At 43.6% G+C, this 130,307-nt stretch overlaps 4 long non-coding RNA genes across 12 annotated transcripts; 2 read left to right on the top strand and 2 right to left on the bottom strand.

Annotated features, from left to right (window-relative positions):
- Positions 1-49,946: 49,946 nt before the first annotated feature.
- Positions 49,947-50,814, bottom strand: Gm33481. Its single transcript, XR_380840.3, has 2 exons — positions 50,635-50,814; positions 49,947-50,392 (listed from the first exon to the last, which is right to left on the bottom strand). It is a non-coding gene; the product is annotated as a predicted gene, 33481 (long non-coding RNA).
- Positions 50,815-58,016: 7,202 nt separating this feature from the next.
- On the bottom strand, positions 58,017-96,472 carry Gm33439. The gene is made up of 3 exons (XR_001779651.1): positions 96,393-96,472; positions 58,344-58,463; positions 58,017-58,245 (listed from the first exon to the last, which is right to left on the bottom strand). It is a non-coding gene; the product is annotated as a predicted gene, 33439 (long non-coding RNA).
- Positions 91,934-126,749, top strand: LOC115485728. 9 transcript variants are annotated; one of them, XR_003948961.1, is made up of 5 exons: positions 91,934-93,411; positions 93,659-93,778; positions 104,691-104,759; positions 105,145-105,231; positions 124,473-126,749. It is a non-coding gene; the product is annotated as an uncharacterized LOC115485728 (long non-coding RNA). The 9 variants fall into 9 exon arrangements; XR_003948960.1 differs by lacking the exon at positions 124,473-126,749 and adding an exon at positions 114,947-115,383; XR_003948958.1 differs by lacking the exon at positions 124,473-126,749 and adding an exon at positions 105,399-105,671.
- Positions 126,750-127,448: 699 nt separating this feature from the next.
- On the top strand, positions 127,449-128,694 carry Gm33337 (predicted gene, 33337). Its single transcript, NR_155867.1, has 2 exons — positions 127,449-127,574; positions 128,593-128,694. It is a non-coding gene; the product is annotated as a predicted gene, 33337 (long non-coding RNA).
- Positions 128,695-130,307: the final 1,613 nt, after the last annotated feature.

Here is a 130,307-nt window from a genome sequence, read left to right as displayed (position 1 = left end):
GCTAATTATGGGATGGATCCCTGGGTATGGCAGTCTATAGATGGTCCATCCTTTTGTCTCAGCTCCAAACTTTGTCTCTGTAACTCCTTCCATGGGTGATTGTTTCCAATTCTAAGAAGGGGCAAAGTGTCCACACTTTGGTCTTCCTTCTTCTTCAGTTTCACGTGTTTTGCAAATTATATCTTATATCTCGGGTATACTAAGTTTCTGGGCTAATATCCACTTATCAGTGAGTACATATCATTTGAGTTCTTTTGTGATTGTGTTATCTCACTCAGAATGATGCCCTCCAGGTCCAACCATTTGCCTAGGAATTTCATAAATTCATTCCTTTTAATAACTGAGTAGTACTCCATTGTGTAAATGTACCACATTTTTTTTTATCCACTCCTCTGTTGAGGGGCATCTGGGTTCTTGGCTATCTTGCCAAAAGCAATCTACAGATTCAATGCAATCCCCATCAAAATTCCAACTCAATTCTTCAACGAATTAGAAAGAGCAATCTGCAAATTCATCTGGAATAACAAAAAACCTAGGATAGCAAAAACTCTTCTCAAGGATAAAAGAACCTCTGGTGGAATCACCATTCCTGACCTAAAGCTGTACTACAGAGCAATTGTGATAAAAACTGCATGGTACTGGTATAGTGACAGACAAGTAGACCAATGGAATAGAATTGAAGACCCAGAAATGAACCCACACACCTATGGTCACTTGATCTTCGACAAGGGAGCTAAAACCATCCAGTGGAAGAAAGATGGCATTTTCAACAAATGGTGCTGGCACAACTGGTTGTTATCATGTAGAAGAATGCGAATCGATCCATTCCTATCTCCTTGTACTAAGGTCAAATCTAAGTGGATCAAGGAACTCCACATAAAACCAGAGACACTGAAACTTATAGAGGAGAAAGTGGGGAAAAGCCTTGAAGAGATGGGCACAGGGGGAAAATTCCTGAATAGAACAGCAATGGCTTGTGCTGTAAGATCGAGAATTGACAAATGGGACCTCATGAAACTGCAAAGTTTCTGCAAGGCAAAAGACACCGTCAATAAGACAAAAAGACCACCAACAGATTGGGAAAGGATCTTTACCTATCCTAAATCAGATAGGGGACTAATATCCAATATATATAAAGAACTCAAGAAGGTGAACTCCAGAAAATCAAATAACCCCATTAAAAAATTGGGCTCAGAGCTAAACAAAGAATTCTCACCTGAGGAATACCAAATGGCTGAGAAGCACCTGAAAAAATGTTCAGCATCCTTAATCATCAGAGAAATGCAAATCAAAACAACCCTGAGATTCCATCTCACACCAGTCAGAATGGCTAAGATCAAAAATTCAGGTGACAGCAGATGCTGGCGAGGATGTGGAGAAAGAGGAACACTCCTCCATTGTTGGTGGGATTGCAAGCTTGTACAACCACTCTGGAAATCAGTCTGGCGGTTCCTCAGAAAATTGGACATAGTACTACCGGAGGATCCCGCAATACCTCTCCTGGGCATATATCCAGAAGATGTCCCAACCGGTTAGAAGGACACATGCTCCACTATGTTCACAGCAGCCTTATTTATAATAGCCAGAAGCTGGAAAGAACCCAGATGCCCCTCAACGTGGATCATACTTTTAAAGGATCTTCAAAATACGTGTATTTAAAACTTGATTCCGAGAAAATGATGTTCTTAAGCCAGGCATGATAGTGTGTGTTTGTGTGTGTGTGTGTGTGTGTGTGTGTGTGTGTGTGTGTGTGTGTGTATGCAATCCAATCCAAGTATTCAGGTAGCTAAGGCAAGGAGGTTGCTGTGAGTTCAAGACCAGCATGGACTACAGAGCAAGATCCTGTCTCAAGCAAGCAGATAAACAAATACAAATAGATAATTATGTCTTAATGATCAGTTGTATATATTACAATTATGTTCCTAAGGGTTGATGTTGTTGTTGTTGTTGTTGTTATTTTTTGTGGTGTTACCACTTTTCCTATTGGTTGGATGTGCTTGGCTCTGTCATCGGCTTTAATGATAGCACCCCCAAATGCCATTTGGTGTACGCTCACTGTCTACAAGCCCCACATAAAACAAAGATCCAACTCAGATGTTCCCCCCCCCCCAATTTTTACATCACATGAAATTGATTTTGAGCACAGTTTGGATGAGCAGCAATAAGATCTTCCTTGGGGTTTGAGTCATTTAAAGGCGGGTATGAATATTTCCAAACGCGACCTCACCGGAGTGTAGTGTATTTGGGTAATAATTAAACAAAGTTCATAAGCTTATTTAAAAAACAAAAGAAGCAATTCGCACTGCAGCCAAGTTGCAAAAGGAACATTTGTGCAAAGAGCTCCTTGGCTTCCCTTTGCTGAAGGCTTTCGTGACATTAGGCAGATGAGCTCATTATTTCTTTTGATTTCTGCCTTTGGGCCAATGAGTATGTTGTTGGGGCTTAATCATAAGAATGTTTAAATTTTTGTTCTCTGACATCAGTCATTCATAGAAACCACCTGGGTTCCGAAATCCATATTTATGGCCTCGCTCTGTTACGGCTTTGCATTATTCATCTACTAAATATTTGTTGAGAGCCTTTGTTTCTTTATTGCCTTGTAGGGATAAGACTTAACACTCCTAGTTCCTAGCAATTAGAAATACGAATTAGATGCTGGGCACTGCCTCCAGTAGTTTCCCGATGCAGGGACGATTGTTTCCACTGTTTTATAGATAAGGAAGCTACCCCTTAGACTGAACTTATGCCAAGGATGGCTGGCTGGGGCATTTATGTTAGAGGCTAGAGAGTTCAAGACTAAGGTATTAACTGATTAGGTCTCCAGTTCTTCTTGCTTTCAAACAGCCCACCTTCTTGCTATGTCTTCATACAGCAAAGAAAGGGAGAGAGTTCTTTGAGACAGTTCAGAGAGGGAGACGTTTTACAGATAGGCAAAGACGAAGGCTCAAAAGGCTCACCTCACTGAGCCAGCCGCTCCTGTAAAGCAAGATCCCGGCACTTTCCAGTCTCGTTTTCTACTTGTAACTATACCTCCGTGGAGCTTACTGCTTCAGAAAGTCACAGAAGGCTTCCCCTAACAGTGCCAGAACTGAGCCTTGAAAATGGAATAGGAAGCCGCCCGGCGACTAAGGACAGCCAGGGCCAGGTTTCCAGCAAAGAGAAGGAGGTGTGAACGCGCATGGTACTCTATGAGCTAAGAACAACTAGCCAGGGAGAGCGCGCGATTAGAGACCCACACAGATCCAGCTGTCAAGGCAGGCAACCCGGAAGGCTGGCTCGCTCGCTCGTTCTTGGGCACGCCAAGCACCAGGCTCGCTCACTCCTGGGCACGCCAAGCACCACATGGCTATAGAAACTGGGGTATTTCACCTCCTTGTTTAGAGGAGAAAATGGAAATGGCATGATGAAGTAATTTTTCTGAGATGGCCTCATAAATTCCAGCTAACGTTTTGTCTCTGGGTCCTCATAGCTAACATTCCAGAAATGTTACTGACATAGTCCATTTGCCCAGAGAGTGGAAAAGATACTAGGCGTCTTGTATGTAAAAGCTGGTACACATGTGGACTGAATGTGGGTTTATTATTCTCAACCAAAGTCTGGGGTTGGGGTTGGGGTGCAGCTGGGAGTGGGGGTTGCGCAATAACAGTAACAGGTTTGAACATGCAGCTTTCACCCACACATGACCTACTGAGAGCATACAAGGCAGGTTTTTCCAATATAATGTCATTACTGATTAGTTTGTAAAGACTTCTTCACTCCTACACACACACACACACACACACACACACACACACACACACACACAGAGCCTATGTTTTTTTTAAAAAATATCTGAGATATTTCCTCTGCATGAGATTGTAAGAACCCTATCTCATCCTGTTAACAAATCGTCTTTTTAAGAAGTCAGAGGCAGAGAATATTCTAAGAAACTTTAAACAACGGGGAAAATCTTTGTGCTAATTGATGATTCTAACATTAATTTTGTCAAAATATTTTCTTTTAGTTTTTAAAACTCTGCCTGCTCTAATAGAATATCATCATAGCTGTGCTGTGTTTGGTTAATATACTCAGCTTTGTCCATTTTTTTCAGTAATTTTTAAGTGTTGTCTATTCTTAAATGAGCAGTGGCTTTATGACAACCTGAGGTGCTTGTTAAGAATGCTCACTTTTGCTCATGAGAAATAAGTTGGAGCTGTGAAGTTGCCTTTTACATAGCTGACTAAATACACAGTTAGTTCGATGCCTGTTTCTATCAATGTAAGAATACTTTATTTCAAACTTGGTCCTTAGTGTACACTGCCGTTGGTTAACGGAATGACATATTGTATCATATTAGCAAGAGAAGTCTGCGGTAGGGACAGATAACCAAGAGGCCTGAATAGCTTTTGTTCAGGTGGTACATATAACAGTGTACAAATTAGAAACTACCTATGCCAGTATCTCAGGAGTTCTTGGATCATAATTCTACTTTCCCAGTTTCACAGCTTTGTTTGCAGGGGGTGGAGGGGGAGCCCTGGCTGTCCTAGAACTCACTCTGTAGACCAGGCTGTCCTCGAACTCAGAAATCCGCCTGCCTCTGCCTCCCGAGTGCTGGGATTAAAGGCGTGCGCCACCAACGCCCAGCTCTTTTTAAATATCTCATCAATGAATAGTCCTCATAGTAGCTACCAGAGATACAACATTACGTTTATCTGTCCAGGACTGAGGAGTCAGAGAAACTGCGCTCTGTGGATGTCTGATGTGGTAGATAGGACTCAGCTCCCATGGTCCAACATGGATTCAAACTCCTCTATGAAGTCAGAAGAAGTTCAGAAGAGAATGACTGGAATGATAGAACTGAATTTCTAGTGAGTCCCTGATAAAAAATACTCAACTCTGAACCGACAGGAGAATATCAAACTGGGTCTCAGTATTTGAAAATCTGACTAGAAGAAGAAACATTAAGAAAGTGTTCACACGACTCTGTGGCCCAGTGGAGAAGCAACACAAACACACACGCACATGAATATTCCTTAAAAGTAAGGAAGCAGCCTCAGAGAAGCTCAGAGAACACAGTGGGAACACTTGATAAAGGTGACAGACAGGTACACGTATAACAATCCCCACCACCACCCCACACCAGGCTCAGGCTCATAGAATGAAGAGTAATAAAGACAACACAGGGGTTTCAGAGCAGGGACACTGGGGAACTAGAGAGATAGACAAATGTCTTAAAAGCGGAAATACATAGAATTGTATTGACATATTAAATCATATTAACAGGAGAAGTCTGCAGTAGGGGCCAGGGCTATTTTTCTTGGCAGTGAACCCAGAGTGTGAGAGAGAAAGAGACAGAGAAAGGATCAAACGTTGAAGAAGTGGAGGGTTGGAAGGGATTCAAGTGAAAGAGCCGTGAGTCCCAGCCCACAGCCCTCTCCCTGTGCCTGACGTTCAGGCAGAAGAAGCAAGACACTTGCCTTTGAGCCTTCACGAGGAGGAGCCTGACATCGTGAATCCCGCCTGAGCAAAACCATCCCCATTTTGCGAAAAACAAACAACCAAACCAACCAAACAAACAAAAAGAAAAACACTAGGAGAGGTTGGAGCAGGGGCAATCTATTCCTCGGTCACTTGGCTGATCTGGAACCAAGGCTGACGGTGATACACGCCCTTATAAGTAAAGGAAAATCCTGTGCATAACAAAAGTAGATAGCTGTGCTGAACAAGCTGGCCCTTCCCAGTCGGCGTAGGAATCAAAAGTCATGGGTCACTTAAAAAAAAAAAAGTCAGAGGGAAAAATAATGATGAAAAGATCAGATCAGGTTAAGAAAAAAAAATCTCACTAAGCCTGGAGCAAATAGGTAATTCGGGTGTAGAAACTGTCTTTGAAGTAATCGCATCTAGTACCTTCCACAAACAACATTTCAGTGGAAAGCATTTGCAGAGTGAGAACTGGCTGCCAAGAAACAGAGCAATAGAAACCAAATGGACTCCTTAGAACACAAAGCTAATTGTCCAAATTAGAAATCTAAGAGGCAGCCCAGGAAGGGGGAAACAAAAAGCAAAGATAAAAAATGTTATTGGTAATATCCAAAAGTCTTAACATCCAGAAGATGCCAGGACAAGAAAATAGACCAAACAGAAGAAGAGACGAATTTCCAGACGTGAAGAAACAGGATTTCACTGTAGCAGAGACCAGAAAATGCAAAGTAGGGTAAATGAACAAAATGGACTCGAGCCATGCACTTGTGACATTTTAGGCAATGAGGGTAAAGGGGGGATTCTGAAAACTCGGAGCGAGTACTGGACAGGAAATGAGAATCTGATTGGCGGCTGGGCATGGTGGCGCTCACCTTTATTCCCAGCACTTGGGAGGCAGAGGCTGGCGGATTTCTGAGTTCAAGGCCAGCCTGGTCTACAGAGTGAGTTCCAGGACAGCCAGGGCTACACAGAGAAACCCTGTCTCGAAAAACCAAAAAAAAAAAAAAAAAAAAAAAAAAAAAGAGTCTGATTGGCACTGGGTGGAGCATCAGCTGCTGGGAACTGACTGGTTTAGAGCACAAGGCTCTCTGCCTAGCCTATCCATCCATCAAGAAGGAGGTGTTTTTTTTTTGTTTGTTTGTTTGTTTTGTTTTGTTTTGTTTTTTAACTTGCAAGGACTCTGAACATTGGCCACCCACAAACTAGATCTGAAAGAAATTATTCCAGACAAACAGAGAGGAATCCAAGAGGAAGCCACCAGCCCTGAGAAGGAGTGCATCTTTCTCAGCTTTGTACTGAAATGCAACTGCAGGACAACAGCCTTGCAACAGACACGGCAGACACCAGTCCAAGTTGTAACTGGTAGTTGTTGGCTCTGTGAAGCATTCCTTTCAGGAGGACATGGGGTTTTCTTGCAAACGAATGACTCAAAAACTGAGTGACCATGTGACGAGACAAAGGCATAGTAGGTCCTTATGATATGGTTCCTCCTAACCTCCAGACCCTTGCTACTTACACGAGTGACCTAGCAAGGATACCCCTGCCACGTAGGCTCAGTGGGCCTGATGTCACATGACAGCTAGCTCCCTACAGATGTCATGAAGAATCAATTTTTAAAAAACATAAAAATAAATTCATAGACAATACCTGTAAAATTAATTGCATTGATGAAACCTATGTCATAGTCTACTGGGACAGAAGATTGGAGAGAATAAAATGCAGCCAAACATGAAGGGAACCAGGAGACGGTATGTCTACATTAGAAGGGCTAGTTAAGGTTCTTAGGGCATTACTTAAATGTTTTAATCATAAAAATATTGTATTGAGGCAGCACAGCATCCTTGCTTATAGAGAGTGTAATTCTTTGTGTGTGTGTGTGGTTTTTTTAATTAAATATTTTCAGAGAGTGTAACTCTTAAAGCAAGAATTCATCCATTTCAAATTTTACTCCAACTTCAACTTGGACAAATTGCTTTCTAATACCTTGGTTCTTATTGTAAGTATCTTACCAAGTTATTCTGAAAATATAGAAGAATTATGTCATAGAATAACAATGTCTGGTATACAGAAGGAGACACGTGAATGTTTTTGATGGTGATGAAGGAAAAGCACAAAACTCAGCATTAATATTTCAATGAGTAGAATTCGGAAAGAGGACAGAGTAGTTTGACAAAAATCTACACACACACACAAAGACACACACATACACACACAAATACAGATAGACATACAAGCACACACACATACACACAAATGCACACACACAAACATACATACAAACATACAAATATACGTACACATACATACACAAACACATATACACATACAAAAACACATAAAATCATATTATATCAAGAAAAATAAGTGCCATTCTGCTCAGAGTTATGAGGCAATCCTCAGAAGAAATTTTACAGAGAGAAAAGTTAAAGCAGCTGTCACTACTATATTTACTTTTACTTTATTTTCCTATTATTATTTTTGTTATCACTACCAACTTCATGCTGGTATAACCGACAAATGAATACTGTAAACATTTAAAGTATTTTTTTTAATTTAAATTAACCTAAATGTTAAAAATACATATAATCACATTGCCTTTTCACTTCCATGTCCTCCCAAGGAGGCAGAGGCAGTTGGATCGCTATAAATAGGAGGCTAGCCTGGTCTACATAGCAAATCCCAGACTAACCAGAGGTGCACGGTGAGATATATCTTATTTTCTTTTTCTTTTCCTAGTGCCTATCTTTATTGATCATATTTTTATGCTTTTGGTATTCATATCTTTTATGGAAAAATTTCTAATTAGGTCTTTGGACATTTTTATAAAATTGAAAATTCCTATTAGTTAAACTTATTGTTTTTTTATATGTTCTGCATGCAAGTCTTTGATCAAATATATGATTCATGAATACTTTCTCTCACTCTGTGAATTGCTTATTCTCTTAACAACATCTTGTGAAGAAAACATATTTTCTTTACCCTAGCCCCCTTTTGAATTGTAATTTGGTCTTTTGTTCACATAATCTTTGCTATGATTATAGCGATTTCCCTCCTTGGTTTTATAGGTTTAGCTTTATATCTGTGACCAGTTCCAAGCTAATCCTTACACATGGTTAAATATTGAACAAAAATCTTGTTTGTATCTTTTAACAGGTGTCTTAGTTTCTTTTCTGGTTACCAGGATAAAATACCTCAGCGAAGAAACTTAAGGAGAAAGGGTTTATCATGTCCTGCAGTCCAAGAGTCCAGTACATCATGTCTAGGAAACCAAGGTGGCGGGAGCTTGAAGCTATTGGTCACATCATGTCCACTGACCAGAAGTGGAGAACAAAAACTCATCCTAGTTGTCAACCCATTTTCCCAAATTCATACAGGACAGAATCCCCTGACCCAAGAATCGTTCTACCCACAAATGTCCTCACATCGACGAGCATAAGCAAGGTAATTACACGTAGACATTCTTGGAGGCTAATTTCAGTGGAGAGACTCCTTCCCGAGGCTTCTCTCCTTGGTAATTCTACATTCTGTCAAAGTGATAATTAACTCTGATCATCATAGCAGGTACGAGCCATTGCCCCAGTAATTTCTGGTGAATGGCTCTCATTTCTTCACCAGTCTTCTTTTGTACCTTTGTCCAGTATCTGCTATTCAAATACGTGTGGGTCTATGCCTGGACCCTGTATTCTGATTCAGTATTTGTCTTGATACTAACATTATTACAGTGTTTGCTAGTTTTATAAGATGTATGGAAGACGTATTGTTTGGAGCCTTTCCACTTTGATTTGGCAAAATTATTTTGACCATTACATGTCCTTTGCATTTCTGTAAGAATATTAGAACCAGCTTCCTGCTTTGAGGATTGCATAGGATATGTAGGTTAATTCAAAGAATCAATATCTTATCAGTGTGGGGTTTTCTCATTCATGGCCAAGATACATGCCTTTCATTTATTTAGGTCTTTAGTTTTTCTCAGTAGTTGTAGCATGTAATTATTGGACTTACACCCTAAATCTTTGATTTTTCTGATCCAAAGTGTTTTCTTTATTTATATTCTTTTCCCAGTACACACACACACACACACACACACACACACACACACACACACACACATATATGTGTGTGTGTGTGTATTGTAATATATTCAAGTTTTTCCTACATTTCTAATATATACAAGTTTCCCCTACATTTCTGTAGTTTTTCTAATCATGCCAATACAGGAAGAGAGTTTTGTTTATTATTCACTCTGAATATCTTTCATTTCTTTTTCTTGTCTGATTGCGCTGGCAAGAGTCTTCAATGCGACGTCATTCAAGCTTTAAGAACGAGCGCTCTGTCTTTTCCCTTTTGTTCCCCCAAGAAGCCGAGCATTCAGTCTTCACGGCTAAGTGTTGTCTTTAGTTTTCCTGTATGTACTCTATTATGTTGATGGGTGTTCTAGCTTTCTTCCTATTGCCGTCCAAAAACACTCCGAGAAAGCACAACCTTGGGCAAGGAAAGGATGTATTTGGCTTGCACGTTCAGGTCCAGTCATCGAGGGGCGTCCATTATGGAGAGAAGTCAGGACGGAAATGTAAGCGGGACCTTAGAGGCAGGCCTACACACACAGCATCCACACAGCTCCACACAGCATCGCCTCTAATCAGGAATTCTCAACTACGAAGTGCTCAGAAACTAAGGAGGAATGATGCTTGAGGGTCTTCTCGCTGGCTTATACTTAGCAAGCTTTCTTGTAGCCTAGGACTACTGGCTCAGGGAAGATTGACAGCACAGCAGAGGCGGGGCCATCTACAACAACTAACAATCAAGACAACCTGCCACAGAGGTGCTCACAGGCCAGTATGATCTAGCTAATTTCGTAGCAGAGCCTCTCCTCTCAGATGACCCCAGGCTGTGTCAGTTGACAAATAAATTAACCAGGACAAGAAAGGTCACATTTTCAATTAGAAATTGTTACCGATTTTGTCAGTTTTTTCCTAAGCCTCCTGATATAATCATGATTTTTTTCTTTTTAATTTTTTTAATATGATGAATTATGTTTATATTTGAGTGTTAAACCAACTCTCTGTCCCTTGTGTAAGTTCCCCCTCATAATTGTGTATCAGACCGGATTAAATTTCTTAAAATATTGTTGTTATAAGTTTTTTCATTTGTGTTTACAACAGACATTAGTTTATAGTTCTTTTCTTTTAATGCCACTGCTTAATTGGTATAAGAGCAGGTATCTCACGTAGAAAATAGTTTTTCTCCTAAATATTTTAAAACATTGTATACATTGTAATTATTTCTTCTTGAAGTAATTGCTAGAATTCTCATATGAAACTCCAGTTTTGGCTTTTCCTTTGTAGGGTATTTTCCTTCCAGACGTCTAGACATGCAGCTATCATTGGTGAAGGGTCATTGGTGTCTTCTTCTTCTTCTTCTTCTTCTTCTTCTTCTTCTTCTTCTTCTTCTTCTTCTTCTTCTTCTTCTTCTTCTTCTTCTTCTTCTTCTTCTTCTTCTCCTCCTCCTCCTCCTCCTCCTCCTCCTCCTCCTCCTTCTTTTTCTCCTCCTCCTCCTCTTTTCCTTCAGTCAACTTTTGTAGTTTACACTTTTCAGAAAATATTTAATTCTAACTTTAGTATGAAATTTCTCATGTTTTTATTATACTATAAATGTCTATAAAGCTTTAATGAAATTACATTTAGTCCCTGATGTTGGCTATCTCTGTCTCTGCACACCTAGCAGCCTGTCCAAAGGCTCACCATCTTACTGTTCTCTGTTCATCTCTGGTCTAATTGATTTCTCTATTGTTCTTCAAAGCCATATTTACCTGAGCTTCATTCTGATCTTTATAACTTCTTCAGTTGACTATGGTTTTACAATGAATTTTCCTGCCTTCTTAAGGGGCAGCCTAGATCATTGCATTGAAATCTCTCTCTCTCTCTCTCTCTCTCTCTCTCTCTCTCTCTCTCTCTCTCTCTCTCTCTCTCTCTCTCCTCTTCTCTCTCCCCCCCCATAAAGACATCTCGTATTTTCAGTTTCCCCTAATCTACCCTAGTTCCTCAGTGGCATCACGAGGATTTGTTCAGTTCTTTTTGAACATTCAGTTAATGGAAAGCACTTTCTAATATTCCCTGAGCATTGTTTATTTATTCACGTGGGATTCAGAAGTACGAGCATTTTTACAAAAAAAAAAAAATCCCTCCTTTTTTGTTATTTATCCTAATTTAATCTGAATAGTAGAACACATGCTTTTTTGAACTGGAATTCATTTGTATTTATTAGGACAGGTTTCATGGCCCAGAATACGAACTATCTTGGTAAACATTCCATGCCCACTTGAGAGGAATGTGTAGACAGCTGCGGCTGGTGGAGTGTGTTATAAATACAAATTAGGTCATGGTCATGGACAATTTTGCTCTCTATCTCTTTACTTAATTTTCGTTTTATTGTCTATTGATAATCGAGACTGTCACTAGTGTATCCATATTTGTAGATTTATCCATTTTGCAGTTCTATGAACTTCACTTCGTGTATATTGAACGCTACCAGGACATAAGCACTTGGGGTTGTAATGTACTTTCAACCACTTGACTCCTTTTTCATTATGAAATTTGGTCCCCCCTCAGATATATTCTTTGTCTAATACATTTATATCCAGTCATCTTCCTTTTATTTGGCCTTGTGTATATTTTATGTTTGGGGTTCATTACTAAATAGGGTGGGTTCAGTGGCCAGAACAATAGAAATTGATTTTCTTCCCGTCCTGGAGACTGGGCGTCTAAGAGCAAGGTGCCAGAGTTAGTGTTTGGGAGGCTTTTCTTCTTGGCTCGCAGTTGGGTGCCTTCTTGCTGTGCTTTCAAACAAAAGGAGAAAGGAAGGAGGGAGAGAAAAAGGGGACAAAAAGGATGGAGGAAGATGGAGGGGAGACAGAAGAGGGAGAAGGAAGGAAAACAGCAAGGGCATCCCTTCTCCACAAGGATGCTCCTTCCACTGCAGAGAGCTCCCCCTTTATAACCTCATGTATCATTGGTGGCCTCTCTCCAAATATGCTCCACCCAGAGTTGGGGTTTTCACACAGAGCTGGAAGGGCACACTTCAGTGTGTATTTTCCAACTTTTTTACATTCAGCTCCTGATTGTGCTTTGTGCATAGTGTGCTTCTTAGCTAAGACAGTACCTTTTGCTATTATTAACAGTCTTGCAAATCTCAGTTTCAAAGACTACATAATTATTTCAAACATGATTATTAATGGACTAAAATCCACACGGAGTTTGTTCCTCTGCCCCTCTTCTTTCTCCCCTCATTGGGGTTATTTTTATTTTTCTACTTTCTGTCTTCCTGTGGCACACTGGCTCTCGGCCAGCATACACGTGTTCACGTTTATGTTTGTCTTATACACCGACGGCTTATCACAATCTGTCTTCAAGAAATACATTCTCAGTTCTCAGCATATTTTATGCAGCATTCATGTAGAGTGTTGACTTTTGAATTCTTTATAGGCTCAGCATTATATATATATATATATATATATATATTATTATATATATATGGAAACCTATCATGAAGGATAAGAAGGATAGCATCAAGTTCACACATGACTAGAACCGTGCCATGCTCACCAGGCAGGCTAGGAAATACTGGATAAGTCATTGAGTCAAACACTCAGCAGGACCTTGCCTCTGTAACAGGCAATAGATTAAAACTTACAGGGAAAAAATAGTGAAATAGAAGACATCACCATTGTCTTGATTTCTTTTTCCTGTTCCCTCACAAAGGCAACTTTAGGGAAGGGGGATTTGTTTCTGCTCAAAGTTCCAGAGGGAAGATGGGACTACAGGTACCATGGCTCAGGCAGGAAGCTGGCTCGTCAATGCAGCCACATGCAGGAAATAGAGAGTAAGCAGGAAATACAGCCTTCCTATAAAAGCCAGAGACCTAACGCAGTGACTCACTTCTTCCAGTAAGGTTCTACCACCTGAAGGTCCCACAATATTCCCAAGTGGCCCCAACACATATATATCAGAGTGTGTGTGTGTGTATATATATGTATATATATATATATATATATATATAGAGAGAGAGAGAGAGAGAGAGAGTGTATATATTAGTATATATATACATCAAAGTGTGTATATATGTGTGTGTGTATCAGAATGTATATATCAGAAAATATAGATACAGATACAGATAAAGATGATACAGATACAGATAGATACAGATACAGATAGATACAGATACAGATTACAGATACAGATAGATAGAGATAGAGATAGAGATAGAGACAGAGACAGAGACAGAGACAGAGACAGAGACAGAGACAGAGACAGATACAGATACAGATACAGAGATGGGCCAGCTGTTAGTCTGACAAATGCTGGATGGGAACTCTGTAGATCTTGCCACCATACATTTTCGGTAGTCAAATGACATATCACACATTAGCTGATTAAAAGCCGTTTTCTGGACTGGAACTTGGCAATCCTGCTTACTACACTTCCTGTAATATGGGTCATCACTGCCAGCTTTCAAGGTGGGTTGGGGGTTTGTTGGTGGTTCTGGCAGTCCTTAATGACTAAGTAGACATGCTGGTGGCCCTTTCTCCCTTAGAAATGTCACTGGTGAGTGCACTGGTGTTTTGTTGTTGCTGTTGTTCGTATTTGTTCATCTCTTTTTTCTAGAATTAAAAGGTGGCACTGGAGAGATGGCTCAGTGGTGAAGAGCGTTCATTGCCCTTACTGAGGACCAGTGTTCTGTTCTCTTCGCTCACAAAGTGGCTCACGCCTACCCATAATTCCAGTTCCAGGGAATCTGAAGCCTTCTTCTGGTTTCCATGGATACCAGACACACGTGGTGCCCATGCACATATACCTTCAGGCAACTACTCATATGTACAAAGTTAAATTAAATATGAATGTTAGAAGAAGAAAAGAAAGAAATGGTCATGAAGGCTTGGCAGCAAGGGGTCTGTACTGGCTGGTTTTGTGTGTCAACTTGACAGAAGCTGGAGTTTTCACAGAGAAAGGAGCTTCAGTTGGGGAAATGCCTCCATGAGATCCAGCTGTAAGGCATTTTCTTAATTAGTGATCAAGGGTAGGAGAGCCCAGCCCATTGTGGGTGGTGCCATCCCTGGGCTGGTGGTCTTGGGTTCTATAAGAGAGCGGGCTGAGCAAGCCAGAGGAAGCAAGCCAGTAAAGAACATCCCTCCATGGCCTCTGCATCAGCTCCTGACTTCCTGACCTGCTTGAGTTCCAGTCCTGACCTCCTTTGGTGATGAACAGTATTGTGGAAGTGTAAACTGAATAAACCCTTTCCTCCCCAACTTGCTTCTTGGTCATGATGTTTGTGCAGGAATAGAAACCCTGACGAAGACAGGGTCTGAGCATGAAGCTGAGAGATCACATTGTTGACTACAAACACAAAGCAGTGGCCTACTTCTCTCAGCGAGGCTGTACCACGGCCCCAAATAGTGACACCCACTGGGGAACTTGTGCTCAAATATCTGAGCCTATCAAGGTTCACCACAATGTGTTTGACTTATGCCTGAATAATTAAAATAATCAGAGCAAAACCATGTTCACCCCCAAACCCCAGTTGTATAACCAACTTACTTAATTTTCTATTGATCTGTGGCTGCAGGCTGTTCATTAATGGATAGCAAGCCATTCGGACCAAATGCACCTTCCTTCCATCCAAGTACTAATCAGGGCCGACCCTGCTTAGCTTCTGAGATCAGACGAGATCTGGCACATTCAGGGTATTATGGTGGTAGACAAGTGCACCTTTCTCTAGATATGACGATATGACCCTGCGCCCTCCTCTTGAGATATAAACATTTTGTGGGCTTCTTTCTCTCTTCAGACCTGCATACGGAGACCTCCAAGTCTTGAAGAGCTAGGTGTCTTGGTATTCAGCTTCATCTTTTGTCTCAGCTCCTTCCTACTCTCCTCTTGGAATGACACAGACTGAGGTCTCCATAGATTGTCTTTTCTCTAACCTTGCTGTTGTATGGGTGGACATCCGGGAAAGGGGAACCTCAATTGAGAAAATGTTTTAATCAAATAGGCCCTCGAGCATGGCTTCAATGGCATCTTCTTAATTACTGAATGATGTGGCTGGGCCCAGCCCATCATAGGCAGTGCTATTGCTGGATAAGTGGTTCTGGGAAGTATAAGCAAGTGGCTGAATGTATACCTGAGAAAAGCAGTGTGCAGAGCTCTTCTGTGCCCTCAGCATCAGCTCCCGACTTGGCTTGCTTTGATGATGACCGAAGGTTGTAATAAAAAGTCTTTCCTTTCCAAGATAGTTTGGGTCAGCATTGCATCACAGAAAGAGAGAGCAAACTAGGACAACTGTCTATTTCTACTTCACACTGCTCCGCTATGTCTGCGCTCCTCAAGCGAGGTTTGAAAGCCTTTGAAGTCAGCCCTCTGCCTTCTGTTGCAAAGGGACTGTGCCCCTTCCGTCTCCTCCACCTGCGTTCAGCTTTATCATGCTCCCCTAGTCTTTGGAGTCTAGACTCTATTGGTGTCCCTTCTTTTTTCCATTTTCTCTTTCTCCTATGGATGCTTTAAGATGCTCTTGCCTCTTACTTTCTGTGTTGAGACACTGGAAATGATAAGGAACCCAAGATATGACAGCTACATCATTCCTCATCAGCAAAGCTGCCTGTCTCTCATCTTTCATTCTCAGTAAATTTATCGGCTCTCTTACTGCCTTTTCTACATCCCACCTTTGCCCCGTGTTTTCTCTTCTTCAATGATGTTCAGAACTTCTATAACACCCTTTTACACATAATATTTGTTTGATAAGTAGCTATTGAATAAAATAATGAATTACAGAATCAGTGGTTGGCTGGCTGGCCAGCTGGTTGGTTGGTTGATTGATTGGTTAGCTGACTGGTTGGGTGTTGGTTGGCTGCTTGATTGATTGGCTGGTTGTTGGTTGGCTCTCTGTCTGTCTGGTTGGTTGGTTGGTTGGTTGGTTGGCTGGTTGGCTGTTATAACTTCAGTTCTTTTTCCTTCATTTCTGTTTTGGTTCCCAGAAGGTGTTCCAATTAGTTCTCCATTGTTCTGTGTGGTCTGCTTCAGCTCCTTACACAGAGAAAGAACTGTACACTGACTTTCTACAGGAAGCGCTGTTGAACCTGGTCTTTCTGAGTCTATAATGAGAGCTATTTCATACCATGTGTATTCATATTTTCTCAATGATTTGGGAGATCTGGCATTTGAGTATAGACAAGGACCATTCAAGGGCATTTGAATATTAAAACTATAATTTTCTTAGGACTTTTCTTAATTGATAATTCTGATTTTACACATATGACAAGTCATTTTAATATAGTTTTAAAAACATACTTCCATTTGGTTAAAATCCTTCATATATTAAAATCTACTAGTTATAGGAATAAGCCATTACTTAAATTCTTTTAAACTTTTGAAAAACACTTATAATGTATCAAGCAAATCAGATGATTGACAAGCCCAACATAACATTTAACAAGAAAAAATAAAGTACTTGTGAATTTAAAACCTCATCTTTAAATATGCAGTGCATCCAAACAGTCCACACTTTTTGTGACCCACCTCAATTATGAAACCTTTGAATTTGACATAGAAAGATTAAAACAAATGATACATTTTGTATTAAACTTTATCAGAATCTCTGAAGGTAGTTTTACTTAAATATTACTAACACCTTTTCAAATTAACTTATATCTACCTTTTTTCATACTTGCGCTTTGATCATTAACACCCTCTCCACCAAGGAGACACAAAGTGTAACTCTTTTTCTAAGTTTCTTAAGCAGTATTACACAACCATAGGTCCACCTGGCTCCTGATTGTTATGGTCAATGCTAAACCTTCCTGTGACTATTAAGTCATTTTCTAAAACCCCCAGGTAGGCTGGAGTTAATGCGATGAAAGACTGAGGGATAATTATCATGAGTTCAAGACCAAGACTACAGATTCTAGAATGATTCCAGTGGAGCCACAGGCAGACACCCTGACCCATCCCCCATCCTTTGGTTCAAATCGACTCCGCAGGCTCTGACTGTCGGCTGGCTCTTGAATAGATATTGCTATGATCCCACTGAGGTTGCTGCCAATCATTTGAAACCCTTCGTTTCCTTTTTGCTTGTCACCATTGATTATTGTAGTCATAAATTATAAATTTAAAGTTAAATTAGCAAAAACCAAAGTAATGTGTCTGTTCAAATTGTCAAGTCATTCTAAAGTCTCTAGGAGTGGCTGCTTCACTGGTGGGTAAATGACAAGTCTCTCCCCCCCCCCTTCCATTTTTCTCACTCCTTCCTCCATCTTTCTCTGTCTTTCCTTCTCCCTTGTTTTCTCTATTTCAGATTCCAGTTTGGTTTCTGCCTAGGTCTTTGGCTTAATTCTTAGTGTTTTTCCCCTATAGTATAGCAACAAAGCTCCACTCGGCTCCAGGATTACAGGATCTTGACAATTCTCTGGCTTGAGTTATATATTCACCCCTGGACCAATCACTAAGGTCTAGGAACTAAAGCACAAACATCTACCTTTGCAGTGAAGGAGGCAGGGCCTGACATATTCAAGAGACTCATCCAGAGTTGGGGAGGGGCAGTTCTTCACAGTAAAGGATGCCAGGCAGATAAGAGTGGCAGATGCCCTCTACAGTGCAGAATACATTTAGAAAGATTTGTGGGATTCGTGTGCATCAAGCCTTTAGCTGAGTCTGCTGCCAGCTTGGAGCCTTGTCTGTTCCGAATGGAGAGGCTGGCGTCTGATTAACCCCATCCCGTCTGTCTTGGCACAGCACTCTTTCATTTCTGCATCCCTCGGTTCCGACTCTGTCTTCTGCTTTTCTTGGAACTGCTAATACATTACAATCTTTATCCAAGTCACACACGGCCTCCTCCGTTTGCTTTTTAATGTCGAATCATCTCTGAGCTTTTTTCCCAGAATTCCTCTTTCCTATAGGTCTGCCCTCTCCAGGATCACTCCTGTTTCCCAGCTGAACCAAACTCTTCGGGAACTAAACTGCCCAAAAGATCTTCTTTTAGGCGTATCCCAACTTCTGCAATAAGTTGGCCCCCAGTGCATAATTTGCAATCATCTGCTTTGAGAGTAAATCCTCACAGGATTTCTAAGATGACTCCAGTCAAGCCACCTCCTCTCTAAGAGGTCTTTTAGCCAGATGATGAAGAACGGTCTTCAGCACCCTGATCTTCTGAGATGATGGTGGTGTAGATGAAGGTGATAGCAAGCTTACTATTATTTATTGAGTAAATTGATGCTGGTGTTGTTCGAGGATTTAGGTACCAAAATCTCTTTTAATCTTGACAATGTACCAATCGGAGCATGTCAAATTCCATTTGTACACACAGGGAGACAGGTTCTGCCAGTGCAGAGGTTCTTAACCTTCCTAACCATGCAACCCTTTAATACAGTTCCTCGGGTCATGGTGACCTCCCCGGCCATCAAATTATTTTGTTTTGACTTCATAACTGTAATTTTGCTGCTGTTATGAATCACAATCCATGTATTCTGATGGTCTTTGGTGACCCCTGTGAAAGGGTCATCTGGATGACAACTGACAGGTTGAGAAACATTGCACTAGTGCTATATCTAAGGTCACATAGCTGACATGAAACCCAATCAGCCCAGCCCCTAATGTCCTGATCATTATGTCTGTTGTTAGAACATTGGAGCGAATACCTTCATTTCCCTTGTCTTCTTCCTTCTTCATTATATGGATTTTGCTTGGCTTCTCAGCCTGCTCCCAGCATAAGGTGCTTCCCTCTTCTATTTCCCTATGAAATGAAACCCTCACATATGAAATAAATACCTTCACGATGAGGTTATAGCACTATCTAAACCACGTTCCCATGGTGATGATCATTTGATTCCTTCAAAGGTATCTATAAGAGAAGGCAGATACTGGCTTTCCCATTTCAGATATAAGATGATTAGGCATAAGACAGACATAGTGGTGCATACCTGTAGCCAATGTCAGTGCTCATGAGGCTGAGGCAGGGGGATTGTAAGTTTAAGGCCTGAGTATGTGCTCTCTGGGAGCCAAGCTTTTTCTTGGGTAGTACACATCAAAATCCAATGAACCTAAATACAATTGAGGGAAGAGAAAAAATAAATAAATAGAATGAGGCACACTATCAGGATAATATATAATAGTGTTCTATATTGCTATAGCATCAGGAGAGTCTTGTCTGACACATAGAAATATCTGAAATCCAGGACTTGCCAGGAAATCATGGGTGAGGAACTTAGGAGACTCTTGGTACCAGGGTAGCATGTTGCCTTGAGTTTCCTGGGACTCTACAAGGCAACTTACACCATAGGAAGAATCAAGCAATTTAGACCAGCTCTTGATTTATATGCAACTGATTGGCACATTTTGGAGTAAATTCTATTAGTATGCAAGCGCTAATATCGGAATAATTCATTTGGAATGCCTGCCAGTGTTTTACAGGCAAGGCAAGGAGATCAGTTCAGCAGGAAGGCTTGGTAACCAGGGGAGTAGCATTGCTTTCCTGGAAGATCAACAGTAGCCCACCTGGAACGGAGTGCTTCTCCGTTTGTTTGTTTATTTGAAAGTTAAACAAAATCATGGGTAGGAAATATCTGCTTCACTCTCAGGAGAGCTTATGAATGGAGGCAAAGATGGTTGCCATTCCCTGTGCCCAGTTGGAAAGCAAGCTTCTTTTGCAATGACATTTTTAAAAGCCATGCTGTCTCTACAAGCCTCAAGTAAAGCAAAGTTGGTGCAGAGTACAACGATGCGATCGGGATGAGAAGGCAGAGCTAATCTTGGGAACGGGTGACTAACAATTAGCATTGCTGTCAGGAAGACCACCTATGAGCCACGCTACCAGCTGAAGGTCAACAGTGCTGGAGGCGTGGCTGTGGCTTCGAATCCCAACTTGATACACTATGTAAGCAATGGAAAAATTCCTTCCCCAATGATGCATTTCTTATTAACTTTTTGTGATGCCAAAAGAAGAACCAATCATTATATGTGGAAATGATCAATTCTTTTAAAATATTTTTGCATGAGAATGTTTACCTTCATCTTAACTTTTCAAAATGGCTCACATTAAAAAAAATAATAAAAATCAACCTATCTACATCAGTTAAAAGACAGATAAAGTATAAAGTCAATGAGCAGCCCTTGCATTGTAGCTGAACATATCCATTACTGAGAACACAGATCAACCAAACCATAGCTCTATGCTATAAACACAACTGCCATTGCTTCTGTAAACAAGGTTTCATTGATACAGCATCATAACAGTTACCTGGGTATTGTCTGTTGTCTTGGCTGTTTTCACTGCCGTATCAGAAGTTAAGAATTAAAGGAGAGGTGCCAAAGCCTAGAATGTTAAAATTGCTGTGTAGTCACTCGTGCAATAGTGGACAAATAAATGTTAAGGGAGTAACTAGTTACTTCTTCTTCTTCTTCTTCTTCTTCTTCTTCTTCTTCTTCTTCTTCTTCTTCTTCTTCTTCTTCTTCTTCTTCTTCTTCTTCTTCCTCCTCCTCCTCCTCCTCCTCCTCCTCTTCCTCCTCCTCCTCCTCTTCCTTCTTCTTTATCTTTTGGAGACTGGTTCCATGAAATGGAGCCTGTATCTGACAAAGTTAATGAGACCAAGAACTTTGAGACTTGATAGGTAGTGGGCTCTGAGGGGGAACCTCCTCCTCCTCCTCCTCCTCCTCCTATTCTTCTAAATGCAATGAAGTAACTCCTAATGACATTGCTACAGCCATAGACCAGTGTATTGTTAAACCCTCATCAGAGGAACTCCTTCTCACAGGAGATGGTAATTAATTAATACAGAGACCCACAACTGGACAATGTACAGGGTGAGAGACTCTGGAACATTTAGTCCTGGGTGGGATACTTCTATCATACGGCTCCCCTCAGGATCTACTGGGCAAGAAGGCAGAAAGATGGTTTAAGAGCTAGAGAAAACCCCAATATGGAAAGGGCATAAAGTCCCAGCCCAAGTAATTTGTAATTGATAGCTACTGAGAGAAGGAAAAGTCGTTTCCTTTAATGGAGTGACGCTGGGTATTTCAGTCATACTCCAGGGCACCCCTCAGCCCCTACTCAGGCCAACACAAAATGAGCTTCATGTTTTGTTTTGTCTTCTTTTTCCCGTGTGTCTGAGTTTTATTTTATTTTGGTTTTGGTTTAAGAGAGAGAAAGAACATAAAGATGGATGTGGGGAGAAGGCTGGGGTATGATCCAAATCTGTTATACAAAAACATTTTTAAAATAAACAGAATAAAGATTCCTGTGTAGGCCTTGAACAGAAAATAAGCTTGTCTGCTTCTATCTGGTGGAAAGGAAGTGACTTTTTCCAACTTTGCAGGTGTGTTTACCCGTAAGCTAGATCAATCTTCTAGAAGATCCTGAAAAACCATGTCTAATAAATTGCTCCAAAGTAGGGCTGTGTTTTTGTGATTGTGTTTACGCTGATCGTGACCAGTTTCCTCAGTGAAGTAACTCTGCTAGTGGAAAACATTATCCTGTAAAACAGAAATATGAACTGGTTCAGACAGCATAGCCTGAGAGCCAATGGCCAGGGAAAGCAGAGAGGCTGGTGCGGCGGAGGAGGGGCTAAAGCCAGCAGGAATCCCCTTTACCACGTGCACACATGACACAGCTGTGGCGCTAAGAGACAGATGGCTTGGAATGGCAGGGACAGGCTATGCCAAACAGAAATAAAAGCACGGGAAAAGGTTTTTTTTTTTTTCCTGTTGAAAAAAATGTTTTTCCTTGCAAATCTGAAATATTTTCCCTTTTATGTTATATTCCCTTTCTCCCTTGTTCAAAATAACATAGCCCCCACCACCACCCCCCAAAACATTTTATTTTCTCTTTTTTTCTTGGTTTCTTCACAAGTGAAAAAAAATAAACTTCTTTACTTGGTTCGTTTAGACCATTTTGCAATGGAAGTTGACACTTGTGTTGAGGGAAGCTGAAATGCAAGGAGATTGACAGTTAAAATTATTATTATTATTATTATTATTATTAATATAAATTTCACATCACTGAAGGCAGAAGCATCATTGAGCACAGCAGGTTTCTTTGATTCTTTCTTTGTTTTTCTTCTTTGGCGCTAGGGATCCTGTCTGGGATCCTTCCCACGCTAAGCAAGCTCTTCATCTCAGAACTCTACCTCCAGCCCTTTCAGTACTTTGCTTTGACACAGTGAGTGAGTGGCTTTCAACTTATTCTGCAGCCCAAGCCTTGAGCTCGGGGTTCCCAGGATCCAGCCCCCAGAGTAGCTAATACAGAGCTGTGCCTGAGGCCTGGCTAACGTGCGGCTTTCAATGCAGCGTGGACGTTTTCAGTCTGGTCTGGACCGTTATGTTTTAGTGTCTCATCCTGAAGAATAAGACACTTGTCTAGCCATTTAGTGTTGCCATGACCGAGGACAAGTCTTGTCTATATTTTGGGATTGAGGAGGGCTGTCAATCAGCAGTTTCAGAGTAGTAGTAACTGCTGTGGACAGACAGAGGGCTGAACTGCACGGCAAAGCATCTGAGTGGATGGTGTGGCCACTGTTGTCTGCCCTTGTCCTCAAAACCCCTGAGAGCCTGACTGGAGGCCCTAGACGCGGAAGTGAAAGCACACCCTACTATTAAAAAGAAGCCACCTCAGGAAAGGGGCTTGCAGGGTACAGAGCGGAGGCTGGGTGTGGCTTCCAGTGCTATGTGGCCTTCTGCAAGTCACATTGGCTCACAGGCCACTGTTCTGCCCCTTGCCATAGAGCAGTAGTTGTGCAGATGAGGGAAGAGTGATATCTTGCTGTGTGTGCAGAAACAGATTCTCAGAAGTCAGACACTCCAATATCAAAGTGCTGCTGTCACTTTTCAGTCTTAAAAATACCTTGGGTGGGAGTTTGGGGACATGGCTCAACCTATAAAGTACTTGCGTGAGGCCCTGAGTTTGGCTTTCTAGCACCCACATTAAAATCTGGGTGTGGTGACATGGGCAGAGACAGGGGGATCCCTGGGACTCACTGGCCAGCCAGGCTAGCCAATCAATGAGTTTCACGTTCTGTCTCAAAAAATAAGGTGGAGAGTGAGTAAGAAAGTTGACACCTGCTGCTTACACACACGCACACGCACACGCACAGTACTTGCTGTGCTATACAAGCAGGACGACCTGAGTTTGATCCCCAGGACCTATTTCAAGAGCCCAGGAGAGGTCATGAGTGTTTGTGACCCTAGCAAAAGAAAGGCAAAGATGGTGGACCCCTGGAACTCACTGGCCAGCCCATCTGGAGAGCCCTAAGATGGCCAACGAGCCTCCTTCAAGAAACAAGGCTTCTGAGGAGTGGCTGCCTAGGTAAAGATCAGGCCTTCACACACACATGTACATCAACTGTACACACACACACACACACACACACACACACACACACACACACTCTTTCTGGAATACACATGGACACACACACCCTTTCTGGAACACACACAGAAACAATACACACACACACACACACACACACACACACACACACCCCGTTTCTGGAACACACCCAGATATACACAGACACATACACACAGCCACACACACACTGTTTCTGGAACACACACAGATATACACAGACACATAAACACAGCCACACACACACCGTTTCTGGAACACACACACACACACACACACTCTTTCTGGAACACACATGGAAACACACACAGACACACAGACATGGACGCAGACACACACACCCTTTCTGGAACACACACAGAAACAATACACTCACACACACACACACATACACACACACACCCTTTCTGGAACACACACAGATATACACAGACACACACACACACACACACACACCGTTTCTGGAACATACACGGAAACACACACACACACAGACATGGACACAGACACACACAACCTTTCTGGCATGGTAAAAAGTAAAGAAATCTCCTGGGCATGGTGGCATTCGCCTTTAATCCCAGCACTCAGGAGGCAGAGTCAGGTGAATCTGAGTTCAAGGCCAGCCAGGTCTACAAAGCAAGTCTAAGACAGCCAGGGATATACAGAGAAACACTTGGGGTTTGGGGGGAGTAAAAATGTAAGAAAAAAATGCCAAAGCAAGATGAAAACCAAGATAATGTATGTTTAAGAAATGAGTGACTTTAGCATGTCCATTCAAGTAAGTGCAGAGCATGATTTTTACCTTTCCAACAGTTTACAGCATTGATATGGGGTGTGTGGCAAGCAGTGGACAGATGGCCTCACCGACACTCTGAGCAAATGCCATTGCACGCAATCTAATTAGGGACCGATACCAAAGATCTACCTGAGGTCCTGTCTAAACCAGAAAGCTGGCAGAGAGCTCCTCTTTCTTTTCTCCTGGCTCACGGCAGCTTCTCATCAGCTCAGATGGCTGCGTTCCTCTCCTGACCCCAGGGAGAAGGGACCAATGATTGAATGGTACATTTATATTTCTTCCGTAAATATTTTCCAAGTGTGTATTAAGGGCTGAGGTCAGGAGATGGTATGATTACACTCATATGTAGACATTGAAAGACGGCCGCCGAATTCCCCATTCTAATTATAAAACTTCCCTTGGCCCCAGCTTCCCTATTAGTAACATCATTTGAGAGGAAACCCCATTGGTTGTCATGAAAATCTGAGGGATTCTGGCAGTGCACAAGAGTTCGAAGACTGTGACTAAACATCTACGTTCTGCTGTGAGCAGATTCAACAAAGATCAATGCTTTCAACGTCACAGGCTCAAGGGCTGGAGATGTAGCATGGAGGTCCTCCTGAGCAAGCCGGACGACCTGAGTTGGGAGACTCGTTACCCACATACAACGGGGAGGAAGAAAAGGAGAATCCTGGGAGCTCACTGGTCAGTCAGTCTGGCCACTTGGTGAGTGCCAGGCTTAGTGACAGAGCCTGTCCCCCAAAGTAAGGTGGAGAGTAATTGAGGAAGACACCGATGTGACTGCTGTCTTCTAGATGATCATGCAAGGATGCATGTACCAACACCAATGCATGCATGTGTGCATGCATGTGTGTGCACACACATACACTCATATACCACATACACACACACACACCAAAAACCAAAACAAAACATGGACAACAACAGAACAAATGTGGTTAAATATGAATGAAGTTTTGACAACTTAGGAAAGTCTGAGTCTAGACAAGAATCTATCTCACATCGTTTACCTCCACAGAGAGATAAACGGTCCACTGTTGAGGGCTGGTCTGTTGCTATGGATTGTAATGCTAAATATCAGCCCCCAAGATTTGGTTGCCCTCTGACAAGGAGATCCTCAGGGATGCACACCAAGTAAGCGATGCTATGTGAACCTTGCTCCCAATTTAACTGCACACCAAGTAAGCGATGCTATGTGAACCTTGCTCCCAAATTAACTGCACACCAAGTAAGCGATGCTATGTGAACCTTGCTCCCAATTTAACTGATCAATTAAAGGCTGGAGCCTGTGATTGGGCAGTGGAGGAAGAAAGGCGGGAGTTGAAGATCCAGTGAGGCAGGTGGCAGAGGGAGGGAGAAGAAAAGGAAAGAAGATGGAGGTGGAGGAGGCCACCGTGAGAGGAGATGGATCACATGCATGTATGTAGCCAGACGAAACAGCAAGTAACAAGGGACTCTGTAGCTAGAAAATAAGTTAGCATACCTCTAACCAGACCTACTCAATCTAGTTTATGGCTTGTAAATAAAATTCCTGGATTGCATGTCTTTTATATGAGCTCTGGCTAAGATTATGAATTCCTTCCACTGTGCACGACAATCGTAAGCCACTAGGGTATTAGAATTTTCACGTCAGATTATCTATGTTGGTTACTGTCTCTTCACGGTGAAAAGGACCAGGCAGAAGCAATGGATGAGGGGAGGATTTTGCATCATGCTTTCAGAGGGCTCAACACATGGTTGCACATCCTATGTGGTTGAGCAGGATATGGTAACAAAACCGGGGGTGTGTATGTCACCACAGACCCAGAAGTAGCAGACCTGTGGCCAGAAACTCATGCCCAAGGAACCATGAGCCAAAAGAGCCCTTCCCTCCTTTAAGTTTCTAAGGCATTTTGCCACAGTGATGGAAAACGAATAGAAGGTCTTTTAGTATGTTGGTCTCCATTTTCCCCTCTACAAGGTAATCTCCCAGAACCAAGTGCCCTGTAGCAGCTAACAATCGTTGGCAAAACACCGTACAAGGAAACCCACAAAGGAAGACAAGTAACAGATTTTTAAAACTCTCTTGAAATTCATTAATCAACGGTTGAACAAGAAGCAGTGTGTGTAAGACACTGTCTAGGGGCGGCTGAAGTTGCACAGAACAAATCAATGTGGTTCTGCGCTTATGGCTAAGAAAGATATTAGCTACATGGATTTTTTTAATCTCTTACCACGTGAGCTTTTTCTTGAAATGTGAAGCAAGTGTGGAAAGGATGCAAATCGTAAGCTCAATTCATTTTCGCAAAATGAACACATGCATGGAATTCTTACCCAGATTAATAATCAGGACCCCAGGTGTGTCTGTGTCCCTTATACCTTTGATGATCTCATCCCAGTCAGAGTGAGAAGAACTCGTACTTCTAAACCCACACAATAACTTTGGTATGTTTATAGATGTATATGCTGAGCAAAAGGATTTTAGTGTGTTCCTCTATGACTGACACTCTTCACTCAACATTACTTGTGAGTTATTTTGTTTTGTATGCAATGATAGTTTGACCATGTTATCATTGTATGCTACCCACTGTATGGAAGTATGCAGTGACTTTCATATACATTCTATAAATGGATATTTGAGTTGTTTCTTGGGGGCATATTGCAACTAGTACCTCACTTAACATCCATGCACTTGCCATTTGTTGGCTACCTAAGTGCAGTTCTGTTCGGGGCAAACTTATGAGTGGAACCTTTGGGCTGTGGGCATGGGTTATTCAGTTTTATTGGGTATGGGAGTTCTGATTCCTCTAGCTTCTCTTGTTTTCCCCATTGGAAAGGCATATTGAAGCTTCTTCATTATGATTGTTAACCCATTTCCCCAAAGACTAAATAAATCTGACACATTTTCATATGATTATTTTCTATTCAGGTATGGTCTCTTGTGGGTGTGTGTGTGTCTATATGCTCATCTTCATGTTGATGTCTTCTTTTAAAAATTTTTTGATTTGAATGCATTCTCTATATAGTCATCATATATATACATTCATGATCTTGTTTTCCAGTCTAGACCTTAGCTTGCTCCTGTTAATGGCCCTGAAGATCTAAAGCTCTAAAATCAGTGAAGCCCAACTGATCAATATTTTTTTAGCCCTTTGGGGTTTTGCTTCTGTGTCTTAGGAAATCTTTGCCTAGGAACGTTTTCCTGCAGGCAGTGAATTCAAGGTTGTTAAACACTATGTTTCCTAGAGCTGGTTAGGTTGAGGGAGACCCCAAGAAACCAACACTTGATGCTTGATTAAGAGCCAATCAGAAGATAGGAGATTTTCCTTTGGACCTCAGTTCATGAGAGGAGACATTTTAACAGATGTCTCTTCTAGCTAGAGATACATCCCAGAGAGATCTGAAGGGTGCAGGGGAGCTGACTTGGAGATGAAGGGGAACACTCAACAAGAGGAAGGACCAAGTCAACAAGAGGAAGGACCAAGTCAACAAGAGGAAGGACCAAGTCAACAAGAGGAAGGACCAAGTCAACAGCCATCAAGGCAGTGAGACTCTCATAACTGTAAGGCACTGAGTTCTGCCAAGAACTTGCAGGGTGTTGGAAGTTCCATCTTGGAGCCTGCAGAAGAGAAATTGGCTCAGCTGCTGTGGTGGCTTGAACGGGCATTGAAATGAGGTCATACATGCTCAAACTCTGACTAGTGTGGAACACAGTCTTCTGCTGCTTGTGAGTCAAGATGTAGAACTCTCAGCTCCTCTTCCAGCACCATGCCTGCCTGGAAGCTGCCATGCTTCCCACAATGATAATGGACTGAACCTCTGAAACATAAAGTAAGTCCAAATTAAATGTTTGTCTTTATAGAATTTGCCTTAGTCATAGTGTCTCTTCACAACAATAAAAACCTGAGCTAAGACAACTGGCAATTTGTTTTTCTTCTTTTGAATTGAGAACCAAGTGACATAATGTTGAAGGACTTCTTCTTCTTCTTCTTCTTCTTCTTCTTCTTCTTCTTCTTCTTCTTCTTCTTCTTCTTCTTCTTCTTCTTCTTCTTCTTCTTCTTCTTCTTCTTCTTCTTCTTCCTCTTCCTCCTCCTCCTCTTCCTTCTCCCCTTCCCCTTCCTCCTCTTCTTCCCCTCCTCCTCCTCCTTTCTTTCGTCTGCTTCCTCTTCTTTCTTCTACTTCCTCTTCCTTCTCTTCCTCTTCTTTTTCTTTGTTGTTGTTTGTCTTTCTTTCTAGAGACAGGGTTTCTTTGTGTCACTCTGGCTGTCCTTAATCTCATTTTGTAGCCTTGAATTCAGAGGTCTGTCTGCCTCTGTCTCCTGATTAAAGGCATATGCACCATGCCCAGCCCATGTTGGGCATCAGACCTATAAGGCTTTGAACTAATAAACAGATTTCAGAAACTTCTAAGTATATGGTCCTTTGTGACACAGTGATAAACAGAAATAAAAATCATGGTGAAACTTGAATAGGGAAAGACTGTCTTGTGACAGAAAATTTGAAGGTTGGATGAGAAGCAAGTCACTGTGGTCTATAGAAAACTTTAGACTTAAAAGGCTTTGAGGCTCATCTAACATTTCCTGCAACTTCTAGTAAGAAGTGTCAGAAAGCAGTGGGGAGATGAGGGAAATTACAGGCCCTGTGAGTGCCTGGAGGACACATGCAGGATGTGTATGTTGCCCTGATGGGTGGATTCCACGGTCAACTCAGCTTGCTGACCATGTTGGGCTTGAATTTACACAGATCTTCGTGCCTTGACTCCTGAGTGCTGGCAGTAAGGTGTGACCCCACCCCTAGCCTGGTTGGGTTGTTTTGAACCAAGACTTGTGCATGCAATCACCCCCCCCCCCCTGCTGGCCTGGAAGTCTCTATGTAGATGGGACTCTTGGTGCCTCTTCTGGTTCTGGCATAATAAGTGTGTATACCATCATACCTGGCCATCACATGGCACTTCTAAAATGTGCTAGAATACTTATCAGTAGTTTCTACATTGTGTTTACCCTAGAAATTCTATCAATTATCCATATGTCTAAACACTTTAATTGAAATGGCACTTACTAGGCCTACTCTGTGACTTTAGAGATCTGTGGGAGGGTAAGTAAAAATCCTGGAAATATATATATATATATAAAATGTATATGTGCATGTGTGTGTGTGTTGCTGTTCTTAGGCATGACACATGTGTGGAGGACAAAGGGTAGTGTGTGGAAGTTAGAACATTAGCTGAAATATCTCATCAGCCCACAAATCAATGCTATTTATTGAAGACCCTGGGTTATCAACTGCTCATATCTATAGTATGGAAGAAGAACAAGACAGGCAATCCAAGCTCTTAGCATCCACACTTGGTGCTGGGTCTAGGGAGTTCACACCTTTTGGAAGTGGCTGAGTCCAACTGTGACGCTGCCTCTGCTTGCCTATTATTATTATTATTATTATTATTATTATCATTATTATTATTATTAATTATTAAACTAATATTGTATTCTGGAGACATTCTTAGCTGTTGAAAAGTACCATCAGCTAACATGAAAAGGTAAATTAAATCTGGGAGCCTTAAATCACACACTGCAGAGCCCTTCATTCTCAGAAGAGTGAATAGACAGTGATTTCAGGGTGACAGCTAAGCTTGCTCATTGTAAGAGCACTGGGATACTTAGTGGGGCTTTTGTTTGATATATATGTGTGTATAGCTATATACATATATGTATATATATATTCATATATAAATGTATATGCATATACGTATATGTGTATACACATATGTACATATGGCATATACATATATGCTCTCGAGATGCACGTTCTCTTGGGAGCATGGCATGTCACACTGACCCTTCATCTCGGCACACCCCAAAGGCCTATTTTCATCTCCCCGGAACCAAAGCTTCTGAATTTTTCCAGAGGCTTCCAGTCTGTTTCTTTTTAGCCACTAGTCCCGATGAAGCAAAGTCCTGAAGGGAGTCCCAGCTGTGTGCTCCAGCCCCTGTGTCTATTTTTAGGAATTCTCTGGCATCTGTGCCCCAGCTTCTCAACCTCGCAGGATGCTCAGATGCCCAGCTGAAAGAGCTGCTCTCTGTAGTCCTCCCCTGCCCAGACTCTGCCTCTAGGCCTCTTGCCTTGGAACCTCACTACTTTCAAACTGGTGAATTCCGCTTTTCATTTGATTCTCTTCTCTCTCTCTCTCTCTCTCTCTCTCCCTCCCCCCCCCCTCTCTCTCTCCTGAACAGGAGTTGGATCCTATCACAATAGTCCACACTATAAAAATATGAAATACAGATTCGTATTTTTATTTAGAAGTGTATTAAATTAAAAGGAAGAATCCTACTGGACTGCTCTTGGCAGAACGAGCAGTCGGCTGGCTGACCAGTCTATCAAGTCTTGAGCAGACAAGTGTGGAGGCTGAGAAGGAAGCCAGCACTTCCACAATTTGTGATGAAACTTTCCTGACACTCCGTATCTTAACAGCTCAGGGTTTTGATTTCTCTGGTAGTGGCGCTTTCTCTTCATCTGCACACAGGATTCTCTCCAGCGCTTTAGATGTCTGAAACAAAAGATAGCCTCTGTTTGTTTTGGCTCATTTGAAAAGAGGTGCCAGGTGAGTCTCTTCCAGACCCACAAGATGCTGTGCGTATGCTTGAAAAATCAAGACACCATTCCCACAGGGCCATATTGTCCCCAAAACAACTGTGATGCTCTCCCTAGAGACCCAATCTTGAAGGCAAATGCTGCTTGCCTTCCCTGTAATTTCTTCTGTGGTTCCCACCATGCTTGGGTCTGACAGACACAGCTTTATGTAAACAGCAATGCCTTTGGAATGAAATTCAATGCCACTGGTTAACAGCACCCTAGGATCAAGGCTGGGCGTCCCTGGAAAACGTTCACAGAGTCCAGTGCTATTATTCTCTCTCAAGCTTATTCTGCGCTGACCACGCCAAGTGATGGAGGAGAGTGTATTCGAAGCAGAGCCGAGGGATGAGTGAGAAGAGAGGCTGGAAGGAAGTCCTGGGGAAGGATGGACTGTGTCTCCTACCAGCTGTCTCCCAGCTGATGAAATTCCTTCCTGTTGTCCGACGGACCGCAGGAACCTTAGAAAATCCGAGTGATCATCCCCTTGGGAGAAAAAAAAATGAATAAATAATGAAATGAAATTCCCCTTTAAAGTAGGGTCAGAAGAAATGAGTGCTGTTGAGATGGGAGTCAACAGCCTGAGATAACCTCTGTTAATAGAGGATGTGATGACTCCGAAGATAAACAAGAGGGAGTGTCAGTGAAGCTGTAAGGAAAACAGATGAAGGGAAACTGGGGTGGGGGTGGGGGTGGGGGACAGCACAGGATCACAGGAGGAAGTAGTGACTTGGGGACCAGCCAGGGGAAATTATAGAGGGAGGAGGGGAACTTAGAAAAACACAACCAAACCAGAATAATGCAATGGCTGGGGTGGGGGAGGGGCAGTGCACGATAGAAAACTTTCCCCTGCGCGAAGGGGCTTGTACCAAAAATAACACCCCATTCAATGCTGGGAAATACTCCTCTGGGGGTTCTCACTCAAGGCAAGGAGGAGAAATAGCCACTCAGAACAGAGAAGGCCCCCAAAGGTAGAGCGAGTTGCTCAAAGCTTGGTCTCCCGCTCCCTCCACCCTTCAGGTTCTGTAGCCTGGCACATCCCTTCCTGTTTTCATGGTTTTCTTGACACTGGTTTCCTTTTTTTTTTTTTTTTTCCATAGAACTTGATCATTTTTTCACTTCTGAAATTCTCTTGTACATGAATGTACGTTTTTGTGTGCTCATGAGTGTGAGTGTATGTATGTGTCTGCTGTGTGTGTGTGTGGTATGTGTCTGCTGTGTGTGTGTGTGGTATGTGTCTGCTGTGTGTGTGTGTGGTATGTGTCTGCTCTGTGTGTGTGTGTGTGTTTGGTGTGTGTATGTAGTATGTATATGGTGTGTGTGGTGTGTGTATATGGGGTATGAGTGTATGTGTGTATACCTGAGCATATGGGATGTGTGTGTAGTGTGTATTGTATGTGTGTGTATAGTGTATATGTGGTGTGTATATAGGATGTGTGTGATATGTGTGTGTATATATGTGTATATGGGATGTGTGTGGTATATATAGTGTGTGATATGTGTATATTTGTATGGTGTGTATGTGTGTGTGTGTGTGGTGTGTATATAGGGTGTGTGTGTGTGTGTGTGTGTGTGTGTGTGTGTGAAGCTGTCTTCAGCTGCCACTCCTCAGATGCCTTCGACTTTGTTAGGTGTGACAAGGTCAGCTCCTTGACTTGGGGCTCTTGGCTTAGGCTATGCTGGCTGGCCCGCAAGTCTCCAGGATCTATGTCTTTCCAAGTCCCTAGCTCTGGGATAACATGTGTGCTCCGTTGTCTCCTGCTTCTGTCTGTGGGTTCTGTGAGTGGACGCAGGTCCGAGTTCTGGAGCTAGCTCTTGAGTCCCTAGTTCTTTTCCTTCCTTTTTTTTAAAAATTAATAATAGATTTTTAAAATATAGTATATTCTGATCTACTGTTTCCCCTCCTGCTGCCTTTCCAAAAACCTTCCTCTTCCCCACCTACCCAAATCCACACCTTAGCTTTTCCTATCCCATCAGAATGAAAACTAATAATAAAATGAGACAAACTAAAAGCCAACAAACCATAATAGGACAAAACAAACAGAAAAAAGGATAGATTCAAAGAAAAAGTACACAAAACACGAGACACACACATTCACACACAGAAAACCCCTAAGAACAAAATCAGAAGCCGTGATATAGAAACAAAAGTTCTGCAAGGTTAAAAAGAAATGCCCAGACAAAGCATTGTGAGACAGAATTATGATCAGGCTTGTTTTGTGTTAGTCATCTACTGTGGGCACAGGGCCTGTCCTTATTCATGGGTGTGTATACCCAGCGAGACTCTGGTAGGGAAAACTAATTTTTCTTTTTTGAGCCATTATCAGTTGGAGAAAGCTTCTGAGTTAGAGACAGGGTCTAGCTCCTATTTCTGTTATCTCTCACTCTTTGTTTCAATTGCCACGAGGGAGAGACATTGGAAATAAGATAACGTAAAACAAAAGTCATAGGAAATACTTCTGAATGTTAATGTGTCTATTACTTATTAGGTGGACCATGTCGGCATGCATTCTGTTTGTGTGCATTCGTGTGTGGTAATGTTTGCTTAAAGGGCAAAGAGCATCATGGGATTCTGAGAAACTTATGATATGAGCATACATTGGATATGAGTTGTAGTTTTATGCATGACTCCCAGTATGTTTTAGTGTTGTTGTTGTTGTTGTTGCTTTGATTTATTTTGAGACACGATCTTTCTTTGCAAGCCAGGCTGGCCTCCAACTTTTGGGCTCAACAATCCTTCCCTCCACTTTCCGGGTAACAGCTCTTTGCCGGTATGCAACCTGGTTGGCACCTGGCTACATAGTGTTTGCTTATTGTTGTTTTGCTTGTTTGTTTTTTAAAACAGGTTTTCATGCAGCCCAGGCTGGCTTGAATTAGTGATCCTCCTGTTCCTACCTCCAAGGGGCTGGATTATAGGAGTGCACCGATGCTCTGGCTACAGCACTTTTAGAGGCATGGACTCTTGTTTGGTCTCCGAATACCCATTACGAAATCTATATAATGCCTGCTACTATTATTTTGAAGTAAACACTTCCTAGCACAATAACAGTGTCAATTGTAATCGTAAATATGCCTGGGCGATTTAAAGTCACTTATGCTGCAAGGACCGAGATTTCTTAAGCACCCCTGGAAGTCAGCAAGCAATGTCCTAGAGATTTTATAGTCAAGAAACCTGAAGTGAAGAATGTAATGTCTGCAGCCAGTGCCTTGCACCAAATCAGAAAAATAAATAAATAAATAAGTGAACAAATAAATAAATAAATAAAACTGGAAAACATCTCAAGTTTGACTTCAGACTTCTTGAGTGGGGAAGCGTTATAAAATAACATTGGGGTGGGGAACTCAAACTGGAGTTGAGGAAGTCTTTAATAAAGTTTAGACACTTACCACTTAAAAGCTAGATAGGTAATGCTAAACATGAGAGTAGTGATAAAAAAATAATGTTTTTATTTTTTCAACAATTTTCTTCTTGATCTCTTCTAATTAAAAGTTATCTACAAACAAATCCTCATGGTCTTAGTGTACAAATGATGGAAAGGAAATAAGCTTAAAAACTATTTTTAAACTTGTTTTACTCAAACGCAGGTTTATGATTGAGTACTGGCTGCCGTTTGTTTGTTTGTTTGTTGGTTTGTTTGTTTGTTTGTTTTTGGAAAGAAGGAGAGGTCACAGAGAGAGCATGTGTCAGTCCCACGAGGGTTTTTGTTTTTTTTTAACTGTGTGCCGTGTGTTAGGAAACGATGTCCTTCTGGGGTCGGTTGTGGGAATCTCAGATTCCTGGGTCACACAACATATACAGTAAGTTTGAGAGAAGATGGAGATTTCAAGGCCCGTAGGAATCCGGTTCAGTCCAGCACCTGACAGAGAACTCAGGTACCGTGTTGGAAGGCCGAGTCCGGATGTGAGTGCTGACGGGAATCTGGAATCTGCTCTGGTATTGGCTGTAGTGGGTGAGACCTGCAGATGCAGGAGCCACCCACAAAGGCAGTCTATTAAAACCCCACTGCCAGCTCTCACCTGCCGCCGGTGAGTTCTAGACTGCAGACATAAACATAAAGTTCTGTCTCTTTGAGTTCTACAGCCCCCAACACCAGGTTGTCTTGGTTTTATGAAAAGAAAATTGGATTTGAGATCAGATGACTTACAGTATGACGTCCTGGCTAAGCGGCTTCCAATGGGTCTCTTGATCTTTTGGGTCCCTATTAGCCTTTTATAGTAGGAAGAATAACACTGATAGATTCCATGACTGACATTCCATTCACTGATGTACTGGATCTTGCACAAGTGGTTAGAAGATCCCAAAGTTCATATAGTAGATACTGCTAATAAGAGAGTCTCAGTTTCAACCCAAGATATGCGCACTGATGCTTCCTGGTGCATCTGCCTTTTGCCTCCGGACTCTAACACAAAACCAAAAATAAAAAATAAAAAAATCCTGCCACAAAGAACACTTCCCAATCACGTGACCTGTGCAGTCACAGCTGTAGCCTCTGAACACGTTTAATTCTATCTTCTCAAGTGGGTCTTCTGGGTAACTTCTGAACACGAGGCCCTTCAAACTGACCAGTGACATCACTACTTCCTAGAGTACAACTCTGTCTGATTTATCTTCTTTAGAATTTGCCTTATTCCTCCTCATCTGTATGCACTGAATACACATTTTTTTGAATACACATTTTGTTGTTGTTGTTTAAAACTATACGCATGTGAGCATTTTCTAAATGAAGCACAATGTCAAATATCGAGCCTGTGGTCAGTATTTGGTAGACTCTCTGTCCCCGATAGACCATCTAGCTTCTGAGCTTCTGGAGGAAATATTTAGGTCCCTAATATCAGAACCTGGCACACCATGGGCTGTCATTAGCGGTATGAACTGCAGCATGTGTCAGTCAATGCTGAGAGGGGAGCTACAGGATTTATCAATCTACCACAAAAGAACATCTCTTTGGTGTTATCTTCCCTACAGGGTGACTTATTTCATGATTATGGTTTGTGTGAGCTAAGGGTATTTGACCTTGATTATGGTTTGTGTGACCTTCAAAGAACCTGATCCAGTTTTATCTTAGTGTATCTTACTAAAATTTTAGGCTTTCCAGATAGGCAAACGCAGGTCTATTTTATATTCTGTTTTCATTATAATCACACCCGATGCTCCTTTTTAAAAAAAGACTTATTTGTTAATTTTATTTATATGAGTACACTATAGCTGTCTCAGACACATCAGAAAAGGGCATCAGATTCCATTACAGATGGTTGTGAGCCACCATGTGGTTGCTGGGAATTCAGGACCTCTGGAAGAGCAATCAGTGCTCTTAACTACTGACCCACCTCTCGGGCCCCAAACATGATACTCTTATTCAGGAAAGATAGAGGACTGGTTTTGTTGGTGTATCTTTAGGAGAGAAAAGAAAAATCAGTTTATCCCATGGGACCTCACACAAATGCTTTACCACTGAGCTATACATCCAGCCTTTAATTAATTATAAAGACTGTGTAATTAGTTTTCAATGACAATAAGGTTGGTTTATCTCAGAAGGAATTCATATGTCTGAGAGTGACGGGCATCCCTGCATGAAGAGATGGTGAGTAGCAACGAGGAGTAGAGAAGGTATATTAATTACTCTGTTGTTTCATGAAAGTTTCCAGAAAATTCGCCACTTAAGACATTCGTCTTTAGATGGTTTCTGAGGATCAAAGATGTGGGAGCAGCTTAGCAGAGTTGTTCCGGCTCAGGACTGCCTTTGAAATTGCAGTCAAGCTCTTGACTGGGCTCCTCAGCCATTTGAGGGTATTTAAGTTATAGATAGTGACTCCAGTCAGGCTAGATAGTCCTAAGGAAAGAATGACTGAGGCCACAGCAACTCACGCCTACTGTACAATGTTCCTCACACCCCCACTCCTCCCTTAGGAGGGAGGCTCATGTCAGGATATGAATACAGGAGCTAAGGATCCGCTGTGCTGTTTTAGAGCCAGCCGCCAGCTACACAACACCAGCAGATTCCAGAGTTCTACCTGAATCCTCACAGGAAGCGGTTTCTCGGTAGCAATCAGCAGATGTGAGAAACTTGATTTACCTTGCTTTTCAAGTCCAGTCAATGTGTCTTTACTAGAAACTGAACTGGGGGGCTGGGATGGCTGATAGTGACTGTCAACTTGACTGGACTAGACTTGCCTAGGAGAGCGCTTAGGCCATGTTAGTGAGCGAGTTTCTATATTCTGCTGACAGAGGTGGGAAAGACCCTAATTGCAGGAGGCACAATTTCTTGGGTTGGCATCCCGGATTGAAGGAGAAAGGGGAAAGCGAGTTGAGTAATAGAAATTCTTTCTGTTTCCTTCGGCCTCGTGCTTCTACTGCTCTGTCCTCTCTGCCCTAATGGACCACACTTGCAAACTACAACAACAACAACAGCAGCAACAACAAAGCAGAGAATTCCTTAATTCTGTCAGGTCCTTTGCCACAGCAATAAGAAAGGAAACACAGGCAGACGGCAGACATGCGAGCCTGTGAGGTAGGTTCCTAACTTTCATCCCTGTTAGCGCAAACGCCACTGTGTTAGGTCAACTCAGTTCCAAATGAAGCTTAGAGCAAATCCCGCATGAATTAGGGCATCAGGCTGGACTGCAAAGCTCCCTGGAGGAGCATGGGCTAAGTCATGGGCAAGTAGACGCAGCGATGATCTGAGGATGAGGGGCCACGGGAAAGAAGAGAACCCTGAGCGTGGCTGGGTAGGACAAGGAGCTGATTTAGAAGTGGGGTGTGTGGGAGGGGGTAGGGGAGACAGAGATGGGAGGTGCACGGGACTTAAGGGGGCTGGCTTCTATTCCAAGGGCAAAGCTCAAAGGGTTCCCTTCAATCAAGACTATGGACGGAGAGGAGTCAGAGCAAGTGCTTATGGCAGACAGACAATGCACATTGCGTCTGCAGCACCCCCCTCCACTCCTCGTCCCCCACAAATGACCAGGAGAAGTGAGTATCATGTTTTCGTTTTGTGAGTGTGCTTTAGACCTCAGGTGGTTTGCAGCCCAAGTTCACACATTTTCCACTGGCCACTCCAGCATCTGCCTTGTGACTCTTCGGCTTGCTCAGCTGGAAACTGTGAAAACCTTGCAGGACTCCCCGGTGACTCAGAGGGGAGGGGGGAAAGGACTCCGCGGAATCAGCTGGGCCACTTTGTGCAAACTTCCTCCTTTCTGTACACAATGCCACAAGGCAGACTTTGACCCTTGTAAAAGAACAGCAGGCCACACTCCCCACCCAGACCTGTCTAAAGACACACCCTGTGGAGACTAGACCCTGGTGTGCACTGTCTTGGAAATGCCTTGTAGAGGATGGGGGTGTGTGGGGCTCCCTTTACCCCCATTTCTAACAAAGCCAGCATTTGCTTTAACCTGCCTTTGGTGTGAAAGCAATTTCTCTTAGGGTGACAACAGAGGGAATCCACAGAAGAGATGACAGTCACGTTAACAAGAAGGTTCAAGGAGGGATCATGCTAACGTGTGCAAAGTGAAACTGGGGAGGCTTTTGCTATTTATGGAGTATAGTATGGAGGAGACTGGACAGCTGGGTCCGGATTCTGCCACACTGCTGGGGCGAGAAGTTGATTCAGACGCAAAGATTGGTAAATTGTCGCGCTTTCTTTGAGCTCATTGAGAAGCTGCGTCTGGAAATAGGAACCTCCCCCGACTCGCAACACCTCACCCTCATCATGTTTGTCTCAGATTGTCCTTCCAGGCCCCTTGTCTGGGGATGGAATGGCCTCCCAACTCTGTGACAAGAAGAAAAGAACAGCAAACCAGCACAACCGTAAAACCCGCTCTTGAGAGCAACCACCGGACTTTATCACGTATCACGTGATATGCAACTGTTTGCAGTGGGCAAGAGGTACCTCTGCCTCAGAGGCTCCGCCATAGACAGAAAGCTTGATCCGGAATGTCAGTTGATTGACCCAACCTTCCTGAGTGTGTTTCTGAGGATCTTCGTGGGCCCTCGGCCGATGATATTTGTCCTTTTACTTGGAAGCTTTGCTCAGGAGTTTGGCGTGGGACCCTCAGTCCACACGCTCCAGCTGTGCTGGGGTCCCCCAGGGCCTCCCTAATCAGTTTCTGCTGGTTGCTGTGTCTGATCCGATGCTCTACCGTTTGTTTTTCCGTCTCTTGTTCTTGCTCTTTTTTACTCCGGCTTGATGTATACTTAATAAACTCCTTTGAAACCGAAAGCAGGGCTAGTGCTTGGTTCTTCTCCTCTCCGGAAAATCAGAGCGATGCAACAATATTCTGGTGTGTGGGACTGTGATAGGCAGCCTATTTTAGTTGAATGGGGCGTGCTCCGGTGACCCAATAGAGAAATCTACAAGGGACAGAAAGGTGCCCTCTCTCCCACCGCCCTCTCCACCCTTCATCCCCAGGCCCAAGTGCTGCCCCAGGGCCCCTATTCTGTTCTCAGCTCCTCCGCAGTATCCAGCATCGGATGTCAGAGGCTGAGAACCTAGTACCCAGGGCTGCCCCTTGTCCACCACCCGCCGTGTGGGGTCAGTGGCTTAACACAGCCAGATGCCCACCGGGGGCCGCGTGCAAAACGTGTGGCAGTCCTCCCGCGTCCGCCTGCCCAGAGCACCGGAACTCTGGCGGGATGTGGGTTCTCTCCCACTCCCCTCTTTTCCCCACACCCACGGCCCCGCGCTGGTGAGGTCTATCTTAGTCTGCTACGACCCTGTGTTCGTTAGTACTGTGGGTAGCACATAGAAGGTGGATATAAACTGTAGTGTATTCTTCAGTATTCTCCACGGGAGTAAAGCCAATGGCAAGTGATGTGAATCGGCTGACATAATCAGAGGTTGTACAGTCTCATAGTGGTCATCTAGCAGGCTGGAGGGCTAGGAAAACCAGTTCAGCTTTGGTCAAGGGACCAACAATGCAACGTCTGTCTGAGGCTGAGAGGCTGGACCACACCCGAGGTGTGAGCGGCATGAATCCACATGCAAAGACTGAAGAGTCTGAGTCTCAAGTCCACAGACAAAGGCTGCAGTAAAACTCACACCTCTTCAGCTAGCATCCAGGGCATGCCCCGTGGGCTCTCGTCCTTCCATGTTTGATCTTGTCTGGGATTCCAGGCTATCAAGCCAGTGTTACCAGCCCTCAGAAAGATCTTTCTTTCCCATACGCCAACAGTCTCTGGTAACAGAGTCACAGTTAAAAACCAAATTGTTCTATCAAGCATCTTTTGTACTTTTATTAGGGTAAATGTTTTCCAATAGGAGATTTTTTATTTTTTATAGATTATGACCATTCACCCAGGCTTAGACTAAGCTTAGTTTAGTTTAGTTCAGCTTAGACAAAAAATATACCTTTGCATTCTCAGATAGCTAGTAATGATGAGGTAGAGTTATGTGGCCTAAAGGTCTCTCCATACACTACAAACACTTAAGCAAGAGGAGCAGTTATAGTAGCCAACTGTCCTAAATACTTTCCAGACTTGCAGAGATACAGAGAGAATCAAGAATAATTAAAATATTATTATCTTCTGTATAGAGCGCTGGTAAACTAGAGAAAAATCAGGATGGACAATGGTCTGTCTATTGGGAAGTGGTATGGGACTGGGGCAAGCTAAAGCTGGGACAGGTGACCCAATACAGGCTCTTTGAGAAGAATATGTATCATGCCATTTACCGCCAGGGCTCACTTTAAGCTGTGCATCAGCATCACAAGAAGGGAGAGCATAACAGAGCATTCCAAGCCCAAGCCTGTTGCTTCTCCTACTCCATGATGGGACTCTGGGCAAAATACCAGATACCTCTTCTGACATTTGTGTTACTTAGGTTTCAGCGGTGTCATGGCCTGGACAGGAGTGGGGAACCTGGATGAATGTCTAAAGGATGTATAAAGACTGGGCTATGTCAAGGACCCCCATGCCTCAGACCCACGAGAGTGGCAAACTTCCCCCTGGGCTGAGGCACAGAGGGATGGCAGAGCCTTCCTGTGGTCCGAGTGCAAAGGTTGGCAGTGTGTGCAAAAGCTAGCCACCACAGATCCCTCCACCCAGATGACTGCAGCCTGGCACCACCTGCCTGCAGAGACCTCTTACTGAGACCCGCTGACTCCTCCCCTCCGAGCTGCACATGATAAACATGATCCGGTTCTGGGTTGTTGTGTGGTGAGCACAGGTCACCTGCTTTCTGTCTTTTCTATGCGCGAGTCTGTGTGTCTGTCTTCTGCATTTCCTTGTCTCCCTGTCAGGTTTCCAGGGCCAGCCAGGCACAGGTCTTATGCCTGGTAGAAGAGAGTAATTGTTTTTGTTGTTGTTGTTGTTGTTGTTGTTTGTTTGTTTGTTTTAACCATGTCTCTATAGTTGTATAGCAAGGCAAAGTCATCAACCAGAATTTGAGACTTTGCTCAATGTAGAGCCCGCCTGGGGCCAGAAGAGAGACCCAGCCTCCAGGAGGCTAGCTAGGGAGGGAAGAACAGCTGAGTTCAAGTGTAGCTAAGCTGGAGAGTTCTGTGGAGGGTGCCTGTAGAGCAGAGACAGGGGTTGTGTGCCTGAGAAGGAGTTATACTGGGGCGAAAAGGGGAGCCATCTGTTAAAAGAAATCCTAGATATCTTGATTTTGAGAAAACATTTTTAAAATAAAAGATGTTGGTGTATAGATTAGAACAACAGACAGACAGACAGACAGGCAGACAGGCAGACAAACAGTAAGTAGCTGATAGAGGTGAATATGGTTTAAAGAAAGCTTCATGATTCCTGGGAAGAAGGGCATCTTAGTCAGCCTGGTTTGTTTATTATTTCTTTGTTTGGTTTTTAAATTTAGGAACCTGGAGAGATGGCTCAGTAACTAAAGAACATCCCAATCAGGGAGATGGACTGGACTGCAGATCCCCAGAGCCCACCCAAATGCAGGGTGGGTGCAGGGACCTGTCTGTAACTCCAGCCTCAGGGATATATGCAGGGAATTCTTGGGATATGCTGGCTGGTGAGAGTAGCCATGTTGGTAACTCTGGGTTTGGTTGAAGGGTACTTCCTCAAAATGTAAGGTGGCGGAGCAATTGAGGAAAATTCCAGACCTCTCTTGGACCTTCATATACCTGCTAGATAAGAGGGGGAAACCCAATCCTTGTGTTAGAGGGTTAAATGCCCCATTTAGTTGAGACCTTAGTTATGAAATTCTGCTACTTGTCAAGGGGGCTGAGATGTTCCCCCAAAGTCCTATCATGCCCATCGCCTTCATCATGTGGACTGTGGGGATGAAGGGCTGATACCCAACTGAAAACCTCAGTATCCTTAGGAAGGCAATGAAAGACTATGTGATGGGATTCTAGCCCAATCTACCTAGCAGATAACTCTGCCTGCTTCTCTATAGTTCAAGATCTCTTTAAATCCGTGGTGACCACCTGTTTTAAAAGCCATAGTTGAGAGGAGCAGAGAAGAAAGAACAAAATCTGTGTGTGTTATTAATGGCATACGTGCTCCCAAACCTAGTCTTAAATCATTTTGTGAACTGTCTATGAACCTGGCATGTCATAGTAGTAATTTAGTAATCACAAGAGCTAGAAATTATGGACATCACATGTGTCCCTGATACAGGGTTTTATGTCTAGGCTCATACATAACACCACCGGCCTGCATTAGAAAAGCATTCTTATGAGGTCCATGCCAACACCCCAGTCTTAGGCAGTTGAGAAACATTTTGGGGAACACAAATAGGTAATTGTCTGATTGCCTTAATGTGGCACTAGACTGTGTCTTCTCCGTTAAATTCCCGCCACAGCCATCTCTCCTATAGCTTGCTTCTGCACCCTTTATCAATCATGACCCGGGGCTTACTGCCTTCTGGCTGAGAATGGGAACACCTTGTGTTCTCTTAGGCACTGTGTCAGTGGCACTCCAGCAGTGCTGGCCTGAGGTGACCACAAGGGCACTTGAGGCTGATGTGGTGACAACTCAAAGCATGTTGGTATTACCGTCCAGTAATTGCAGGTAGCCAAATACAGTACGGTCTTTGGAGATACAGCATTTGGCTGACCTTGTAGGGGAATTGTTTAATGTAGCCGTTCGGTTGCTTGGTTATGTGCTGATATGCTGATACGCCGCAAGATCACGTGGAGCTGGCATGTTAAGGAGCCAAGAGAGAAACAGACAGGGACCAAAATAGCAAGCATCTCAGTTCATTATGGGAATATGATTCATGTACCCAGCTTTAAAGAATAAAATCAGTGTCACAGAGAAATGATAAAGATGAGTATATTTTGAAAGGGCACAATAAATATTAGAGCCCCTTAAGTATGAATGAATGTATTTAAAATAAAATTATCACATATATACATATATTACATATGTAATATGATATATAATATGTGTATATATAATATATAGTATATATAGATTTTACTGTTATATAAAATTAACTGTTTTGAATGGTACAAGCATTGTGTAAAGGTGTATACTTTAAGAAATAGAATTTAGATCACTTCAGCAAAATCGAATTTGATTATTTTTATGTATTTATATAACCAGTATATATACTCATGAATGTCCTACTATGTGTGAAGTACTCTACTATATTTTAATGTGTCCGTTTGGTAACTCTAGGGTAAGGTACAGATTTTGCACTCATAACAAGCCCTCAGACCTCTGAGTCATAAGGTGGTTCTTGAAATTTGGGCAGGAACTAAAAGACATGGTGCACCGAGTCTTCTTCACAGCCAGGCTGTGGGGCGGTGGTGCTAAAGAAGTGGTTCTCAGCCTTCCTAATCCAAAACCTTTAACACAGTTCCTTATGCTGTGCTGATCCCCAACCATACATTTATCTTCATATCACTACTTCATAACTGTCATTTTGCTACTGTTATGAATCGTAATGTAAATATTTCTGGAGATAGAGGTTTGACAAAGAAGTCAAGACCCAACGGCAGAGAACCACTAGGTCCAGAGGCATGCTACTGCCGGTTAATGTGAATGATTGGTCCCAGACTCAGTACTAGCACAACTGCTGAATGCCCTCTTTCTCCTCTGCCACCCGTGGTCCATGAGTACCGCAGTCTATGCAGATGTAGTGAATTTCTGCTTGCCTGTATTGCTCAGACTCCTAGACCTAAGGTAAGAAGGTCCCGTGCTGAGTAGCAGGCAACCTGACGCTTTCAGCTTTGAGTGCTGGGTAGGCTCTTCCTTCTACCATGGCTCTCTGTCGAACAAATTCCTCAAAGCCAGGAATGAAGACTTAGGAGTTGGAAAGATGGAAATGTCCCTTGTATGAACCACATCAGTTTATGCATAAAAAAAGAGAAGTTCACCGAGCAGTGGAGCTCAACTTGACATGACCCACCATAAACAAATGAAATTCTCAGGGACCCGGGAAGGCACGTGACTTTAGCCTTGGGTTCAGTCTCTCGCCACTTGCACATCCATCAAACCGGCTTTCCTATGTCACACGCCATGCTTGGGTGGCCCCTTTCATATTCGCTTTACGGAGCTGGCCACATTCCAATTCTCGTCCATTCCGTTTTCATTTCAACTGTAAGTTTTTCTTGTGTTAGTAAGTTTTCCTCTGGATATTCTTTATGAGGGCCCACGAACTCCCAAAGGTACTTAGTTCATCTTCATGATGGGATCTCCTGGGAAGTATCTCCAATATTAAGAAATAATGGGGAAGCTTATGCTATGGCTAAGAATGAGAAATGTCAAAATGTACACCTGTTTATTCCCTCTTTAGGATCACCTCCCCCGAGCCAAACCGTAAGCTGGCTCTCATTAAAATGTGACATTTATCTTTCCAATGTGAATTTATCTTCCTATGGTAAGAATAGAGGAATTCTATTCATGTATTTCATTTCACAATTTGTTGCAAAATAAAATAAATACAGAATAAGATAAATGGTAACTTTAATGAAAACCATAGTTTTAAAATAAGACCTTTCTTAAGTACAAAAAACACTGATGTTGGAAAAAAAACCCTAAATAGTTAATAAGATGGTAGCGTAACCCTGCTGCAAGCGTATGCTCACACACATAAAGCCTTCAGTATAATAAACAAATAATTCTAACATTCTGTGAGAAGGGTTTGCATGAAAGCAGCTCATCAAACTCTGTGATGAGGACTTTGATTGCGTGAACACAGAAATCACAGACAGCCATTTCTGCACGTAGACAGTGAACACAGTAGACTTTGGTGGGTTAGGAAGGACTAGGAGGGTACTCAATTGAATTTTCCTTGGTTCTTGTTGTTGTTGTTTGGTTTGTTTTTCAGACCAGTTCTAGACAAGTCCATCAGTTGAAGGTTCAGGTTCTAACAGGTTAAGCATGCATGAGTCTTCAGGAAGTAAACTCTGTCTGTCCCAGCCAAGGCGTGATGTCCCAATGTAGACAGAGGGGACCCTTGCTCCCTTCCTTTCTAAACAAACAGGAAACACTCAGTTCATCTAGTGTGAAAACTACCCGTGGATAAAGACTTTCATGGTCACTAGCCATGACCTTTTGTGGTTATCAAACACAGATAAAACTTTCATGGTTACCAAACACGGTAACAACTTTCATGGTTACCAAACATGGGTAAATCTCTTGATGACTTCACAAACACAGTCAGTTGGTAACCCATCGTCCTGAAAGCCAGTTTAATTCTGTTTCTGACACTCTCTGTCACTTAGAATACGAGAACTGAGTAAATGCTCATATTTAAAAAAAAAACATAGGTCTTAAAAATAAAGTATTTTATCTCTTTAATATGCTCCTTCAAATGTAGAGGGGTGAGTCTAGGAGAGGACATTAGAGATGAACACCAGTACAAACCCTTTTCAGAAGCACGCAGATAACGATGGAGAAACATGCAGATGTCTTCCGTAGGTAGGGAGTGAGAAACTCTTGGCCAAGTCCCTTGTTGTTACTTCCCACACCATCAGGAAAAAAGATTGTCTGATACCCCCATTAGCTAATTTCGTTGTTCTCAGTATATAACATTTTCTGTAGCCGCTTTATTTTATTTTTATTTGGGATGAGGTAGTTTTAACAACCCACCAGAAGATGTAAACATCTGGTTTCCAGAAGAGGAAGTGTGAACACCAATACCTCATCAGCAGCACTATGGAGTCATGTTCCTTCTCATTCTGGATCATCGATCTTTGAGGGCTTTCTCTTGGATAGAGGATGTCCAGTCCCAACCCTTGTGATTCATAACCAGGGGAAGAGCTAAAAATCAGGAACCAAACATAAGCCACGGTCAGAGAGGCTTCTGAAGGAAGGTTTCGGTTGCTTTTCTCGTTGTTGTGACAAGACATCTAACAGAAGTAACTTCAGGAAGGAAGTGTTTACCATGGCCGCCTGGAGCAGCAAGTCCGCTGGCCCACTGAGCCGTCTCCCCAGGCAGAGAGCTTGTTTCTTAAGTGACTATTTGTTCTATTCTCTGAGGACTGAAAGTAATACAGGCCTGGGTGAGTTTACTTAGCCTTTTTGGTTTTCTTGGGGAGGGTTTGAATTGTGAAAGACACACCCTTTGAGGGCCTACTATGTGCCAGTGTCTTTCCCATGACTTGGTGTGTGCCTGGCAAGCAATCTACCACCAGGGTTTATTCGTAGTTTACTAACGTCTTTCATACACACTGTTTAGCATTTACAAAACTCTCTGAGGTGGATAGGGTAGCCTTCATTTCTGATTTAAATCCCATGTAGCTATTCTGAGGTGCAGGTGAAATATTCCAAGTTAGCTCTGGGGTCAGACTCAGTTCTCCTCACTGTACATCAGATGGGGTTGGAGCTGCCACTTGACCTCTGCAACCATCTGAGAAGCTGACTTGATAATGAAGAACATATTTGTCTCAACTGTGGATGAAGACATCACTAGCCAAAGGGCAGAGGCCATAGGATTGGCCCATTTTTAAGGCATCAATTTTCTGCTGGTACCATGAGTCACAGTTGTCCCTCTGGGACAGCACCATGTATCTGAATCTACTGGCTTAATAATTGAGCGTTAATGAGTTAACGTTAATGAATGTTCGTGATTGCCCTGTCTGATGCCCCCTACAGCCACAGACGTTATGACCATGGCCGATGAGAGCTAAGTGTTTTCCAAAAGAACAAGACTTCTTAAATGTAAGACTCTAAAATACAGGCTTGTGTGGGCGCTGTCTACATTTTGGAGATGAGCTTTGGTCTTCCTAGTCTGGTCCTGTAACAGAGTACCCTCTTTACATCCTAATGTTTGCTTCTGAGGGCTATACTAGCAGCGAGTAATCAGGTGTGCTGGTCTTTGAGCTCTGTGACTCTGGAATCTGAGGATTCTGGATCCTCTGGAAGAGCAGCCAGAGCTTTAAACATCTGAGCCACTTCTGCACATCTCAACCTCTTACTTCTATAACTCAAGGTATCAAAATACTAAAGAACAAACAGACCCGGTGCTATCAGAATTCACTTTCTCAACCATAAGGTCTTTTGAGTATAAATAAGCTTTAAGATGAAGGGGGGAAAATGACATCTACAGAGAAGTTCAAAAACATTAAGAAGTTACGAGAAAGGTCCCCCAAAGTTAATTGCAATATATTGAACATAAACATCAGCAAAGAAGCAAAAGGATTATGTCATTATGCAATATGGTCACAGGTGCCAGCAGTGCTCTGTCCTCGTACATGTTCCTGCATGGCCCGACATGGTCACTCCACTCCCATCAGGAGAAAGACCTAATGAGATCACAGGGACAGCACTGGCTCAATTGGCTTGAGAACATGTCCAGAATGGTGCTGACTAATACACCAGGAACTAGGGCATAGTCTAGAGTCACCGGGCATGGGCTTACACAGAGTAGACTGTAAGGATGTTCAGAGAAATGTGGCTGACTTGAGAAGTGAGAGGTCATGCAATCTCTCAAACAGTTGTGCTTTTCTCCAGAAATACATTGATTTTTAAAATAAGAGCATGCCATTAGCATTGGGCATTGTGACTCATGCCTGTTATTCCAGCTCTCAGGAAGAAGCAGAGGCAGGGGGTTTATAAGTTCAGCTCCGGGCTATATAGTGAGATTCTGAAGAGAGGGAGGGAGAGGGAGAGGGGGAAGGGGAGGGGGAGAGGGGGAAGGGGAGGGAGGAGGATGGGCAGGGCAGGCATATTTACACCCAGAATAAAGAACTAAAGCTTCCTAGCATTTAAAAAGACAAACCACAGAGGAACAGTATAATTAATGATTAGTAGTAGTAACCAGCGGTTAGATTAAAAAATGTGAGAGCGGTTTTAATTCCCAGGAGAGTATAACAGACTTCTGAAAGGGAGATCAATGGATGGTCTTCCACTCTTTCACTTTTGTACCGTTTGAAGGACGAGCATACACACAGGCCCCGAGCAGAGTCTGCCAAGCTACTCAGATAAAAAGAAAGACCTCAACATTCAATTGAGGCCAAATGCCTGCAACTCGAGTCTAAGTAGAACCAAATGTTGAGCGGTTTCCTATCATGTATAAAAAAATGTGAATGATGGGGTTTCCACTTGTCATGCAGATGCTGCTGGAATCGTGGAGATGTGGCCCAGGGAGAAAGCAGAGTCTAGGGCATTTGCTTTCACACCTGTCTTTTCCACGACCTTCGTATGCAAGAGAAATAACACTGTCAGCAACGTCTCAACACAAAGGACATTTAAATGGGCAGGGCATATCAGAGACAGTGACAGACTTCAACCAGGATTCCCTCGTTGGAAGATAACACCACGTTCAGATTCTACTTCCACACTTAGCTTTGCCTTGTTTTCTGTTCACACAGCCATTTGCTATCCCTGACACCAGGTGTGTGGGCGTTTTCCCCCCACATGCCAATCAAAGCCATCCTCTAGGGAACACCAGTCAGTGTCCTCCAATGCAGTTCAGTACTGACACTATTTGCATGGACCCAGTGGATTAAGGGATCTGTCCCAGCAGATCACCCCTCCCTGAGACACAGGTACAATTTCTGCTTCTGAGTAGTGGTACTTGACAGGACTGTACTATACTATGCTATACTATACTATACTATACTATACTATACTATACTATACTATGCTTTAATTTGCTAGTGAGTTAATTTGCTAGTGTGATTCTCAGAACTCAGGAAACCACTAGAAGTTCAGGTTACTAACAAAGGATGCGAGGGGCTGGAGAGATGGCTCAGTGGTTACAAGCATTTTTTGCTCTTGCAGAGAATTTGGTTTCTGTTTCCAGCATCTGCATCAGAAACCTCACCAACACCAGTACCCCCAAGTTCTAGGGGATTGGAGGTTCTCTCTCAGCCTCTTTAAACAGTATAAGCACATAGCGCACATTCGGAGCAGCCGGGGAACATAGAGCAACATAATAAATAAATAAGTAGCGAAGGATCTGTGAGAAGATGGAGATGAACAACCAGAAGTCAATGCACAGGATTGGGGAGGGACACTGGGGTACGGGGTTCCCAAGCTTTCCTTCTACCAGCCCTGAGAACCTCCAAGAGCCCAGTTTTAAAATGTTTCTGGAAGCTTCACTCCATGGAATGATTCATTGATTACATCAACTGACCACTGGCGATCATCAAGTCCATCTTCAACCTTCAGCCCTTCCATTCCCCTGAGGCTGTGGGTAGGAAAAAGTGATGCTTTGACGTTTGCTGTACCTAATCCAACGCTGAGGCTACTCAGGAGCTCCTAGCCACCGGCTATTCTGTTGCCATACAATAGACACTTATCACTGCCCAGAGCCAAAGGCGCTAGCAGTTTTAAGCCAGGAAGCAGGTAAAAAGAAAATATGTGTATTTATTATGTATCAGGGCTATCAGAGATTTGAGCTATAGACCATTCTCTTTTAGAGCATACATAGGAGATTTTGTGAGTGTTAACGTTCAAAGACCGGGCAGCCGACAACTGGGGACTTTGACATAAGGAAGAATGCCTGTCCCCTCGGCAGACATGTTTCCCTGCAACGAATGAGTGTCAACATTAATTCGAAAGCCAAACCACACGCACACACAGAATATTAATATTCAGTAAACAGCCATGATTGCAGGCACCCGGTACCGAATCCACAGCAGGCGTGTTCTCAGCCTGCTTTTAAAAAAAGTGCAGCTGTTACATTAGTGGGAGAGAAGCCAGGGCGCTATCAAGGAATAAAGATGGTTGAGTCTGATTAGTTCTGGTGGATGGCATCTTCCAAATGCGACTAATTTGATAATGCCAGAGCATTTCTGAGGGGAGAAAGAAAATAAGGATAATGTTATGTAAATAGATACATTATTATTTTCATCTCTTCTGACACCAACCATCCTAGAACAACCCACACGGCACAGAGGGAGTGAGAAGCAGGAGAAGCAGCCTAGTTTTTCCCTGCAGAGATTTATGTCATAGGCTGACATTTTCTGCCAGAGGATGGAGAGTGGAACCGAGGCCGGCTGGCTTCCTGCTCATAACTGTAGTAACTCACACTCACAGAATGTAAGATATGTCCCAGGCCCTCTGTTGGCAGCTTTGCACTGATAATGGGGATCTAATCTTCACTGCCACCTGCACGGTCAGTACTGTACATGCGGTCATTTCGTAGACATGGAAATGGAAGCTGGAAAGAGCTAGGTAACTTCTCAAGGCCTTGTTGCCAGGAGTGGAATTTGGACTCAGACAGGCCTACAGTTCCTGTAACCATGGCATTCTATTGTCTCTTAAAATCAACTAGGTTAGGAGGCCTGTGTTACAGATAGCCTACCAGGTGCCTCGTTGTCTATTTCTAAATCAGTATTTGTGCATGCGTGTGTGTGTTTGGGGGGGGGGGGAGTTGTATAGTGAAACTTTAATAAAACTATGTTCTGTGAATAATTTCCATTAAGCCAAGCCAAAGCCATCTTTTATGCTGTTGTCTTTAAAATGTTCCCTCTTCCTGACTTTACCCACACACACCCCTTCTCTTGTTTTTATAGCTGGTCTACTGAAGAATTCAGTAGACTTCTACTTAGAAAGTCAGATAGCCTGGGAAAGGCTTTTTAAACTAAAATGTTGGTTTGAGTTCAGTGGCATGGCTGCGGTTTGAATGTAAGCACTCCCCGAAGCAGCAATTCTCAACCTGGGGTCGTGACCCCTTTGGGGTCGTATACCAGATACCCTGAATACTACATATCTGCATTCTGATTTGCTACAACGGCAAAATTACAGTTATGAAGTAGCAACAAAACAATGTCACGGTTGAGAGCCACTGTCAAAGGTGTGGTCCCCACCCATTGTCACTAAGGACAGGTGATGGAAGAAGCTTTAAAAGTTGGGGCCTAATGAGAGCACACACCACAAAGAGTGTGCTGTTTACGGGAACATTAGGATCCCGAGGGCTTCCTGTTTCTCCTTGTTTCCTGGCCAGGGTAAGAGCAGCCTGCTGTGATATATGCTCCTTTGTATGGTGCACTGCCTCCGCACAGGCCAAAGCAGCAGGGCCAACTGGTCATGGATAGAGACCTCCAAACTGTGAGCCAAAAGAAGTCGTTCCTCTTTTCTGAGTAGAGTTTCAGTATTTTTGTTATAGTAACCGGATGGTACCAAGTATCCACAGTAAATATTCTCAGCTTACTCCTGTCAAGTGATTTGAACAGGGCCTGGGCTGGAGAAAGTGAAATGTTTCTGGAGGTCTGGTGGGGTCACTGTTGAAGTCAACTTCTCCTTGTTCAAATGATTTGGAAAAAGGGATTCAGGTTAGGCTTTCTGACCCTAACCCATGAGAAAGTGTTTTGAGGGTAGATGTCAGTTCATCCAGGCACTTTAACATTTGATTCTTCTAACTTTGTAATAAAACACGTCATTGCTCATTTTGATATTTTATAAAATGGGCTCATAGGACACAGAGCAGCCACCTTTATGGTATTTGGCTTTGTGCCCATTCCAGGAAAGAAATCACTGGGTTCATTTGAAGAGAAGATTTCGGATGCTCTCAGGGGAACTCCAAAGTATCCACAATTCTCTTTATAAATCAGTCGACAAAATTCATGCTACATCACTGAGATCGTACAAGAAATCACCCCATATCATCTTGCTACTCAACATGGTGTCATCGTTTTCATAGATAACTTCAACAACTCAACAATGTTGGGCTGAGCAATGGTCAGCTAGATTAAATTGGGAATATGTTGGCAAACCTATAGCTTGGAAGTTTAAGGAGAAGTGTGTTATTCTACGAAGCCAGGAAGCATCACAAGAAGTCTCTTTATAAATGACTGAAGCATCCTTCTCTCCTTCCCTCTATCCAGAGAACCCCTCATTACCTTAACCTTAGCTTTTGTAGTTTGTATTTTATCCAGATCCTAACACTCACTACTTAATGAGCTCCAGAATCTAACCACTTGGCTAAGAAGGACGAATCATCAATACACCAATGTGAAAGCCTCCTGGGAATTAATAAGCAAGTTTTGAGGGAGATCTGTCAGGAGAAAGAAATGTAGAATCAATGAAACGCACCATTTTCTCTATTGCTAAAGTTAAAGTCGGCCTGGTTCTTTTTGCTTGATAGCAGTCGCTCAAAGAAGCAATCGTTTTTTTATTGAACATAAACCATCCCGGAAAGATGAGGTATCAAGTATACAGAGATATACAGAGAAAGAGGGAAGACATGGTATTATCTTAAGGCTTTAGATCAGGAGAAAATACATGTATAACTACAGAGCCGTGAAGAACACAAGGTAAGTGAAATGTCACTATAAATGATCAGTTGTGAAGAAACTGAGAGAGGGCAGCACTTGCTTCTAATTGGAGAAATTGGGGTAGGCTCCCTAGAGGAAGCAGCATCCAGCTTACACTTGGCAGGGTGTAGTGGTGGCCAACATCAGTTTCATAACCAGAATATCTACCCTTCTCTGTATCCTTTAGAGGCACTCCAGCAAGCATCTTGTATGGCTCAGGAAAAGCAAACTCTATCCTACACAATAAGGGAGCTTAGCACAGCCTATATCTATACCAATCATATGTCCTTCATTCCATTGTGATCATAACCAGCATTAGGAGAGCAAGAAGAGGGAAAGCCAGACCATGAAACAACACGTGGCTTTATCTCCACCTCCCACAAAAGGCAGGTAAAAGGCAGACACGAGCAGAGCAGAGGGACCAAAGATCAGAGTAAAATCTGTTCCATCTGTCTTCCCAAATTTAGTCCATGGTGTATGGTTAGACTCTCACTCCTTGTCTGCCATTTTCCCTGTGTCTACTCAGAAACTGACACCACTTCTCAAGCCTGGTTTCCTTCCTGTGCCCAGGACACACCAAACTCATTGTGTACTGGGGCCAATGTCCCAGTTGTCCCCTCTGCTAGAAATGCTGCTGCTGCTTCTGAGAATGTCTTCTTCGACCCTCAGCTCCTTCAGAGGGGACTCTGCACAAGGCAGCTAGCCTGGGCACATGTCCTCTCTCACCTGACCCTATTTTGATTCTATGCGCCTAGGATCATTGTCCAATCTTACATTTTATTACTTTTCATAGCTCCACTTCTCTTAAACTACAAAATAATCTTCATGAGAGGACTGGGCGATCGATCAGTCTTGTCATACTGCACCCCCAGTATCTTGTGGAACCCTGATTATTCCATTCCACATAAATGATTCATAAGTAAATTTGGCTACAAAATTTTTAAAGTACTAAATATTAAGTAATCATTTAAATGTATTTTTGGTGATTAGCAAAGCTTATCATTTTAGCTAATTGGAAGACAAAATCTTTTCTTTCTTCTTTCTTTCTATTGCTTTGAAACAGAACTAAACAGTACATCTAATGACCCAGTTAATTGACATATCAATATTGTCACAGCCTGCTTCATGTCCTTTTTCATCGTATAGACTGTTAGAAAATACTTTGCCTGTGGAAAAGTATTCAGCTGATAGAATGGCTCATCCAGACTCACACACTTTGACATAAATGTTAGCATTTTCTCCAAGCTGTTTCTGGTAGATAGCTATGCCTATCAAAATGAATTCTGAATTCAAAGTGATTCCTTTCTTTCCTTGTATCTGCAGTGGTGAGGTCAGATGTTCAAGTTCCAATCACAAGTCACATCCATTATGTGTGTGTGTGTGTGTGTGTGTGTGTGTGTGTGTGTGAGTGTGTGTGTGTGTGTGTGTGTGTATGTGTGTATGTATATGTGTGTGTGAGTGTGTGTGTATGTATACGTGTGTGTGTGTGTGTGTGTGTGTGTGTATGTGTGTGTGTGTGTATGTAATAGAGAAATTCCAGGGGGAAATGTTCGAAATATATAGTTATTTACTTTACATGTATGAGTGCTTTGCCTGTGTGTGTACACATTCAAGTGTGTGTGTGTACCTGTGTGTATGTATGTGTGTATGTATACATGTGTGTGTGTGTAATAGATAAATTCCAGGGGAAATAGTTTGAGATATAGTTATTTATCTTACATATATGAGTGCTTTGCCTGTGTGCAAGTATTGCCTCATGTGTGTGCCTGATGTTCTCTAACATCAACAGAAGGTGTCAGGTCCCTGGTGCCAGAGTTAGGAATGGTTGTGAGCCACCATGTGTGTTCTGGGAACCAAGTCGGGGCCGTCTGCAAGATGTAAGCGCTCTTAACCATCTTGCCATCTGGAAGCCTCAGTAGACTTACTGTAGACTTACCGTTGCTATCCTAATGGCCACATTCTTATCCAAACCCATTTGTATCTCCGGTATTGAGGGGACAGAAATTCAGGCTTCAATATTTTGAGGCAAGCACTCTACCACTGAGTTACACTCTCAACTGTAAAATACTATTATTATACCAAATTCCATTGTAAAATATAGGATTATTTTATGTCTTAAAAGCACTATCTAGTCTTCATGGGAAATAAAGAAAATATTTTTAAAATAAACTGTAACCAAAACACCTCAGGGTTTATTAAGTGTGGATGTATTTTTTCTCAGGGCCCTAAGAAGACCCGGGCAATTTTGAGAGCAACACAGGCTATTAAGGGTGTTTGCACCAGCAATGCCTTGGTAATAAAGAACAGCCCTGGGGAACACTGAGGAGCTGTTCTTGAGCTTTTCTGTTTCCATTTCCCCGGTGGCAACTGGCGATCAGCATCCTGTAACTGACTTGGTTTCTAGAGAGACTTTCACATCTGAAGTGGTTTGAATAAGAAGCATCATTTATTGTTACTAGGGAGACATCCCCTCTCCTCACTGGGTCTCTCCTAAGGAAGGATGATCCTCGGCACTATCGGCATCTCCAAAAGCTTTCTGACTTGAGAGGGAGGCTGTACCTCCATTAATCACAGACTTCTTCCCCTTCGTATAAACCGCAGCTCACTATGGAAAATTCTCATCACGTAGAATGAAGACGGAGCAAGCTCTACAAAGTATCAAAGGGAGTGGCCTGTGATGCAGAGTAACAAAGGGCGTGGCCTGTGATGCAGAATAACAAAGGGTGTGGCCAGTGATGCAGAGAAGCAAAGGGCCTGGCCTGTGATGCAGAGAAACAAAAGGCGTGGCCTGTGATGCAGAGAAGCAAAGGGCGTGGGTGTGGGCAGTAATGCAGAGAAGCAAAGGGCCTGTCCTGTGGTGCAGAGAAGCAAAAGGCATGGTCTGTGATGTAGAGAAGCAAAGGGCGTGGCCTGTGATGCAGAGAAGCAAAGGGCGTGGCCTGTGATGCAGAGAAGCAAAGGGCGTGGCCTGTGGTGCAGAGAGCCTTCTGCATCTTTTCTCCATTTCCTCCTGGGCCGCTGTCAATCACAACATGCAATTGTGATGTTTGGTGAGAGTACACTGTCACTGTACACTGAGCTTAAATATAATACAGATTCATTTTACTGAGCTGGCTGGTGATTTGTTTGAAATTCCTCACTGGAAGAGAGGAAGAGAAAACAGTGTTCCTGTTAAAGAATTAGCCAGTCTGGGTAAACTAGGTATTCACTTCAAATTACAAAAATAACAGCGGCTCTGAAGAGATACACATCTCACTGTCAATCAAACTTGGGAATTAAAAACGATAAAGAACTTACATGTGTTTCTGGCTCACTGAAGTTTCTGTAGATCAAACAGTCTTAGTCTGGTTTCTGATGCTATAACGAAATACCACTGTCTAGAGAATTTATACACAGAAGTCTATTTGCTGGTTGCTTTCCTGAGGCTGGGAAACTCCAGATTGAGGGGCCACATCTGGTGACGGACAGCTGGCTCTATCATAGCATGAGGAGGGCACCTCCTCGTGTCATGTGGAGAGAGAGCAAAAGAAAGAGAAAGCAAATGAAGATGCTTGGAGAAAGAGGAGCACATCTCCCACCCCTTTAAAAGGAAGCCACTCCTGCCTTGAGAGTGTCCATCAATTTAGGCGAATGATGTCCCTCTAAGTCTGCACCAACTGCAGGCCACACCTCTCAGAATTGCTCTGCGACCAGCACAGCAACTCCCGGGGGTGGGGGTGGGGGCAGATTTAGAGATAGAAACACTGTGAAATTGCTGAATCCAGTCTGCAGTTTTGAGAGCGTTAGGTCAAACGAAAGCGTTTCTACGATCATCCTTCCTTCTCTCAGCGATTGCTCTTCGTATTTTCCCTCGTCATGTTTTCTGATTGTTTTACTACTCACGATGACAAGACCTAGGCATGGCTTCTGAGCGTCATCCCCCAAAGGAAGTCCTTTTAAATTAAAAATATGAAGGGGCTTAAGAGCATTGCAGAGCGGCTGTAGAAGGCACGGTGATCTCTGGGCTCACAGATAAGCGTGAGAAGAACCTGGAATGTTAAACACACAGGGCTGTTCCTTCACAGGAAGGGATGCCCTGCCATCCACTCAGAAGGCTGGGAATGGGAGTGGTCAAGAGCCTGGTGGCCTTGTGTTAGCAGTGAGCTTGTTCTTCTCAGTCCATCTATAGAACCCATCTTTATGGACTTTCTAGTCTCGATGTAGTCATCTCTGTATTTAGCTTACTTTATTCTTCAAGGTTTATGTACGCCTTGTTAGGCACACAACATTGAGTTCATTATCACCAGAATAAGTTTTCACCAACGGTGCTGTGCTGAAAGATGCCTAAAATAAACCACTCAGGGTCAGACTCCAGAAGTTTGAACCAACACTGGCTGAGTCACGTTCAACCAAAACGCCTTCCTTCTTCCCCCCTGAGGATGGTCACTGTGATGCCGTGGAGACTGCAGAGATCCCTGCTAACGGTAAACTAAGTTTTAAACTTTTTTTTTGTCAGTTCAGACTACTCAATCTACCACCATGCATATCCAAGTTGGGTAATCCTCCCTGCTCCCAGAGAATGTACAGCTTTCTATGAAATGCATTGTAGGAATTGTAATGAACCATATTTAATGAACTGAGATATATAACCAGACAAGCTAACATGTCACAGCACTGAGCATACGTTTATTTTAAAGTATGGTTGAATTTAAGAAATCTTAGCAAACTTTGTGAATTTAATTGAGTGGTCTCACTGGGAAGCTGTTCACTTACTTCAGCAATAGTGGTTATTTTGAGATAATTTTGGACCGTCTCTTTGGAATTAATTTAAGAAAATACAGCACATTTTTTTCTGAATATGTTAATGGCAGATCTTTCATTTGAGAGTAATTTGAATTTGGGAGACAGGCAAAAGTCATTGGTTTTTAAAATCAGTTTTGTGAGACAAATGGTGAATGTTCATTGTAATCTTTGAAACAGATCATAACACAAAAGAGATTTTAACACAAAAATCAACACGGGAAGACTGGATTCTTAAACGTTCTGATTAGTTTTCCTGAGGGAATCAGAATAGGTGCAAAGTTATGCTTTATCATGCAAAAAATACTTGTTTTTTTAAAACTTGGTTTTTGTTTAATTTAGTTCAGTTCCTCAGAGGGAGCTATTTTAGAGTATTAGAAATCCTTTGCTTTAGTTATTCTTTCGAAGCCTGGGAATGCCTCTCATCAGAGGAGAGCATTTGCAGGTATTCTGGGATGCCTTAGAAAGGCAGCTTTTCGATCGCCGTCCACTCACGTGCAAGATGAACCGAAGCGAACAAACAGCAGCACAGCTGCTGGACGCTGATGGTGCCACTCACCGACGCTTCAGAGAACTCCACAGCGAGGACAGACAGACTCGAGGGCAAGGCGCTTCACCATGGGCAAAACACAGAAATATTAGCGATCGAGGCCTAAAGACACAAACCCAGAAAACACTGGACTTGAGTGAGCACTGAAACGTGAGCCACCTCATCATCTCTGGCTTCGTCAGCGTTCCTGATTGACTTATCGTAGACTGGGGCCCTCACAGGGCCAGGCACTGTGTTCCACCTTCTAACAAAGTTCTCCTTATCTTCATGGAGCTGACACTGTTATGACAAGGCAGAAAAAATACATAATTATGTAGCATACAAACATCTATATCATATACATATGCATGTATACACACAAATACTATATATGTATATGTGAATATATATGTATATTATCCGAATGTGTATATATGAATATATATGAATAAGTATATATATATGCATAAATATGTATATATATATGAATGAGAGAGAGGGAGAGAAAGAGAGAATCCTATGATGGAAAAGTACAGAAACAGAAATCCAGGTGACAAAGAGAAGGTTCTTTGTTGTGGGAAATATTAAAAAAGTGAACTGGCACATTCCTGCATTTGAGTCCCGCAACTCTCTGCCCTAGTGGCCTGGCCGGCCTGTTCTTATCTCATGAAGACTCTGACTCAGAACTCCAAAATCTCTCTACCCAGTGCGCTAGGTTCCTACTGGCAGGTTGTTACCACGACCTTTGTGGTGCTCATCAGGTAAACCCACGTTTTGCCGTCATCGTACCATTCCCTCTTGAACCTGGATGAGCCACTACATGAAGGAAAACACAACACAAACTTAGTTCAGAAACAACGGTGACTCAGTCGCTGGGCACAACCACTAAAATCCTAATCTTGTAAGCCTTATTAATTCTAAACCCTCTGGTGGCAAATCCTGAAGGATCCGCCTTTGAAACTGGGAGTCACTCATAGCTACATCTTGTCCTCATGCTATCCCCATCCAAAAGTTCTTGAAGAAGGCATATGTGTGTCAGGAAGGTATTGAAGACCAAGCCTGTGTGGTAACAGAGACCTAGCCTAGCCAGACTGTGGAACACAGGCTTTCTGGAGAGAAGCCATGCACATAAGGAGGGTCTAGGGTAGCGGGGCTCTCCTTGGCATGGTTGAGAGCAACAGGCAGGTGGATGGAGTAAGTGGGTCAGGAGGGGCTGGTGGGAGATGAAAGTAAAGACTACTGCAGGTTCTGGGCTATGGAGTTTGTGAGTTTCATAAAGACTTGGAATTTAGAGGCCAAGTGTGGTGACACATGCATTTAATGTTAGCACTAGGGAGGTGGAGGCAGGCAGAGTTTGGGGCTAGCCTGGTCTACACGGTGAGTTTCAGGACCGCAGAGCGTTCATCAGAAAGTGGTAATAGCTGGAAATAGTCTTTAGAGAGAGAATCAAATATAAAGGAAACCATTGGGATGGGTCCTAATTCAATTCAATCTCACTGCTATCCCTATTACGGAGAAAATTTGGGCAGGACTGACATTCCCCAGGGAAGCTCTTGTAATGAGACCGAGAAGGTCATGTGAGGATAGAAGATGGTTGGAGGGATAAGCCTGCAAATATGACTACAAACAAAACAACCACAGAGATTACAGGCCAAGCAGCCGAAGCCAGGACAGAAGCCTGGGAGAGATGGGTCCTGATGGCCTCAGAAAGGCACAGCTCTGCGGTCACCTTGCTTCCTGACCCCTAAGTGCCTAGGATTAGAGGAGAAACTCACCATTTTTTCAGGCCAGCTACTTCCTGGTATTAGATTGTCCCAAAGCCCCAAGGGAACCTCTTTCTCCCTAGCCCTCTGTCATCTGGTTTCCTGCTCATACTCAGTCCTGCTGTCTCTCTGTTGGAATAAATCACCCAATATCAACAAATTATCTGTGTTACCTGTCTAGTGGTCTTGATACGGTTGGTTCATTTTCTCAGCAACTAAAAATGAACACACACACACCACAACACCACTACACACACACATACACAAAACTAGAGGACCCAGAAGCCGAAATTCATTCCCCTACCCCCACCCCACCCCACCCCACCCGGGTGAGCTAGGGGTTTCAAGTGGACTAGGATGCAGCCTCCTCCCATCATTTCTGATTGGTCAGGTTAGACAAAGAAAAGTGGGCAGATTGGCTCACAGCCACGGTCCTGGCAGGTCAGTTGGAAAGCCCTCAGGTGGCGAGATGGACATCTGCTAGGTCCTTGTCCCGGCTGAAGGCAAAGGGAAAGAGTCCCATCTTGTTTATTTATGCTGTCTCCCACCTCTGCGTCTGTCTGCCTGTCAGGGTGCTGACTGATGCTATACTCTCCATCAAATAGCACCTGCCTTCTTCTTACTGTCTTTGGATCAAGAGAGCTTCGGAGCAAAGCCCTGTCTGGCCTCCTAAGTTAGCGCCTCACGTCCACCCATGTCGGCAACACTGAAAGACTCATGCTGCACACTCTGCTACCCGTAGCTATATTGCTCATTCTCTCCTCACTTCTTGTCTGTCCTTCCTCTGCCCTTGCTATATTGCCAAACCAAAAAGTACAGTTCAGGAACAGAAAGATTGACTTAAGCTCACTGATGTAAGCTATCCTGGGACGTAGTAAACACTCAATTAATGTTGATTGAATGGATAAGTACGTAATCAAGATAATCTTTAAGATGTGATTGAGATGGATAAGGTCCTCCTCAGAGTTCTGTGTGTTATGGGACACTTATGTATTTATCTCACTCCTTCACCCGTGGCTGCTGCGCTGCTGCCCTCTGATTTATACCAACACAGATCTGGAGACGGCCCGCCCCTTCCTTTGTTCTTCCTCTAACAGCCACTCACTGATGCTGTAACATATTTTTCTGGAGCAGTGCAGAGGCTGCGTGCCACAGAAAGACAGAAGAGCCAAGAGTGGGTGGATGACAGACGCCCGTGGCTGGGCTGAAATTCTCTGGTCTCCACTCTCCTGGAATTTCTTCTGTGGACACCTATTTGCTGCAAGCTCTGCTCTCTTCTCTCCCTTCCTATTCCTTTTCCTCTTTTCCTGTCTCTGCTTCCCTCAGGCTGCGCATATTGCTCCTTGTGCCCGGCGCACAAGTTTATCATTCCCATCGTTAGCTCACTTTGTTCCATGCCTGCTTCCCAAACCCAGCCCAAACAGCCTGCAAATTAGCTTCCTACACAGTTTCGTCTCTTAGTATAACTCTGGTACCAGCTGGTAAAATTATTTATAATTTTATCACACTTCAGAGAATTATCTCCTTTAATTGCCACAATAACCAGCTAGTGGAATAAATTCCATTGTTGCCACCATCACGCGTAAGAAAAATGAAAGCGGCTGGATGCCGGAAGCAACCTTCCCAAGGACAGACACCAAGGGCAACATTAAAATTTGACAAAAACCCGAACCTGTAACACGGAAAAAAAAGTATGTTAAATACACATGTAAAATGTAATATGTTTGTAATACTTACATATTTTAATAAACTGCCAAAATTATACACAATGGGTCTCAAGATATAAGCGGTTTCTCTCAATTATTGCTATCTTTTTGTTCCTATAGACAACTAAGTAAGACTGTTGCAGATGTACAGCTCAGTTGTATTCTGATGTCAACACTAGGGGAGCTAGGTGGCCTTAAAGGATAGACTCTGGAATTAGGCATATTTGGGCTCCAATATACATCCAGATCTGGTCCAGCTTTAGCAGGTAGAGGTGGACAAGCCTTGTGTGATGGTTGGTGTGAGCTGTCAAATTGGCGGAACATGGGGTTGTGGAGGAGATGGGCCTCTAGCTATGCTTGTGGGAGACGTTCTCGATTACCTTAGTTGATGCAGGAAGAAGCATCATAATTGTGGGCAGGGCCTTCCCTTAAGCAGGGGACTCTACACTGTCTCCGATGGGGAGAGTGAGCTGAGCACACGTGTCCTCTCTGTTTCCAGGTTGTAAATGTGTGTGACCAGGTACTTCAGGCTCCTATGGCCTCAACTTCCTGTCCACGACCATCCGTGCCTGACCACAAGCCACAATAAGACTTTTGTCCCATAAGCTGCTTTTGCCATAATATTTTACAACAGCTCAAGACAAAAAAGACACTTCTTAACCCTAAGCCTTAGTTTATGCATCTGCAGAATGGGGAATTGCCGAGTGGATTAAATAACGAGGAATGTGCAAGGATTTGTGAAATATTCACTGATCGTTGAGAAGTGACACTCTGCATGTTACCTGGACAACACTAGTGAAAATCTCTGACATCAGTTCTAAGCATTTTCCTCAGTGTTGTGGACAACTTGGATTTTAGAGAATCAAAGGAAAATCAAATTTGGAAGTTTTTATTTTGTAGATTTGAGTAAAAGATTTAACTCTTGATGTTCTCCCAGAGGCATCAAGAGTTCCTCACATGAGTAGCAACGCTCCCGTGTTGCTTAGCAACAGCATCCCTTCCCATGGTCCTCAACCACAGGTGAGGCACTGTTGACAACACCTGGGAATTGAAGTCTTATTCTAGAGGGAGGATGGTTTCATATGTAGGGACTGAAGTCACCTGGATAAAGAATGAGCTATTGTGGCAGCATAAAATTTTCACAGGAAAATTCTTTTTTTTCTCCATTTTTTTAGGTATTTATTTCATTTACATTTCCAGTGCTATCCCAAAAGTCCCCCACCCACCCACTCCCCCACCCACTCCCCCACCCACCCACTCCCACTCCTTGGCCCTGGCATTCCCCTGTACTGAGGCAGATAAAGTTTGCACAACCAATGGGGCTCTCTTTCCACTGATGGCCGACTAGGCCATCTTCTGATACATATGCAGCTAGAGACATGAGCTCTGGGGGGGGGGGGGGGTACTGGGTAGTTCATAGTGTTGTCCCACCTATAGGGTTGCAGATCCCTTTAGCTCCTTGGTTACTTTCTCTAGCTCCTCCATTGGGGGCCCTGTGATCCCTCCAATAACTGACTGTGAGCATCCACTTCTGTGTTTGCTAGGCCCCGGCATAGTCTCACAAAAGACAGCTATATCTGGGTCCTTTCAGCAAAATCTTGATAGTATGTGCAATGGTGTCAGCAATTGGAGGTTGATTATGGGATGGATCCCCGGATATGGCAGTCTCTAGATGGTCCATCCTTTCGTCTCAGCTCCAAACTGTGTCTCTGTAACTCCTTCCATGGGTGTTTTGATCCATTCCTATCTCCTTGTACTAAGGAAAATTCTTTATAAACATGTGTATCATGGCATTGTAGTATTTTAGATATGGTATCCTATACTATAAACAACCATATTTTAAAGTATTCCTTTAAAATGTAAGAAATTACTAGGAGGGTATGATCTGATGTGAGAGAAATGATATCAGAGAGCTGGGAAAGACTTAATTCCTGATCCCCCCCCCCCTTACCCCCTGATACAGTTGAGTTTAGATCCAATCATCAAAAGGCAACAAATTTTACTTTAATGCTTAGAATGGTAAATAATTACTAGGTTCCCCAGTGACCTAAAATCCATTATTACTTAAACATAGTAGCTACAAAAATGGCTAGTGAGTGTCCTCTTGCCTTTGTGATCTCACCTTGGGAGAGACCCCGGTGAGACACAGAGGGGATGGAACTGGGAGAAGTTGGAGCTGCAATCTGAGCCCCATGGAGATGAACAGACTATGGATTTAGAATACTCAGAAAATATGTGGCAAGAAGTGATTTAGAATGAGAAGGAGGGCGAGCCAACTTTAAAGGCTGTGCTGACTCTGTTTTGCTGACAATCACAACTCGCTCAGAATTGTGATATTTACCTAGAACACTAAAAAAATGTTAGAAGGTGAGGCACCATTATAGTAATTGGCCTTTTGTCACTGATTTGAATACCTTCCAGAAACAACTCAGGGAAGGGATGCTCATCTGCTCACAGTTCCAGAAGATTCAGTGGTGGGGAAGGACAACGGAGCAGGCCCTGTTCTGGCTGGCCAGGGAGCAGAGAGCAGGCGAACACTTGAGCTCTCTAGAGTTGTGGTTTCAATGTGACTTGTCTCCCACAGGCTCCGTATTGGAACACTACGTCTGTTGCTGGTGGCTCTATTTTAGAAGGTTATGAAACTTTTAGGGGGAGGAGCCTTGCCGAAGGAAAGAGGTTATGACGGGCAGGTCTTCTTGCTTCCTGATTGTGGATTGTGTGATGCAATTAACGAGATTAGCTGCCTCAAGCTTCTGCCGGCTGGCCTTCCTCACCCTGATCGGTTGCATTTCTTCTTACCTTGTGCGCCAAAATAAACCCCTTAAGGTTGCTTCTGGCCTGATATGTGTTCTCAGAGATGAAGATGAAAGTTAACTGTCACCACACCTAGCTTTCTCTCTTTCCCTTTTCACTCTGCTTTGGAGCCCCAGCCAAAGCAGGTTATGACTATGCATATTTCTTGCGTGCACTTGACTGGCCAGGAAGAACGACGCTGCAACAGGATCCTTCTGCACACGTTTATTAGGAGAGCTTGATTGCAGAGGCGAAGAGACCCCAAGGCCAGAACTGGTGCTGCTTATATAGGCCTAGGAGAGGCGTGACTCACACTGGATTGGTTGTGCTTGGGTTATGCTAATCACCTCATTTGCATGCCCACATCTGATTGGTTAACTTCTCTCTCATCTTGGCAAAAGAACCTTTACTGCCTATGTATGTGTGGTGGCCAGCAGTAGCCAACTGCCACTCTGCAACTGCCACTCTGTAACTGCCACTCTGTAACTGTCACTCTGTAACTGCCACTCTGAAATGGCTTCCCACACATATTCAGGGTGCTGTCTTTCCTGTCAGTCTTCTCTGGAAATGTGGTCACAGTCACATCCAGCAGTGTGACTCAGTATCCCTTAGAGCAGGAGAATTCTCAGCCTTCTTACTGCTGAGACCTTTTAATACAGCAACTCAGGTTGTGGTAACCCCAACCACCACCATTTCTATTTCTTAACTGTGATTTCTGCTGTTATGAATATTAATGTGAATATCTGATGTGCAGGATATCTGACATGCAAGCCCTGTAAAAGGGCTGACACCACAGCCTTCGATGATCTCGGGCCACGTAAATTGGCAGTGATGGCTAATCATTGTGAATCTGCCCCATGTCAATTTGATAACCAGACAAATCCTTTGAAACTATGACAGTCCACCTCTGCCTCCCCGCCCCCAATGGCTCATGTCCACCTCTAATGCTAAATACATCTAGTTTCTCTCAGGGAGCCCTCGTAGTCCTAACAACTCCAGCATTGCTGAAATGTCTAAGCATAGAATCTTTCCTGAGACTTAAGGCTGCTTTCCGCTGTGAGGTCCTGTAAAGAAAAACAACACAGAGAAACAATGACCCAGGATAAACATCCTCATTATAAAAGGGGTGAATGGCCGCACAACAAAGAAGGGTATGGCCAAACATAACTGAAATGCAGAAGGCAGATATTAAATCCTGAAACCCCATATCCAGTACCCAGGATGCAATGGGCTTGAACAGGTCCATCACTGTAGCCCCACATCTACAGTCACCACTCCATCTCCATCTATAGTCCTAAAGCCATACTCTTGGATTGTCCTCATCTGTTGCCTGCAAGCTTCCCTTGGCAGACCTTCCATGTAGCACCTAAAAAATCCCAGGGTCTCCTCTGTAGTTTAGGCTTAATGTTCTCAACCTCCTGTGTCCAACCTTATCAAAGGCTCCACACATTGCTCGCACTTCTTTCTTAAACATCTGAGCACGTGACTCAGTGACTTGCAAATCCCTCATGTGTTTTAGAGTCTTGGGTTTTGCATTAAGGTTTTTGATCCAATTGCAGTTGGTTTTCATTTAGGGTGAGAGGTAGGGATCATGGTTCCATTTTCTACCCATGGATACCCACTTTTGTCAGCGCCATTTGCTGGCATGGTTGTTCTTTTTTCTAACATTTATTTTTGGTATCTTTGTAAACAATCTAGTGTTTATAGTTGTGCGGGTTTATATCTAGGTCTTCTGCTGGATTCTGTGGTGGTCTGAATAGGTATGACCCCGTAGACTCACCTGTTTGAAATCTTGGCCCATAAGAAGTGGCACTATTAGGAGGTGTGGCCTTGTTGGAAGGAGTGTGTCATTTTGTGGGAGGGCTTTGAGGTCTCCTCTGCTTGAGCTCTACCCAGAGAAGAACAAAGCCTCCGTCTGCTGCCTGTGGCTCATGATGTTGAACTCTCAGTTCCATCCATGTCTGCCCACATCCCACCAAATTTCTTGCTGTGATGATAATGGGCCAAACCTCTGAGCCAATGAAATGTTTTCCTTTATAAGAGTTGCCACAGTCATGGTGTCTGTTCACAAAGATAAATCCCTAACTAGGCTTCCACCAGTCTGTATGTCTGTTAAACCACTGCCAGTCTGGTTTAGTTACTATTGTTTTATAATACAGCTTGAAATCTTTTTTTTCCCATTTTTTATTAGGTATTTAGCTCATTTACATTTCCAATGCTATACCAAAAGTCCCCCATACACACCCACCCCCACTCCCCTACCCACCCACTCCTCCTTTTTGGCCCTGGCGTTCCCCTGTACTGGGGCATAGAAAGTTTGCAAGTCCAATGGGCCTCTCTTTGCAGTGATGGCCGACTAGCAGCTTGAAATCTTAAATAGAAAAAATGCCAGCATTGCTCTTTTGGTAAAGAATTGTGTGCTAGGAGTTTTATGTCAATTTTATACACAAGTCCTTTTAGAAGAAGGAACCTCAATTGATAAAATAGCCACGAAATTGGCCTATGGGAAATCCTGTGATGCATTTTCTTGATTGGTGATCGATGTGGAAGGATTCAGCAGGTGCTGCCCTAGGTTGGTGGTCTAAGGTTCTAACGAACTCGGGATGAGCAATGCTTAAGAAACATGTCAGTAAGCATCACTCTTTGGTGGGCTCCACATCAGCTCCTGCCTCCAGGCTCCTGTCTGGAATTCTTGCCCTGTTTTTCCTCAGGGATGAACTTATAAGAAATAAGGTGAAATAAACCCTTCATTCCCAAAGTTACCTTTACTCATAGTGTTTTATCACAGCAATAAAAACTCTATGATGACACCATTGCACACACTAGCAAGCGTTTGGTGCAAGGACCATGATATAGCCGTCTCTTGTGAGACTAGGCTGGGGCCTAACAAACACAGAAGTGGATGCTCACAGTCAGCTATTGGATGGATCACAAGGCCCCCAATGGAGGAGCTAGAGAAAGTATCCAAAGAGCTAAAGAGATCTGCAACCCTGTAGGTACAACATTATGAACTAACCAGTACCCCGGAGCTCTTGACTCTAGCTGCATATGTATCAAAAGATGGCCTAGTCGGCCATCACTGGAAAGAGAGGCCCACTGGACAGGCAAACTTTATATGCCCCAGTACAGGGGAACGCCAGGGCCAAAATATGGGAATGGGTGGGTAGAAGAGTTGGGGGGGGGGTGTGAGAGGCTTTTGGGATAGCATTGGAAATGTAATTGAGGAAAATACGTAATAAAAAATAAGAGAAAAAAACCTCTAAGAAAAACTGTCCTACTTATCCAGAATCTTTTGTGTTCCACATGATATTCATTTATTTAATTTTATTTTGGTAAAAGATGACCTGGAGATTTTGATGAGAACTGTATTGAATTTGTAGATTGTACTGGATAGTAAACTCATCTCCACAATATTATTTCCTGCAACCCATGAGCACGGGATGCCTTTTCATCATCTATTATAGCGTCTAATTTATTTTCATGTCTTCTGTAGCACTATTAACAGGACAGCTCAGGTTCGAACCCACCTCAGTGTCCATCAGTAGAGGAACGGCTAACGAAAATTCAGCTGTACACACAATAGAGTATGGTCAGTCAAAAAAGCGTGGCATTACATTGTTTGCAAGAAAATGGGTGTAACTAAAGATAATTGTATTAAGCAAATTACGACAGCCCAAGAAGACAAATATTGGATATTTTCTCTCATTGGTGAATTCTAGACTTTATAGACACATAAAATTGCACATGTACAACATGGGATTTGAAGTGAAACTATCTAGGGAAGGGGGAAGGGTAGGAGGAGATGGGAGGGTAACAGGTTAGGTGGAGCATGCACTCAAAGTACATTATACATATATTCATAGAATGGCGTTATGGGCTACGGTATAGTATAATAAAAAGAAGCATTTCGAATGATGCCCAGGGGTTCTTAACTGTGCACTATGAGCATTTCTTTGTTCTGAGAGACTCTGTGCATTGCAGTATATTTGGCCATATTCCTACCCCCAGTAACTAGAGACCAGCAGCATCTCCAACCAAAGCTCTGACAGCTCCAAACATCCCTGGACACTGCTGAGTGTTTGATGGCAAAGATAACTTAGAAGAGATACAAAGGGGTGAAGAGGAAAGGCTAATGAAGGAAAGATGACCTCTAGATGAGGACTTCCTGGGGGAGGACGTCTCCGTAGCAGGTCCTAAAGATCTCCTTGGATTTAGAAATGCAGAAGAGAGAAGGGTTTTTCACTCAAAAGGAACAGCAGAACCAAGGAAATGAGTCACACATAGAACAGCTGGAGCCTTCGTAGAATCTCAGGTCTGGTGAGCCATCATGGGCAGATAGCTTTTTTATTTTATTTTATTTTATTTTATGTGTGTGTGTGTGTGTGTGTGTGTGTGTGTGTGTGTGTGTGTGTGTATGTGTGTGTGTGTGTGTGTGTGTGTGTGTGTGTGTGTGTGTGTGTATGTGTGTGTGTGTGTGTGTGTGTGTGTGTAGTATTCTTACTCATTCATGGCTTATGTGTAAAAGTCAGAGAATCACTTTTTAGAGTCAGTTCTCTCCTTCCGCTGTGAGGTACATGGTATTGAACTTATGTCGTTAGGCTTCGTGGCAAGTGCCTTTTCCCTCTGTGCCATTTTGTTGGCCCCAAGGAGCTCTTCTGATCCAGAAGCCTTCTTCTGAGCCTAGAGAGATGATTTGGTGACTACGAGCATTTTCTGGAGTTCAGTTCCCAGCACCCACATTGGGTGGCTCCAGGGATTATATTCCTTCTTTCAGCCTCCATGGGTGCACACACACACAGACACACACAGACACACACACACACACACACACACACACACACACACATACACACACACACACACACACACACAGACACACACACAGACACACCCACACACCCCCACACACACACACAGACACACACACACACAGACACACACACACAAGAATAAATAGATGAAATAGATCTTTTTAAAATGAGTGTGCTTCTATTGTGACAGACACACGGAGATGCATCTAATTGGGACAGTGCACTGTGAGTAATGAGGAGGTGAACTAGAATAGAGAGTTGAGTAGAAAAGATTGGTATGAACTATGGGTTATCAAGAGAACTGAGGCAAGAGGGGCCAGAGAGTATAAACCTCAGGAAACGTCCCCACTGCACTCAGCAAGCCTGGGAGGGAGAAAGCAATTGTAAGCCGCTGAGGTCTAGAGCTTAGAGCTACTAACAAGTAAACAAGTGGACAGTGGTGGGGAAATTCACTTCGGCCGTGCTCAGTTTGAGATCCCAACAGAATACCATTGTGAACATATTTGAGAAAGAGATACACACAGAGAGACAGAGAGACACAGAAAGAGACAGAGAGACAGAGAGAAACAGTGACAGAGATGCAGAGAGACAGAGAGACACAGGGATAGAGAGTATTCAAAAATTCAAGCAGCCATGTCTGGAGCTTGGGAGATGAGAGCCAGAGGGTGATGACTCTGGAATTGTGGGCTTTTATAGCTTTTCGTCCTCTCTCTCCCATTACTCTTCCCTTTCCTTCCCTAGCCTTTTCTGTATTTTGCTTCTGAATCTGTTGTGACATTTGTTACCTTTCTATATTTCAGCTATTGTCTGAGTGGCAAAACTCACAGTAGTGATAACAAACTAACGACTAAGAGCTGGTTCTATTCCAAGCAGGGATCAGCTGGTGTTTCTTTCTTCCTACCCACATGTTCCTTTGGCACACACTTGTCTGCCAGGCTCTCTGGTCTTCTAGTCAGGCTTCCTTACTCTTGACAAGACAGAAGCCCCACCATGCTCATTTTGATACAATAGTATACAAGCACTGAAATGACCACACAGTCTGAGGGTGCCTTTTCTTTATAGCAGTGATTCTCAACCTGTGGGTCTCGAGCCCTTTGGGAATCAAATGACCCTTTCACATGGTGGCATATCAGATCCTGCATATCAGATATTTACATTACAATTTATAATGGTAGCAAGCTTTCAGTTATGAAGTAGCAATGAGATAGTTTTATGGTCAGGGGTCACCACAATATGAGGAACTGTATTTAAGGGTGTCAGCATTCGGAAGGTTGAGAACCACTGGTCTATAGCATATGAGTTAAGAGTGATTCCAATGGGGTTAGGAAAAACATCAACAATCTGCACCTATTTGCTGAGATGGAAACATTATGCAAAATTTATATTTCAGGATTCAATATAGCTCACATTTGTAAAACTATCCCTCAGGGAGGTTGAGGCAGAAGGGTCAAAAGTTTAAGGCTATCCTAGCCTTCATAGCAAGATCTTCCCTTAAAGAAACGCTCAAAGCCACAGAAAACAAAGAAAATTAACTATCATTACCGATTAATTCATGCCCATGAAGGAACAGAATCATAGCAACTTCTTTCCACTGCTTATGTCCTAGAATGGTGGAGTTTACAAGCTGCAACAGAGACTCTGTGACCCTGAGCCCCATTGCAGTCATTGCGTGTGGAAACAGTGTGACTAGCAGGGATTCCTGGTTGGAATTCAGCCCCTAGCATGAGTATTAAGAGGGAAGAAATTGAATCTGATTGTGATGCTGAGAAGCAGCAGGAAGTGGTCACGATTAGGCAAGGTCATCAGGATAGAGTCCCCAGGATTAAATCCTAGTGCATCCATAAGAAGGGGAGAGAAACCAGAGAGATAAGCATATGTAAGAAAGGTGTCCATCCCTTGCTATGAGAAACCCAGTGCCTCGAGACAGCAGCAGCATCAGTAAGAAGACCATTATCAGATCTAGCCCATAGCCTTGGACTTCCAGAAGGTTGTGAGATAAGGTAATGGTTCTAAAGTACGGTAGAGGCTGGGGAGATGGCTCAGTTGTTAAGAGCACTGCTGCACAAATGTAAAGACCCACAAAACAAAACAAGTTCCAGCTGCAGGGAGGGAGGGAGGGAGGGAGGGAGGGAGGGAGGGAGAGAAGGAGAGAGGGAAGGAGGGAAGAGAGAGAGAGAAAGAGAGAGATCTGGAGAGGGAAGAAGAGAGAGGGAGAAGGAGAGGAGGGAGAGGGAGATAGAGGGAGGGAAGGGGAGAGAGAGAGAGAGAGAGAGAGAGAGAGAGAGAGAGAGAGAGAGAGAGAGATCTGACTCAGTGGAATGAGGCAGAGAGTAATGGAGTACCTGACCTTCTCAGGCAACGAGCACAGGGGTACATACAATGTGCATATATCATATTTACAGTCCTCCTCCCTCAGACAGGGATACACACACACACACACACACACACACACACACACACACGTATCTTGCCCTACAAGTTACTTATGTTACAGTTTGGTTGCAGTAACAGAGGACGGGCTGATACATATGATGCTTCTCCGGAATTCTTCACCTACAGAAATTATCACTGGCACATACAACCCTCAGACTGGGGTGGAAAAATAAAAAGAAAGGAACAGCACTCCTCCCATTTTAAGTTATAAATAATAGTATGTATAAGTATATAAATATAAATATAATTGATGTGTACATTTATATATAAACTAAATAAATAAATATAAAAACGAATAAAGTGCCAACTAACCAGGCAGGAACACATTTCACCTGTCCAAAAAGTGACAGAATAGGAAATATGCTAGTAACTAAAATCAGGTGCATTTACTGTGACCAACATCTACTTCTCCAGTCAGAATTTTGTTCTCCCTGCATTAAAACATCATTGATTTTCCAATATACAGACGAAAAGACTGTGAAATTTATCATGAATGGGAAGAGAAAATAAATCTCACTTCAGAAGCGGTAGGGATGAACATACTCTCTGAAGGTCTTCACCATGAAAGCACGAGGCATGGCAAGAGCTCAGTATGTGTCTGAGAGAGGAGACTGCATGGGTGAGAGAGGGAATACAGAAAGGGGGAGCTATGCAGATGCACAGAGCTGTGCAGGAGACAAGACTGTACTTAGGATGTGAATGCCTCAGACCTCACACTTCTAAAGGACCGAGGGGCCGGGAAGCAGGCGCTGGGGGACACACTGGGAGAGAGGAAGATGAAGGAGAAAGCTAGCCAGCTCCAGGGTTCCAGAGGGACAGAGAGGTCAGAGCTCCCAGGGTTGCCTCTGCGGTGCTGTGACCACTTGTAACTTTTCTGCTTTTTTTCTTTTCTCTTCCTTCACTGGAGACAGGTTGTTCACCATGTCCTGCATTTTTACCCATTTATTCTAACATCTATAGTCTCTTTATCTATTAAAATCTACCATCTATCTATTTATGTATCTATCATTTATCTATTTATTTATTTCATCTACTATTTATCCATCTATAATCTATCGAATCTATCATCTAATTATCTGTCATCTATTGACTATTGTGGGGCAGTGGACCATGCCAGGAAACTTGGTAAGGCTGAGAGGGTTCAGAAGCCCCAGCGCCTCACACCAGAGGATAGCAGGGCTTCACCTGCTCCAGGTCAGCTCCTTGTCACATGACCACAACACCCCATGGAGAGGATCCTGACAATCAGTCACATGGGGCAGTGCCCTGCAGCCCCTCCACATGCAGATGAGGCATCCTTAACATCTCAGGCCAAGCCAATAGAAAGCATCTGATGTCAGACCCCAACCCACCCCCAAAAGGATTGTTGGGGAATTCCTGTCATATAAGAGCTGTAACACCTTTGGGGGAAGAGTTCTCTCTGGAAGCTTTCGCTGATGGAAGCTTCCTGGGCTCACCATGGTCACTTCCCACCCGGTGGCCTTGACCTTGGTTCCTAGCACCTGTGTTTCCCTGGCTAGTCAAGCCCCTCCTCCCACCTCATGCAGACTAGGGAGCACCTACTCCTGCCAGGCCACCAGCCACATAGCAATGTCTCACTGCTCTAGAGTAGTAGCAGCTGCGGAAGAGAGTAGCAGCCAGGACTCCTTGACCACTCCAGCAGGGCCACAGCCCTCGCAGATTTCCACAAATAGTGTCTGTATACAGATGGGTAATCTATCTATATCTATTTATAATTTATTTATATACCTAATCTATCTGTGTATCTAACTTTTTATCTATCTAATCATCATCTATCAATCTATATCTATTTTCTATCTATCCATCTATCTATCATCTATCTATCAATCTATATCTATTTTCTTTCTATCTATCTATCTATCTATCTATCTATCTATCTATCTATCTATCTATCTATCTATCATCTATCATCTATCTATCTATCATCTATCTATCTATCTATCTATCTATCTATCTATCTATCTATATCTATTATCTATCTATGTATCTATGTATCTATCTATCATCTATCTATTTATCTATCTATCTAATATATCATCTATCTATTGATTGATCTATGTATCTATGCCTACCTATAAATCTATCATCTATATATCTATTATCTATCATCTATCTACTCATCTATCTATATCTATCATTTATCTAGCTATTTAATCTATCATCTAGCTATCATATCTATCTACATATCTATACCTATCTATAAATCTATCTAATGTATCTAGGTATCTGTTTATCATCTGTACCTATCTATCATGCATTATCTATCTATGAATCTATGTATCTATGTATCTACCTATCTATTGGTTGATCTATCTATGCTTATCTATAAATTTATCTATTATCTATATCTATATCTATCATTTATCTAGCTATCTAGTATATCATCTATCCATCATATCTATCTAATGTATCTATGTCTACCTATAAATCTATCAAATGTATCTATCTATCTAATGTATCTAGATATCTATTTATAATCTGTATCTATCTATCCCTGCATTATCTATCTATGAATCTATGTATCTATCTACCATCTATCTATCATGCATGTGTATGCCCATGATGTGTGCATAGTCGACTTGAAAGCACCGTTTTCTCTTCTGGTGTGTGGGTCCTAGGTATAGAACTCAGATTATCAAGCTTGGAAACAAGCACTTTTACCCACTGAACCATTTTGTGAGTCCATTAAGCAGCTTTTAAAAAAGATTTATTCTATTTTTATTTCTCTCTCTCTCTCTCTCTCTCTCTCTCTCTCTCTCTCTCTCTCTCTCTCTCTCTCTCTCTCTCTCTCTCTGTGTGTGTGTGTGTGTGTGTGTGTGTGTGTGTGTGTGTGTGTGTGTGTATGTGTGTCTGGGTGTAAGTATGTATATGTGAGTCTGTGTATCCATGGAGACCAGCAGGGGGCATCTGATCCCCTAGAGCTAGAGTTATAGGCACTTGGGAAGTACTTGACATGGGTCCCAGAAACCAAACTCTAGTCCTCTGATGGAGCAGCAAGTGCTCTTAAACACCAAGCTGTCTCTCCAGTCCCTACATTCCTAAACTATTTGCAAGAACCTCTATGTCATATTTACTTCAGAAATGCATCATGAGTGTTGTGTGACTGTTTCAAGGAGACTTACTGTAACAATTGGAAATTTCTAATGCATCCACATACCATTCAGCCCTCTTCTCAAACAGGAAGTTAATGTTTTGACAGATTCACTTTTTGTGAATTGCTGATGGTACCAGGATTTTGAAGACCAGGCAGCTCTGTGGCAGAGCAGTCTGGAATCTTTCCCACCCGTGGAATCTTCAGAAGTGTCTTCTTTCGCCACGTCTAGCCCAGTATCCTTTATTTTGCTCTTCTTCATGTTGTTCTCCTTCTTCCGTGACGCCGGGACATCCATCTGTCTCTTCAGCTCTCAAGTCACTGTCTGCTGAGTGCCGATGTCATCACAGATGGCTTTCTTCTGCCTTCTTCATCCATCTCCTTCCTTCACACTTCCCCATTGTGGCTGAGAGGGGACATATTCTTCTCAATGTCACACCCTCAGTGACATAGTCCTCAACCCTTATTCTCCTGATTCTACACAGAAGAGTGTCACCCCCACAGCCTGTCTCCTCAGTGTACTTTTCTGTCACACTTACTTCGTGTTTCTAGCCTTCAGCCCTAATCTAAAATTTCCCAGCACATATTCCATGGAGCATAGGACTGGCCTAGCAATTATCTATAGAAAAAGGAATCTGCGGTCAAACTGGTTTCTGAAAAGCTAAATTTAAAGCAATTCTTTAGAGTGAGACTTTCCGAAGCTGCCAGTCTGCCATGAATAGCAGAATCTTCAAGAGCTGGGAAAGATGCTCTGAAAATATTCCGCCAAAGAATTTTTCACTCATTTCCCCCGAACATAGAAATAATTCTTCTTCCTCTTCCTCTTTCTTCCTCTTATTCCTCTTCCTCCTCTTCTTCCTCCTCCTCCTCTTCTTCTTCTTCTTCTCTTCTTCTTCTTCTTCTTCTTCTTCTTCTCCCTGCCCCTTCCTCTCCCCCTCTCCCCCTCCCTCTCACTCTCTCTCTGTGCATGTGTGCATGTGTGTGTATGTGTGTGTGTGTGTGTGTGTGTGTGTGTGTGTGTGTGCATGTGTGTGTGGGGTACACTTTGAAAAATGCAGCTCATGTCCATTAGAAAAATAATTATCAGAGAATATTCTTCATATAGGAGACAGGTTCTGGATAGCAAGCTTCATTCATCCCCTGCAAGAAGAAGCTGAGGCAAAGAAATGACGTGTGTCAAGGATCTCTTCCTTTGCAATGAACTCTGGGTGGGATACTTCAGTAGCATGAACAAGAATTAGAACTGTAAAAATACGTGTTTACATTCCGCATCTTATCTGATTCATGTGCGCCTCTTAACACCATGAGGCTGACACTATTCTCGGATTTTTCTAGGTGCTAAACACTAGTTCCAAAGTTCACCTGCAATAACGGCCAGCTAGTTAGCAGCAGACCTTGAACTCCTGCTCATATGTGAAGCAAAGGTGAGACCAATCTCCTTCATATTAACAAGTACATAACCATCAGCCAACCTCCCTTACACACAGCAGCGAGAATGGCTTTTTTCCTAACACAAAAAGGGTTAGAAATGAAAGCTAAGACCATTGGGGTGGGGGATGGGGGGAGAGAAGCAGACAAGGGCCTGAATGTGGCCACATGATTGTTTATATCCCTATCCAAGGGAAAAGCATGGGAGGGTCACATCGAGAATAGCTCAGTGTCCAATATCAGCACCAGTATGAGCTCTGCTAGAGGTAGAGATTGGGAAATGTCCTCACATATCCCAATCATTTATTTTCTGTTGTAAATGCAAAATTCTCAGTAAGAGTTTACAGCAGAATGGCAACCTATTTAAGGAAAAGAGAGATTCTGTAACTTCTTAGGACATGGATAAGAGAGAGCAGATTCTTTTACATAAAGCATGTTGTGGGAGTCATGTTGCCATCACAGAGATCTTGTTCCCTGTAGCGGTAGATTCCCTCCTCCTGTTTATTTATTTGACCACATTCTGTTTTTCTAGCTGTTTGAGTTGAACTTCTGTGCTACCGGCTGATAACAGATCCAGGCCTGAGCAGGGCAGGCAGGGCTGTCAGTCGCCTCACATAACCTTAGCTGATAGACTTTGAGAGTCATGTTTTGAGTTCTTATCCTGAGTTCAATATGCCTGGGATTAGTCTCTGAATCACACAGCCTTTTACGACTGCTGTGGCAGCCTAGGCACACAAGGGGCTTCCCCTAGGCAGGCCACAAGTTCCTTGTTGTGACAGGCACTCTGTTTTGAAAGGCATTCGCTTCTGAGTGCAGACTGTTTACTATCTGTTATCCTTAAAAGGCCCTTGCCTAGATTCTGCTTAAGACTGGACCGTGATCTGTGCACCTGACACGACTGGCTGAAGTTTGCCCTGTGTGTACAGGAAAACACACACCCTCCCTGGTACAAATTCCAACCTTATCAAGTACTATCAGCGTCACCTCATGTGAGTTACTCAAGCGTCCTGGCCTTTGTCCCCCTCACCCATAGAGAGGGTACACTCTAAGGCCCCCTTCACAGGAGGGAGGTTATTTATTAGGAGTGGTCCATTCCCCCTCCCCGGTCTGAGGAGGACTTAGGGGCTATGCCGATATTGATTAGTGTGTTTTTCACAACTTGCAGCTAGTTGAACAGTGAGGACATTTATGGCCTCATAGGAGATGAAGTCTAGAGTCAGGAGCTCTGTGGCTCCTACAATCTAATGAGGGCCTCAACGGTTCAGCTTCCGTTTTCTGTCTCTGCATAGCTGTGTACCCAGAGGAGTTCGTCAGCAGTAACTCCTCTCCTTGGTGATGAAGCCACGGATACCAAGGTGCTGTTCATCTCCCTCTGGATTCTGGGAGAGTCTTCTCTCTGGTTTCTGGAACCCCAGTTCTTTCTGTTGCTTTGTTCAGACGAACTAAAATTAGGCCATTCTCTTGACTGGTAATTTTAACTGAAGGTGCTGGCTGTTTTGATGTTTCTGAACCACCATAGTGAACAAAATACCACGATTGCCCCGGCCTCATCAGGGCTCTTTCGAATATTACTGAAGGTATCTATCTAGTAAGGAGAGAGTGTCGTGAATGTTAAGAATAAGACTGCATCACATGGGCGCTGGGGAGATTGTTTTGTGATGTGTTTGCATTGCATACACACTATGGGATGAGTTTGGATCCCCAGCAATATATAAACGCCATGCCTACCAGTGTACAGTGGAATCCCAGATATGCAGATCTGCCTAGCAGCATCAGTATGCAAGCCAATGCCAGTGTGGGTGGGGACCAGCAAGAATCCCTGCCAGCAAATCAGTGTTTCTGAACCTTCTTAACGCTGCGATCCTTTAATACAGTTCCTTATGTTGAGGTGACCCCCGGCCATAAAACCATTTTCGTTGCTACTTCCTAATGGTAGTTTTGCTGCTGTTATGACTTGTAATGTAAATATCTGATGTGCAGGATATGTGGTATTTGACCCCTGTGCAAGGGTTGTTCAAAGCCCAAAGGAAAGTTGAAGCCCTTAAGTTGAGGACCATTGGTCAAGATGAAGAGCTAAAGGCAATAAAAACTGTTAAGAGAGAGAGAACTAGCATTCACCACAAATAAACTCCCTAAATAGTTATCCAAACTCAAATGTTCAGCCTTAAAATGCGCGCGCGCGCGCGCGCACACACACACACACACGCACACACACACACACACACACACACACACATTATATCTATATCTAATCTATATATCTCTTTTTTATCTATATCTATCTTTTTGTCTATCTTATCTATCCATCAATCAACTATCTATCATCTACCTATCTGTCCTATCTATCTATCTATCTATCTATCTATCTATCTATCTATCTATCTATAATCTATCTATAATTTAACTATCTATCTCATATATATCTTTATAACCAACACTAAATGGACCTAGCAGGTTGCATCTATACACTTATTTTCATATGCACATGTGCCTAACAATAATAATTTAAAAATAAGAGGCCATGAATTTGAAAAAGGAGTGGGGGTCATGGAAGGGGTTGGAAGGGGGACAGGTATAGGGATAAATAATGTGATACTATTTTAATTAAATAAAACAAGAAAAAAAAACAGTTACCTGTTGCGTGTAGTTTTAGCTCCTGGGGGAGGTGCACTACCAGCCACCCGCCCAGGGTCTCTTTGGATCCACCGATGAAAGACACACACACACACACACACACACACACACACACACACACACACTGCTTTATCTTTAACATGTCTTACTGGCTCAGTGGCTAGGCACTTCTAAGCCTTCCTCGGCTAGCATGCCCATGCCCTTCCCTATGGTACTCCTGGCTAAACCCCTTCCAAATGTACCTTTAACTTTGCTTCCTGGTTACTGTCTGTGATGCCCAAGACGCTTCTGGACTGCCGTTCCGTGGGCCTCTTTCCCTTTCCGCCTACATTTTATATGATCTCCCCTGCAATTCTGAGTCTGTTCTCTCTCTCTCCCTCAAGAATCTCAATTTCCTCTCTCTCCCTTTGTCTTAGCCTGAGCAACTCTAAGGGTCCCGCCCTGTCTCCCTTTTCCCAGCCATTGGCCACTGGCATCTTGATTGACAGATCAAAAACTAACTGGGGACAAGGACCTTCAGCGTTGGTAGTCGATTCCCGATTCAATTAAAGCATCAAAACCACTCCCCTGTGATTACTGTAGTAGAGACAAAGGAAACATTGTGGAAAGCCATTGATTAAGACACCCGACATTGACCTCTAGCCTCCATACACATGCACACATGTGTCCACAAATACCTGCACACATGTGCACCAGCACCTGCGGGCACACACACAAGACTGCAGAGTTGTTTTAAAAGCCAAAGCCTTAGTTCATATTCCTGCTTGATGATTATCAGTGAGTTTATCATTTCTCAGCTTCGGTTTATTTATCTAAAGACGAGAACCACAAACAAGCCTGTCTTTTTTGTCTGTTTTCGAGGACTCAGGCAAGGAAAACCTGTGAAGTTCTTAGAGCTGCTTTGTTGTGTGATTAGAAATGTGGGCTTACTCTCTCCACAGTTTAGTTCCCCTCCCCCATTCTTGGATTCCCACCATGGAACCCCCTGGAGTCTGGTTGGCTGAGTCACATAGGGATATTTTATGTCCCTTTTACGTTGTACCTCTGTCTAGTCAGCTGCTCATGGAGGGAAAGCTGGATTAGCTTCCGAAATGGTCCCATCAACTTTAGACTTTTGCAGTCCCAGCCTGTGGTTCTGCCAGAGTGTGATGTTAATTTGGGATGTCAACTGGACTGAATTAAGAGACACCCAGGTTAAGCATTCATTGTTCTCGAATCTCCACAGGCGCGGAACGCACTCATTTACAGCCAAAAGGGCCACCAGTTGGCTTCTCATTTGATTGGAATGATTGGGCTTGCCCAGGAGCCTTGCATGGCAGTCTATGGGAGTAGGAAGATCTATCGTCAGTGTGAACAGACACCATCTAATCAACTAGTGGTCCAACTTCAATACAAAGATAGAGGAGTGATGGCTTTTTGCTTTTTTTCTCCTGGGGACAGGGTACCTATTTTTCCTGTCATCAGGCATCAGGACTACAGGTTCTCCGGCATTTGGACTCCAGCATTTGCATCGGAAGGCTGCTATGGTAACCAGGATTTTAGGGAGTTACACTAATTCAGTGGTTCCCATCTTCCTAACGCTGCCACCCTTTAGTACAGTCCCTCATGCTGTTGTGACCCCCAACCATAAAATTTTATCGTTGTTAATTCATAACTGTAATTTTGCCACTATTATGAGTCACAGTGTAAATGTCCGATATGCAGGCTACTTGATATGCGACCCCCAAAGGAATCCTGGCCCACAGGTTGAGGACCGCTGCACTAGTATCCTGCACGGCTGTGACATCTCCAGATGTGTACTGACTGGGCTCTGTTTCCAGCTTCGCTAGCCTGCTAACTGTCAGACAGCCTGCCTGGGGCTTCTCAGCCTCCAGGACCAAAGAAGATAATTCCCTCCCCTTACTGACAGTCCTGTCTGTCTAGAGAACACCGACTAAAGCAAAAACTAATTTATAGTTTGATAATTTTCCTGGTAATCAAGAAACAGCGAATAACAAATAAAGGACAGCTGAGGGGGCCACCAGAAGTCTGTATCACTAAAATTGAAAAATTTATGATGATTCTAACAGCTGAGATACCTCCTATCAAAATTGATCATTGGTGTTAGGCATTTGCTGACTACCCCAAACACTACTACACTACTACTACTACTACTACTACTACTACTACTACTACTACTACTACTACTACGTTGTTCAGTATCTTGTTTCTTCTCAGAGACTGTGGGTTAATGTTTATACGTTCTCAGATGCATTTAAGTTTCTTCTGTAACCAATCTCCAGAAATATTAAGCAGACGCACTTTACTTTTAATCTATCCAGTCATTCTGAAATGTATGATGAATCCTGTGGTTTGCTAAATTCTGATTATCTAAATGCCCCCTCTCCCTGCTCCTCTCCACTAGCCTAGGCTGGCCTCAATTTCCCTATGCAATCAAGGATTACCTGTAACATCTGATCTTCCAGCACCTGTTTTATGAGTGTTGGATTTACAGGTTCATACAAGCGTGGCAGGAGGCTTGTCAGTGCTGGGGACTGGACCCAGGCATTCAGGAACAGTATTAGGCAAGCGCTCTTCCGATGGAGCTAAGTCCACCGCCCCTGAATTTTCTGTTTCCTAGTCCCTCCTGCAGAATCCTGCAAGAGACAACTGTCATGCTTTGAAAATGTGGACTATGCACAGGCTGGGATTGTGGTCGTGGGTGAGGCAAACCATTCAAACAGGAAGCTGGCCTCTTATCTGTCATCAAGGCCAGGGAGACCTGGGGCTACTGTGGCAGTTTCAGACTGGCATATGGATGAGAGTTAAAGTTGTGGGCAGATGGTAACTGCAATTAGATGCAAACAATTTTTTTTTTTTAATTTCTAAACAGCAACTACAGCACCCAGCCCTGGATGCTTGCAAATCACATTTCAGTGACTTGGTGGCAGGCGTTTGTGTCCCTCATGCAGGAGCAGCGGCCTCCATAAAAGCTGCACTTGGGAGGATGTCCCTCCTCCTTTTGCTAGGCCATAAGCACAGATGTGTTCTGCTGGCTATGACCCTGCTGGCTGGGACACAGGACTGGGGGAGGAATGGCGTCCAAAGGCAAGGCCCTGCCTTGGCAGGAGATGATAGCCAGAGATGAAGCCAGACGAATGTTAAAAAGCCTGCGTCTTTCCAGAATAGTTCTTAGAGGGTGTGTTTTATATATATATATATATATATATATGAATGAAAACCCCAAGGCCTGGTGATAGATATTGCTGAGGATCATCTAACACTAATTTTTAATGCACTTGTGTTACTTCCATGTGTATGCTGTATTCCTATGAAGGTAGATAGGGCCTGGACTGGACACCTGGATATAGACTGCCAAAAGGACCTGTAGGACACAGGAGAGATAGGTAGACCCGCACTCATAAGGCAAATGTTTTCAAAGGAGATGCTGTGGAGAATTCAATGTTCTTAGGAGGATAGCTTTTTCCTTCAGCTTCCTCTGAGGCCGTGCCTAAGATGCTCCTCGAAGCTGCATGGGATACCTAGACCTTTGAATACCCCCCAGTCTTTGGTGGCTTTGCCTGGGGGTCATTGCTTAAAGGATTTTGCTGATTTTCTTTCTTTCTTTCTTATTGGATTCTCATTGCACACAGCCATCTGCTCTTCCGCTCACATGTGCGCCAGGGCTGAGCCACTGTGACTCCTGCCCTCCAGCAACTGTAGAGGTTCGAAGCCCAGGGGGAGGAGCAGAAGGATCAAAGCGCCGAGCCTCTGAAGTTATTTGAATCTGGGGCCTTTGGGAGCTAAGCTGGATGGATTTACATTATCTCTTTGTGGACTCATTTCTCACTGACACGTTCGGAATGCTCTTGGTGGCTTCCACTGCCCTCTTTATTCTCCATGGAGCTATTTCAGAAAGTTAATTAGCCTTTCTATGATAGTTCTCTCCTTTGGAACTTGAGGCCAACCTGCCACTCGCCATTTTAAAATGGCCCTTACTTACCCGGGGGATAAGGAAGACGATTCTGTTCTTTTTTATTTTAGTAAGTTCATGTCTTACTACCATCTATGTCATAATTAGTAACCGGAAGTCCTCTCTTTTATACTTCTTACAGATTTTATTTTTAATTTTTATTTTTTTGTGTGTGGTGGTAGGGTTGCACACAGGAGTGCAGGAGTCTGCAAAGGTTAGAAGAGGGCATCAGACTCCCCGAAGCTGGAGTCTAAGTTGTAACCTGCCTGCCTTGGGTGCTAGCACTAAACCCTAGTCTTCTACAGGAGCCGCAAGTACTTTTAACCACTGAGCTATCTGTCCAGCTCCCTCGATTTCTTCTCCAATGTAAAGACCGTAGTCTTTGATCTCAGGGAACTTATAGTCTTAGTGAGATTATAAAACTTGCAAGGATGACTGGCACATTTCAGACTATACAGATGCAACTGACTGCATGGGTGGATGCACTGTGAGAATTTCAGTAGAGGTATCTTTCTGCCATCTTGGCTTTGGCTCTGCATCCTGCATCCCTGATGCTGGTTGCGTTACCTAGGATACGTCATTTGCTCTCCATCAGCATCAGCTTCTTTATCTGCACAAGGCAGATAGCTCAGTCAGGAAATCGAATGCCGTGCACACATGGGGGTCTGAGCTTAAGACCTAGAAGCTATGATGGTGGGTGTTTATAATGTTAGAGTTGGGGAGGCAGGGACTGGCAGATCCCTGGGCTAACTGGCTAGCCAACCTTGCTGAGTCCGTGAGCTCCAGGCCACTGAGAGGCCCTGTCTCAGAAACCAAAGGGGATAGTGCTTTGAGGAATAACATCTGAGGTTGACTTCTGGCCTACACACACACACACACACACACACACACACACACACACACACACTGTAGATTTGGTTTAATGCTTGCATTATGGGTTCCCAAACTGCACTAGTCTCTTTGTCTTTAGCTGTGCCCTCGCCCTCAGCATCTCTGGGCCATTTGAGCCCCTTGAATTCATTAATTTCCTCTTCTCCTTTTCTTATTTTAAACAGTGCTCGCTCGGAGCCAGGCACAGTGGGCTCAAAGGCACATGCGCAGTATTTGGTGGTACTGAATATCAATGACGGTTCTGTAAAACTTACAACCAGATCACAACCGTCTACACAGCTACAAGATTGAGCCTTTGTGCATAGTTGATTATCTGAGAGGAGAGCCAAGGCATGGGTCATCTTAAATAAGCCTGCTCCGAACACTCACAAAAAGGGCAGCGTGAGAACGGGCCGAGGTGGAAAACTGTAGCTCTTGCCCCTGGCTGCCCCAGGGCTGAGCTTTTGGCTGCAAGAGGTGTTTTGGAAATATTTGAATTGGCCCGAATTCCCACGTGTGAGGCAGAACTGCGCATGTGCCCTTGCCGTGGCCGGTTTGTTGTGGTTGCCGTTGCCAGCACTGACTCTGGCTTCTGTGCATGCCAAAGAAAGAAAGCCACTGTGTGTGCCAAAGAAAAGAGCCGTCCTCAGCCTGTGAGGGAGCTCCAAGGGTGGACTCGTGAGTCTCTCAGGTAGAGACTCTCCTTCCTAGAAAGGCGATAAAGACTTCCTAAGATGACATAACGACACAGGAGCCCAACTTTCAGCCTCACCACGGTGACTACCTCTACAGGAAGAATTTCCCTCTGTTCAATGGAAATACTCTTTGGAAAAAGATCCTACCAGTGTTCAGTGTAGTGGGCATACCTTAACCCCAGTACTTTGAAAGCTAAAGCTAGCCTGGGCTACATATACCCGACTTCAAAAAAAAACCAAACAAAAATAATAACAACATAACTACCTTGGGTTTGTAAGCTGAGCCCCATACTATCAACATTATCAGTATGGGAACATTTCTCTCTCTCTCTCTCTCTCTCTCTCTCTCTCTCTCTCTCTCTCTCTCTCTCTCTCTCTCTCTCTCTCTCTCTCTCTCTCTCTCTCTCCTTGGCTGTCCTGGAACCTGCTCAGTAGACCAGCCCGACCTCACACTAAGAGATCCACCTGCCTCTGCCTCCCAAGTGCTGGGATAAAAGGCATGAGTCCAGATACTATGGCTGGACATCGCTCTCTTTTTTTTCTTTTTTTTTTTTTAGGGGGGTGGGGTTATTTCTCACAGCATCAGGAGAAGGCCCTGGTGCAGGTAGGTGAGGGGTAATACCCACACAGCTGAAGATCCAAAGGGAGGAAGGGAATTGGCTGACAGGTGGCTACAGATTCAATGCCTTCCAAACTCTGGTTTCTCTTCTCAGTCGGTCTGACCTGCCCTTCAAAGGACTACTCTACTCACCAGACTTCGAATCATGGCATCTGGGGTGGGGCTTTCCTGAAAACTAGAGTTTAGTACACAATCTAATCACCAGTGTGTTTGTTGCCTTAGAAGAAAATGTGTCTCTAACATGGTGCTTGAGAGCTGAAGGTTGTAGTTTAGGGCCTCCTCCCCAGCTTACGGTCCCACCTGAGTCTAACTCAGTTTCTATAGCAATATTCCTTTAACCAGGACCACAAAATGGTGATAGAAGCGACCGATGGCAACAACTTAGGCCTGAGCAATAGCTTTTTTCCTTTTTTATAAATATTTAACTTTTTTTTTTACTCGCTAAACATTTTAAATCAGCACAACAACTTCTCATAGCGGGCTGTTTTTAAAAAAGGGTCTGCACGATGTACAGTTCTGTGACTTGAGAATCAGAATCAGACACTAGGTTCTGGATCCAGTCTCTGTTGCCATCCTGCAGGGAAGCGGAACACTGAATTCCAGGACTAAAGGTATCATTTAGAGTGCTCGACCAGCACTTCAGAGAGAAGCATAATTTCTGTGGCTGAGGATACAGCAGCTCAAATCACAGTTTCCACGAAGGTGTTGATTCCTGTCTGTTACGTGGGCTGCTCTGCTGTGCCCGCCCCATACTCTTCCTTCCTTTTGTCATGCTCCTGACCTACTGCCTCTGTCTCTGTCTCTGTCTCTCCCTCTGCCCCTCTCTCTCCTTTTCATTTTAATTGTAGGGATCAACCCCAGGCCCTGTGTATGTCAGAATACATGGCCAGCCCAACCCTGAATTTTCCTTCTGCGTGTGTGCCATACCCACCCACCCCATAGCTTATAGACTCTCTAGATCGATAAGCACAGGACTGTCACCCACAGCCACTGGACTATGCTCTGCCCGGCCTGTTGGTTAGGAGGAATTCCTTCGATGGAAACCAGCACCACTTTTACAGAGTTGAACACAGCTTGCATGACATAAGTAAAAGGAGCTATATTCCCTTCTCTTGTGATGGGGAGACTATTAGATTAAATGGTGGCCTGAGGCCTTAGATAAGATGGAAGGGTTTGTCACAGTGGAGGGGGAAATTTTGTCATATATTTTTCATATGTATGATATTAATGAAGAACTTCTAGAACTCAGTTAGCACTTAGACAAGATGAGAACAATTACCCTGGGTACAGGCTTGGGAAATTTCAGAGAGCCCAGAGAGGCTGATTCAAAGAGCTCCGAGCACTGGATTCTAAGCAGCAGACATAGCTATCACTGCTGTGGGGCACGCAAAGCCTACCTTTCCCTTTGGTTGCCCACTCTTGGATCCAGGCCAAACCTTCATTATTCCACTCAGGACAAAAATGTTGCCAGGGAACACATACACACACTCTCCACTGTATTAACTTGGTAGTTTTGCATTGACTTGCATCCCGTCAGTGTGTGTTCATGTGTATGTATGTGTGTATGTGTACATGTATGTGCATGAATGAACATGTGTTTGTATGTGTGTATATATTTGTGCACATATGTGTTGTGTGTTGGTATGTATGTGGGTATGTGTTTATATGTATGTATGTGTGTGCATGTGCACATGTGCATGTACATGTATGTGTATATATCTGTATGTGCATGAGTATATGTGAGTTTTTGTGTGTATGTGTGCATGTACATGTATGTGTGTGTGTGTGCATGTACATGTATGTGTATGTGTGTGTATGTGAGTATGTGTTTATGTGTATTTACATGTGTATATGTATGTGCATGTATATATGTATGCATGTATGTGTATGTGTGTATGTGTGTATGGGTAAATATGCATGTATGTATGTGTGTGTATGTTGTGTGTCCAAGTTGTGTGTGTATGTGTGTATGCTGTTTGTCGTGTGTCCATGTTGTATGTGTGTTTTTGTGTGTATGTGTACGTATGTGTGTATGTACATGTGTGTGTGCAAATTTTATTCTTTCATTCTGGCTGTTCTGCCCCAGCATCACATTTTTATAAGCACACAGTGGATCCTAGCATTTCTTAGTGTTGAGAGAGGCTGGGGTGAAGTTGGTCAGGGCACTGGGTTTGACTCCAGAGGGCAGGCCTGGGACCCTTTACTTTTCCTCTTTATATTCTTGCCCTCAGAGTTTCGCCAGCACACTCTCTCACCCACTATTCACCATGATTGTGGACCTGATCCACTGAACAATTTTCGATGGAGCTCCCACAGGCCAAATGGAGCCACCTTTCAGCAAATAGAAAATGTGTGTGCGTGCACACACGCATGCGTGTGAATAGACTGCTGCCTAAGCAGGTTACTCTCATGAACACGGGCTTTCTGTGGACCAGTAGAAACAGTCAGTCATGCCTTTCTCATGGGCTTGCTGCCTCAATTGGTGCCATTGGGCAGATGCCTACATTTGGAATGCTGTAGGCTCATAGCTATTCAAACAACATCTGAATAGCAATCCAAATGACTTTGTGGAATGCAAGATTCAAATTGTGTATCAAAGCACGGAGAACTCTTGGCAGCTTGGCGATTGATCCAGATGCTCAGGGAAAGAGATCAGAGTGTACTTTTTTTTTTTTTTTTTTTTTGGTTTTTTTTAAGACAGGGTTTTTCTGTATAACCCTGGCTGTCCTGGAACTCACTTTGTTGACCAGGCTGGCCTCGAACTCAGAAACCAGCCTGCCTCTGCCTCCCGAGTGCTGTACTTTTGCTATCAAGAGGGGAAACTAGTAGACGTTGGATGAGGAGAAGTCTGTTCAAGGTTGGGATTTGGGGTTGGAGAGTCACTCTGTCATGGAGGAGTTCTGGCCTAGCTTGTTTTGAGGCCCTCCCTGCCTTTATTCCAAGTCTAGCCTCCTAACTAACTAGCTAACTAACTACATAAGTAAGATTTGGGATTCCAAGCTGTGTCTCTTCTGGCTAGAGCGCTAGTGGTTTAATGATGAAGAGCGTGCACATGGCTGTTTTCTGAGAGTCTTGATTGTATGAGAGATCCCAGAAGATGAGAACATCTGCCATAAGACTACACTGCTCCAAAGCCCCGGCTTCACCCCGGCGCCCTGAAGGGTCGTCTCCAGCCTCAGCCCGCCCTGTTCCATTTGTGCGGTCCATCAGAGATAATGAAGTCAGACAGGCCCGCCGACACTGCTTCTCCCTCCTCACAAATTTTTAATAAAACTCTTTGAACAACAGAGCTGAGCATCTCTGAGGCTTGAAATTAAAGCGATAAGTGAAGAGATCACTCACTTGTCTGGCGGCAGCAAACCGCATCACCCATACAAATTCCAGGGAAGCCCTTCTAAATCTGACCGGAAAGCAAGGTTCTCTCATCTGGGGTCCTTTCTTCTTCATTTTCTTAAGATGAAAACCCAGCATCAAGGAAGTAAAAAGACAGCTGACAAACAACCCGGAGAATCAACTCCCCAAACAGGTCTTTCCAAGAAGTAATTTCTGGAGAGAACTGCCTTTGCATACATAAGTGCCCTCCAATTCAGACTTCCTGAGACAAAATGCAATCCATAGTTGGAGAGATGCAACTCAGCGGTCTGTCTGCCTTCCAGGTGGAATCTACAGGACAAGTTTCCAGCTGTGATGGGTTCTCTGGCTCTCCAGACTCTTGAGTCCATTGCTCGACACCCGTGAATCCTCACGAGACACATCCTCTCCCCATCCACCCACCCACTCACCCACACATGCGCATGCCCGCGCAGGCGCCAACCTTCCATCTCAGAGCCACAAAAGCAACCTTGTACAGACACGTGCACGAGAAAGGTAATGCCTAATCCCGGCAGGTTAAGGTGGAAGATGGAGAGAGAAGGGAGCAGTTTAGAGAGGGCCTCTTATTCTCTTGGTCCTGAGTTGTAACCTGAATATTTATGTAGGCCCCTCCTCATGCCTTTTGAAATTAAAAACCTTGACAGCATTTCACAAGCAAAACCAATTTCATAAAAAAAAAAAAAAAAAAAAAAAAAAACACTAATAATGTATGTAAATGTGGCCGGAATCTTAAAACCAATTAGGTCTCTCCATTTCACCCTCTTCTTTACTTCCTTTCTCTCCTCTTGACCTTGTCTGGTCTTGACTGATTTCTTACAGGCAGGAGAAAAACAAATGCAGCCAGTAGAATACAGTGTTTTTATTCTGGGAAAAAAATGGCTGAAGAAAACCCAAAATTGTTCATCATAGTTTTCTTGCATGTGTGTGTGTGTGTGTGTGTGTGTGTGTGTGTGTGTGTGTGTGTGTGTGTAAATGAACTCAGGACTGTTTGGGTCAGCCTCCTGTTAGGAAAACTGATTAACACAAGAGGTTTAAAGAACCGTGCGCAGAAGCCAGCATTGCTAGAGGTAAGGGTGGTGGGAGCCTAGGGGTTGGTGAGCAAGAGTTGAAAGCCATTAAGCAAAGCTTCGGCAGGGGCATGGAGAACTCTGCTTCCAGAGCCCAAGGAATCCTGTTTCCCAAAGGCAATGACCTGGAAGGATGCCAGTGTGTCAGAGAGCATGACTAGGAACAGTTTCTGTGAGGTAGAGCCGAGAAGAAAGACCCAGCAGGTCCTCCACCCATTTACACATGGGAGACCAGAGCTCAGAGAGCCAGAAGCTCTGGGATGGTTTTTAGGGGGTCAGCCTGTGGGGACACAGCATAGGACAGTGGCAGGCAGAGTGAGGAAGTTGGGGTCCACAGATACTAATCAACAGCACAGTGACCCTACCCTGCACCCCAGCTTGTTTGTGTATCAGGGACTTACTCTGTCTTCACGCACGTCTCTGGCAGCTTCTAGACAACTGATGATTCTTTTCTTGGGCATAACAAATGAACATTGAGCAACTGCACACTTGGTAAATGGCCTCCTTGATAAAAGTGGTGAAGCAACCTAATTAAATCGATAGTTTTTTTTTTTTAATTCAGTGTCAGCAATTAGCCTGTGATGGCTTGACCTGCTTGTGGGTCCAGTGCTCTTTCCTCCTCAAACCCCAATATTGTACTTTAAAGACAAAGATAATTTTGGTAAAGAAATTTGGGGCTTAAAAGCCATCTCAGGTTCACTGTGTGGTTGGATCTCTGAAGATGAAAGCTCTACTTCCTGAGACCCCTCTCCACAGCTCAGTTGATCCCCAAGCCTTTCCAATGAAAAGCTATAGTTATTTCATGGACTCCATGACAGGCCATTGCAGTCCCTGCCCCTGTCCCCCTCCCTTGCCGTTTTAACCTAAAATGGTTTCCTTAGCTGACAGGTTTGGTTTTTTTTTTCAATCGAAAACTTTGCCTAACATACACATTCGTACAAACCCACCCAATAGATCTGTGCTTTCAAAAAGTGACGGTTCAGCTGATGTTTCCTGTGAACAATGGTCATGGTCTACATATTCGCCCACTTCTGAAGAGACAAATCACTCAGCTGTTTCCTAGGAAGAATTCTTTCCTTTGTCAGGCTCCATATTTGAACAGAGAGAGAGAGAAAAACAAACCAACAACCTTTTGACTAATATTGATCCCCTGGCTTTACTCTCTCAAAGCCTTACAAAGGGCATGGTTCACTCATCTTAAAGCTGAATAGCATTGATAATTAGAGTTGAGAGTTATGCTTCTGTTCATCATGAGCGTTTTCTAAGAACCTCTGACTAACTCTCTCAGTAGCCCTAGACTAAGGAGGGCACACATGAAAGAAACCTCATGAATATTAAGTGATGCCTTACAGGACCTTATGGCACTGCTAGGACATGAGAATTATGCCACTTTTCATGTGTAGTTCATGAAGGTCAGGTGTTGACTCCTGAAGAAATGATCTGTATCACAAAACTACATCTTTAGTATGTTCCAGATTAAATAATTATACCATTTTTCTCCATCAACTTCCATGCCTCAAGAAGAAGAGTAGACTCAGGCATTGAGAGAATCCAATGTAAATATTTTTGCCTACAGGCTAGTGAGCTATGGTCTCAGATGTAACATGACGAACCACCAAGATAACATATGTCAGAAACAGAGGGAAGCAAGCTCAACCAGTGGACTGCTAATCCAATTAGCATGTCGCCTATGTGTGCGTGCTTTTATTTTCATATAAAGATTGAATTATTTTAGTATAAATGTTCCGGAAACATTGTATGGAGTATATTTTTCTGATTATTCATATGGTTTTAGGAAACTCACTCATCTTTACTGCCTTTGTCTACTTTGAATAAACTTTGAACCTGGTGTGTGGTTCCAAAGTTAAGGTCAAAGGTTACTGTGGTTTGAATGTAAGACGTCCTCCATAAGTTCAAGCATTTGAACAATTGGTCCCCAGATGGGGGCAGTGTTTTGGAAGGTGGTGCCTCACTGGAGGAAGTAGGTATGAGGGTGAATTTAAAGGTTTTACAGCCTGGTGCTGTATACTGCCTGTCTGCTTTCTGCTACCTGACAGGGGATGTGGTGTGTCCAGTCAGCCTCTTCTCTTGGCCCCTGTGCCTTTCCCAACACAATGGGATGATCTCCCCCTAAACTAGAATAGACCTTTCACTCCTTAAACCAATGTTCAGTCAGGTGTTTGGTTGTAGCAATGAGAAAAGTAATGTAGAAAGATGGTATTGAGAAGTGGGGGCTATTCCTGCGATAGACCTAACTGTGGGCATCTTGGATTTAAGGAGATGTTTTGTAGGAGGAATGTGGAAGAATTGGGAACTTTGAATCAGAAAACCCTGAGACTGTTGTGAGCAGGGCTCACTCTGGTGGGAGTTTGAAAGGCCACAATGTTCAAAGATTTGCAGAGGACTGGATCATGAGGTTTCAAAGGGGACAGGGACTCTGTCAGTAACTGGGTCAGAGGCCATGCTTGCAACATTTTGGCAGAGAATCTGGCAGCAAATTCCCATATCCTGAGAACCCAAGTGTGGCTGAATCCAAAAATAATGACAGTGAAGCCTAATCCATACAGGAAACCGTAGGATGTTGGAGATTTCAGTGATGTCACTGGTAAAGAATGCTGTAAACCTGGAGAAGACCTCGCTCAAAAGAGAGGTTGTACGAGTTATCTAAGCGCTTTGGACCCAGATAATTCCATCAAGAGCACAAGATGCCGGACAGGGAACAGCAGGATTTGGTGTCCATCTTGCTGGATTTTGGTCTTACTTTGGTGGTATCTTTTCTTGCTATGACCCAATTCCTCTCTTTCAAAAAGAAGAGTATTTGTTTCATGCTATTGTATGTTCAAAGTATGCTGTTTGCTCTTCATTTTACAGGGGACTACAGTTCAGAGATTGCCTTTGTCCCTTTAGAGACTGTGTTTTTGAGCACTGTTAGGATTGTTGAGGACTATGAGGGCTTCTGGAGTTGCAATGAATGCCTTTGGCTTCGTGAGATGGCCATGAGCTTGTGGAAGCCAGCAGCTGTGGAATGCTGAATGTGAAATGTACCCCATGGACATGCATTTGAGTACTTGGTACCTTGTGGCGGCCCTGTTTGGGAAGGTTGTGAAACTTGCATAGGTGGAGCCCTTGTAGAGGAAGTGGATCATTAGAGGTTAAGCCTTGATACTTTGTAACTTATCCTAACTTCCTAGTCACTCTCTGATTCTTGACTATAGATACAATGTTTCTATCCAGCCTCTGGATCCTGAAACAATGTTACCATCCAGCCTCTCGCTCCTGCTGCCATCCATGCCTTCCCTACCTTGATGCAGTGATCTCCTCAGATTGTAAGACTAAATTCTGTACATTGTTTCTTGTCAAGTATTTGCTAATAGTAACAAGGAACATAACTAAGGCGTAGGTCTTCCCTGAGGCTGGGGTCAGTTCATCCATCTGGTTGGGCAGACACTGCTGCCTTTCTTAAATACAACCAGAGGAGAACACCCTGCCTGGCTCCTGACCCAGAGGAAAAAGGACACTGTACTTCTAGCTAGTATTCTTCAGTTCCGGTCAACTCTAATCAGAGTTCAGATGCTTGGATTACAGAATTTCCAAACTTTGAGAGGCTAAAAATGCAAGAGCCTCTGGGCGGCTTAGTGACACAGAGGCACTAAAGAGGTGTCTCGATATTTGCCTCACCCCGCTTTGCTTTAATGTGGGTTATTCATTGTCCTTTCCCTTTGCAATCAGAGCAAGCATTCCAACCTTTGTGTCTGTTTCCATCAGTCCCTCCCCCGCTCCACACACACTGACCAATTTCATCACGCTCCTCCTTCTTGCTTGCCTAATGCTGACCAGTCAGCCCAGACTTATCCAAGAAAGCCAACAGTCTCTGCTGCCAACCCAACTGGATGAATTAACCCAAGTTTCAGGGAAGACCTATAACTCTAGCCCTGGAGCCATGCCTTATGTTCTACGTTTGCACAAAGAAGGCCAAGTCAGCAGCAAAGTCAAGTGAGTTTTATACACTTCAGACATCCGATTGGGGAAGGGACTGTGAGGGAAAACAGCAAGTGACAGTTCAGAGTTCTACCCCTTAAACATCCTAGGCTATACCAGGACCCTTGTACTTCTAGGCCCATCCAACGCAAAATGTATTCCCTATAGAAGGGTTTTCCTTTATCATGCTGTCTAAAATCATATCTCTGTTGCATGTATTTTCCTACTTAACATATTGCACGATTTCTTTCCCTTGTGGCAGTGCAGAACAAGCCAGTACGCAGAGTTCTTCCATGGCTTCTGTGTCAGTCTCTGCCTCCAGGAACCGGACTTGAGTTTCTGCATTGGCTTCTCTCAATGGAGGTGACCTGAGACATGTAAGGTAAATAAACCCTTTCCTTCCTGTGGTGGTTTAAATATGCTTGGCCCATGGGAAGTGGCATTATTAGGAGGCCTAGCCTTGTTGGAGTGGGTGTGGCCTTGTTGGAGTGGGTGTAGCCTTGTTGGAGTGGGTGTGGCCTTGTTGGAGTGGGTGTGGTCTTACTGGAGGAAGTGTAGCACTGTGGGGGCAGGCTTTGAGAGCCTATGCTCAAGCTCTGTCCAAAGTGAGACTCTGGCTGCCTGCAAAAACAGTCTCTTCCTGGCCTCCTTCAGATCAAGATGTAGAATTCTAAGCTCCTTTTCCAGCACCAGGCCTCCGTACATGCTGCCATGCTTCCCACCATGAGAATGGACTGAACCTCTGAACCTGTAAGCCAGCCCCAGTTAAATGATTTCCTTTATAAGAATTCCCATGGTCATAGGGTCTCTTCACAGCAATAGAAACTCTAAGCAACTCCCTAAGTTGCTTTTGGTCAGTATTTAATCACAGAAATATGAGGCCTTAGGCAGAGGGTATCTGAGCATATTATTTGACTTTATATAACATCAAAGATTAAAACAAGATATGAAGATAAGAGTGTTGGGAACGAAAGACAGCTTGCTCACTCTCGAGTGTAAAGAGGTTTGGGCAGGATATGACCTAGAAGGTTCAAGCATAGGTTCCCAGCAAGTAGGGAGGAAACAGAGGGGGCAAGGATGGAGAGAGGCCACGGGAGAAAATATAAAGGTACTAAAGATGCAGGTTGTTGTCTTTTTTTTTTTTTAATACTCTGGACTTAAACAAAGTCAATGATATATCTTTCTTGTGTGTGAGCAGCGGCTGTCCCTGCCCCAGCCTTCATCAGAGGATACCAGTTTGCAATCTGAGACTCTACTATCCCCTGAAACCTTGTGCGCGCACACACAAGGGTGTGGTCCCTGGCTCCTTAGCAAGGTGGGATGGGACAGAGCAGACACACTTGGGTGGCATCAGACAGCAGGGTCAGACAACAGGGAAAATTCATTTCACAGCCACAATAGACCTTCACTCAGAAGGAGACAGTCTTGAGGAAGGCTGGACCCACTCTTCTGTCACCAAGAACTCCAGCCTTAGTCTCATCTCTAATTTAGACCCTTTGTCTATGTGCTTGTAGAAGACTCTGACCTTTGGGGAAAATATGGAAAGCATTTTAAAAAAATAATAAAAGCCTTCAAAAAGTAAACATGCTCACGCAGTTGGTCCTATTGCAGAGCAATGCCAGCCAGTCCCACAGTTGAGAATTCCCACACTGAGACCTTGAGGGAATTACTCCTCGGTTCTGAGTCTTTCCCTACCTATCTTCCTACAGACACACACCAGTGGGCTGCCTAGAACACCGGTGTGTTGTTAGTGCCATGCTGAAATGTCACATTTCATTGTCTGTTCTTGAGCATTCTCCGAAACACATCGTCCCGAGAACCTTAGTACCCAGGAACTGCCTGAGAGGCTTTTAGTGTTTCATCCTGTTGGTACCAGGTTATTAGGGGCATTAGCTGCGTATCCACCAGATGCCTTTCTTATATTAGTCTAAGCCTCTTGGCTTGTGATGGGCTCTTTGAAAAGCAGAGTGGTCCTAAGCTTTGGGTTGGCTGCTGGCATCACAAGAACACTGGGAGCTCATTGGGCACGTCGGTCTGATCTCTGCTCCCTGTTTTCTCTGTTGGAGAAGGACAGGCTTTGCTGTGTGCCTTGGACACATGTTTTGCTATGTGCTCTTGTCACAAAGCAGACACATAGCAGAGGGGTTGGCACTTACTGTCAAGTCCTCTTACCATTGTCCCTGTTTCTGAAAGCCTCAATCATGTGTGTTTTCCTGTCTCTTTCTCTTTTCCCATGCTAATGAGACAGGGCTTCGGGTGTTAGGCAGTCCACCCTACCCTGTCTCCTTGATGGGCTACTTACCACTGCAAGTGTTTAGGAAGTAGATCTTACCCTGTTTAGACCACAGGCATTCAATTTGCTTTCAGATGTAACAGAAACAGACCCTCAGTCAGTCTAGGCAGATTGACCCTTTTGTCCTCCACGGAAGGGTTAAGCTTGGGCAGTGTGGAGAGTCACCCCTGGCTCCCAAGCTGCAGGCTGCAGAGCTGACCATATTAGGAGTGCATGAAGGGGAGATTCAGTTCCCAGTGCAGCAGGAGCCTTCTGTCAGGCTGAATTGCAGGAGCTATATTTAGCACCAGACTCTGGGGAGCAGCAACTTCAATGTGGGAGTGGGCTGCTGGAATGCAGATGTGTAGGGGACCTCTACCTCAGTCTCCAGGGAGCTTCAGGTTGATGCCTCTGGGAGGGGTGGGGAGAGAGACAGACAGACATACGCTTTCTCTCCATCCCCTCTCAGTTGTCTGGGTAGTGTTCTTTGCTGGGGGATGATAACTCACTCCCTTTCAGCTCTGTTGCTTTTTTAGTATGGAGAAAAAGAACCCTGACTGTTGAATGAATCATCTCTCAGACGGTTGTAAACCATGATTTCTCTCCCCTCAGCCTCCTCCCCCTTTCCCATATCCACTCAACATGATTTGTGCAGTCACCTTATGTGATGTCTTCCCTTAGGAACTAAAGGGACTCAACTCCCTTCTTTCTTAAGGATACCAACCTTTAGTAACAGGAGGATGGTCTTCAGGTCACAGCGGCCCTAGGTCTAGGAATGGGGTTTCTTTATACATATGCTCCTAGAAGAAGGAAGAACATAGTATGTATAAATTGATTTCACAGGAGTCCAAACACATTCACACAGACTTGGATGAGAGCAAAAACTAAGGAAATGTCATCTTACAGATATATAAAAGTAACTTTTATTTGCCTAGTGTAATTGTCATCTCCAAGTCTTACTGCCTCCCTCTGCTAACCTAGACCTAGTTTTGGAAGTTTCTAGCCTCTGTACAATCTTATCTAGGCCTAGAATGTTTCAGCCTCTGAGACTTACTACTGAATAAGCTCACCCTTTCTAGCTACTTCTGAACTCTTGCTGGCTGGTTCAACTCAGCTGTTCTGGCTCAAAACCCCTCTCCAAGGTGACTGATTCAAATTGGCTTCTTTCTTGGCCTCTCCTTAATTGCTCTGTTTTAACTCCAAACTAATTCTAACAATATGTTCTAAACTTCTGTCTCCTTTTCACTCTCTAGATCATTCTGTATACATCTGTATTGAGCTTGTTCTGTCTCTGTAACCTGTATCTCTATAGTTGTTTGGGTAAAACTGCCTTCTCTGTCTCTCTCTGCCTCTGTCTCTCTGTCTCTGTTTCTGTCTCCTCTCTCTCTCTCTCTCTCTCTCTCTCTCTCTCTCTCTCTCTCTCTCTCTTTCTCTCTCTCTTTCACTCTATCTCCACCTCCTACACTGTTCTCTTAAGTAGGTTCCCTTTTCTCTCTCCTCTCATGAAAGTTGGGCATATCCTATTCTGTCAAATCTTTCTCTGATTCATCACTTTGTCTGCCACTCAGTTAGACATCACCTTCAAACATGGGTGAGTCCTTCTACAAACTAACTTTACCTACATTGTTTGGGATTGAAAGTGTATGCTAAGGGCATGTCTGTATTCCAGCCAGAGGGATTAAAGGTATACTAAGGCTGAGCTACACCATAACTAGAAACAGGGTTTACCCCCAATAAATAGCACAATTTTGGAATTCACAATATGGTCAAATATCCTGCAACACAGATCACATGAATATAATCAATGATGCTGAAGTAAATGTTTCCATGATTGTGGTCCCTGTGATCTCAGAGTAATCTGTTTACCACAGTTCTTCTCTCTACACCACTCCCCCCAAATTTACCACTTCAAATGAATGAGAGTTTACATGAATGGGAGGCAAAGCTGTTTTTAATTAAGATTCTTGGGAAACCACTGAACATTTAGAACACTAGACTCTCATATTTGTATTTCCTACAACACTACTTAATTTCTCCAAATTATCTCATAGTCATAAATAAAAAGCCTTAGGGAGAATACTATATAAGCATGAAGTTTGACCTGGAAAGTTCATTTGAATAAAAAGCCAAAGGCCCTGCTTGTTGAGCTATTATCCACTAGAGCTGGAATGCTTTCTCTTTAGAGACTCAGCTAGGAGGGCGTGGTTGAGCTGTTTGGATGGCTTTGGTTAAAGCTAACAAATCTAATGCATACACAAATGAGCACTGTAAAAGCAAAGAATCTCAAGGAGTTCAACCGGGCCACAGACTTACCCATCAGCTATAGTAAGACCAGCACTTACCTTCCAGTGAAAAAGTGCACAGCAAACAATAGGTGGATATTGTGCCCAGAGGGAGAAATAAAATTTAACCAGAGTCCATTGAGTGAGCCTAGAGGGAGGCAGGGAAGCTGGGTATGGGGTGGAGATCAGAAACAGCAGTAGATTCAGGGCAAGGGGGAAGAAAGGCTGAGCCTCATGTTCAGACATCAGCAGAACCCCTGGGAAGAAACTAAGGTCTGGAGGAGATCCAACCAAAGCTTGCCCCAGCAGGCAGATGGCGTGTGTGTGGTAGACCTCCATGTGTGATATAAAAGTGGTTTAAAACTGGCAGATAGTGTTCTCTGAGATGGACAGAGCCCGTTCTGTAGGAAGCTCCTTATCAGGAAGGTCAACCCCTCAAAATAGCTTTTAGGAAGTTCCTGAAACTGACCAGAGTGACTAGAAACCCTCCCTGCCAGTTAAGGAATAAAAGCTGACACTCCCATCTCAGACAAAGCACAGAGCTAAGCTTCAAAGAAGATTCTAGGGCCAGACAACTGCCTGGAAGAAGCAGACACAGGCCCAGCTGCCTGGAAGAGGCTTAGACGAACGGAGTCACCTGGAAAAGATACTCTCCACCCTGTGACACAGCCTTTTCCTTAGGTACCCTGTGGACCCTTTGGCTCATTAACATGCCCAATTAAAATTAGACACCTCATCCTAACATGGGATTTCCCCTTTTACCTTTATAAACCTGCATTTGCCTGTGGGCCACATCTGTCTCTTCTCTATCCAGAGGCAATCCTTCATCCCCTCCAGAACAAATACCCATTTCCCCTCTCCCTTGTTCACTTCCCTTTCTCCCTCATTCTCTATCACCTGTCTTTGTCTCTTATCCCCTTCCTTTTGTTCCCCTGGGGCAAATACATCTCCTCTGTGTTGAGAACTTGGTCCTGGGGGTCCTGTGCCTACAGGTCCTGTCAGTGCCTCTGTAGATAACCCCCTAAACTCACCGGTTTGCCAAGTTAGACCTGAGCAGAACTGTTTCTCTGATTTCCCGTTGCTCTATCTATCTGGAGTGAAATAGAGGCAGACTCATCAGGGAAAGCAGCAACATGGCAAGAGGAAATCGCCAAGTCACGGAATTTCTCTAACGTAGGCAGGTGGTGCAGGAGAGTGAGGTTGGCAAGAGAAGCACCATGTTCCTTCTCCTGAAGGAGCAGACATCTAGAGGCGGGCATATGCTGCAATGCAAAGGAGGCGAACATGAGGCAGACATGGAAGCACTGAGCAGACAAAATGCTTAAGATCTCCAGACAAGCGTGAGACACAAAATAGCTGGTGAGGATCTAGCTTGCAGAGACTCGCAGATCACAGTCTCGAGGGTGGTAGACAGAGTTTGTGTCTTCCTCGACATGCACTGTGTACCCTGATGAGCTTACCACACTCAGATCTCATCAACAAGAGGAAACTGAGGCAGGAAGAGGCACTTGAGGAAGGCACATCTAAACTCTAAAGCTTACCTCCAAACTGGACCATGCTGCTCTTCCAACATTCACAGTGCTATGGCTTTGGGGATAATTTGAGGTTTGATTTTGAAGGAAGGAAGCACTCTCCTTTTGAGCTTTAACTTCCCCTACGCATTGGATCGGATAGTGCTGCTTATCAAACACCAGCACTTACCCTCCACAAGGTACCATGCTAAGTGGTGGGCCACAGGGGAAAGTTAGACATAGGCCCCCAAGAAATACCATGGTAGATATTGCACAAGTTATCACGGACTCACACTCAGAGAGCTGAGTGTGAAGTACAGATGGGGATGCAGACAATCAGAGTGGGCTCAAGCGAGGGCACCCGAGGAAGCCTGAAGGAACAAGCTTCCAGGTAGACAAGAAAAGGAACGCAAATGCAGGGGAAATTTGGCAAGTTCTCTGGAAACTCGAACCATCAGAAACTTCAAGTGACATCTTCCTACAAACTCTGAAACCAGAGTATTAGGAAACGAACTCAGGAACATATAATGACACCTTCTATGAGCCCATAGGCCCTTGCGTAAGGGGGTTAGGATCCACTGAATTCTCAACTTGTGCTCCCACAATGTCCTTGTCAGAGCCAGCAGCAGTGACTCTGTGGCCTGTCCTACAAATTGACAGATTATAACTCTGGGAGAGCACCCCAAATAGTAGCCACCAGATCTCTATAAGATCCAGATAAATTGTGAAGGCTGTAGGACTGTCCTACAAGGTCACGCCTGACCTTCAGGATGGCTAGATAAGCCGTCCCCTGCTCTGTAACGCTCACGATGACAATTTGTCTCTGCTCTCCCTTGGATTTCCAATTTCCTTCTTAACCTATGAGAAGCTGATTAAATTAAGCACTATTGACATCCCAGCTCTTAAAATAGAAAACTCACTTAAAAAGGATCAGGCGCCAGAATAACACAGTGTCCAGTGTCGCTGCTGGCTTCTCATTTGTCGTTGACTTTTTTTTTTTTTTTTTGTAGTTGTAAAGATTAGATGTTTTTAATGGAGGTAGCCATAGACTGGTAGGTCTTCTCTGCCTTCTACTCTGCAACTTCTTAGTGCCTGGCTGAAAAAGATCACAGAGCCAGATGGACTAATTATAAGTTAGATTCTAGAGGGAAACCCTAAATGGTAGCTAATGATGGACAGGGAGTGTGACATGCTTCTGTGGTTGAACATCTGTCTCATCAAGAAGGTTGGGTTCTTCTTAGTCAGTGTCTCTGTGTTCCAAATTAAACCGAATCTCCTCTTCAACCTGATGTTTGACTGTGGGTCTCTACATCTGTTTCCATCAGACGGTGAATGGAACCTTTCAGGAGACAGTTATGCTAGGCTCCTGTCTGATGCAAAGCAGAGTATCACTAATAACATCAGAACATCGGTTCTTGTACATAGGCTGTGTCTCAAGATGAACCAGTCATTGGTTGGCAGTTCCCTCAATCTCTGCTCCATTTTTTATCTTGTGTATTTTGTAGGTAGGACAAATTTGGGATTGAAGGTTTTGTGGGTGGGATGTTGTCCCCCTCCCTCCTGGAAGTTCTGCTTGGACAGACGGTGGCTACTTCAGTCTCCAGATCCCCTTGTGGAAGAGTGGGAGATAGGATCGAGGGAGCCAGTGGGGTCAAGGACATCACAAGAAGGCTTATAGACTCAACTAATCTGGGCCCATGGGGCTCACTGAGACTGAACCACCAAGCAAAGAGCATGTAGGGGCTGGACTTGTATCACCTACACATTCATGACAGATGTGTATCTTGGTCTTCATGTGAGTCCCCTAACAATTGGAGTGGGGGCTGTCTCTGACTGTTCCCTGCCGTTGGATCCCCTTCCCCTAATTAGATTGTCTGGTTGGGCCTCAGTGGAAAAGGATGCGCTTAGGCCTGCTAGGACTCGATGTCGAGGGTCAGGTAGTGCCCGAGGGTTGGGTAGTACCCAAGTGGGGCTTCCCCTTCCCCGAGGGGAGAAAGAGAGAGAGAGAGAGAGAGAGAGAGAGAGAGAGAGAGAGAGAGAGAGAGAGAGAGTAAAGGGGGAGGGGCAATTGCAATTGAGATGCAAAATGAATACATAAATAAATGTTTAAAAAGAAGAAAAGAAAATAGAATCCCACCAAAGATGTCATCTGACTTCTTTCTTTCTACTGTACTCCACTGAAATCTTTTTTTTTTCTTCTTTACAATTTTTTTGGTTTTCTGTTTTCTTCGAAGACAGGGTCTCATTGTGTTGCCCTGGCTGTCCTGGAACTCACTCTGTACACCAGGCTGGCCTCAAGCTCAAAGATACTTTCCTACCTTTGACTCCTGTGTGCTAGTATTAAAAGCGTGCATCGCCGTCACCCACCCCTGGAAACCTCCTGGATTCTCTCTGAATCTGTGTACAGAAAAAACACAGCAGGGATGGACCTAAAATGTGTGATTTCCAACTTCTAAGTAGGTTGGTAATCCATTCCAGACTCTCTATAGTTTTGCTCATCCATTCTCCACCCCACAGCTTCTCAGTGTTCCATGCTTTCTCTTCTCCCCTGGGATCTACATCAACGTCTCGTAATCTTCTGGATGACCTCATGTCTTATTTCTCAGCCATACAGGGGTTCAGGCAACCTAAAGGGACCTCAACAGGCACACATGAATGAATGAACAGGTTTGTTACCACCATCTAAGTCCAATATTTCGCCCTGTTCACCCATATGTCTATAGACTTGAGTGAGGTCAAACTTTTCCATTGTTCAATGGATCCTAACTTCCTCCGGGTACTCATTAACATGGCCCAGATAGTCAGCTCACTCATCTCTCACCAACCTCTGCATCCTTCACTACTACACTACTTCCAGCAGCCTACAGATGTGCATTGCTTCTATTAAAAAATTATGACAATAAAATGGTCCATGCCTATAACTTCAGGGAAGGTGTGGGCAGAAGGAGCAGGACTCAATGTTGGCACCCGGTACACAGAGAGTTGGAGGCTAGCCTACATAAGATCCTGTCTCAATAAACAAAATGATGAAAAATGAACCTTGGCCTCACTTTGCCTGACCCTCCTTTCTATGTCATCTTTCTCGGGAGCTATACCTATTCTTGTCACCTCTAATTATATTCTTCATTCTCTCTTTAATCCCTTCTGGTCAAGCATCTCCATCACTAAGCCAAGAACATATTCTTATTGTGGCCAATGAACAGCTCCTGAGGCGTTCTAATGGAGGCTCCTGCCTCGCTTCCCTTGAGCATTTGCTCATGCTGTCCTTGAAGTCCTTGCTTCCCCTGGCACCCATGGCCTCACCCTTGTCTGCTTTCCCAACTATCCCTCTGGTAGCTGCCTGTAAGATCCCCTTTCTGGTTCTTGTTTATCACCCCAGCCTTAGACACTGGGGCCATGCTGAGCTGAGTACATTGACCTCAGCTGTTTTGCCTTTTATCCTCACTTTGTTGGTGGCCTCATCTGGTCTCAAGATTGTAAGTTGTATGTGATGTGCTCTGATCATTCCCAGCGTCCAAAACGCTTGGTCAAGCTCAACTTCCTTTGATCTCACAGAGCCTGCAGCTAAAGCATCAGCGCGTTCCGTTGGCTTGCACTCCAGAATGCTTCCAGGATCCAGTCTCCCTGTCAACTCTCTGCTAGCATCGTGCCAAGTCACTGACAACTACTGACTAGATTATTGTGGTAGCTTCCTAGATGGCCCAGCTACTGTTCTGGCTTCTCTCGAGTCTCCAGCTAAATGAACAGCTCGGCACCTAAGTCAGAACATGTGCTCTCCTAGCTCAAAAGCTTGCCAACATTTCTCCGTCTGATGTGGGATAAAAGTCAAGGTTCACCCTCTGCTGGCCAAACAGACCCCATCTGTTCTCTCTGCCCTCTCCAGACCCTCCTTTCTGGCCCCTCTTGGACCACTTTTGGGGTCTCTTGTTATTCCTTCCCAAGGCACATTCTTGCCCAGAGCTTTTGAAGTTAGCTTTGTCTGCCTGAAAAGCCCTACCCCAACCTGGGTATCTGTATGGCTCCTGTGGCTCATCTCTCTCTTGAAGGTTTTTACTGAGTGTCCCTCTTTCTATTTCTTTCTAAGTCGCCTCTCTAAAATTACTCCCAGAGCACTCTGCACACGTTTCCCGATCTCTTGCTTTCTCACTCGTCAGTTTACCTTTACCAAGTCTTTCCACCGAATACACTTTATGTATTCATCTCATTATTCATCTCTCTTGCCAAAAGTTACATTCCACCAGGGGGTAGGGGTGGATTTCATCTTTAGTTTTTCAACCACCACCAAAGCCTTCGGTGTCTACAATCATACCTGCTATCTGATTAGTATTTGTTGGAAGAGTGGAATCTAAAGTCTACAAGAGAGTGGGCATAAATGGGGACTCACGTTGGTCAGAATCTCCTCTCCCCTTCCAGCACCCAGTGGTTGTCTGACTTTCCCGGAATTTTTCCAGCTGTACATAGGGAACCAAACTCTTCACCTTCATTTATCGGGCCAAAAGGCTAACCTGTGTGAAGAACTTAGAACAGTGCCTCAGGCAATAGAAAATGCTCAGTAGGTGCTATCAACCATCGCTTTTATCATATTAATCAGAGTCATCAAAATGCTCAATTCTGTGTTTCAATGTCATTTTTTTTTTTGGTTCCTTCCATGTTAATATCTATGGTTCCCTTCTCATCTTTGTTGACTTATTTTCTTTCCTTCACCAGACTTTTACTTGAAAATGGGTACCCTAGATTTCAGGGCTGGACCTTCTATTTTATATCTATCTGTATGTCTGTTTGTCTGTCTTTGTTGGTCTGTCTGTCCATCTGTCCATCCATCCATACATCCATCCATCTGTTTATCTGTCTATCTATTGATTGATCTATCCATCTAGTTTGTATGTGTGTGTGTATGAGAGAGAGAGTATGTGTGTGTGTGTTTTATCCAGTGCCCTAACAACTAATACCATTTATGTTGGTGACCTCCAGTGTCTGTCTGCAGCCAGCCCCCTGCCCTTCTTTGCAAGCCGACCCTCCTATGGCAGTCTTGAGATCATTGCCTGGGCATCTTTAGAGATTCACATGACTATCATGATTTTAAGTCATGGCTACAGGTTCTTCGCTACATTTCCTTTCCTCCCTCTGAGTGTGAGCTGGACTTAGTGACTTGGTTTTAATGAAAAGAATCTGCGAAAAGTGGCAACGTGTAGTTTCTAAAGACTCATTTTTACTTTCTCTCTCTTTCAGATTGACCCGTCTTGGGGACCAGTGAGCAGAGTCTGCAGACACCCAAGTGGCCCACTGACCAGGGCGTGGGTAAGTTTTTACTTCCAGCTGGTGAGGACTGAGGGTGCGAGAGTGGGGACCCTCATACACTGAGACAGGCCTCTGATGTCAATGGTGACAGTACTCCTTGTTATGTGGAAGGCAGTGTACTGGGGCCCTAGGCTAGAGCCACATAGCTAGCTATGCCAACTACCCCTCGGGAAACCCAGCATGCGTGCTTGCTGCTTTAAATCACTAGGTTCTATGGAAAGTCTCCAACAGTGTCAAGTCTCAACAATGACTATGGATTTGCCTGTTTTGCTTGTTACTTCTCTTGAATTTTTTTTGTTTTATGTAGTTTTGAAGTCTTTGCTCCATCTGTCTTCTCCTCATGGTGCTTGAAGCATGTCACGTTGTTTCTGTTGTTTCTGCTTAGGGAGGGGCCTTTGCTCTTTCCAGCTCTAGCCCAGAAACCTCGATGTCTACCAGTTCATGAGATTGGCATGTACCTCTCCAGATCAGGGTGAGTTCCATTGTCTTCCCAGAGATGCCTTCTCTGACCATTGTGTAAGATAGGCAGGTACCTGTGTACACCTGCGATGCTCTAGGCTGGTTCTCTTCCTGAGTTCTTCGAGAAGAAGACTGTGATCTTACGGGTTCTGATGAGTTCTTTTTTTTTTCCCTTCCCAGTTATTTGGCTCCAAGGACAAGCAAGTGTCTGATACTTCCATTTCCCTCAGTGACTCCGGGCTGGTGAAGTCCTTGCCACAGGAGCAAAGCTTCACACACTCGTGTCAACTGAGAGAATGTTAACTAGATGATGGAGCATACTAGTTGAATTCTGTCCTCTGGATCAAGTCATCTCAGGGGACCCAAAGCTGTCTGATTGTAGAGTGTGGCAAAGAGCAGAGCTGTCACCCGGCAGCTGGTATGACGGAGCTTAAATGGCTGAACACTGCAGTCTGTGTTTTCTGTCGTGTTTTATCTGGTATTTAAAGGCACATGGCACAAACCATCTAAGCTTAATGTGAACATGTATGTGAAAGAACAACACACTTTCTTTCAGTGATAGAACAAGTTCCAGATGGGACAGAAACTTAACTATCCCTGACAGATTGAGGAATGAGTCCTCAGCAGGAGAAGAGCTCACTCATGCATAGCCAGACCTTGCTCAACACCCCTGAACTCTTGCTTAAGAAACCAACTTCCAAACACATGACCTTGTTTCTTTTATGTACAGGGTACAAGTGACTTACAGATGAGGGAAGAAGTCAAGGATCTAGACACACTAGAGTTTGCCAAAAGCCTCTACTTTCCATTGGCAGCATTGTGGTAGCTTGGCCCAGGGTCTAAGACTTACTCAGTGGAACTGTCAGAATATTTGGTATTGCACTAGCTCAGCTCTGGACCAGAGATGCATATAGAACAACCCCTTATTGCTTTTTCAGAAATATTGATCAATACACTTCACTAAGATATATTGATTTAGGGGAAAGGAAACAAAATTTGATCCTGAATCTCACTGTACATGAATTTTCTGACAACCATGAAAAAATAAGAATCAATTTACAAGTAATTAAAAAGAATACTCACAAATTAACATGAGTGAAAGTGGAACAGAATCTGGCCAGCTTCATTGTTACCTCTTCTGAGCGTAGAGGTCAAAGGAGAAGCTTCTGCTTCCTGTCTGTGTTATCAGCAAGGCTGTCCCGGACCTTGGATCTTCACTAGGATCTGACCCCAACCAAATCTCCAGGGAAGGGCCATTGTCTTAGATCACAGGCTGCCCTTCTAGAGCTTTCCTCTGACCTCAGCCTGAGACGTTTCCATCCTCTCCCCAGGACTTTTTCTTTTCTTTTTTTTTTTTTAAAGATTTATTTATTATTATATCTAAGTACACTGTCGCTGTCTTCAGACACACCAGAAGAGGGCGTCAGATCTCGTTACGGATGGTTGTGAGCCACCATGTGGTTGCTGGGACTTGAACACTGGACCTTTGGAAGAGCAGTCGGGTACTCTTACCCACTGAGCCATCACACCAGCCCATCCCAGGACTTTTTCTACACTGTTTCCTTTCTCTTATTCTCCAGTCCTCTGCTCCAGGCCAACCTGCCCTTAAGCAAACATGTCCTGAAGCACTTAGGGTTACGATGGCTGTGATGAAACACCATGACCAAAATCTAGACAGGAAAGAGGAAACTGTTTATGCAGCTTACACTTCCACATCTTAGTCCGCCACGGAAGCAAGTCAGGACAGGAAATCAAGCAGGGAAGGAACCTGGTGGCAGGAGCTGATGCAGAGACCATGGAGGAGTGCTGCTTGCTGGATTGCTCCTCATAGCTTGCTCAGCCTGCTCTCTCTCTCTCTCTCTCTCTCTCTCTCTCTCTCCCCATCCCTCCCTACCTCCCTCTCTCCCTCCCTTTCTTTTCCTTGCTTGCTTGCTTGCTTCCTTCCTTCCTTCTTTCCTTCCTTCCTTCCTTCCTAGAACCCAGGACCACCAGCCCAGGGGCAGCATCCTTTGCAATGGCCTGGGCGCTTCCCCATCACTAAGAGCATGCTCTGTAGACTTGCCTGCAGCTGGATCCTATGGAACTTTTTTCTCAATCGTGTTGCTCTCCCCTTCAGATGTCTATAGCTTGTGTTACACTGACAAACTCCAGGGGACATATTGTGAGAATATTACTGTGTTGTCTTTAGGTGTTCTGCTTATTACTGGAAGACAAAGTCCCATTATGCTTAAAGTCATTGGGATCTAATTTGAGGTAGGAATGAGGTAGGAAATTTTACCCACCAGACCTTTTTTTTTTTTTTTTTTTTTTTGTGGATTTGTGTATCTGGAGACTGGGGAGGGGGTGGGTTTCTGACAGTGTGATGTGGTAGAAGTATATTCAACCCAACCAGACTTGGGTTGTTTCTTCATTCTGCCAGTTACCAGTAAAATTGCCAAATTATTGAAACTTGCTGGCCCTGAGCTAAAGTGAAGATCATCATGCCTGCTTCCCTGGGTTTCTATGACAGTTAGAGCGATAGACTGCCAAGTCCCTTGAGTAGGAGTCAAATTAACACCTCTCTCGTCTACCTCTGAACCTATGACAAGCCTTTCCTGCTACTCAGATAAGTCCCACAGTAGACAATGGGTAACTCACACCAGTTGTGGTGGAGAGTCTTATGTCAATTTGACACAAGCTAGAGTTATCTGAAAGGAGGGAACTTCAGTGCCTCCATAAGATCCAGCTCTAGGGCATTTTCTTACTTAGTAATTGGTGTGGGATTGCCCAGCCTATTATGGGTTGGGTCATCCCTGGGCTGGAGGTCCTGGGTTCTATAAGAAGCAGGCTGAGCAAGCCATAGTGAGTAAGCCAGTAAGCAGCACTCCTCTATGGCCTCTGCATCAGCTCCTGCCTCCAGGTTCCTGCCCTGTTGGAGTTTCTGTCCTGACTTCCTTCAGTGATGACCAGTGCTATGTAAGTATGAACCAAATAAATTCTTTCCTCCCATGCTTTTTGTTCATGGTGTTTTGTTGACGCATTATTAACCCTAACTAAGACATCAGTCATTCCATTGCTGAGTGACTGCGGGCAGAGCTGAGATAGAATTTGGAATCCAAGGGACAGCTAAGCTACACAGTGAGTTGAAAGTCAGCCTGAGCTGCAGAGTCAGACTCTGTTTCAGTGAAAACGAGAGAGGAAGACTATAGTTCAGGACAAACGTTGGCAGATACTAAGAAGCAACATTTAGCATTGCAGATAACAACTGCTGTTACAATGCAGTATATCAGTTACATTGTAACAAAACTACACTAAGCTTGGTGATATAGATCAAGAACCATTTGCTTATGTGCATTAATTTTTTTGGGCCAGGAGATGAGATGGCAGAAAAGCAGATACAGTGTGATGTCTGAGTATCGTCTGATTTCAGATGGGCAGCAGGATTTGATAGCTGCTGAGGATTATTTTGAAACAACATCATTAGCTCACCACTGGGCTTGGCTCATCTGGAGTTGTTGCCCACAGCACTCTCTGTGGCCTTTTCCATGTAAATGGATGGCATGACATCTTCATTTTTAAAGAAACCAAAAGAAGCACTACCCAAAAGTACCAGGAAGAGGCCGCATGAGTTTACCAATTTGCACCAAAAGACGATAGGTTATGGCCCATTAAAAAGGGGGCAGACTATTGGGTTGGTCATTCTTCCTTATGTGACAGATGAAGAAATATTGGGACAAGTTCAAGGAGTGTGCCCAGGCTAGATGAGAGATCTTTTCACATGCCTGACTGAGGACAATTGAACACTGCTTTTTTACCCTATAGTTATTGAAGGGGCTTGAACTTGACTGTATTTAAGGAGTATGATGATGGAGTCATAGAAGAAGGCTATCAGAAGGAAGGAAGGAAGAGAGGAAAGAAGCAAGTGAAATAGTCAAAGCAAGAAAGACAAAGACCTGAACTAAGACGTCAGTGGGTAAATACAACTTTGAGAATTGTCGGGGGCTATGGGCAGTGCTATTTGAGGAAAATGAAAATGCCAGAAATCCAGCTGAGATTGGGGAAAATTAACTTGACCTTGGGGAACATTGAGCTTGAGCGGCTTAAAGGTCATCCAGTGTAAAGTGCCCGACAGACATTTGGAGTCAAACATTAGGAGCTCAAAAAAGAAACTGAAAGGCAGTCTTTACTCTGGCGGTATTGGTTGGTGTCACGAGGGTTAAGTAATTGTTTAGAAAGAATATTCAGAGAAGATACTACTACTTACATTTTGGCAATTAACAAAGGTAGAGGTGTTATTAAAACATGTGGAGAAATGTTTAGAAAAGCGAGACAAACATAGGCTGAAACTCGTGTCAAAGAGGTCAAAAGGAAAGCCAAAGCCAACGAAGAAGATGTACGCGCTGTACAGGAGATGAGACATCGATTTCACTGTGTTCCCTCTCTTGCTAACCTTGAACAACTGCTTTTTAAATGAGTTCTTATCTCCTAAAAAACAAAAACAAAAAAAAACCAAACAAGAACAGAGCCAAAGGTGGGGATTGGAGGAAAGAAACTTTGAGAAAGACGTCTTTTTATATTTAAAACATTTCTTCCCATCTGAGTTACTCAGGGCACTTTGAATTGGATGACCATAGCTGAAAGAAGGTAGATGAATGAAAAAGGGGAAAGTATTGGGAGAATATTAATGCATCTTATGCAATGTGAAGACTTGGTCATCAAAATCACAGTATACATTGAAGCACCCGGTAAACTGAAAACGGAGCCAGCCATTCATTGCAGGGTTCTCTATTTAATTCATCCTCCATTTCTCTTTCTCTGGGTGTTGGCTTCATTCTCACCAATAGACCATGGCCTTAGAGGCAGCACCCAAATTCTATATGGTGAGCTTTTACCACTAGACTTGGCTAAGTATAAAACTGTCCCACGAACACAGGATAAAGAACCTTCTCTTGCAGAGACAAAGTTTGGAGCAGAGACTGAAGGAATGACCATCCAGGGACTGCCCCGCCTGGGGATCCATCCCATAAACAACCACCAAACCCAGACACTATTGTGGATGCCAACAAGAGCTTGCTGACAAGAGCCTGATAAAGCTGTCTCCTAAAGGCTCTGCCAGTGCCTGACAAATACAGAAGTGGATGCTCACAGCCATCCATTGGACGGAGCACAGGGTCCCCAATGAAGGAGCTAGAGAAAGGATCCAAGAAGCTGAAGGGGTTTGTAGCCCCATAGGAGGAACAACAATATGAACTAACCAGTACCTCTAGAGCTCCCTGAGACTAAACTACTAACCAAAGAAAACACATGGTGGGACTCATGGCTCTAGCTGCATATGTAGCAGAGGATGGACTAGTTGGTTATCAATAGGAGGAGAGGCCCTTGGTCCGTGAAGGTTCTATGCCCCAGTGTAGGGGAATGCCTGGGCCAGGAAGCAGGAGTGGGTGGGTTGGTGAGCAGGGGGAGGTGGAAGGGGATAGGGGATTTTCAGGGGGGGAACTAGGAAAAGGGATAACATTTGAAATGTAAATAAAAAAAGAACCATCTCTTGGTAAAGAGTGATAGAGTGCTGGAATAGAGAAGATGGGTCACAGTACTCTATGAAAATGGAGAAAGACAAGCCATTCTGACAGAGCCGTGGGCGTCAAGCCTGCGCATTCAATTTTAAAGAGGATTTATTCTTCTTGGAAAGCTTAGGTTTCCCTCTGCCATGGAGTGTGACTGGTGGCTCTCATTTGTCTAGGCAGCCCCCTTTCTACACATACAGCCCTGGCATGGTTATTAATAGCATCCCTTCCACTTTCTGAAATGTCCTGAATTGGAAGATAAATTACGGGGACATCTTATTTATTGGTTGTGTGGCTCTGAATTGGCCCAAGTACTCGACTTTAAAGGATGGTTGTAATGACAGGTTGTAACCCCTCGAGATAGGCTATTCTTCAAGGGGCACTTTCGTGCTCAAAATATAATAGGCATTCAGTACATTGACTCAAGAATGAAATGGTATACAAAGCCTTTCTCTCCAGACGTACTTTATAAAGTTATATTTGTCAATGCTTCCAAGTCTGAACACTATTATAGACCAAGTACATAAAGAACACCATGGAATCTCAGAATCTCAGAGCTAAACTAACATCTCTTCAGTCCAACCACCTCTCAATTAGATGGGGGAACCCGCAGCTATAGCCTCACATACAAATGCGCTTCGTTTCATGACTGCTCTAAGTTCAGAAGCTGCCACGTAGCAGACATTCAATGAGTGTTTGATTCTGTTTTCAAAGAGCATTTTTCTCCAGCTATACTTCCATCCTAGGTATCTGACAGTTCCTGCACACCCTACTTCTGGAAGTTCCATATGCTCAACGGAGCAGCCACAAAATCTCTGTATTAAAATGTCCTTTCCTGGATTGAGAGTGTGGCTCAGTGCTAAAGCTCCTTCTTAGCAAAGCATGGTCCTGGGTTTGATCCTCCACACTATCCATGGTCCTTTCTAAGAGTCTGGGGCCATCTTGTCTTCTACAGCATAGGCTGTACTCTTCTTTGACTGTGATTCTATTCTCATATCTGATGGGGTTCTCCGACCCTCTGTCATTCTAACCATTTATGGGCACAGTTATTCTGCCCAAAGACCTCTAGGACAGCATTCTGAGATGTGTTGTGATCATGGTTTATTTTTGTTAAAAAGTGCAAATCTCACAAGATATAGGAAATTAATTAGATTTCTATTATTATCAAGTTAGGATTGTACAGACATTTTTAGCCACACCACACAACTGACTCCTATGTAGTTCCCTACTAATTATTTTTAATTAGGTGTAGCCTTGGATTTGAAGTCTACGTAGAAATCGAGGAGATTCTCTGTATATATTTTACCAGGCCAGCTCTCCTATATCATTTCTTGTTTAGTTGTTTACTGAGTTGAACTTGGACTTTGTAGTTCTGTCTGCTGAGTATCAAGGTGATAGAAGCCACTTGCCTTTCGAGGCATCCAGATGTCTTTACGTCATTGTTCTGATATCTAGAGTCTTCGTGGGCTCTCCTTCTTTCCTTTGTCTTGACATCTAGTAGGTGGTGCAGACCTGAAAGACATGGAGGTTAAGGCAGGACACCGTGAGTTTCAGGCAGGCCTGTCTTCAACAGACAAGAGAGAAGGAGGGAAGAAGGAAAGAAAGCAATCAACAGATGTTGAGAAGCGTCCTTTTACGAGACAGTCCCACAGATGGAGTGCCATGGACTAATAGCTTCATAGAGACATGCATCTCACTAAGAAGGAAGCTCTACAACAACTGAAGTTGTCCCTCTGCGGATGAGCCACTTCCTGAGAGGGGTCCTGATCCTGGGCAGTGTAGACAGGGAGGGTAACCATCTGTGCGGGGTGTCTTAGGGGAAATTGCGAGGTTGGGTGTGACTTTAGACTACATTATGCCTGAAAATATTTCCAGCTGCTGGATTCCATGGACAAAACACATGCACTATTAATAAGTGCATTGGGATTTTTAAAAAAAAATATTCCCATAGCTGAAAGGGTATTACACATTTTCTTCATGAAAGATATGACTATAAATGCATATATGTGTTCTAGCTATAACAAAGTGACATATATTATGGTGTTTAAGTGGAGCGTGTCAGAAAAATTAAACGATTCTAGGTCCTAGATATTTTTAATTCCAAGTAGAATTGGAATTTTATTTAGAAGAAAGCCAAGGCTTTGAATGCGCCTTATGACTAGTCAGAATCATCGATTAAGGTACACGCTTACTGGTGACTATTCAAACTATCTTGCTTCTCATAGGGTTTTTAAATATGTTTTTTAAATTTCCATTGATGACTTATTCATCTAAGTCTTCAGCCACCTAAACTATGACCCTTCTCAAATAGCTGGTAATGTGAACTAGCTTATATAATTGTAGCTCCTTTGGAGTAAGAAAGGAAACATGCCCGTTTTGGAGCTTCACCCGGTAGGTGAACACATTCTGCTCTGATCTTTTCTGTGCGCTCTAACACAGACCTCAAATTTTCCAGATGAAGACATATTTGACTGAATATAACACTCAGTTCTGTACTAGATCATTACAGTGGTCCAGCTGTCTCAGAGACAAAAGAAGAGATTTCTATGCCATCCCATAGAAACAGACATTCAAGCAACTTCAGGTGGGGGTAAACGAGTCAAGGATATTGTCAAATAGAGGGATATAATGAATGTTCGTCCTAAACATCATCACTAGGGGCAATATAAGAAAAGCATTTACACAGTTATACATTGCTCCCCATTTTAAAATTACGTGTATAGCTTTTCTGTCCAAAGAATGCCAATTAGCTAAACTTGAAAGACGATGGTTCAGTTTGTTTCATGAAACAGTACCATTGTACTGATCTCTCTCATTTTTGCAGCTCCATTTTAAACAACCAGTCTAACTCTGACTGGTTGTATTTCTGAACTTTTTTGTCTTGAATTGTTCTCACCATCATCTTGCTGGCTTAGGGCAGTTCGACATTGAGAAATGGAAGTGGCACGGTGGAAGCACGTATGTCCTCACAGGAACCACTGAGGGCACAAGTGGGCTCTCCACAGTGGAGTGACAGAGGGGGTCTAAGACTCTGAGACTCCGAGAGTGCTCAGTAGAACGTGTTTACCGGTCACAATGCTGAACAGGATGTGTGAACATCTTTTTAACCTTAGCGGGTATCTTTTTTCCGTAAAAGACTGAAAACTCAAGGGACAACTACAGGATTATTTGGAGTCTTTTTTTTTCCTTTCTCTTAATCTTTTCCTCACTGGGGCTGCCCTAATTAGCTTACACTCTTGGAAGGAGAATTTCATTTTCTCACTAGCAGACAGCAGAATTCCATTGTAAAGTAGTGATAAAGCTGTGTGTGTGAGTGAGTGAGTGTGTGTGTGTGTGTGTGTGTGTGTGTGTGTGTGTGTGGTGGTCTGTATATGAATTGTGGATATGAGGCCTGTAGATTCTGGTTGAAGATATTCTATAATAAGCAGCACGCATTTCAGATATTAGCCGCCACACAAACTAGCAGCTATAAGCTACTTTGATTGAGTGTGTGTGTGTGTGTGTGTGTGTGTTGTGTATCCCCAAGCCTAATATTTTATTAGTGCAGCACTGTCATACAACTCTGATGACTTAGAATGGCAATTCCACCATAGGCCACCCCACTTATCTCTAAGGTTCACCCCAGCCCATCTTGTACATCATGGAAGCAAAATAAAGGTGTTTCACTGTTTCACCTGGCCTTGGTATGGTGCCTTGTGAGCTGATTTTCATGCACAGATGTGTTAAGGATAAACTAGGCACAGATGTGCTTAGCATAAACTAGGCAAATGAAGGACTTGATATCCCACTGGAGAACAGCTGAGCCTCCTATAATGACCAAGCGAGAATGAGCCTGTTGTCTCCGCTCTAAAAAGTAAAGAGGGCTGCAGTAGGCTGCAGGTTGACTTAACCTTGGCCGCCTCTTCTGGGTCTAACTTGGAAGAAACAGGCAGGAGGGCTTCAGCCTTACTTGGTTTCTTAACGGAAGGTTTCTTTCCTGAGCAGAAACGACTACAGTTTGTGGATATAAGCTACAAAAGGTTATGAGCCATTGATGTTGAACTTCCTGTAAAGGGTAAGACCTTTAAACCTGGTTTAGAATCAGCAAACTTGTAAAAAGCAGACCATCTCGGCCTTTGTACACATTAGTTCTTCCCCAGCTGGAATCCCTGTGATGGTTTTGAATGAGATGTTTCTCTTCTACAGAGAACAGTCTCTCCGTGCCCTGTCTGAAACGGAGCCTGCTTCAGCCCCTGCACCTGCCGCTCTGAAGCCCACCTGCGCTTAGGAGACCAAGCCAATCAAGAGCTCCCTGTGCAGTCCCAGACCACCCACCCACACTCCCAAGGAGCCTTTCTCTCAGCACTCTGTCCTCTCTTCCTCGTCCTTCTTGAAATAGTTGGATATTCTCCAAACCCAGGAATCCCAATTTACACTTCAAGTGTAGCACACACAACATTACCATAGAGATGTAGTAGCTTTTCGATATTGCACTGTGTGTAGCAAATAGATGAGAACATTCATTCGTAAAATATACACATCTCTACTTCTAGTTACATAAGCTCACTTCTATAGTAATATTATATATATATGTATATATATATATACACACATATATATATGTATATATATACATATATATATATATACAATTGAACAAATGATAAAGAGTAAAATTAAGAATCAATGTTATTTAAAAATCTGTGACATAGTCTTTCACATGCCCTAGAGCAGCGGTTCTCAGCCTGTGGGTCACAAGCCCTCTGAGGGTCTAATGGCCATTCACAGGGGTTGCCTAACCCCCATGATAGTTACAATTCATAATAGTGGCAAGATGACAGTTATAAAGGAGCAACAGAAGTCACTTTATGGTCAGGGGTCACTACACCACGAGGAACTGTATTAAAGGGTCACAGCAGTAGGAAGTCTGAGAACCATTGGTGTAGAGGGTTTGCACACCACTTCAGAGATTTCTGCCCATGTGGATTCAGGGTTTGAAATCGTGGCTTCTCATCAATATGGATCGTACATAGATATGGTGTGGGGTGAAAACTGTATCTCATCTCCATGGAAGTCACCATAGTATCTTGGATATGGGAGGAAACTGAATGATGCCTATTTGAATGCACTGCTAATTCTCCCCTCTTCATTGTTTTCTTCCACCAAAGCATTTCTCAAATGTCTTTCCTTTTCTTCACACCTGGCCATCCCATTCCCAACATCAAAACCAAGACCTGGTCCTTTACTCACTCAAGTTTCCCGTTCCTCCTCCTCTTCCTCCTCCCCCCTCCTCCTCTTCCTCCTCCCTCCTCCTCCTCTCCCTCCTCCCCCTCCTCCTTCCCGATCCTCCTCCTCCTTCCTCTTCCTCCTTGTCCTCCTCCTCCTCCTTCTCCTCCTTCTCCTCCTCCATCTCTCAAATTATCCTCTCTACTTTTTTCCCTTGACACATCTTCTTCCTTATCTAGTGATATATCTCAGGTGACACATTTTCAAACAGATCTCTCCAGATAGAGTGTGAGTCCTTCTTCACTTCCTTGCTTTTGACATATTTCCCAACTTTTGTTTTGTTTACCTAGAAATGATTCTGTAAACACTTAGGGAGCCATCCCCTCGACTCAAAAGCATTATAAAAGTGGATGTGGTGTTTTGCGTCTTCACACACACTCAAGAGCAACTCTTATTGAGTGCCCAAATGTGTCCTATTCTCACACTGACCCGGTTTGCAAAATGATTTCCCATAATTTTTTGAAGGAATTGGAAAATGCAATGTGAAGCGAATCTCGTCAGCATGCACATAAACTCCCAGAGCTGTGGTTACAGAACTGTTGGTCTTTTGCCTCTCTCAGGCAAAATCATGCATATTTTAGACTATCCTGTCAGATCAAATCAACACTATGGAGCCTGACCAAAGAATAAATGTACCTGGTTTGTTTTAAAACAATTGCTTATGAATTCAGTGTTCTTGGGGGTCTGGTTAAGATCTACACGCTGAAGTTCTGGGAACCCCATTCTTTCATGGAACTCGTGTTTTCTTTGGGTGGTTTCTTGGAGTTCAGACTTTAACATATGTGAGATACAGATTAAGAATTCGAGAGCATAGGTATTGGCAGCCAAACATAAGGAGGCAGAGTTCATGTAAATAAGACTTCAGGGAAGTCTTCAACATGACTGAACACCGATTACATGAGCTTGGGTAATGAGTTCTCCGTTTAGTGCAGCCATACTCTTCCAACTCTGGCTCATGCCTGTCTAGAGCATAAAGAGAAGCATTTTCCAGTTTAGTAAAGAGGATTTGGGCTCCATGGAGTCCAGAAAGTACTAATATTTGACTTCCTGCTATAAAATTTTATTTTTTTCTCATCAAAAACTCCATAGCATTTTTTGTATTCTATATGAATTGTGCTTTTAAGTGTTGATTTAGTGACTTGGAATGGAAGATAAATGTGTTTATTGAAGAAAGGAGATTCCCGTTCTACCGAATAGCCCGTTCCCCACTCCACATATATCTTGGCAGAGATTGTTAATCTATTCCATCGATTTCTAAAAGCACCTGAAGAATTGTTTGTTTACTTTGCCCTTACAATAACCCTGAAAGGTAGGAGGAGTGGGTCTTATTAATAAACAGGTAGTTTCAGAGAGGCACACAGGTTCTTAGTCTTTACCTCAGAGACTCTTTCACTGAGTCAATTCTGAGTGTGTGGAAGCAATGAGGGAAGAAGCCTGGCTGTGATATCTGGCTGTGATGTCCTCCTGACAGACAGTCTGGCTGTGATGTCATGCTGACAGTCTGCCTTTGATGTCCTGCTGACAGTCTGCTTGTGATGTCCTGCTGAAGGTCTGGCTGTGAAGTCCTCCTGACTGTCTGGCTATGATATCTGACTGTAATGTCCTGATGAAGGTCTGTGATGTCTTGGTGACTGTCTGGCTATGATGTCTGACTGTGATGTCCTACTAACTGTCTGGCTGCGATGTCCGGCTATGATGCCCTGCTGAAGGTCTGACTGTGATGTTCTCCTGGATGTCTGGCTATGATGTCTGACTGGGATGTCTTGCTGACAGTCTGGCTGTGATGTCTTGTTGAAGGTCATCAGATAAGCAGATTGACAATAGGATTTTTCCATGCCCACACTGGTACTTTGGGCAAGATAACTGTTGCAATGGTTTGTTCCCTGCGCTGAAGCATGGTTACAATCATCCCTGGGCTCCACTACTACACAACATTAGCAGACTCCATTGCCCCAGTTAGGATGGCATTGAAAACTGTCCCCTGGGGAGCAGCATCCTCCCTTACCTAAGAATCCCTGAGTTAAGAGGAAACAAAAATGTGTACATTTGTCATTGATCCCTCATGATCTGATTACTCATGTTGTCCACCAATGTTTATGATGCTTTTCCTGTGTACTAAGTTTTTGGAGGAACGAAACAAAGGTAAAGACAAGCAGAGAGAGGACAGCCCATCTCAGAAGTGTTTATCTGCAGGGTCCTGCAAAGGGAGGAAGTAGGCATTGATGACAGACTGCCGATGATGTCCTACTATGTAATTAGGTAGTTAGTGAAGAGTCCTTGGAGTTGGTACAGAACACACCCAGACACCAAATTCTCAGCACTTTGGAGGGGACAAGTAGAGGGAGGGGACTGGCTTTGGATTTGGCAAAGCCAGCAGCAGATGTCTCTGCAGGAGAAAGGGGGAAGGCTGTGCTAGGATGAGTTGGTAAGTCCTGAGTGGACATGTTAGCCAGCTAGTGAATTTTGATAGTTGGACCTCCAAGTTTTAGTCAGGTATAAGAATGTGGCCAAATAAGGGGACACACATTGGTGTTTAGCTTTTGGAATGCAATCTAATGGTTTAGCAAAGGAGAGGGAAGAGGTGAGATGGAAAGGGGGAGGGGTTAGGGAGAAGGGAGAAAAGGGAGAAGGGAGAAGGGAGAAGGGTAAGACCTGCCAGTGCCATGTCTGCAGTGCTTGGGCCTGCTCGAGGGCCCTTCGGTTAGGCTCCACATTCTGGGGATACCAAGAGAAAAGGCATACAGATAAAGGAAAATTATGAAGATCTTTCATACCTACAAGACATTTAAAACAAGCTGATGGGTAGGGGATAGGGAAAAGAACTTTAAAAAATGATTAACTGGCAAAATTAAGTGTAGATTCTTCTAGAAAGGTGTGTTAAAGCTAGTGGGCTGACTCAGTAGGTAAAAGGGCTTTCCACCCAGCCTAACCACCTGGGCTCAGTCCCTGGGACTGATAGAGTGGAAGGGGTAATGAATAAATGCATTCATTGTACGTACCTTAAGGACAGTGCAATGTTGCCTGTGACTCCAGACACTGACACAAGTCATTTTCAGTAGCTAAGTTAACTAAATAGAAAGACTCAGACTCGGGGAAGTAGAAGGAGCTGTGGTGGAGGCAATCACGTTTCAGAAGAACAAAGTCTTGGGGAGTTTGTCAAACTGGAGAGAGAAACTTTCCAGTTGATATAAAGCAGACATGCTGTCTGGTATTACTGTTGTCTCCCACTGGCCTTGACATGTCTCTCTGTCTGTCTATCTATCTATCTATCTATCTATCTATCTATCTATCTATCTATCTATCTATCATCATGTATGTATGTATGTATGTATGTATGAATCATTTATCTACCTATCGTCTATCTATCATCTATCTACCTAGCATCTATCTATCTATCTATCTATCTATCTATCTATCTATCTATCTATCATCTATCTTCTATCTACCTATCTTATAATTATTTGGCTTGTTTTAGAGGCAAAGTTTTCTGTGTAGGCCTGGCTACAATCACTTTGTAGATCGGGCTGGCCTCAAACTCAAAGATCTGCCTGCCTCTGCTTCTTGAGTGCTGGGATTAAAGGCATGTACCACCACTGCCTGACATGTATTTATTTATTCATTCATGTATTTTTAACTCACGGACCCACCTAATTTTTTTTCCTGTTCTACAAAAGCAACACAGGAGAAATCACCACTAATCTGATGAGAATTATCAAATACAATAATCCAGCAATTGAAAAGGGGGACTCTTATTGTCAATCTTGTTAATGAATTGCTTTGTAACTTATTATTTTATAGCTAACAATAAATTATGAGCATTTTTCCCTCTCCATAAAGTTGCATATGCAACACCTTACTTAGTGAACTTATACAAGTTTACAGTCACTCTCCCATAGGCTACATCTCCTCCCCTCCCCCAGCACTATCAGTACTAGAGTAATCTCTAAGTTGATTCAGACATTTTCACCCTTAATTGTTCCACCTATTACTGTTACCTCTGGTTCTATATTTTGAAAGATACAATCTACCAAACTGCATTAATATGAGCGAAAACCTCTGTTTCTTTTTGTTTGCTTGTTTTTAATCAGTTTTTAAGTTAGTCATCTAGGATCACTGATAATCAAAACTTAGGGTCAGCTGGAGATGTAAAACAAGGGCATTTGCTGCATTAAGACAATATAATCCCAGCCTAAAGCAAAGTCCCTTGATGTGAGCTCAGGGCTGCGCAGCCTTATCTCAGAGAGCCAAACTCTACAGGGAGGCTTTCTACAGTAATTGCAATTTGCCTGCAGATGCTCTCTCCACCTTTGCAACTGCTCCAAGTCAGGGCTCCAGGGCACAAATACTTGAAATTGCTTGCTCTGGGGGTGTGGGGCACAAGAAAAGACATCAGACATGATTGCTTGAATATATCAAATGTCTGCTTTGGTTTTGATGGCCCGAGAGGTCGATTTTTACATAACCACTTTTTACATTTGAAAACACCTTGTGTTAGGGATAAAATTTGCGGGATAACAGGGTCTTAATCTGGTGTGGTTTTAGAAAACAAAATAAAAGCAGCCAGAGTAGATTACTTCCAACAGTCTGCGTGTGAGATTTGCCAAGCGTGGAGTTCTGAAGTCTTCCAGACATGTGTGTTGATGGACCAAACCTGCTCTTGCTGCTTGCCAGTGAGTGGAGGCTGCCTGATTGTCTGTGAGAAGCTGAGAGTCTGAGCTCATTTCCAAAACCAAGCCCCACCCCCCTACCCCCACCCCCGCCAGGGCTGCTTGTTAGTTAGCCACATTTCTTTGTTTAATGGTGCGGTATCCAGAATAGCTCTTTGGACCCAAACACCAGGGAATAGACTTTAGTGCTTACTTGGACATTCTAAATTTAGCTCGTTTTTCTGGGTTGTTGGCTGCCATTGGGTCAAATGGTTTGGATCCTGGAGTGAGGTTTGGGTTACAGAATTCACAGGCAGGCTCCTCTGCACAGTGGTTTGACTTCAGACTGAGAGGAACAGAGTCACGTATGTACGGCACACACACATCCAGGATACAGATACGAGGGTAACATCGTAGGAAGCACTTGCGGCTGCAGCGTCACCTGGCTTTTTTCTTAGAGAGTAAAATTCAGCTTCCTGTAGGTTCACTCCAGTTGAAAGGAGTACAGTCCTTGAAAGGCTGAGAGAGTGTCATGTGGGCAATACAGTCATCTGAAAGCCAGCTTACTGAGTGGGCTCTGTCAAGGACACTGGACCCCATGTTGTTTGTAGAACCACTAAGGGACAGTAGGAACTCTAGAGTCAATTTGTAGAGTTCTGGAATGCTGCAGCCTGACATCTGGTACTGTGAGATCTTTCAAAGCGAGTAGCTGGCTAAGACAGTGAGCCTCTGGGTACTGCCTTTGTCCAGGTTCAGCAGAGAGCATCTATTGCCTTCATCTGGTTCCACCGTGAGCATCTATTGCCTTCATCCAGGTCCACCAGGAGCTTCTATTGCCTTCTATTTGGTTAAAATATTCGTTGTAATCATGGCAAATGAATGAAAAATAAACAGCAACAACCACAAAACTTTTAAATCACTCTTGGGAAATAGCATTTAAATATGCAAAGGAAAAACTAAAATCTAAGACTCTTGGAAAACCACACACACACACACACACACACACACACACACACACACACACACACACCCCAGGTCAAGAACCATAAGGGCTGAGGGCCGTGGTTGGCTCTAGAACTCACATTGACCCATTTCTTTTTCCTAGTCTATTTATTTCTATTTTTTAAACCGGTTAAGTCAGAAAACATTTTATTTATTTATTTATTTATTTATTTATTTATTTATTTATTTATTTATTTATTTATACAGCCAGACAGAAAGAAAGACAGACAGACAGACAGACAGACAGACAGACAGACAGACAGATAAGGTCTCATTGTGTAGCTCTGGCTGGATTGACACTTACTAAGCACACCATTATGTGATATTTATATAAATGAACATTTGGCCACTTATCCTATTTTTAGTGCCAGCTCACCTTGATTTCATTTTAAAACCAGGATTTGAACATAGGATATTTTGAGCTCAGAGATTTCACATTCCTATTGTTTGGAAGTATGTTAGGGGAGGTGATTGGTTTAATTTATTTTTCTTATAGTAAACATGATTGGGTTTTAAGATCTGTCATGTATACACACACACACACACACACACACACACACACACTCACACATCTCCCCTTTTGTAAGACTCTGGCAGGCTGCCAGCTCAGAGTCCCTATTATAATTTCATCTAAAGGGTATTATCTAGGGATCTTTTACAAATACAACATGAAAATCTGCCCTTACTAATGATGAATGATCAAGAGAAAAAGACAAGGTAGGCCTGATGAAGGCCATGCTAAACACTGCTGGCCTAAGCCAAGCAGAGCCGTTTAAAGAAATAGTTCCCATGGCATTTCTGGCCTGTGCAGAAACAGTTATATAAATTCATGGGAAAATGCCTCTTCTCATGAAATGTCCTGGCTCAGCTCACAGATCTGAAGCTGTCCCTCTCAAATCTCAGACAGCCAGAGTGTTTTCAGAATTGCTTCTGCAACAGTGTCTGTGGGTATCTCACTCTTTCCCAACCATTCTGGTCTTTAGTGCCATTAACTCTTTAATGAGTGGCAATAACCCTTTCTCCTCCATCCTCAAGTCTGAAATTTTTTTCCAGTTCTCTCTCTCTCTCTCTCTCTCTCTCTCTCTCTCTCTCTGTGTGTGTGTGTGTTTTGTCTTGTTACATTTTTTTTTCATTCTACTCTTGACAATGTCTGTATTTCCCTCAAACCTGTGGGTTGAGGCTATAGCTCTTGATGTAGTTGTATTTGAAAACAGGACTTTTAAGGAGGTAGGTAACTCAGTGGGTGGAGGGATGGCTCAGCAGTTCAGATACCGTACTGCCCTTGCAATTCAGTTCCTAGCATCTACATTGACCGGCTTCTGACTGACTGTTACTCCAATGGGTCTGACACTTTCTTCTGACCTACATAAGCACACGCATGCTCATGTGCACATGCACGCGCGTGCACACACACACACACACACACACGCACTCAATTTATAATAGATTATTCATAAAAGAAAGTAGCTAAGCTTAAATAAGGTCAGAAGGCTGGGTCCTTGTCCAGTAGAATCATCACCCTCATTATAAGAGAAAGAGACCAGGTCAGTCTCATTCTCTTCACATATAGAGAAAAATCCACATGAAGATACAGAAGGAAGGTGGCTGTCAAGAAGCCATGAGAGAGTATGTGGAACACCAACCTGCCGGTACCTGGTTCCTGGATTTCTGGTTCAAGAACTCTAACATAAACTCTTGAAATCTGCTGTCAGTGATGTTGCATCAATGGCCAAGCAATTATAGCTACACACCTAGAAAAAGCTAGATGTGACTCCACCCAAGGCACCAGGCTGTCATGGAGCTATGACATCACAATCTTTGGGTAAATAACGAGCTTTTAATGTTTCTTTGGACTGCATGCCTACATACCACGTGAGTATGTGCATATAAGCAGAAACAAACAAGTGGAACCCCGAGTTATACAACAAAAGCTAACACTGGTGATTAAACACTCACTCTATGTGAAGGATGGTGGTGCTTCACACCCTTTGTCTGATAGTCACGCTCCCATGAACGAGAGCTGAGAATAGGATGCAGGCAGTCTGATGACTGACGTCATACCATAGCCCCTTAGTGCGGTGCATCCTGTCTGTGTGTTTATGCTTTGTTCCCCTGACTCCTGCAGTAAATAGTTCAGAAAAGTAGATGGGAGGCAGCTACCGAAGCTGCAAGGGGTAGAAAACAGTGCATGGAGAGGGGAGAAGGAAAGGGAGGGCCGGAATAAAACTCGGATCTGGAAGTAAAGAAGATGCACATTCCTGTAGTGTGAAGTTCTCAGCAGCCAGCCTGAAAATGGTCATCCCAATACAGATGCAGATACTCACAGCCAACCATCTGACTGAGCCCAGGACCCCAGTGGAATTGCTCGGGGAAGGACTGAAGGAGCTGAAAGGAATTGAAACCTCATAAGAAGAACAATATCCACTAACCGAACCACCCAGAGCTCCCGGGGACTAAACCACTAACCAGAGTACACATGGAGGGATCCATGACTCCAGCTGCCTATGTAGCAGAGGATGGCTTTATCTGACATCAGTGGGAGGGCAGGCCCTTGGTCCTGTGGAGGTTTGATGCCCCAGTGTAGGGGGATGCTAGAGTCACCACTAGTGGGTGAGAGGGTGCACCCGCATAGAGACAAAGGGGATGGGGTATCAGATGGGATGGGATAGGGGGTTGTGGAGGGGTAGCCAGGAAGAGGAATATCATTTGAAATGTAAACGAATAAAAAGAAAGAAAAGGAAATGGCCATCTTCATGATGCTGTGTGCTTAAGCTAAGAGTATTGTGCTTATTCAACAGAAACACGGGTCCCCTCTCTGCAAGGAAGCCGAGCCCAAGCGTCTTCCTCAAAGTGACTATCAGACACAACTGAGTAAAGGCACCAGCCTCCTCGATGCCAGTGAAGTAACAACCGCCACGGGCCACCATGAGATCATATCAAGAGTACACACATCTGACATACACCCATCATGGCATACTAACTTGCCTAGCCATGGATATTCACCAGCCATTCTCCCTCCTCCTTCCATCTGGTGTCTTCAGACTGGAGATAAACGAAACTCAACAACAATATCCAGGCCATCGTGAGTGTCTAACGGAACACTGGCAGCGAGGTGGTTAACTTTAAAGTTAGAGGAGGAACAGAGGCCGGGAGAACGTGACTGTGACCCAAGAATAGATTAAGAAATCAAGCTGTGTCCCACTCCTAGCATCCTAACAAATGAAGGAGTTCGAAATAGTCTCATAGTGGGTTGCAAATGGCAAACACAAGCTTTGTTTTAGATGTTCAGTTACTTGTATGTTTATGGGTGTCTCTGTAAGACATTTGTGCCTAAAACAATGGTTTGAATTGTGCCAAAAGGTAATTGGTTTGGTTATGTTTACAAAAGAGGGTATTTTTGTTCAGTGTGTTCAGAATTAATTGTAAGGTGGGTAAAGATTAAAAGGCAACGCTGTGGCCACATCTGATAAATATTCTTAGAGGACACAGGACTAAGGATCCAGGGGGAAAATTCACTACAGTTGCTGAAGAAAGACTGCATGAAGGAGATGGTTTTGGATTGCATGTGGACAAGATGGATAAGAATATAGGCCATATTGCTAGGGCATAGACTAGCACAAAAAGATGTGGGTAACCCTCTGTGGTTTCTATGGCAACACCACTTAACTTGGTACAGTATGAAGCCCTTACACTTCAGGATGAAAAACAAAAAGTTGTTTGTTTGTTTTTTTTTCTGAGACTCTCATATATTATGTTGTTTACTTAGCATGCATTCTCCATGAGGTATGAAACATTTCTTATCCAGCTTGGCTAATGAAGATGATAGATACCTGGTCCAACATAACCCTTTCATTATTTTGTATTTTCAATGTTCATATTAAGATGTTAATATGGGATACGGGCATTAGAGTACAAAAATGGCATCTTACTCCTGTATGTGTTCATTTTCCTTCATTTTGGGGATCCCTAAAGAGTCCCCATATTTCTATCTGGAACACTGAAAACATTTCTTATCCCAAGGTATCATAACTCACAGGGTTAATTAGCACCCCGTGTAGGTGCAGGCAGCTCGCAGATTTATAACCTCTGTCTAGACTTCTCCTCTCAGTTATTTAGGCTTGGGGATTTATTTGCCTACTTAGGTATGTTAAAGACATCTCACCATCCGCAGGTCATAAATCAAAACCATGAGATGAGAGCTTAGAGAAGAGGTTCCCCAGTGCTGTATTCATCACAACACATGACTGAAAGTCTCTCATTTTTCTCCTCTTCTGAGTTGGATTCATCACCAGGTTATAATGATTTTACAGGCAGACAGGTCTTGGATCCTCCATCATCACCTGTATCTCCATCATCACCTGTACCTAGTCAAACCATCAATGGCGTCTCTCCTGAGCCACTATTTAAAAACCCACAATGATCTATCAACATCTACTGTCTCTCTCTCTCTCTCTCTTTAGTAGGCCATTTCCTAGACCATAGCCAGAGTTAGAACTTTGAAATTTGAGTTTAAAATATTTCAGTGGTTTCCTGATATACTTGGGACAGAAATAAAACTCTTCAGCATGCCGGATCAATCAAAACGCACACTGCAGAAGGTTTCACTGAAATAACTTCCCGAAGCAACTGTTGCCTAGGTGGGAGGAGATGGACGGGTATCAACAAGGTACAGTGGGCCAGCCGCTGGTGGCCAACTGTGAAGTTCCTTTCCCAAGCCCAGGTCAGAGAAGAGGGTGGGAAAGGAGCTGGGGGTGGGAAAAGATCAAAGTCATTGGAACCACTGCCAGGACAACTGTCCGGCAGGAAGACATGCCCGGGTGGCTTTCCTCTCCTACCTTCTAATTGCCTCATGGTTCCTTCTACTGACTAAATGAAGCTAGAAGCCACAGGCAGAAGAGCCAAGTGATAAATCATGGCGTTAGCCTTCGGGAACAAAGGACAGAAAGGGGAACTCCAATCTGTTTCTCTAGTACACAATCACTTCCTCGACCATACATCCCAGGGAAATAACATTATTGTCTAAATCTTCTAGATTCATTTTTTAATACTTCAAATAAACCTTATTAGTGAAAAAATTCTGTAACTCTCACTTCTCCCTCAGCTGCTTATTGAAGAGAGTCACTGAGTTGTTTGGAAGAGATGCTTCAGTATTTATGTATGTGTGGATGTCCACGGACTATATTTATAACTAAGGCAACAGTTTTGATTGGATCAAAGGGTAACTAATTTGGCTACAGTTACAGAATTGGGCTTCCAAATCTGGGTCATGTAGGCTTGGATTTTTTCAAAACCTACTTTAATTGGGGTTCTTTAATGCTTTAACCTCTCTTCTAGACCGCCTGCCAGAGACAGGGAAAAAAGGAAAGTTAATAGGAAATGGGGTCTTTAGACCTGTGTAGAAGTAGTCCTTTGGGGGAGATCCCAGTCTTTCTTGTCAGCATATCAGCAGTTCAGTCCAAAATACCAAACACCAATCAGTAGCAGCCTAATTGCAGTCTAATCGGCAAACACCAAACTCAAATCAGTAACTGCACCTCGATCCAGAAGAAACCACCGAAGTGGTTTCCATCGAATGGGCACGAGTCTGCAGAGATGGCAAGAAGCAGCCAGAATATCAAGAAATTCTTTGGCGAGTTCCTCTCTATGAAGTCACAAGTGAAGATCAGTGACCTGTGCAAGGCGGAGAACCAACCCAAGAGCCTCCTCACTCTGTCTGTGGGGTTATATTTATATTCTTTGTAAACATCATGCATCTCTCACGTGTCTGCTTCTGCAAGACATCACCTGACATACCTGAGTCTCCAAAGAGACTCACTTCATGGTCATTTATAAAACAAACAAACAAAAGAGATGGAATTTTTCCACAGTGACTGGAAAGTACAAGACCAGGAAACCAACAGGTATAACTTCCTGATAATTGTTGTCTTTCTGCTTTCAAAAACAGTGCTTCTTCAGCTCTCAAACATCACCTAAAACTCTCTTGGAGGATTGGCATTACTGTGGGGGGGGCAGTGGAACCTCAAGGTGGTAGAGCTAGGTAGAAGGATGTTGGGCCACCAGGAGTGTGCAGTTCTGGGGTTATTGGTGTCTAGCCTCTTTTCCTCTCTGGCTGTTATGATATGAGCTGTTTTGATCTGTCATGGGCTCTCTGCTATGCTGATCAGCCACCTCACCACAGGCCCACGCAAGGGGACCAAACACAAGGACCAAAGTGTCTATAGCCATGTTCCAAGATAAAGGTTAATTCCTTTAGGCTGGTTATCTTAGGTATCATGGTACAGCCATGCAACGCTGAGCAGGAAGGGCCCTTGTTGCTTGCTCTCTTGATCGAGGAGCAGGGAGTCCCCTTGAGTGGAAGGTACCAGAACTGAGGTAGCTTTCTAAGGGTCTCCTCTCCACCCACAGGAAGAACCTCTGTTACCCAAACATCTTGAGAACTCACCACTTCTCAAGACCATCTTATTTTCCCACAAACACTTAAACTGGAACTTTGGAGGGCCATGCTCAAACAGCAGTAGCCCTGATGCAAATGATTGGCATTCCTCTGTTACCATCCTCAGGATCCCGGAGAACAGGCATTGCTTAAAGCAGAAGGCAGGGATAAGTTTGTGAGAAAAACAAAGCAAGAAAAATGGATGAAAAAAGATCCTCGGGCTGGCCTCACACAGTGTGGCCCGTCAATCACGTAATTATCTAGACATATGCAGCCACCTCTCCTAGCTTCCTGGTGGCTGTTTCCCCTGGTCCTGCCATTCCAAATATAGACTTGTGGAGGTTAGTGCCAGTAGAGCCTTTGCTGTCTGAAAGTCAAGCTTTGTTCTTATTTTTAGAAAACCTTGGGAGGCTTCTTCTACCTTTGCTTTCTGTGTCTCCTGAACTCTCTTGAAATGACACACTTTACAGAAATTGGTCTTACAGGTGTTCCGTGCAGCTGTGGCGGATTCGAGGTGGCGCCGCGGGTTCCTCATGGATGACAGCAGAAGCTGTTAGGACGGAGACGGGGTCTCCGTGACTTCCCCTGCTCACTGACTCTTAGAGGTTCACAGTTTCCAGGATGAAATTGGGCATGCGCCCGGTGTTTACTTTCTACTTTGCTGTCTCAGACTCCTCCCTCTCTCTTGCCCTCCCCCTCGCTCTCGCCCTCCCCCTCCCTCCTCCCCCCTCCCCGCAATAATAAAGTCACCTCGTCTGTGGGTAGATCTGTGGAAAGGAACAACACAGACAGCTGGCGTGACTGTCGCAAGTGTCCAGGGCAAACCTGTGGTTTGGGAGGCATCTGTGTTTTATGTGGGTTGGAAACAGGCTGTTTATTTCCCATCTGTAGAGACGGGCATAGCAACAATGGAAATTTATGCCTCTAGAAAGCCTGGCTACACATTAAGTCACAGGGTGCTGAATGCATCGGGTCGGGGCTGGGGGGGGGGGGGGGGGGAGAGGAGGCAGTAATCGCTGGCCAGGCCACCTCTGCCAGGGCTGCATCTCTTATTTATTTCCAATCTTCCCTCAGAAGGAAGATAAAGCCCCATGTTTCGTACAATTGAACCAGACTAAATAGTTCTGTGTCCAGACTTCACTGTCTTTGATTTTGATATCATGAAAATAAGTTATGCTCAATCCTATGTGCTTGGGTCGACCATTCCATCGATGCCCCATTTCAAATACTTACCTAGCTCTCTGCCCTCACACACATGGTGGTAGGTAGACTTGGATGACTCTGGACTCCATTGTCTAATGGAGAATTAAAAAAAAAAAACGAACAAGGATAATAAATAAGAGGTATGGTACGAAAGAAGTTAGTAGGTGATACAGTGTGTGGGGTGAGCTCTCATTTTCTCGGAAGAGGATATTTCTAGAAAAGAAGTAGCTTTTTATCAGAAGGCTTATACAAAGTACCTGGGCCATAAAAGACAAGGGTGGGGCTTGTTAGACATGGGTACTACAAAAGAAAAAATTGAAGGGAAAGAGGAAAGAGAGAGACAGACAGAAAGAGAAGGAGACGGAGAGAGACAGAGACAGAGAGAGACAGAGAGACAAAGAGACAGAGACAGACAGAGAGACAGAGAGACAGAGAAATAAAGTCAGAGAGAGACAGTGAGAGACAGAGAAAGACACAGAGAGAAGAACCTGAGATCCCAAGGAGTCCAGGTCCCATGGAATCCTGTCCGTAGTGAGTCCTTGGGAAAAAGAGAGGAAGAAAAAAGCTATCTATGTTACTGGGACTACCTAAACTCAGCTTTCCATTTACAAGTGTTCATGGCCCGTGATTTTAACCGTGTAGCTTCTCTGATGCCACTGCACTTTGAACTTCCCTGACATAAAAACAGAGTGTGGTGAGTTGTTCACTATACTTCACCCGCAGGATCCTTTAGTTCGTCACCCACAGGGTGGTTGGACTAAGGCACCTCTGCTGGGGTGTGCTGTGTGTGCAGAGGACTTACAGAAGAGTGGTTGTCAGTCAGGAGAGAGATGAGAGATGGAATGTAAACCCAGCTCCGTGCTAAACACTGATGGGTAAAACTTGTTTAAAATTATTACCTATGGGACTGAATTAGCATTGGGAGCAAGTGACTGGAGAGAGATGGCCCTGAGAGAGAAGGGAGCACCCTCTTTCCTGCCCCCTCTCCCTCTACCCT

Source organism: Mus musculus, chromosome 10 (genome assembly GCF_000001635.26).
Source record: "Mus musculus strain C57BL/6J chromosome 10, GRCm38.p6 C57BL/6J".
NCBI classification, from domain to species: domain Eukaryota; kingdom Metazoa; phylum Chordata; class Mammalia; order Rodentia; family Muridae; genus Mus; species Mus musculus.
This window is presented reverse-complemented; position numbering and strand designations above follow the sequence as displayed.